Source organism: Zingiber officinale, chromosome 2B (assembly GCF_018446385.1).
Source record: "Zingiber officinale cultivar Zhangliang chromosome 2B, Zo_v1.1, whole genome shotgun sequence".
In the NCBI taxonomy this organism is placed as follows: Eukaryota; Viridiplantae; Streptophyta; class Magnoliopsida; order Zingiberales; family Zingiberaceae; genus Zingiber; species Zingiber officinale.
The window spans coordinates 148,510,612-148,652,804 of NC_055989.1; the positions used below are offsets into that span (position 1 = coordinate 148,510,612).

Consider the following 142,193-nt stretch of genomic DNA (forward strand, 5'->3'; position numbering starts at 1 on the left):
TAAACTACCCGATCATAGGCACCGACCTATCTGCCATGCAGCTTCAGAGAAACTGAATGGAGTACGCCTTCTCCTATCTGTAATATTGCGAGAAGGTTTTTAACATCTTTTTGGGCTTAGCCCAATCTCCGCGGCTATAGGATCTCCATTTGATAAGACATTGCTTCCCCTTCCGCTAGCCTTTGCTAACTGAGGTATTTCCTTCTTACTTTGCAAAGGCTGCTATGTTTCGGGCCTACTCGGTCGAGTCGACCAAGATGCCCAATGATATTTTAAAGGTTGTGGGCAAGGAAGTTGCAAAAGGCCTCGTCGTTCCCTCAACAACTCCCTCAAGCGAAATAGCGGAGGAGCCGACAGAGTCCTCCACCCAACTCCTTTTGGAAGCTACCATCCTTGAGGCTGGCTCTGTACCCCTAGAACTGATAGAGGAGGAGCAAGCTCCTTCTCCTCCTCCAGACAAGCGCTTGCGCCTGCAGCGCAAACAGAAAAGGGTCACGCCTTCGGCTCAATCCTCTCCACTTCCTCCTCTTGGGCAGACTTCCTCCAAAACCCTTAAGATCCCGGCTAAAACGGATAAAACCCCCGTCCCGGAGTCTCCTCTTATAGCGAAAGTCCCAGCGCCTACTCCCGTCCAGGTCTTAGTCCCCGAGCAGGTCAGCTCCTCTGCTGGAGACCAGCCCGGGAGTTCTATGACCCCCTCTATTCCTCCTGTCGCTACCTCCCCCTCAGCTTCTCGCCCCAGGGAACAGCCCCGGCAGAATAAATACGACTTCTCAGCTTCCTGGAGCCTGCCCTCTGTAGCTGGATTGGATTCAGCAGATGCTGGTGATACCTCTCCCATCCGCGGCCAGGTTCAATTGCATGGGACCTTAGCCACCTCCTGGCGGTCGGCCAATGAGTAATTTGTTAGTTAGAGCCCTAGAGCCAATCATTTGATGATTGTATGGACTCATTGTATCATATTCTTGTATATTAATAAAGGCATTTGTTTGGTTATTATACTTATTTGTATTAGTGCCAAATAGACTAAGTATAATAGCGTCCTTGAGTAGAAGGTTCATACCTATATCAATCGATTAGTTGAATCGATAGTGAGATGATATAGGGAACACTACTCTAAATCATTCCTAGTCGAGTATTAACATTCAGGGACAATGTTAATGCAATAAGACTAGCATGTAGGTCAGTTCGATGACTTGATCTCACAAGTCATGGATATAGAGATATCAAGCTGACACATGGGTATACATTAGAGAATGTATACTGAATGATCCGCCATGAGAAAGTATCATGGATCGTTATATGAGTGTCATATACTTTCTCATGTGGCTATTAGTATGACTATTAGTCCTTGGACCTGAAGTCACCATGGATCCCTACATAAGGAGTTATGTACTTTGGTTTCGTCAAACGTCACCCGTAACTGGGTGGACTATAAAGGCGATTACTGGGTATATAACGAATTATGTAGAGGGATGTGAGTGATGTAGATGGGATCTATCCCTCCCATATGACGGGAGCGACATCGCTATTCTTGATAGAGTGAGACCACTAAGTGCATGACCATGCCCAAATGAGTCAACATTAGATGTTGAGCTCATTTGATCGAGTGAGTCTACTTGGAGTTCAAGATTTAGATTGATTAGAGGATGACACGGTCTATGCCTCACATTGATCAATCTAGATGTCTAGGATAGAAGGACAATGTCATATATTTTGTGAGGAGTCATAATTGGTAGTCACAAGGTGATGTCGGATCTCGACATTCTTGTAACTTGGGTAGTAATGATGTGTTGCTAGATACCGCTCATTACTTATGCTCCTAAATGGGTTTAGGGCATTGCCAACGTTACAAGAACCTATAGGGTCACACACTAAGGACAATTAGATGGAGATTTGGTTCATATGATGAACCAAGAGGATTAGATTCATTTGATGAATCATATTGGATTAAGAGTAATCCAAATTGGGCTAATTGAGTTGGACTCAAGTTGATTCATGTATTCAATGAGTCTAATTTAGATTATGACTCATTAAATCAACTTAATTTAATGAATTAGATTCATTATATTAAGTTGGCTTGAATTATATGGTCGGATTAGATCAACCATGAGAAGATTTGATCAAGTTTGACTTGATTTGAGAGGAAGAGAAAAAGTCATGTTTGACTTGACTTTTTGCCACATCACTAGTGAGTTGGCAAGATGTGGACCAATAGGATTGCTCCACATCATCAATGTGTGCCACCTCATGGAGGTTACAAGCCTCCATAGCATTTAATATGGCCGACCCACATTAAATGAGGAGGTTACACTTGTTGCCATGTCATTTAGTGAGGTGGCAAGATGTGGACCAATAGTGTTGATCCACATCATCCTAGAGTGCCACCTCATGGGGGTTACAACTCTTAATGGTCTCCACATTAATTGGAATTAATGTGGGGAGTTACACCTCCAAGATGTGGCCGGCCACTCTAGTGGGGAATAAAAAATATTCATTTTTCATTCAAGTGTGATTAAGTCATCTTCTTCCTCTAGAGCTCTCTCTTCTCCCTCTCCTCCTCTCTTGGCCGAACAAGACAAGGTGCTAGCACACCTTTGTTTGGTCTTCTCCATCAAGGATTGTTCGTGTGGATACTTCTAGAGGACCGTACACTTGACGGTCTAGAGATCCGGCACCTTGGACGAGCGGGAACGCGAAGGGCTTCGCTACAAGGGTAATGATCTTAACTTTAGTGTAGATCTAAAGTTTTTACAAACTCGTACAAGAAAAAGGTTTTTCTAAAAAGTTTTGTTTACGAATATTTGCACGAGATCCATGGCTTTGGGTGACTCGGGGTTTCCGCGACGCGAAAAAGCGATTTTCGCGGCCCGAAGAACCCAACATAATTCTGGGGAGGCTCCCCGTTGGAAGGGATAGATCTAGTTTCTCAACACATACTATCAGTGAGTATTCCTTTTCTTGGTCTGACTATCTGAAATTAATTCTAACCCTCCTTTTTATGTTGGGCAGGCTTGCTCCATGGGCTTGAGGTTGACCCAAGTTGCCACAGACCTGCTGCGGGAAAATGAGTCGCTGAAGGCTCGTATACGGGAATTGGAATTGCCCCTAACTCCTCGCAATCCGCTTGACCCTCCGACTTCGGATGACCCTCTACATTCCTGTCTTCACACGGTCAGGGAGTCCGCTCAGTCTGCTAGGAATCTGGCTCAGGTATCCTCAGAAAAGATAAAGAAACTGCAAGCAGCTCTGTAGACCAGAGAATCTAAACTGAACTGAGAGGGGCGGCGTCGTCGCCAACTTTCGACCGAGATGGATGAGAGAGAATCAAAGCTGGCCACTCTCTCTACAGATCTAAAGGCGCGTCAGGAGTTTTATAAGGTCCTGCAGAAAGACCTGGGAGTTGCCCAAGCAAACCTAGTTGCAAGTACCGACCGAGAAAAGGCTCTCAAGGCTCAGTGGGACATTGACCAAGCCACCATCAAGTTCCTCCAAGCGAATCTTCTTAAGGCCCAGGAGGCTGCTTCCTAGTGCAAACAAGAGATGGCCCTGGTGTGGGCGGATGCAGATAAAGTTAAGGGGGAGCTAACTGCTTACCGAGCGGGAGAGACTGATCGCCTGAAGGCATACAAGCTTGCCTATGTCACATCCCCTCTTTTTGGAAAGAAAGTGGGTGCCCTGATTGATGCGATGATATGTTATGACGGCTTGGGTGTTGTTCGTCAATTGTTTGAACAAGGATTCCTGCGCTCTGCTCCCCCAGACAACTTCTTGACCCGGAGGCGCCTTGTGGAGGAGCTGCCTGCTGAAGCTTTCCCCTCCTTCAAAGACGATAACTTTGAATTTTCTCTCGTACCTTTACCATGAATTGTGTTTGGATGCCAAAGCCTACTTTTGAACGTACATTTATTAATGCATATTCTACGCTTGCTCCTACCTTGTCTCCCGCCCGAGGCTTTGCCGTAACCTTGCTGATATTCTAAGCAATGTCACAGACCTGGCCTTCTAACCACGCGCTCCAAGCTTTGCTGTGGCATCGTTAATATCCCAACCCATAATACAACAGACCTGGATCTCTTCCTACGTTTGTATCTGTCTTTTCCTGGTCTGTTCTTCAGTACTGCCTATTCTTCGGTTCTGCTTGTTGATGTCCCGACCTATACTACAAACCTGTCCTTCTAACTGCGTCTGCCTTTTCCCGGTCTGTTCTTTAGTCTGGCTATTAAAAGGTGAAAGCGCACATAGGCAGATTTCCGAGAGACTCGACTGTAGTTGCGTTCCTTCCCCGGGTCACCATCCCTCATGATTACCCTCGTACACTGTGCCATTTTCTTTTTCTGACACCTTCCTCTAGCTTCATTTTCAGTGATGATCCCTCGGATAACTTGAACTGCCTTTATTGCAAGTAGTTGGATGGTGGTTAACCATAATGCCCTCATGAGTATCAGCTATAAATATACCTCCCACTCTATCCCTTGGAACTTTTTTGCCTGCCTCCTCCTTCTGTTCTCGCGCTCTGCTCCATCTTGCCTTTCACTTCCTCTTGCCCTCTGCCTCATACTTAAATGCCTCCTATGGCTTTTCCTACCATCGTTTACCCCCCCCCCCCAGAGTCTCTTCTTTCGCTGGTGTGGATCTGGATGATCTTCGTTTCAACTATGAAATCTCAGAAGACATGCACATCATTATTCCTAACTTGCTTTACTGGGCCTCCTCTTCTCTAGAGGGATATGTCATTTTTCACAAGGAACAATTTGTCGCTAGGCTTCGCTTCCCCATTCACCCTCTATTCTCTTATGTAAGTCGATATTTCAAAATTCCTCTAGGTCAACTAACTCCCAATTCTATAAGGATCCTATGCGGATTCGTTATCCTATGTGAAGTCTGCGACATACTCTGGTCTGCCCACCTGTTCCACTATTTCTTTACCCCTCGCCAGCAGAGTGAGGGCTTGTTTCATTTTTAGGCCTGCACTCACACTACTTTCTTTTGTCCTATTCCCTCCTTCGACATGAATTGGAAGAATAAATATTTTTTCCTTAAATCTCCCTTTGGCGTGGAATGGCCCACTCAATGGCAACAGTCGCTTCCTGAAGCACCTTACTTAGGGGAATCAGTACTGATCCCCTCTTCACAGAGGCTTTGGCTCAACTGAGATGTTAGAGACTAGACTTAATGAGACTGTTGACTGAGGACGTGCTATCCTTTTTTAGGCTGAGCCGCATTTCCTCTGTCGAACTGCCTCGCTCACTGGGTTAGTCTTACCCGACCTTGACTTATTCCGCCCTGTTTTTTGGTATTGCTACTACAACCCTAGTTTTCCCCGTGGAGCCAACACCCTACACTGTGCATCAGATGTCCAACCCCTCCCCCTGAGCGACCAAGAAATAATGCGCAGAGGTAGGATCATATTAGAAAGAAGACCCCTTCCTCATTCTGCCCCTACCCGGTTGGGATCAACTACTGTTGTAATTCCCCGGTCGGTCCTTCAAACAACTCCCCTCTCAGCCTCCCGATCAGCTCCTGAACCTGCTTCCCGATCGGCTCCTAGACCACCTTCCAGGTTAGCGGACATACCTCCTGTCAGTCCCGCTTTCCGAGCAGCTTCTCGTGCAGCTTGTCAGGTGCGTTTTGCTGCTGATCCCACAAGTCAAAGTGCCGCCTCTCTTCTGGCTCGTCGATCCCGACCTCCACCTGAATATTCATATTCAGACGACCAACCATTGGTACATCGGTTTCAACGCAGAGCTATTGATCCTATCTCCAACGATCCGCCTGCTGCTCGACCTTCCTCCTCACCTCCAACGGCCACCTCAAGGTCGGGATTCCCGGGTGCTCCTGTGACTCCTTCAGAGGCCCCAGAAGGAACTCTTCGAGGAACGCCCCCAATTGTCCCTGAAGAAGTCTGGGACGAATCTCACCTGCCCCCCCCCCCCCAATGGATCCTGCTTCGTTATATACATCTCCCCCTGCATCTCTGCCCATTGTCACCCATCCTCCAGAGGCCCCAAACGCATCTGCAGGACCTTCAACTCACTTCCCTCCGGCTGTGGGTGAAACCGGACCATCTAGCTCACAACGCCCAATCTACTCACACTTCAGAGCCACTTTACCCTCAGAACGGCACCTACAGCGTCAAGAAGATGCCCCTACTAGCCGCATCACTCTGAGAGGACTATTGTCCAATCGTTGGCAAGAAAATTTGGAGCAGATACATGTCGTTCTGGTGCCACTCCAGTTGGACCTGATCGCGGAAGGAGCTATAGCCGTAAGCTTCCTTTATTATTTCCTACCCTTATTTCTATCATTCCCTTATGCCTGTCCCTCTATAGAGTCCCGCTGAGTCTTTGACAATGAGTCACACACTGTCCGCCTTATATCAAGAAAATAAAGATATGAAGGACAGAGTAGCTGAAGTGGAGCTTCAATTAAATGACCCGGCGGCAGCTGACCATATACTGAGGGCTGAGATAGAGACTTTGAAAAGAGCGAATGCTCTTCATAGGCAATCCCTAAGAGAGGCAAATCAAGAAATCAAAGGCCTTCGTGAGGAAAAGAGCAAGACCGAGATTCTTCACCAGCAAACTCTGGATCAGTTGACTAAGGAGCTGCATTCTAAGGAGGCTCTTCTTCGAGATCAAGGCCGGACTTTGGAATCCCAGGCTGCAGAACTACGCGCAACTAAAGCTGAATTATCTCAAGCTCTTTCTGCCACAGTTGGTATTACCACGACTTTGATAGTATATAGGGAAGGAGAAAGCGAGCGTTGTAGGTTGAACCGAGAGGTCTACTTACACTCTCGGGAGTTCGGCGTTCAGGTAGGGGACTGCTTTGTCTCAAAGGTCGCTTATGGTGCTGCCGGGGCTCTTAGACAGCTGTATGAGCAAGGGTGCCTTACCTCCGCTCCCGCTGAAGACTTCCTAGACCATCGCCGTATTTTGAGAGAAATACCTGACGAAATCTTTTTCACTTTTAAGTAATTTGTATCTGTAAACTGCACAACCTTATGCTTAACGTTCCATCCCATCTATGGTTATTCGCATTCTGGGTATGAATATTCCAGCACCTAAGTGCTTTAATCCAAGTTTGAATCCTAAATGAGTCTGATGATTTACAAAGAGCAAGGACATAAGAATCCTGATGAGGCTAATATTCCGATCGACCGGTCGAGCAAGTACTCCTGACCTGACTTATCCTACCTCAATCAGATCCACTCTTATTGGGACTAGATTTTATAAAAAAGAAAGTTATCTACGTGAGATAAGGCCGAAGATAGTTAGCGCTCCAAGGCCGGTCTAGCTTCCTACCCCGGTCGTCTTGCAAGTAGTAGGCACCTGACGCCAACTTTTTAACAACTTTATAAGGTCCATCCCATTGGGGTGCTAGCTTGGCTACGCCTCCCACAGGCTTTGTTTGCTTCCAGACCAGGTCTCCTTCTCCGAAGAAATGAGGAACCACCCTTCTATCATAATTCTACCTCATCCTTTGTCGATAGCCGCTAGCCTTGCTGTCGTTCGCTCACGGATTTCACTAATAAGATCCAGCTCTGCAAACTGTCGCTCGGCGTTTTCTTCATCGTATAACATTCTCCTAATTGAGGGTACCCCGATCTTTATAGGCACCACTGCCTCATTGCCGTAGACTAGATGAAACGGAGTAAGGCCTGTGCTCTCCCGGGGCGTCGTACGATAGGTCCAAAGAATACTTGGCAATTCTTCTACCCAATCTCCTCCAACGTGATCCAACTTAACCTTCAATCCCCGCACAATCTCTCAGTTAATAACTTCTGTCTGACCATTACTTTGCGGGTATGCTACGGATGTGAAGGTCTGAGTAATGTCGAACCCTTGACACTAGGCCTGGATCTTCCGACCTTGAAACTATCTTCCATTATCTGAGACCAGTTTATGGGGTATGCCGAATCTACACAGAATGTTTCTTCACAAAAACTGAATGACTACTCCCTCTGTAATTCTGGCCAGGTCTTCGGCTTCTACTCATTTGGAAAAGTAGTCCACTGCCACAAGCAGAAATCACTTTTGATCGGGTGCCATAGGGAATGGTTCTACATGTTGGTGCAGCGGAGACCGTCAAGAGGGGGGTGAATTGCTGAAAACAAAAAATAAAAATACCCTCCTCGGATTTCAACTCAGAAATAAGTGCAGCAATAAAAATAACTAGCAACTATATAAAATTAAAGACAGAAATAAAACGGGAGACCGAGGTTTAACCTGGTTACAACCAAGGAGGTTGTTAATCCAGGACAATCGAAGATCGCACTAGCAGAGTCTCCTTCACTGTAGGCGGAGAAGCCTTTTTACACACTTAATGAACTCACAAGTTGCTAGGAATTGAAAACTTGAATGAATTATGAATTCCTAGCTCCAGGGGTCTTTTTATAGCTCCTGGAAAGTCTATCCCGAGGGTCCAAGGCGCCTCCAACAAGGTTCAAGACGCCTCCACTCGGTCAGCGGATAAAACTTTATCCGCACGCAAATGGTCAAAAATGACCTGTTGAAGGCGCCTTCAACAGGCTTGAAGGCGCCTTCAAGGGCGCCTTCAAGCTTGTTTAAGGCACCTTAAAGCTACAGTAACTTCTGCTACAGTATTTTCCAGCCTCTTTTGACTCCTTTTCTTCTTCGCTTTGACTTCCGAAGCTCCGTTCTTTTGGGTGATTGCGGCCAACCGGAATAGGGCTCACCCGAACTCAATTCCCGGCCTTTTCCTCGAGCAGCCTTCCATCCCAGCTTAACGTCCCTCGAACGCCGCGCACGCTCTTCACGCCCACCGGAGTACTCTTCCGCAGCTCTCTAGTCCTTCGGACGCACCGAGCCCGTTGGCTCCCTTCCCGTGCCGTCCTTCTCGCTAGCTGTGTCTTCCGCTCGACTTCCTGTGCTCCTAAGCTCCTGCACACTCAGACACAGGGATCAAACACAGCAGGACCTAACCAACTTGGTTGATCACATCAAAACTACCACGGGATCCAACACTACAATATCCATACCCTACTGATCGAAGGGGCAAGAAACTATAGATGTCTTTAGCATCGAGATGGGTATATGCGTCAGATTCTGATGTTCTTGGCAAGATAAACAAGTATTCACTAATCGCTGAGCATCTTTCTGTAAAGTAGGCCAGAAATAGCCGACCAACAGCACCTTGCGGGCTAATGTTCTGCCTCCAGTATGACTGCCACAACACCCTAGATGTATCTCTCGTAAGGCATGATCCGCCTCTTCCATACCTAAACACTTGAGTAAAGGCCTGGAAAATGTCCGCTTGTATAATTGATCTCCTATCATGGTATAGGCGTGGGCCTTTTTCCTGACCAACCGTGCACTCTCAAGGTCGGTCGGCAGGATACCTTGCTGAAGATAACTAATCATCGGGGCTCTCCAATCAATAAGCTCCCCCATGTTATTCTAAAGATCTATCTGGGCTACGAGGAACGCATGTGTTATTGGCTTATCCAATACTCATATGGTCAGAGAGCTGGCCATTTTGGCTAACTCATCAGCTCGGTCATTCTCCGTTCTGGGAATCTTGATTACCGTGACCTTCTTGAACTCTTCTTTCATTCTTTCATAAGCCTTCCGGTATACATGTAGCTTATCACTATTGACCTCAAAGTTGCCCGCTACTTGTTGGGTTACTAATTGAGAATCCGAATAGATGATTACACAGGCAGCTCTCACATGCCGGGTTGCCTGCAACTCTGCCAACAAAGTATCATACTCTGCCTCGTTGTTAGTGGCTCTGAAGTTTAACCGAACGACTATTTGCAGGATGTCCTCTTGAGGGGATATCAGAAGAACTCTAACGTCACTTCCCTGCTGCGTAGCCGATCCATCCACATATACCTTCTAAATCTCTTCGGAATCAGTTTGATGAATCTCTGTCAAGAAATCGACCAAGGTCTGCGCTTTAATGGTCGTGCGAGATTGATAGGCTATATCATATTCTCTCAATTCTGTCGCTCACTTGATAAGTCAATGTAGAGGTTGCTGACCAGCTTATCAAGTGAGCATTTTTTTAATAAAAATATATGAATAATAATTCTATTTTTTTTCTACCTTATCTGATTATATGGGCCTGCCATATATGGGCTCTCGCTATCCATATATGTAATTTGTATTTTTCTTTAATTCATTATGTACTAGATTATTACATTTGGATAGACTATGAGAGATGTCTATAACTATGTAATATTTTTTACTATAATTATTTTATTTTATACTCTTTTGAAAGTATTTAATTTTTATCTTTCTTTTAGTGTTGCAGTAGTAATTGATCTAACAAACATTTTATGTAATATAAAAGTATTAGATTAATAAATATTTTTTTAAAAAAATATTCAATTATTAGTCATTCTAATCGACTTCTGATTGAATCAGATAAATCAAATAAAAGAAATTGCATAAAGAACATTTTGATAAATAGGTGCATTGTTCTGTAAAACCAAATGTGTCTTTTAAAATTTGCTAAAGTTAAGTATACAGAAATTGAGTCAGCATCTATTTTTTCTAATTTATTTTTTTTTTAAATATATTTAATATTCTAATTTAATCCTTAAATTTTAAATATAAAATTATAAATGACATATCCAAGTAAAAACAAAAGAAAAGAAAAGAAATGTGCCGGTGGCAGCGGACGTCCGCAGCAATAAATTATTGTGCCGAAATTATATAAAACTTTTGAGATAAAGTCAAAAATAAATAAATAATGTATGATGATTTCGTCGAATACGTTTCACTGGCCCCACCTGAAAGCTTTCGGAGGCATCTTATGTGTCTCTGGTACGACACCACTGGCCCCACTATGTTTATATTGTCGTCCCGATATTTGATCATCTAATCGGGCTTGAATTGAACTCAAACTATTGCAATGAATATTTAAATTTGCCTTGATTTTTTTTTTACAAGGAGCTTGGTTCAAATTTAACAAGGACTGAAGTCGACATATATCCACCCCATCCACGCAAAAGTCAGATAGCACCAGGAAACACTGACAAAACAGGATTAATTAGATAGATATTAAGGCCCTTCATTTCCACAGATATTACAGGTAACCAGTAAAAACACATCTAGGGTGAGTAAAACCGAATAAATCGATCCAACCCATCGAATTTAAAAAATCGATTCGATTTATTCAAGAATTTATTTTTTTTCTCCAAAAAAATGAATAATTCAGTTAATTCGGTTCGGGTTTGATTTTAAATTTTTTTATTCGGTTAAACCAAATTAACCAAATTTTTTAACCAAATCAATTTTTTACACCATAAATTTTAGACCGAACTAAATTTTTATTAAGCCAAATCAAATTTTTAGAAAAAATCAGTTTATTCGATTTGTTCGGTTTTATTGAAAATTCGGTTCGATTTTATCAAAAATCGGTTCAGTTCGGTTCGATTTTAACCGAATACTCATCCCTACACACATCACTCAACAAACAAATATCTTTCAACCACAACTACTACAACCACACTCAACACACAAACATCTATCAACCACAACTACTATTACCACACAAACTTTCCTAGAAGAAAGATGTACGAAGAAAAAAGGAACTATAGAGGACAAGTGAGAAAGTGCGAAAGAGTATACATGCTCAAGAGAGAGGATCTCCCTTTTTATATGACCATGCGTACCTCTGGAGCCTGATCGATGTCTGAAAATATCGAGTGTCAGGCAGGACATGTCGGGTGATGGAGGACGTGTGACACCCTTCTGTGGACTGGAAGAAAGTTCTATTCGTAGATGACAGCAGACCATTGGAATATTCCCTGACATACAACAGTTATTCTCTGATAGACGATTATGATTCTTTGACTTTATTGTCGCCCAGCGCCTTCTGTCACCCCCGATTTGACTAGGAGCAGCTCAGGATGATCTTTTGGGTATAACTCCTGGATCGAGTCTTGATAAGAAAGACGAGTTGTGACGAGAACCCCCTCTTCTCGTTTGGATTGCTAAAGAGCCGATCGGGAGTTCGCCTATTTAAACTAAAAGTACTAGACCTGTATATGCAGATCGGGTTGAGGAAATCAGACCAATCGGGGAAGGTCAGGCCTTATTCTAGGCCGCATCTCCTATCTCAAATCTGGTATCCTGATCTGTCAATACGTAATTGGGAGTTATGCGGTTGATGACGTCAGGTCATCTAACTCCTTATTCCTAACTTATGACCGTCATGTTTTTTTGACTTTTGACTGTCATGTCTTTATAACTTGTGACTACCATGTCCTCTTGACTTCTGATTGTTATGTCTCTTTAAATTCTGACTACCTGACCTTATCGACCCAACCTTTACACACTGTATCAGCCCTATACTCGGAAGGAACATTAAAACTCTTTGCATAATCTGCCCGCCTCCTGCCAGTTTCTTCGATTCGCTCTGTGCGACGGAAACCCGGCTGAGGAATACCAATTCCGGTGATCCGCAGCTTCGGTGAACTGCCTTCCCAAGTCGAGAGACATTGGATAAGGCAAGGCCATTAAAACACAAAATAGATGCCGAAGTCAATGATGTGCACCGTTGAGGTCTTCTTTGCTAGATTGAGGATTGTTCGGTTAGAGAAGAAATGTGAAATTCTCTTGAATAAATCGTTAAAGTCATTTCGCACACCATCACGTACACCCGCCACGTCTCATCTCCGATCCCTGCACGAATATAAATCAAAATAATTTAGCATTTTTTTAGTAAAAACATGTGAATAATAATTATATATTTTTTTCTGCCTTATCTGATTATATGAACCTGCTATATATGGGATCTCGCTATCCATATATGTAATTTGTATTTTTTTTACTATAATTATTTTATTTTATACTCTTTTGAAAGTATTTAATTTTTATCTTTCTTTTAGTGTTGCAGTAGTAATTGATGTAACAAACATGTTATGTAATATAAAAGTATTAGATTAATAAATATTTTCGTTTAAAAATATTCAATTATCAGTCATTCTGATCGACTTCTGATTGAATCAGATAAATCAAATAAAACAAATTGCATAAAAGAACATTTTGATAAATATGTGCATTGTTCAGTAAAACCAAATGTGTATACTGAAATTGAGTCAGAATCTAGTTTTTTTTTAATTTAATTTTTTAAAAATATTTAATATTATAATTCAATTCTTAAATTTTAAATATAAAATTATCAATGACATATCCAACTAAAAAAAAGAAAATAAATGCGCCGGTGGCAGCGGACGTCCGCAGCCATAAATTATTATGCCGAAATTATATAAAACTTTTGAGATAAAATCAAAAATATATAAATAATGTAGGATGATTTCGTCGAATACGTTTCACGATCTGCCTCACGAAAGATGGGGCCACGTGAAATTTTTTGGAGGCATCCTATCATATGTGTCTCTAGTACGACACCACTGGCCCCACTATGTGTCTATGTTCATATTGTCATCCCGATATTTGTTCATCTAATCGAACTTAGACTGATCTGTTTGCTCGATTAACTTAGACTGGTCTGTTTGCTTGATTCGGCCGATTTATCTGACAATTCGATCGATCTGTTTGTTCTATCCGGCTGATCTCTTTTGACAATTTGATTTATCTGCTTCGATCGATCTATCTGTTTGATTGACTCAATCCTTTAAAAATCACTGACAACAAATTATTTATATTCCAACCATCATCAATTTTTAGATTCAACTTCAGTCTTTTTAAAAATCGCAACCATCATCAATTTTTTATATAATTTTTAAATTCAACTAAATCTTCTAAAAATCACTGACAACGTAATTATTTATATTCCAACAATCACCACACCTACTTCCAACCAATTGGGATAGTCAGTTATTTTTTACAAGGAGCTTGGTTCAAATTTAACTTAGGGTCAGCATACGTGATCTTTTGTAAAATTAGTTCAAATTTAGGTTGAGCTTGATCCACCTTTTTAAAATGTTTAAACTTATTCATTTTAAAAAACATCGACTGAAGTCGACATATATCCACCCCATCCACGCAAAAGTCAGATAGCACCAGGAAACACTGACGAAACAGGATCACATCAAGTTAATTAAATAGACATTAAGGCCCTTCATTTCCACAGATATTACATCACTAAACACACAAATATCTATCAACCACAACTGCTAATACCACACGCAACGCACAAACATCTATCAACCACAACAACTACTACCACACAAAGGAGGAGGAGAGATGGAGAGAGCTTGCCCTTTATTTTTCTTTTGTATAATAAGAAGAACTAGTGTTCTTCTTCAGCATCATTCGAACACGCAATACCATACCTCTCTCTCCTCTCCAAACTCGAAAGCTCTGCGCGGCTTTCACTTGCAGTTGCAGGGGTCGCAGGTGCAGTTGGACCCGCACTTGCATCCGTTTTCGGATCCTGTACCCGTCTCTTCAAACTCCCTGCATCCATTTCCAAAGGATCCATTAAAAGCAGAACTCATTTTGCTCCGTCTTTTTCTTTTCTCCAAATAAAAAATTTTAAAAAGACAAAAAAAAGAATTTACCTCTTCGAATCAGCGCCAGCCGACCCCATGATCACGGTTTGAGCGGTGGTCGTCTGCTCCTCTCCCAAGCCAGGGCACACGCCTCCGCAGCAGGACATCCTTCCTCCTCTGCAAAATCTAACTATAGGCTTTGTTTTTGCAGGCGGCGGTGGGGTTCGACCTGGAGATTGGGCATCTTTTATAGAGGAACTCGGAGGGTATGCACCGTCCACTTGGCGAGATCCTGGGAGCGAGGAAACAAAGGCGGTGAGGAAACGTGCGTGATTCGTCCACACGTCTCTGTCTATCAGATCGGATCGATTTATATTGCTTGCGTTTCTTGATTTTTTCAGTCCAACCTATAGATTTTCTATTATTTTTCTGGGGGGGACGTCGACCACTAATTTTTATGGTTTTTATGATATTAAAAGGAAAAAAAATGAAGGAAACAATAGACACCAAATCTATTATGAGAAAGTTTAGCATATTTACTGAATTACAATTGCAGAGACTCAGAGAAATAGGAAGGAAAATGCAGAGTTCTCTTTTACCAAGTGAATGATAGGAGCAGAGACTGCCAAAGAGACCAGGCTGGCTTCTATCAAAATAAGAGACGCAATCTTTAGAGATTTTTCACCGTCAGTTTTGTCTCCCCACTGAATATAAGTCACACATGCGACGATTGTCAATAACTTTAGGTGATTAAAAATACAATAGCTCAGCATCATGGTCCTGAAAAAACTTCTTGGCATGAGACTGAAATATATTGCATCAAATGTTCAATCCAGTTCTATCCTTCCAACTTATCAAGTCAATTGGTTTTAAAAAAATCTCAAATGCATAATCTAAATGTGTCAGTTTGGAGGTGTTTCAGCAGTCATCTTATGCATCAGTTTGAAACTGAGGTTTACAGGTCATGGACACGAGAACTATTAGACACAAAGCTAGAATCACTACAACTAAGTGTAGTAAACAAACTGTTTAATATATCTCCATTCTCAAAAGATGGACACTGGATCTATGAATTCCATAAAATAAAATAAAGACATAAATATATAAGGATATAATCAAGAGGAGAGATCATTAGAGCTAATTTAGCATCAAAGTCACATATTATCCTTTAGCATCACTCCAGTATCAACGATGAGCACTGCATATGAGGATTGTATTTACTAAAAGCCATATTGAGAAATGCCAAGAATACCATCAGGATTTGGGAGGCCATTTGAATTTTGAACAAATTTAGCTAATTGTTTAGTCGTAATTCATTTCACCAGCACGCAAGCACATTGATAAATCACGAAAGTAAGTGTAATCCTGAATCAAAGACAATAAGAAATCTTTACCCAGATGCATCCCTTTGGAGCCGATCGGCACCTCGTGCAAGCAATTCTCGGACGCACTCCAAACTTCCCCCACGAGCTGCCAAGTGCAGCGGGGTGCTTCCAGGAAAACTGCAAATTTTGGATCTCTTGAGCACAGCACCAAGTCACAATCTACAGACTTGGGATCAAGAAGAAGAACAAACAGTGATTGCTAAGGAAAACAATTATTAAATTACTGATACCGGCCGGTTGAAGAACAGACGAGAGCTCCACTGTCTAAGAGAATATGAACACAGTTGGACCATCTTTGGCTGGAAGCGAGTGCAAGGGCGTCGCCCCTGTTCCATCTCTCAAGTTTACAAATCGTGCAAAGCCCCTGCGAATCGATTAGCACATGGAAATAAACGAGTTTAATACCTTGACAAACAAATGATTCACACAATGACAGGTGGATCCTTAGGGGACCAAGAATCAGTGACTTGTGCCGATTTTGTTGCCGACAGAATTGCTTGCAAACAATCTGAGTGACCATAATAACAATAATCAGAGTATCCGGTAAGATTATATACGCAGTTTAATTTTGTCAAACAATATTAATTAGAAGTATATATATATACATTTCGAAAGTAAGATATGAGGATCTAAAATTTTTATTCTGTCATGTCAAAATTATGAGACCAGTTAGCACTCACAGAATCCTCAGAATTACGAGCATTCCCAGCTTATGAATTCTTGATGGCTCTTCGTGATGACTTTGAAGAATTGCGTGGAACAATTTTGCATCATAGTCCTATTCCTTTCGTTGATTCAGTAGTACATGAATTGCTAGCTGAGGAGATTCATCTTAAGTCTCAGGTTGATAAGAGGATTATTACATCATCTATGTCATCTGTTTTTGCAGCACCAAAGCGGTCTATGTCACATAATCAAAGTAGGCCGACTTCGATGGTTTCTAGTGATAAGTGTGCTTATTACAAAGAAAAAAGACATTAGAAGTCTCAATATCCATTATTGTTGAACAAAAGTAAACTACCGCAGCAGCAAAAGCGATCACCACAACAGCAATATCAGCAACAACGACCTCAACAGCCACCATTGCTACATCAGAATGCTTCATGGAAATCTGGTAATCAACCACAATAGTTGTCAAATGGACTATCTCAATCTAGTAATGCAATGGTTGCCCCCTCTTTAGATCCTTATATGCTTGAGCAGTTTTAACAATTCCTTGCTTCACGTCCCTCTGCCATGTCTGCTTCTTCTCATATAGGTTTGTCATCCTCCGGTACATCAGGTATATCTTCCTCTTTGTGGATTTTAAATTCTGGATCCTCTCATCATGTCACCTAACTTATCATCTTTTATCTCCTTATCTTCTAATTCATCTTTATCAATTATGACGGCTGATGGTACTCCAATATCATTATTAGGTGTTGATTCTGTTGTTACAACTTGTTTGTCTCTTCCTGATGTCTATTATATTCCTAGTCTTACACTTAATCTTGTTTCTATTAGTCAATTGTCTGAGTCTGGATATTTAATCTTTTTTTTTCATCCAATTGTTGTGTGCAGGATTCACGATCTCAAAAGGTGATTGGGATAGGCGTAGGCAAGGGGGACTCTATGTCTTGGATAAGCTTCAAGTACCAGATGTTGCAGCTTCTAGTGTTGATTTGTCATCTTTCCGATTGAGTCGTTTCTCTTCTGATTTTTATTTGTGGTATACTCGTCTAGATCATGTTTCAGTCTCTCGTTTACAATTTTTAGCTTCGTCTGGAGTATTAGGAACTTTAAAAAGTCATGATATTTCATATTGTAGTGATTGTAAACTGACAAAATTTTATGCAATATCTTTTGATAAAAGTCTATCTTCTTCTCCTAATCCTTTTGACATTCTAATGTGTAGGGGCTTCTCCTGTTACTAAAAAAAGGGGGATCAAGATATTATATTTCTTTTATTAATGATTGCACTTGCTATACTTGGGTTTATCTTATGAAACACAGATCTGATTATCTTATCATTTTCAATAACTTCAAAGCTCTTGTCAAAACTCAACATTCAGCAGTTATCAAGTGTTTTCATTGTGATTTAGGGGGCGAATACACTTCCAATAATTTTTCTCATTTACTTGCATCAGAATGTACTATACATCAAACATCGTGTCGAGAAACACCCGAACAAAATGAGGTTGCAGAGAGAAAACATAAACATCTTGTTGAGACAACCCGTTCATTCTTATTATCTGCAGATATTCCTAGTATTTTTTGGGGAGAAGCAATTCTTACTGCTACTTATGTAATTAATAGGATTCCAACTTCTCACAATTCAGGTTTATCTCTTTTTCAAAAACTATATGGTCATACTCCTAATTATTCCTCTTTACATGTTTTTGGTTGTACATGTTTTGTTCTCCGACCACACGTTGAGCGTGATAAGTTATCCTCTAAATATGCTTTGTGTGTCTTCCTTGGTTATGGTGTTGGTCAAAAGGGATATCGTTGTTTTGATCCAAGTAGTAAAAAATTGTATGTCTCTAGTCATATTGTATTTCTTGAGCATATTCCTTTCTTCTCTATACCTCTTCTATCACATAACATGACTCATGCAGATCTTATTCGCATTAATCCTTTCAGTACCGACACTGACGAAGCATCCCCCACGGCTACTCTTCCACATGATGACTTCACTGAATCTGGTATTCTCGAGACATCTCCTCCACCTCCCCCTCCGCCTCCTACAACTGTTCTTCACCTTCAGAGATTGCAGGCAATCCTATTCGTCAATCTACACGTCCTCGTAAGTCTACTATACTACCTTATTTTGCTTATTCTTGTTATCCTACTTCTTTTGCCTCTTTTGTTGCCTCTATTCATCATCTTTTTTAGCCTTTGTCCTATAGAGAAGCTGTTGGTAATCCTCTTTGGCAGAATGCTATGGACGAGAAATTAACTATTCTGCATCATACTCATACTTAGGATTTGGTACCTGTGTCACTAGGGAAACGTGTCATTGGTTCTCGTTGGGTCTATAAGATCAAAACTAAATCTGATAATTTTGCCGAACAGTACAAAGCTTGTCCTGTTGCTAAAGGTTACTCTCAGAAGTATGTCATGTATTATGAGGAAACTTTTACCTCTGTTGTTAAAATGATACTGTTCGTATGTTAATTGTTGTTGTCTCTGTTCGTCAATAGAAGATATCTCAGATGGATGCCAAAAATATTTTCTTGAATGGTGATCTTAAAGAAGAAGTGTATATGGTGCCCCCTCCTGGAGTTGCTCACCGATCTGGTGAAGTTTGCAGGCTTCGCAAAGCTCTCTATGGACTCAAACAAGCATCACGTGCTTGGTTTGCCAAGTTCTCCACGGTGGTTACCTCGCTTGGCTTTCATTCCAGTAATCATGATTCAGCTTTTTTTGTCAAGTGCACACGTGTAGGTCGTATACTTTTATCTTTATATGTGGATGACATGATAATTACTAGTGATGATTTTGATGCAATTGAGTCTTTGAAATTTGAATTAGCTCGTTATTTGGCTATGAAAGACTTGGGTTTACTACACTATTTTCTGGGGGATGAGATTGCCTCTTCACCTACAGGTTACCTCTTGTCTTAGTCAAAGTACATAGCTAATCTATTTGAGTGTGCACGTCTCACTGACAACAGGATAGTTGATACTTCCCTTGAGACTAATGCTAAGTACTCTCAATCAGATGGTTCTCCTTTACCAGATCCTAACCTCTACCGTATAGTTGTGGGAAGCTTGATTTATCTCACTGTGACTCATCCTGATATTGCGTATGCTGTACATGTGATTAGTTAGTTCGTCACTACACCGACTACAATTCATTGGGCTGCTGTTCTTCACATTTTTCGGTATCTTCGGGGGACTCAATTTCAGAGTCTCTTATTCGCTTCTACTTCCTTATTAGAGCTCTATGCATACTCTGATGTTGATTGGGCGGGTAACCTTACGGATTGTAAGTCAACCACTGGCTTCCATATTTTTCTTAGAGATTCTCTTATCTCTTGGAAAAGTAAGAAACAATATGTTATTTCGAGATCCTCCACAGAAGCTGAGTATTGTGTCATGACTACCACTACTTGTGAGATTGTTTGACTACGTTGGTTTGCTTGCATATATGAAATCTACTGCTCTTCATTGTGATAATCACAGTGTCATTCAAATTGCGCACAATACAGTTTTTCATGGGAGAACGAAACATATTGAGATAAATTGTCATTTCACTCGTCATTATCTACAGATTGACACTATCACATTGCCTTTTGTTCCTTCCTCACTGCAGATAGCTGGTATGTTTACCAAGGCTCATTCCGCTTCGCGCTTCCGATTTTTATCTGACAAACTCTCAATGCTTCTGACTATAACATCGTGAGTTTGAGGGGATGTTAAATTATATAATTAGAATTATTTGTTTATAGCCTTGAGGGCAATTTAGTCTTTTAACTTTTCAATTTAGGGTTTAGATTTTCTGATAATTAACTATATAAGACTTTATACTCTTTATTTTCTTACAACCTTTTTTGGGATTCATGCTACTTTTCTTTGGCATCAATTTCTACAGAAGTAACTTGACTCACATTTGCCCCCGAATCAAGAAGCTTGTGTACACACTCTATCTTCCCGTGCATCGCAGCCATCATCAACGGAGTCTAGTTTTAGGAATAGATCCACGGAAAATGAGATCTTGCCAACCGATCACAGCGTACAAAAGAAAAGACACTCATTTATATGATTCTTCACCTGTTTATCTCGATTAACGACATCAGGATTCGAAGATCGATACAGAAGCATAGATAAAACCTGCAATCCCAAAGCGAATCAAAATCCGAAAACCCTCGCACGGAGAAGAAGTGCGGAGGAGGAGGAAAAGCTTGACCTGGACGCGGCCATTTGCGGCCGCGATGTGGAGTGCGGAGATGCGGTCGTAGATGGTGGTTCACAGCATCAGAGAGGGGTCGTCCGTCAGGAAGCAGTCGACCGTTGCCAAGTCACCGGCTTGGACTGCGGAGAAGAACTCGTGCTCGTAGCTCGAGCTGGCGCAGCTCACACCTTGGCCCATCGCCGCCCTGCCTCTCCGAGCCCACGGTGCGTCCAATCAATCGGTCGGAGCGCCGGCGAAAGGGAAGGTGGGGGAACAAGATTCAGTGATTCTCTCTCTTCTCTTCTCTTCTCTTCTAATGCTTGAAACGACCCAATTTCCATGGTTACTTAAAATAATGAACGCGGTGATAATTAAATTCCAAAAATAATACTAAATATATTAGAAATACTGGGTAAGGAAAATTAAACGCGAATTTTTCAAGGGTCTTTTCTGTATCACACAATTTAATTACATTAGATAGTGCTAATTTGCACTACCACGAAATCAGACCAAGGTTAATCTGGGCCAGAAAGATTCTCTATGAATGTTAACATAATATTAAAATATTTCTAGAGATGTCTCGGAAATTTGTAGAACTTAAAATTATCCAATCAGATAGGTGTAGATTCATCAATAATAGATCTAAATTAATTTTAGATATGATGAATTTTTAGAATTATAATGAGTTGATACTCTTCATTTCTTATTTCAATATCTTTAAGTACTATAATATTATAATATTAAGCCTTATCTAAATCAAACTAAACTTGTGACAGTACAAACTAACACCATCAGCGATGGTAATGTTTAAAAATTGATATCACAACAGTTATTAAACGTAACAGATAAAAAAACAAGAGTAAAGAAAAAAGAGAATAGAAAAAAGAGCTTACATACATAAGATAGAAAAAATGAAGAGGCTACGCACATCTTTTGAAATATGTGTGCCTTTTAGAAAATTTCTAAACTGAAATGCTCCCTGACCAGTTAGTCGTGGACGCGCATTGCGGCTGACACGGAGCATATCAATTTTCTACAAAAGTAGGGAAGAGAGAACATGACAGTTGTTCCGCAAGTACACCTCTAAAATTCCAATATATCTGCTAAATCAGTTCAGACCGCTACATCCTTTCATGCCATCTAATGCATACGTTTGTTATAAACTTAGGAAATTTATATTTAAAAGAGGAGTATTTTTATAATTGTAAGAAAAATATTTATTCCGAGATTTTATTGAGAACATAAAACTATTCCTATGACGGAAAAAGGATCTCTGAAAACAAAAAACGAATAACATAACAGCTAGAAAGAGGAAGAGAACATCACAGAACCAAAACTTGTAAGTGAGATAATCATAGTACTTTAAAGGCAAAAATAGTTCAGCATTCATAGTTTTACCGCTAGGCCATGAACAATCCAAAATAGTTTCGAATACAATAGCGACATGAGAGTAGATTCGGTAAGGCAATCACTGGCAGCAAAATAAGAGACGACACACGCAGAGGATGATGATGAGCTACTAAGCTTAATCGACCTCCTCAATCTTCGGACCCGCACCGCTCGCACCAGCCGAAGGTCCGTCCTCATCCATTCCACCGGGCACTTCACCACCCTGGTACATCTTAGCAATGATGGGGTTGCAAATGCTCTCGAGCTCCTTCATCTTGTCTTCGAACTCATCAGCCTCAGCCAATTGATTGCTATCGAGCCATTGGATCGCCTGCTCGATAGCGTCCTCGATTTTTTTCTTGTCTGCCGCAGGCAGCTTGGATGCGATCTTATCGTCCTTAATGGTGTTTCTCATGTTGTACGCGTAGTTCTCGAGGGAGTTCTTAGCCTCCACTTTCTTCTTGTGCTCCTCGTCCTCAGACTTGTATTTCTCCGCTTCCTGCACCATCTTCTCAATCTCCTCCTTGCTGAGCCTGCCCTTGTCATTGGTGATGGTGATCTTGTTCTTTTGCCCGGTTGTCTTGTCCTCGGCGGACACGTTCAAGATACCATTGGCATCGATGTCGAAGCAAACTGTGATCTGAGGGACACCCCGAGGAGCAGGTGGGATTCCTGAGAGTTCAAATTTTCCGAGCAGATTGTTGTCTCTAGTCCTTGTTCTCTCCCCCTCGTACACCTGAATCAAGACGCCAGGCTGGTTGTCTGAATAGGTAGAGAAAACTTGCTCTTTCTTTGTTGGAATGGTGGTGTTCCTGGGGATCAACACGGTCATGACACCTCCGGCTGTCTCCAACCCAGTGGAAAGAGGAGTAACATCCAGCAGCAGAAGGTCCTGCACCTTCTCATTGCCCTCGCCGCTAAGAATAGCAGCCTGAACAGCAGCACCATATGCAACAGCTTCGTCAGGATTGATACTCTTGCAGAGTTCCTTACCATTGAAGAAGTCCTGCAACAACTGCTGCACCTTTGGGATTCTAGTGGATCCACCGACAAGAACCACATCATGGACAGTGCTCTTGTCCATCTTAGCATCTCTCAAACACTTCTCAACCGGCTCCATACACTTCCTAAATAGATCCATGTTGAGCTCCTCGAATCTGGCCCTTGTGATAGTAGAGTAGAAATCAATGCCTTCGTACAAGGAATCAATCTCGATGGTGGTTTGTGCAGTGGAGGAAAGTGTCCTCTTTGCCCTCTCACACGCGGTCCTTAGCCTCCTCAGTGACCTAGGATTTCCGCTGATATCTTTCTTGTGCTTCCTCTTGAACTCTTGCACGAAATGGTTAACCATGCGGTTATCAAAATCCTCACCTCCAAGATGGGTGTCACCAGCAGTGGCCTTGACCTCGAAGATGCCCTCCTCAATTGTAAGAAGAGAGACATCAAAAGTACCGCCACCAAGATCAAAGATTAGAACATTCTTCTCACCCACACTGGATGCCTTCTTGTCGAGTCCATAGGCAATAGCCGCTGCGGTGGGCTCATTGATGATCCTCATCACATTCAGACCAGAGATGACACCGGCATCCTTTGTGGCCTGGCGCTGGGAGTCATTGAAATAAGCAGGGACAGTGACAACAGCATTTTTCACAACAGATCCCAAGTATGCTTCAGCAATCTCTTTCATCTTTATTAATACCATAGAAGAGATCTCTTCAGCTGAAAACTGCTTCTCCTCCCCTTTGTAGTTAACAACAATCATGGGCTTATCACCGGGGCCAGCAATGACCTTGAAAGGCCAAAGCTTGACATCGCTCTGGACAGAAGCATCGCTGAAGCGCCTTCCAATCAAACGCTTTGCATCTGAAGGGTAAGAACAGACAAATATTGAGTTAACCAACTACTACAGAATGCAGGAAAAAGGCAGAACATAAATTTAACCTAAGCACCAGACATTTAAAAAAAAATTGCAACAAGCAGTCCATCAAGAGCATGACGAAGTTTAATCGAGTTGTTTCAATAAATAATACACAGTTGTTCATTCCAAGCCCATATACAATCTACTTTAATATCTTTCAAGTACTCAATTTACTGAGTATGAGTTCAAATTCTTAAAATACGCTTCCGTGATGTTAATAAAGTCCACATCTCAAAGGAAAAAAAAAGGTATTACGGAAAGTTCCCTTGAGGATTATAAAATCGTAGAATTAAGGTTACTAACTTTAATATCATGGAACAGAATGTTAGCAAATTAGTCTTATATAGAATAATAATAAAAATAGCATCGCATATAGCATCAACCAGCAATCAAGTACAATTGCATCCCAGCAAAATCTGTAATAAAACATTTAGCATAAAGAAACTCAACCAGATTATAAATTTATAACAAAATACTGGCCTTAATGGATGGTTATTGTATATGAACAAATCTAAAAGTAGAAACAAACACACGTCATTATGAAAGAGAAAACAAACCTCTTGGACAAATTTGTACAAACTAAATCGTAAGCCACCAAACAATCGGATTTCTTTTAACGTTTTAAAATAATTATTTCAATCTCGCTTTAGTGTTGTTGCCTATGAGTTCAAATTCTTCAAACAAATTTCAATTGAAGTTTTAAAAAATTCCACACCTGGATAGAAAAATATAAACGGTGGTGATATAAACAGATGAAACCAGATCCAATGGAACAGAAAGAGAGCGACCATATCTAGTAAATCATATGATCCTAATCCAAAATTTATACACTATACCATAATAATAAAGCAGATCCACGAAACACCTGTATGTTCGAAGTACTAACAACTCATGACCTAGATTACCATCTATAGCACCAAACAAACAGATTGTTAACAGCTAAAATACTTGAACGGACACCACAAGGTACACAACTGCAGCAAAACATCCAGATCTAGTGGAGCTTACTTACCGAACACGGTGTTGATAGGGTTCATAGCAACCTGATTCTTAGCGGCGTCGCCGATCAGGCGCTCGGTGTCGGTAAAGGCAACATAAGACGGCGTCGTGCGATTACCCTGGTCGTTGGCGATGATCTCGACCCGATCGTGCTGCCACACGCCAACACACGAGTAGGTGGTACCGAGATCTATTCCGATCGCCGGGCCTTCACCCTTTCCGGCCATTATCTCTACAGATCAAAGGCAACAGACGCTGGGGAAAACGAAAAGAAATGAAAGTATGCCGATAGAATTTGTGAGGTTGAGGGTCGCAACCAGAGACTGCTTATATAGCATATTTCAGGTTCGAGAATGTTCCAATGACGTGTCATCCACTCAGAGGATCCCCTCCAAACGATCTTGTAAACAAGAAGATATCCTTAGATGGTATCCGTAGAAATGAACCGTGGCCTGGCAAAGGACGGTTGTTTTCAAACTGGATGTGTATAATTATTCGAGACTATCTCGTCATCGGAGCTGGTCGATTACGGAGTCACAATGTTTCCGTGTCTACGGTATATTATTATTATTATTATTATTATTAAACGAGTAATTCTGGTTGGTATTAGAATGAACGTGGCCCTACCAGTCTATTGGTGATAGATTGAGGCGTAACGTGTACTATAAATCTGGAACGAATGACCAACGTTTCTTCGCCGTTGCATCTGGGAGCATCTAGAATATTCTGATACTTTATTAATTTTTTTTTTTTTAAATGGCGTTTTGTTATTTAACACTCAAATCAACAACTAGTTGACTAATTAATTAAAAGAAATATTAGTTGACGGAACTAAAGGTCATTTTAAGAGCATCCATAATCATATTAATTTGTTATAATATTTATTATAACAATATATTTTTTTCATTCATATTTTTTTTAACATAAACCTCATTATTTATGAATGTCATCCTCTATTCACTCATCTCTTTTAGTATTTTTAAAAATAATATTAAAATTTTACATTAAAAAAAATAAAAAAAATTAAGAGAGTATTCAAAAGTGTTCTTACAAATAATCTTTTTTTTATGTGAGTAGACATTATAATACTCATAATAATAAAAGATGAATACATTTGTCCCTATCATCTTCAACCCATTCCAAGATCAACACAGAAGAAATAAATCACAATCGTCTTTGGAATAATGACTAATACATAAAAGAAGTATTTATCCTAACTTTATCGAAATTCAAACCCCAAACATTAATACCCACTCATAATAAAGAGAGGGTGTTCAATAAACATTATAATATTCATTTAACATCCTATTGAATATACTCTAATACATTATTTGCAAATGATTAATCAAGCTGGATAACGTCAAACCTAGAATGATCAATCCGATCCCACAAAAATTTCTCACCAATCATCAGAATAAATTGAAAAACGTTTATAACAAACAGTTCAAAAGACCAACATCTTTTAATTGCATATCTCATTTAGAAGTAACATTTTTACAAATTCATAATAATTGAGATTCAAATAACTGAGATTCAAATCATAAATACCTGAATAACAACTTAAATGCCCTTTCGTTACACTATCACCTCGAGAGCAAAATTAATATAGAATAAACTTTTTAACATAACTAAACCCACCACTTCGTGATCCTATATCTAAGAAACCCTCAAAAAAAATTTTTTTTTTAAAAATCTCAATACTACGTATCCAATAAATAAAAAAGTAATTTGCTTCTCCCACCCCTCTGACACATTCACCTCCTTGGCCCCACCAGAAATTTAATGATATTCACATTTATACCCTTTTATACTTTATTTGTTATTTATTATTTTTTTAATTGTTTTTTTATTAATAATAAAAAAGCAAACAATTTTTTTATTTTCGCACTCCCAATGCAAAATTTTTTTTTGACCGCCCCCAATATTTTTTTTATTAGTTTTGTTTTTTTTTAAAAAAAAACAAAACTAATAAAAAAATAAACAAAACTAAAATAAATTTTTTATGTTAACAATATTATTTTTTTAATTGGTTTTATTTTTTTTTTTGTTAACAATAAAAAAACAATTTTTATTTTTATTTTCACACCCCCAATATACAATTTTTTTTGCCGCCCCCAATATTTTTTTTATTAGTTTTGTTTTTTTTGTTAAAAAACTAAAATTAATAAAAAAATAAACAAAGCTAAAATAAATTTTTACCGCCCCAACATTTTTTTTATTAATTTTGTTTTTTTTAATCAATAAAAAATAAATAAAACTAAAAAAAATTGGCCGGGCCTAGCAATTTTTTTTATTAATTTTGTTTGTTTTTTTTGTTAATAAACAAACAAAAATTTAAAAAAAAATGACAAAGGGTATAAGTATAATTTTTGGAGTGGAGGCTGGGAAGGGATATGTCAGAAGGGGTGGGAAAAGCAGCTCTCATAAAAAATTGATAAGAGAATTCAAACTCAACACCTCAATCAACGTTACCACAAATTAGAAAATTTTTAATTGATAAAAACCTGTAAAGGTGGGACTAACCATCAAAAGTTCATTAATATTAAAAGAATGTTTGAAACGCAATGAGTTTTTACATTGCTATTTTAATTAAACACAAAGTGATTATGTAATTTAAAAAAAAATAAAACATGAACGAACTCCTTAAAACATCGTAAATATAATAATAAATATATATTATTATTATAAACTAAAAAACTCAGAAAGGCAGTGGTACATGAACAGAGCATATCACTCTAACCCTAATATAACGGCGTCACATCAGGCACCGGCACTTAAGAGCTCGTGAACTTGGTCACCGCCTTAGTCCCCTCGGAGACGGCGTGCTTCGCGAGCTCTCCTGGAAGCACTAACCGGACCGACGTCTGGATCTCGCGGGAGGTGATCGTGGGCTTCTTGTTGTAGCGAGCGAGGCGGGAGGCTTCCTGGGCGAGCTTCTCGAAGATGTCGTTGATGAAGGAGTTCATGATCGACATGGCCTTACTGGAGATGCCGATGTCCGGGTGCACCTGCTTGAGTACCTTGAAGATGTAGATTTTGTAGGTCTCTGTCGCTCTCTTTGCTTTCTTACTCTTCTTGCTGGCGGAAGAACCGTCCTTGGAGGGGAGGCGCTTCTCGGCCTTGGGTTTCTTTTCCGCGGGGGCCTTCTCGGCCTTCTTCTCCTTGTCCTCCGCCGGCTTCTCGGCGGCGGGCACCTTCTCCGCTGGCTTCTTGTTGGCCTTGGGCGCCATGGCGGACAGCCTCGATGAAGTGGAGAGCAGGTTTTGCGATTTGCGAAGCAGAGGGCGGCAGCAATGAGATGCCAAAACGTCGGCCACGCAAATCTATATATATAAGGAGAAGGTGGTTTTGATTGGTTGATGGGTTCGGCCACGGATCGGTGACGTGGAACTATTTTATCGCGTTGGATGGGTGATGGGGGGAGGAGTTACTTGACGGCTGATATTTCGGTTACTTGACGGATCTGGTAATGGTTTTATGATCTCATTGGACGGAGCCCGAATCCGATTCGGCGACGCACCCTGGTTTGTAAGACCTTGGGAGAACCGTTCGAGGGCAAAGGACAGGTGATCGCTCGACGCTGATGAGCGCTGCTTGTTGGTGATCGGATCTCATCGTCTTCGTCCTCTTCGATCCTTGAATCGCTCGAACATGGTGCGTTCCTCGATCTTATTTCGGTTTGTCACTCGAATCGAGTTGTGTGGTCTTGTTGTCGTGCTGATCTACAAACGCCCGTTGTCTTTCGAGTTGTGGTAGATCCTTGTCACTTTTGTGGCCGGTTTCATTATGGAATAACGTCTCTGGTTCAAGCGGAGTAATAGTGGAATCAGGGAGAAAACTAGATGCTGGGAAAGAAAAGGAATTCAAGTTTAGGCAGAATTGGAAAGAAAAAAAAAAATTTATGGATATTTTAGTAGCGGACTAAGAGTTATATATCTGTACGGATGATAGTGTTTTACATCTTTTTTGGTATTTTGATTTCAGGGATTATCCTATTTGTATTATCTGTTATTGTTGCTGTAATGCAATTGATGATCAAGTGTGCATTTTGAAGATCATTTTTTTTTAAAAAAAAAAAAGGAACTTGCTTTCGTGCAATGGAGTTTTATGTAGGAGAACTGGAAAATTGATTGAATCTAGACTGGAACAGTATTGAAACAGGAGAAGACTTGACTTTCATGGGTTGGGATTGGATTCACCTTTTCTGCTTCAGCAAATAATTATCCATCATCAGTTGATAGTTAGATTTGTGTCTATTGCAGAAAAAAAGAAAATTTATTTATAGACACATGACTTACTCCTATATCTTATAATACAAACTATACAAGGACATTGGTGTTTGTATCCTGCAATACACAAAAACAAAATGCATCGGCATCTTGATGCTGATGTAGTGATTGAATGATCAGTTTGAATGATTCCTGTGGGTTCCTCCATAGTAGATTATCTTCAGGGAGGTTTACCTCACACCTGTTTTAATAGGTGACTTTTCCCTTTTCTGCTTTTCCAATGATCAACAAGTGTGTTATAGAAAATGAATACAGATTGTGTTGGATGTGAAGGTTCATTACAAAATTGACCATAGAGATGGGATGCACTAGCATTTGTGGAGGAGCTATGTTTCGTTTCTCATCGATGCTTTAACATGTCTACCCTGATTCATGTTGTTTTATGATTGAATTGTCAAAATAGTTAACATACACACTTCATGTGCTTCCCTCTTTACCTCCATCCATCAGTGACCTGAATTAACTGTTTAACTAATCCAATATTTATCTTGATGAATTTAAATTGTTGTCGAGGTTCCTCATGGTTGGTACACAATTCAAACGGCTGCTTATCAATTTTCTGCCACTGCCTTTCTTATTTTCAGGATTCTTGTCCGTCCATTAAGAATGTTCTTCTACTTGATTCCGATGGGAAACGAGTAGCAGTTAAGTACTATACAGATGATTGGCCTACACATGCTGCTAAATTGGCATTTGAGAAATCTGTGTTTACCAAGACACTTAAAACGAATGCAAGAACGGAAGGTAAATTGTACTATCAGTTTAAGTAATTGATGCTTTAAGCTTTTAAATGCATGTAAATCACAAGATTTAATATTTTTATGTTAATACTTTGTAACTACTTTAAATGCTAACAATGTTAACTAGATGCAGGGTAGTTTCATTTCCCTAGTTTTTTTTTTGGTGAGTTATTGGACATACCTTTTGTTGTTATATCCTTTTTCCTTCCAAATATTGAGCATTATAGTTATGTCATTGCTGAATTAGTGAAATGTTCATTATAAATTTTGTAAGCTGTCTTTCTAGTTTGTTAATAATGGTTAACAAAAGACATGCTTTCTTCCATGTGCTAGTTCTGCAGTTTCTTCTTTGATAACTTGCTACTCGTGGTTAAATGTATGATTGAGATGCATTGTTAACTAGATTAATATTGCATTTCCAATAGTTGGAAAAGGAACTTGACTAGAATAATGGTGAACATGTAATCTTGCCATTATTTTCTGAGTCATTTTGTAACCATGAAATAGGTGTGATTTACATCTGACATAGGAAAGAATTAATGTTGTTAAGCATCTGCAAGGTTTTTCTTTTTTTATAATTAAACAGAAGTCTTTTAACTTTCTTGCTGATGAACATAATTGAGAGGGGACTCTTCCTCTCAAAGTTGTTAGATGTATGGAAATAAAGAAACTTATGGTACCTTAAAAGTCAAGCAATAGGAATATTTTTATTGTTGTCAACATATTTTATTTATTTCTTATATTTGATGTCAATTTAACATTGTTACCTCTTGCAGCTGAGATAGCAATGCTTGACGGTTACATTGTCGTCTACAAATTCATTCAAGACTTGCATTTTTTTGTTACTGGGGGAGATGATGAGAATGAGCTCATAATAGCAACGGTTCTTCAGGGATTCTTTGATGCAGTTGGCATTCTTCTTAGGTCTCTTGACCTTCAACTTAATATTTTTCTTTATTACTAGTAAAACATGCAAGAACGCTCTGTTTATTTTGATATACTATATGCAGCTCTAATTGCATTATATCATTACAGGAACAATGTAGATAAGAGGTCAGCACTTGAAAACTTGGATTTGATCCTTCTTTGCCTCGATGAAATTGTTGATGGAGGGTAAGATTCTTATACTCGTCTTGATTTGCATAATCTTCCAATAACAGATTGTTTCTTTGTTTGTTTTCCATGCAACTTAAAATGATATGATTTTGTCCTTTGGAGACAACATTTTAAGGAACCTGCTTTAAGAACTTAAACAAGTAAAATTATTTTTGAAAAATTTTCAGTTCAGATCTAGCACTCTGATTTCGTCCTGGTGTTTTGTAGGATCATACTCGAAACCGAAGCAAGCATTATCGCTTCTAAAGTTGCAGTGAATAGTCTTGACGGTGCCACATCCCTATCTGAGCAGGTGAATATCATACTAGTCTATAATGCGCTGGTTTTATGTTAGGTTTTTGACTGATAGGTATATCCCTCTTTTTGTAGACCATTTCTCAAGCTCTGGCAACCGCTCGTGAGCACTTGGCGAGATCTCTTCTGAAATAATTCCTTAAAAAAAAGACTGTTTTGAAAAGTTTTAGTTTATTTCTGGATGATGTTTTTGTTCTGTGGGAAACAAGATCAGCACTGGAGCTTGGAACAATGTTGAACGCTGGTTTTAATTTGCTCTAAAGAATGATAAGAACACTTTTTTGTTGGTTATTACAACTACGGTGGCAAGTCCAGCCGGAATACCCGTGGGTTTATGATAAGTAAATAAGTTTAAAATTATGTTGTTGAACACTCCGAAAGCTTTTGAACTCTTAGTGTCGCATAAGCATACCTTACTCTTCTTCTTATTGATATTATCTAATTCTATTGTGAATTTTTATATATAGATAGCTATAAGAGAATATACCATCTAAAAAATATTTTAAAATAAATATATCTATAAATCACAATTTTAGTATTTTTCCTTAAATCTTTATATAATTTCTGTGAAAATAAAACGTACAACAATTCAATATAAATTAATGGCAGGTAGAGATAAATTAGATTCCGTGTTAAAGATCTCGAATTTTAAATCTAATTATATTTTTTTCCGAAAATGTATTTCAATTAGAATACAATTAGAACAACCAAATTAAATATCACGGCGTTATATAGTTTACTCATGATGAAACTAAATTAAATATCACGGCCTCTGTTCTTGGAGAGGCGACGATGACGGATTCGGTGGCGGCAGAGCGCGGTGGTCGCCTTCTCCAGCCATCTTTCCCACGGTGGAATTCTCCGCAGCTTTTGTCTTCTGTCGTCGCCGCAGCCGTGGTAGACGGCCTCTCTGGAAAGAAGCAAACGGGAACATCAATGAAGGATTTGACGGTCAAGGAGCACGGCGGTAGATTCCTTCCGCCTTCCCCATACCAGAGGAGGAATCCTCCTCGGGCAATGCCCCAGCTTTTCTCTGGCGGCGCAGTCGATGTCGGCGGATATGATCATGTTGACTTCTTGGTCGACAGCCTCGCAGCGAACAAACCTCTGCCACAGAAAGGGCGGTTCTTGGAGGCTGTGGTGCAAGCGGGACCATTGATCAAAGATTTGATGGCGGCGGAGCAGGGCCGACGACTTCTTCCTCCGACAATGCCGCAGATTTTCTCTGGCGGCGCCGTCGGTGTCAGCTACGACTACGCCACCGCCGTGGTCGATAGCCTCGCTGAGAAGAAGCCTCTGCCGGAGAAAGGCCGGTTCTTGGAGGCGGTGTTGCAAGCAGGGCCGACGATGAAAAATTTGAGGGCTGCGGAGCGCAATGGCCGCCTTCTTCCTCCTCTGCCACCACCCCGGTGGACCAATCCTTCTCCGCCAATGCCGGGCGTTGATAGCCTCGCCGTGAGGAAGCGTCTTCCAAAGCGACGCCAACTAACGGGGGTGACTAAGCCAACGGCGGAAGAGGCAGGTGGCCGCCTTCTTCCGCTGCCAATGCAACATCTTTTTTCTGGCGTCGTCATCGATGCTGGCTATGACCACGGTGCCGCCGTGGTAGTAGCCAGCCTCGCGGCGAGGAAGCCTCTGCCGAAGCGAGGCCGGTTTTTGGAGGCGGTGATGCAAACGGGGCCGACGCTGAAAAATTTGATCGCGGCGGAGCACAGTGGCCGCCTTCTTCCGCCGCTGCCGCACTCGAGGATTACTCCTCCGGCACCGCCATTGCTTCAGGTTCAAGTTCCCGGTAGGAATTGGACCGACGGTCTGGTTCGTGGTTCGCTTCCGATGTAGAGTCTAGTTCGCGGTTCATAATTAGATCAATATTTTAAAATCGATTTAGGAAATTAATCACTTCGATGCGATTTATTTGCTATGATTTTGAGGGTAATTAGGGACAAATTGTTTCTTTGTCTCTGAAGAAAACCTTTTCACAGAAAATTAATCAAGAAATTTACTTTGGTGATTCTTGTTGGACGCTATCTGAAATTACGAGAGACTGAGAGCACAAAGATTTTTAAAAGCTAATGCTTTAACCAACATTGTGAAGATGAATAAAAAGACAGTATCAGAAGGTCGTTATTGCACTAAAACAGACCAACATTAGATTTCATGGTAGATTAAGACACCAAATGATGTCTATCATAATGCTTAACACAAATTGTACTGAGCTTTATTTGGACGCAAGAAACTAACTAACTACTAGCTTAATTGGGAGGGAAGAAGATTTCATCGGAAGTCCTTTTAGATCTGAACAGCTTCTCTAGCTCAGGGGTGGTGTCGAACGCAGCTTGCAACACCTCCGAGGACATCGCCTTCCACACAGAAGTCTTTCCGGCTAAATGAGTGAACACAGGGCTGCAAAGTTGCATAAAAACAGGCGGATGTTAGATGATATCGAATTTGTTTCTTTTAAGAAGATGGGAGTGTTGAGAGAGAAATATACTTAGGCGTGGATATGATAGAGAACCACTCCATTCCATCAGCATCGGCAATCTTTGATACAACAAAGAACCTTGGCACGATGAAGAGATAACCAGCCTTCACATGTGTCTTGAGAACACACTTGCCGTCTATCCCGACCACCTGAACACGACCGCTGCCTCTCACGATATAAGTCACCTGGTAAGCTGAATCACAAGAGAATCCAGGAGAACACATGGCATGGCCATTGATCCTCACGAGATCAGCACCAAGGCCAACCTGTCCGACCAGTGGAAGATTCTTAGTGTTCAGGACTACAACACATCCACCGTTCTTGATGTCCACGTCTAGAGGCGCTTCCTCGCAGTTGAGGACTATGCCCTCTCTATCCTTCGGTGAAGGTTCGGGCATTGCTTGGCCATCCTTAACCTTGACAATACCAGAATTGGTTTGGCTGCTGACAAGGTTCATTGCCTCATCTTCAGTTAGGTCCCAAGCACGACTAACAAATTCAGTACTGAAGCCTGTGAAGATGCCATTGGTGCCAGTGATGGGGAAATTGGTGAATTGCCCAGCCTTGTGGCCCTTCGAAGTGTCCCCGAGGAAGAGTACCACAAGTTCAGTGTCATTGGGATTGAACCACCAGGTCACAACTCCAAAAGGAAGGGCAATAGCATCGCCCTTCTTTATCGCAATCACCTTCTCTTTTGTAGCCTCTGGAAGCACAATGCCAAAAGTTCCAATACCTGTTAATCAAAAACATATTAGGCCAAAAAACTTCTAGGATCATTCAAGTACTTCCTTGCATCAAAAACATATTAGGCATGATTGACTGCGATGTGCTGGGTTAGTTCAGTTATATGATGACAGTTGCTAGCTTTCACTGCAAATTTCAATGGTACCCATTATTGTTGTTTCTTTCAAATGCTTTCTAGATGCATAGCTGCATTTGATTCTTCCTAGCAGTTAAATTGTTAGCTATGATACGGAACTGAAATTGTTCTTTTATTTTGTCATGCCATAGTGATCGGTGGCATTTTTTTTTCTGTAGTTAGGGAAAGGCAATTGTGTCGTGATGCTTTCTGAGGTTTTGTATCACCTTCACTACGCTACTATTAAACTGCTACTAATGTAACAATATATTGCATTAGTGAACTGAGGTTCACTATGTGCTATTAGTTTTTCAAAAACAAAACAACAATTGAAGTGATAGAGGGATGAAATAGAAAAGATCATCTCCTCTTCAAATATGTTTGTTTGTCTGTCTCACATGAGAAAACAAACTAGCAGCTAATTGTTTAAATCCAAAATCAAGAGGAAACTACAGCGAGTTATCAGATTAGTGTGATGATAAACAAATTGTTTACTCAACTTTAAGTCAAATTAGCACCTCTTTCACAATCCAATGAAAGTGAGATATATCATAACAACAACCAGAACAAACAACGTTTGATAAATACAATCTAAAGACTAAAATCGTCAGAGGGATGCAAATTGAACCCACAGGAATGCATAAGCACTCTGAATAAGAAGTAATAGTGGATCAAATCAATATAAAGGATCAAACACTTTTAGGCAAGCAGATTCTGAACAAGAATACAGAACCAATCAGATCTAATAATAACACTAAATCCATATGATATGCTTGCATCCATCAATAGTAGGCCATCCCTAATACAAAACTATCACGAACCCTAATTGGTCTTGAGTCTATAGTTTTGTGCTCCATAACTCAAAATTTCCATGGAAACTCACATAGTCGCTCTCCCAATAACTTGATAGTGAAAATAAAAGCGGGGAAAGGATCACAGAACTCGTATTTACAGGAACGCCAAAGAACAAATGAATCATCGACTCTTTTCATCCGACATCAAACAGATCAATCTAATCACTACTCACGAAACATGATGGAGAAACCGACCAAGAGTGGAAAAATTAGGGGAGAAAACAACGGAATTAAGAAGCTTCACCTTGGAGGACGTAGGCAACCTTAGCGGAGTCGGAGTAGCTCGGGAGCGACAATCCCCGCTCCTCCAGCGCGAGCTTCGACGCCCCAATGCTGGCGGCCCGGAGCATCGGGAGCTCCTCGCTGCACCAGGCGTAGTAGGCGCCGCCGTCCCCGCCGTACGATTTCTTCGAGAGCCTCGGCGTCAAGTCGATCTCCATCTCTCTGCGGGTATAAACGAGAACTTTGAGACCATCCAAAGAGGAAGTTTAGGCGTCGTTTTATAGACGGGGAAGTGGCAAACAAGCGAGGAAGACATGATCAAAAAAGGATAAAACTTTTAAGAAAAAATAAACTTTGCTCCAAATTTTATCACATTATCAAAACGGAACATGTCGAATAGACAATAGGGATTAGGGAGTGGCAAACTGAAAAGAAAAAGAAATTCAATAAACTCTTTGGGCCAAACTGAAATTTGCCATAAACTCAATCAGTACGATTCAAATAAAAAGCGGAATATATTCCCAAACAATAAAATATGGGTTGACGCAGCATTCCACATTAAGATTCTGCCAATTCCATTTTATGAAATAATTATTTTGCTTTTATCCAGTGAGATGAAAGCATCGACAATAGAATTTGGCAGCTCCTATTACGGGGAGATGAGATCCTCTGTCTCGAAAATATTATGTCCTTATATTTCAATGTCGATCGGACAGCTATGATATTTTCATGATGTATATTGTATCCTTAAGATGTGATTTAGTTCGTCCAATCGACGCTAAGATATGGGAACACGACATTTTCAGGACAGAAGATATCATCTGCATTGTGGGAGGGAGCCCCTATGTTTGGATAGAAAAAACTCTCAATTTTGGGAGCCGTTGTTTCTTCTTCTCTTTGTTTTTTTTAAAAAAAATATTTAGGTCTTTTATTTCAAATAACATAATTTATTTAAATTATTAATATTATTTAATGATAATTTATGAATTTAAATTTTGTTTATATATAAGATAAAATATAATGAGAAGTATGAGATGCCTAAAAGGAATTGTTTAAAAGTTTTTTTTTTTTTTTTAGTTGAGAGATATATAATTATTTTTACTTTTGATGTGATATTAAGGAAACTCTTAATAAGTTTGTATATTATGTATTTATATGATACTTTTAACTTTTGGAAGTATAAAGATTAATATTTTTTTATTTTAATGGTGGAAAAATGATATGCATAGGGAAAGAATCTCAAAAAAAACATAAATTGATGAGACCCAAAAAAAAGTGAAATGTTGGACTATGAATTTATGTATTTATCTCTAATTATTTCCTTAAGATTTTTTTCTGTACATATCATTACTTTTAATTATGTATCTTGATTTTACCATTCGACTAATCTAAATAGACAATTCAAGTCTATATGAGATACCCAACTAATTAGAAGGTGATAGATTTATTATAATAAAACAAGGGATCAATTTTTGACGGATGTATGTCCTTAAAAAAAAATCCTTCTTGCCCCTTAGTCAATTTAGCAATCAGTAAGTTAATCCTATAATTTACCTCCTTTCACGTAACCTAGGGTAAGTATAATCATTTTTGTTATAATATATAACAATCCAACTTCATATTTTGCTCACCAAATAAATTCAAGAAGCACATTGGCTCCTAACGTGGCACCCCAATTTCGTCCGTACTTTAATCATAGTAGGTGTGTCCTATGTTAATAATTCAAATCTCTAACTCTTCAAACAAATTAATCCCAAAGGTGACTGGTTTGCTCCAAACCTAGATATTGGCTATTGGGCGATGAGACATTTGCACGGGAGGAAAATACCTTACGGTGCATCATAACTAAGAATTGAACCATAGGTGTTTGGAACCACTAAAATGTCGTTGCCATGGACGGTAGCTTAGGGCTACAAATCTTGATATTATTCTTTGCTCGAGAACTTCTAGCTCCCACGGACTGGCACGGTTGTAAGCGACTGACACGGTTGGTGCTTACATGTGATGTTGTTTTAATATGTCATGGAGTCAATTTTCAACGTGTGCAAAATGCATCATAGGTTGCCTAACCCCTATGCAAAAGGCTATTGTGATGGACGAAACTCTTAGAATTTACCTCCTTTCCAAATCATATGGAGGAGAGACCTTGGGGTGAGAGTTATTATAATTTCTAATTTAAGAGATTGATTGTTGAAACTTATCAGGGCATCCACAGTGGGAGCTCCTTCGCAGATGTGGCAGTAGGAAGAAGCTCCCTCCCATAGTGGGAGGAAGCTTTTTCCCCATTTGGGAAGGAGCGGCTCCATATAGGGCTCCATACCTATATGGAGCCGCTCTTTCATTTTTTTTTTTTTTAATTTTTTAATTAAAATAAGTTTTTTTAATTTAAATATAATATTAGAAATGTTTTTTTAATTTAAATATAATATTAGAAATATTTTTTTAATGAGGAAAGATATATATATATATATATATGGTGTGGAGGTTTAAAAAATATGGGACCCATGAAAAAGTTATTAAAAGATTTTTTTATAGTGGAAAGATATGTGAGATTTTTTACTTTTGATGTGACGCGGATGTGATAACGAAAGAACTCTCCACGAGATCCAACAACTGTGGATGCTCTCAATCACATCTCCAAGTCATCCTATTCGGTGGAACCAGTTATTAATGGACGACTCGAGAACACCATAGACGATCATTGGTGCAAAAGATGAAGTTGTTATCTTAACGATCATTTAGGGTGACTCCACATTCTCTAGAAGCGGGGAGGGGGGGGGGGGGGGGGGGAAATTATGAGAATATTTATTTTAGCATAGCGGCCTTTAGAGCATCCACATCAGTTTCCCTAAATATAAAATTTGTCTTACATTTTATATTTTATGTAATTTTTTTTATTAATTACCCTATTCATTCCTTAAATTTAGATTTCATGAATAATAGGAGAGAAAAAAAATAAAGAAATGAATTGAATAATGAAAAGTAGATATTATATGGCCTAAAGAGAGAAGATAATACATAAAAATGGGAGAGAGAAGAAAATAATAAAAAAAATAAAGATAATAAAAATGTTAGAATAGATATAATGCATAGTAAAAAGATTATTTTTAATATTTAATAAAGTAAATAATTTATTTTAAAATTTAAAAAATATTATAAAAACTTAGATATATATAACAATAAATAAAAAACAAACATCTAATAAAATATTTTTTTATCGATCGCATGATCTCTACAAATAAACATGACAGACCAACGCGTGGGGCAACTCGAGAACACCATTATTGTATACGGACGGTGTCGATTAATCTCTTAGCTGTCTCATAGTTCGACTGAATCATTGGGGCGAAATTATAACTAATTATCTCACATCGGTGAATCGAACGTTCACGCAGATCCAGTGTTTTCATCGCGACAGGCACCAACTGCTTGCCGATCAGGCAGCGATTGATCGCGCGGAGAGGGACGGCTCCGCTTCTCGTCCCGGTCGACGTTAACGGCGCTCTGTATTTGTCAAAAATAAATAAATATTTCCCTTTATGATATTTATTAAATAGTTTTTTAAAAAAATTTACCCAAAAACTGGAGCAATTGTCTCTCTCTCTCTGCTGATTCCGTTGCGTTTGAAAAGTTAGAGATTACTTCACCAAATTGACCGCTTCCGTGTCCCTTGTCATTACCACTTTAGCGTTCGCTTCCTTCTCCTTCTCTCTCAGATTGGGCGACTCTCTCTTCTCTTCTCCAGATCTAGACGGATTCTACGTCGGTTCATTGGTTTCCAGGAGAAAGACGATAGGGAGCCGGCTAGAGAGATGCCCGATTGGGAGCTCCAGCGCTGCTGTGATCACAACCAGGGAGTTTTCATCATCTCCGTCGCCGTGTTCACCGTCGTCATCCTCGCCGTCAGTTCTAGTTCTCCCCCTTCTGTAATACCGATCTCTATGGTTTTCTAGTACCTACCCGACCGACCGCGAATAGAAAAAGTGCCTTTTTATCCGATTGATCTGATAAAGTGAGACTTTAGTGGCGAATGATGTGGTATTGGAGTAGTGCTCCTGCCAAAATGTTTCTTTTTTTATTTGACTACCGTTGCTTGGTTCTATTGACATTGGTAGTTTCGCGGATCTTGGACTTTTCTACTTGCTGATCTGGTGGTGTTTTGATCGCTTGTAGTTGTGGAGGACAGTGCTGCTGACGCCTTTCAAACTCATCACGGTGTTCCTTCATGAAACGAGTCATGCCCTAGCCTGTAAATTAACCTGCGGTGATGTAAGGAAGCCACTTCTCTTTCTCAGTTGCTTCTTTTCCAGTGGATTCGTGATTCATGCTTTACCTGCTGTTTTATATTGGGCTCCATCTGCCTTAACTTCTGCCTGGAGATTTCTTCTTGTTTGTGTTGTACATTGCTCACTCAGTAGTCCGTACATACATATCATTACCAAGCAGCCTGTCGAATAGCAGAAACAACTGGAGTTTTGATCTTGTTGAAATTGTCTGTGATGCGGTGATGATGAGGGGTCCCACCCCGCGGCCACGGTGAAGGTCAAAGTCAAGACGGTCAACGCGCGGATAGTATCAGCCGGTTAGGCGAAGCATGCTCTGATCGGGGGAGAAGGCCTCGATTTACCGCCGCCTTCAACACGGGGTGGAGTCAAACGACCGACGCTCAATGGATTATTGGATGTCGAACGAAGGAGGCGACGAGATGCAGAAGCCGAGCCGAGCGGCTACCCCGCTCGGCCAGACAGTAGAGCTCGACATTGAGAGAGGTCAACTTCGACCGAGTGGTTACCCGCTCGGCTTGGCAGCATGTCTCGGCAGTGGCAGAGTGAAACTTCGGTCGAGCAGACACACGCACAGGAGTAGTGAGATTTTGGCCGACCGGACGAAACACCAGAGCGGCGAGATCCCGGCCTAATAGTATACTCCCTCTGATATCCATCAACATCCTTTTGGGAGTTGGTGCCGCCGATACCGGGCATGGACAGCCAGGAGATCGTACGACGGAGGCTTCCACTGCCACTTCAGAGATATGCTCGGCCCGTTAAGGTACTGTGTCAGGGACACTTTACTGACAAGTCATTTGAGGGAAAACTTTGAGAAACGTGCTCGCCTTGGGAAGCGTACACACGTGTTACAGGAGCCCTATATAAAAGGGGGTCCAAGCATCGACAGAGGTACGCAATACGCGAGACACTGTGCTCTCTACTGTTCATTTTTGTTCCGCCTTCTACTTCATCGTTGATGACTGACTCGAGCGTCGAAGGGCCAACGCCAGAGACTCCTTCCTTGGCTCGGCACTGACGTTATCTGTGTTGCAGGCCCGAGCGGAGTGTACAGGCGGTCAACGGAAGAGTCACATCTCCGGCTTTCCATCTCTTCGACATTCGGACAGGATCATATTTGGCAGTGTCTGTGGGAACGTAACCTGCATCCGAGTCGGGTGTGGATCGAAAACCGAGTGTGGATCGGACTCAGGCCGAAGATGTAGAGGACACCCTTCAACAACAATTTGTGGATGTCATACTTCTGATCGGCCAGCATGGAAGCGGCGTTGAGATAGTCCAATCTGCTCTTGTACTGTTTCAAGGGAGGCTAAGGCACCACTTCGAGCTGCTAGTGAGTCGGGAAGTCTGGCCGATCGGGAAAGCATAAAAAAAGAAATATTCCCTCCAATACTTGTTGGAGGTCGGTATTTTATCGAAGAAAACCAAGTCCACTCGGGCTTGGAAAAGGAACGTCCCCGGCTCGGACAATTTTGGATAATAAAAATAGTGGAAGATCCGGGGGTGAGAGGAATGCCGTGCAGGAGAAATAGAACAACTACCCCGCACAGCAGCCGAAAGGAGTTTGACACTAATTGATGAAGAGAGATGCGAAAGTATTTACAAACGGCGGGGGAAAAGGGATGAAATGAATGGGAAACCGCAGACCGACAATAAATTGATCTCTAAAGAAGGTGAGACAGTCGGGCGGTGGAGAATTTGGCCGATCGGATGGAGAGGGAAGAAAGACTTGATAATCATGAGGAAACTCGAATGCGGCTATCAAACTCTCAGCGTCGTCGGCATCAAATCAGGACTCAGTAGATGTGTACCAGAGCCCAGGGATGTCGGCGGGAGGCTATGAGGAACTCACCATCGCAAAAACAAGGGAAGGTGAAGAAATACGAAGGAAAGAAAGCCTACTGGCAGAATTATCGCCGGAACACTATGAGACGCAGAAAAACTCGAAGACGAGGAAGTACAGACGCCGGAAGACGAGAAAGCAACGGGTGATGGGAAGGAAGCTTATTGGAAAAAGGTCGCTGGAGGAGCAGGGAAAGAGGAACGTCATCGGAGCACAGAAGGAGCGTCGCCGAAGAATTTGAAAAAGTGCGCAAATGCGGCTACGTGCACGAGCTTATAAGCCTCGGGGCCGGCCGACCAGAGCCGTCCGATCTAGGTCGTAGAAACCCAGGCCGAGATTTGACCGTTGAATTTGAATCGTCAAACGTCACATCACCAGCGGATATCCACCTGTCACTTCAAGCGTGCGGCGGCAGTAGGTAGGACACGTGGTGCATCGCCAAGGGTCAACATTTAATGAGGGCATGAGGGTGCACTTAGCCTTAATGCGAAGATATTTGCACGATTTCTCAGAAATATGAGTGACGTAAGTCTAGCTCGTGCTCGCCCAAGACAGCCCAAGAAAAGATTTCACAAGTATAAACATTCGTTGTGCCGACCGGATTGAGGGAGCATACCTATGGCCAAACGACAAGCTTCAATAGGCTGACCGACAGGGAGCGGTCGCATCCCGATTAGAAACCAAGTAATGCTGAAGGCCGATCGGGTAGAAAACTGCTCAAACAATTGTCCAGTCAGTCGGATTGCAGCCTCCTTCGACTAGACTTGAGAGGGAGGCATGTGATGCGGTGATGATGAGGGGCCCCACCCCGCGGCCACGGTGGAAGTTAAAGTCAAGGCGGTCAACGCGCGGATAATATCGATCGGTCGAGTGAAGCATGCCCTGACCGGGGGAGAAGGCCCCGATTCACCGCTGCCTTCGACATGAAGAGGAGTCAAATGACCGACACTCAATGGATTATTGGATGCCGAACGGAGGAGGCGACGAGGTGCAGAAGCCGGCCGAGTGGCTACCCCGCTCGGCCAGACAGCAGAGCTCAACATTAACAGAGGTCAACTTCGGTCGAATGACTACCCCGCTCGGCCTGGCAGCATGTCTCGGCAGTGGCAGAGTGGAACTTCGGTTGAGCGGACACACACACAGGAGTAGCGAGGTTCTGGCCGACCGGACGGAACACCAGAGCGGCGAGATCTCGGCCGAGCGGCCAACCCGCTCGGCCTAACAATACACTCCCTCTGATATCCATCAATATCCTTTTGGGAGTTGGTGCCACCAACACCGGACATGGATAGCCAGAAGATCGTACGGTGGAGGCTTCCACTGTCACTTCAGAGATATGCTCGGCCCGTTAAGATATTGTGTCAGGGACACTTGACTGACAAGTTATTTCAAGGAAAGCTTCGAGAAGCGTGCTCGCTTGGGAAGCGTGCACGCACACTACAGAAACCCTATATAAAGAGGGGTCCAAGCATCAGCAGAGGAGCGCAATACGCGAGACATTGTGCTCTCTACTGTTCATATTTGCTCCGCCTTCTACTTCATCACCGGTGACTGACTTGAGCGTTGTAGGGCCAACGCCGAGGACCCCTTCCCTGGCTCGGCACTGACGTCATCTGTGTTGCAGGTCCGAGCAGAGTCTAGAGGCGGTTAGCGGGAGCGCCACATCTCCGGCTTTCCATCTCTTCGACATTCGGGCAGTATCAGTCTGTAAACAGATTGAGAAAACTGGGACAAATTATGTGCCTTGACTTGGCTGCTGCCTGGAGATTTAGTGGAAATCATAACTAAGCAGCCTACCAAAGTTCGCCGACTAACTGGGGTATTGTTCATGTTCAAATAGGCTCTGAACAGATTGAACTATATTGGGACACTCATATACATTACTTCTACTAATATAGCCGTGAAACTTTTCACCTGGAAAAGACTTAATATACATTGCTTCTACTAACGTGGCCATGTTTGACTTGGAAATTTTTTGTCTTTCCTCTTCCGAAGGATTCCATTAACACTAGAACATTCATGGATAAGGACAGTATGCTTACATCTTTCACACGAATCTGATAATTTGTGTGTTAATTTTTCAGAATACAGTTGTGTATACAGCTGGTCAATGAATTGGACAATTTGATCCCTACCTTGATGTTCTTTTGGTTCAACTTTTTCATAAAAATTGGTTGATCTGATGTACCTACTAATAACAATTTCTATATGACTGATGATCATAAGAAAGAAAAATATAATCGCCAACATCTTGTTTAGGTGATAAGCATGAAATTTTCCAGCCAAGCCTATCAAATTCTGGTACTCCTCGCACATACTCCAACATACAAATGGCTGATGCTTTACATGAAAATCAGCATCACTTTTATACATCAACTTTTTGGGCCAACAAAGGAAACTCATGAACAATTTGCAAAATACATACATCTTAAGCATAACCTTTTTCCCTTGGATCGTAACTATTATTGGTCTTGTCTTATATGAATTCGGGTTTTAGTCTTAAATGCTCTATTGGCAACATTTCTCCACTGTGCCTATGGATGATTAATAATGTCTGATTACCAGTTCATACCTTTTTTTCCCCTCATTTTGGTGTGACAATAGGAAGTCTAACGAATCAAATGACTCAGTAGTTGGAACAAAGTCACTCTCTCACAAACCAATTGGGGCTTAGGGTTCCTAGACTTTTAAAATAAATTTTTATTTAGCATCATTTGATACATCTTTAATAATATTTTCTTATTTCTAGAGAATAGTAATTCAATCTTCCGCTTTCTTCTTAGTCAGTTTTTCCTATAGGATTTTGCATTTGAAGAACCCTTTTTTTTCCTAAAAGAAACATAGGTCAGTTGATCCTCCCTGGCGGTGCCTTTTTCAGGATTCTTTTAGATGGCCAAATACACACAACTTAGCTCCCAATTTAATCTCAGTATATTCTTGACAGCAAGCACCATCAATCTGCTAATTGAGTTGTGCTCTCTTTTACTTAGTTTAACAACAAAAAACAGGGAAATCTAATGAATGTCTGTTGTCAGTAATGATCTAGGTGTCCATTGATATGCAATAAACAGAAATCGAACTTTAAAGTCGAACCAATAGATTTTAAGTCTCCAACTGAGTCAGAATAAATACTCTAATGCAAGGACTCTGCATCAGGTGACAATTTTGAACTGCATTGATCTTTTTCTTCAATGGCACAGTGACCAAGCGTAGTATCTTTAGTAACAATGATCAATGCAATGGAATCCACAAATCATCATGATAAAACAAAATGCTGTTGGATTAACTCTAGCTGCTATATGGTCGCATTGGCCTACTTAATTCTCATAGTAGAGGTGTAATGTTTCTCTTGGAAGGGACCACTATGGAGCTGCAAGCTATCTCTGAGTCCCTGAAAATAAGGATCTTATATTGGTTGGATTGATTTGTCAAATTGTCAACAATCCAACCCATTGAGGAGAAGTGTTTCAAACCCAGCTACATGTATTTACTGTGGGAACTAGATGAGGACACATATCGCATTATGATTAAATGTAGAGAGGCAAAACAAGTTTTGCATGTGAACACAGAATGCATGAGATACATAGCTAGCATACTTAACATATTGGCAGGAGAAATTAGACCATCATCTAATTTTTATCCATTGTCTCCTTTTACAATATTCTTGGAGGCTTTTGGGACTTTGATTTCAGCTAATTTTTCCACTGTACTGTTCTACCTGAGATGTATTCCATGGAGCCCTTTTTGTGTATCACCTATGCATGAAAGGGCAATTGGCCTCTCTCATTTTTCACTGAAAAAAGTCTCAGGATCTGCTACTAAAATCCAGTGATATTCACGCAGTTTGATCTCTTGCAAGGATTTATTAATTATTCTTCAAGTGTTTATCCCCTGACCGTCAAGCTTTAGTTTCTTAATTAGACCAATCAATTTTTTTTGTCCAATCTTTATAGTTCTGTCATTTTGTTGATTTATTATGGTAGAAAGTGATGCTATCTTATAGAGTGTCACAGTCCGGTATGCCATTGGACTATTAACAAATCATACGATTCAAACAGGTTGAAGGTATACAGGTGCATGCCAATGAGGGTGGGGTCACACACACTCGTGGTGGCATCTATTGGCTCATTTTACCTGCTGGATGTAATAATTCTACTTTGAACTTTCAACTTAAACTGATCATTTGTACCAGCTCTTTTGATTAAATAATTGCTTAGACAGACTCTTTCCATATCATCATGGTGCTTTATTATAAATTATCATCAATGTCAATCCAGATCTTGGCTCTTCATTTTGGGGAATGGTTTTCATTCTTGCATCGACTAATCTTCTCACAACAAGAATTGCAGCTGGTTGCTTTCTTCTTGCTCTAGTTGTTGTATTATTTGTTGCACAAAATGTAAGGAATTATACTTTCTTAATGATTATACTTTTTCAAGTCTTTACCTTGTGTTGTCGTCATTTCAATCTTAACCAAAACATTGTTTTTTTCCTATTCATATCCTTATATGCTATGTTTCTGTACTAACGATATCCAGTGGTTGCTCCGAGGACTTTGCATAGGTGTGTACTGAAAACCCAGTTACTTTACTAATGAAAACTTGGATGGGGATTCTGAATTTAAATTGATTCACTCCTGTTCTCTAGGCTTTATCATATTTCTTGCCATTGTTTGGCTTCTGCAAGAAACTACAACAGTTCGCATTCTCCGGTTTGTTATTCTGTTTATAGGTACAAATCTGTTTGTCTTTCAATTTCTTCTTTTATGAACTTATCCAGACTATAATCTCCTTTGTTTCTTCTCAATGTAGGTGTCATGAACAGCTTGTTTTCTGTCTATGGTAAGATTAACTCGACACATTCTGTCATTAAATTCTCCTCTTGAAAAACCATCTGAGGCATTATATACCGTAGATATCTATGATGATCTAATATCTCGAAGAGTTCACTCTAGCGATGCCGAGAAGTTTGCTGAAATTTGTCCATGCCCCTGCAATGGTGTTGGGTGGGGGGTTATTTGGTGAGATTCATTCCTGATGGACGAATTCATCATATAACATATTTCACCTTCTATTATGCTCATTCTCCTTATTTAAGATTTTGTTTTCTTTTCAGGGGTTTAATATCATTTATATTTCTCTGTGCATCCATTTATCTTGCTCTTGTTATTCTATCTTGAGGTATACTTTCTTTTAAATGCACATAATCTCAACCAAACTTTCAAACATTGAATCTGTTTTGTCCATTTGCAATCACAGGTACCTTCTTTTTTAGATTGTGCTGATATCTTTATTATTTTGTGCAGGTCTATTGAGTTTGTGTAAAGATTCTCCTGACATTTGAAGGAATTGTAGATTTACAATATTCATCACTGGTTCAAGACGTTTGGAACGGATCTCACCTGATTGAATTTCAAGAAAAAACTTAATTTGATCTTATTTCATGTGCTGTAAGAAATTCATAGTAAAAAAGAAGTCAATTGAATTAACATCTCTTTGAATTAAATGAAATTAGTTGATTGAACTAAAAATATTTGTTAGAATTAAAAGATAACATTTATGAACTAGTATCTCTATATATAGAGAAATACTAATATACATATTGAGAGAGAAAGAAAGAGTCATCGAGATAAAGAAATCATAAATACATATTAGATTAATTGTAATTTTAGAGAATGCTCATTTCAAGTAGTAGATAAGCTGGCAATTTAAATAGGTGAAACATATTTAATTATTTGCATTATTTTTTATCTTCGACATTAAACATGTTGCAAAAGGCGGGTCCCGCCGCCCAGCGGCCCCCTCACCCCTGCCCCACGAGTATGAGAGGGAGTAAATCACGGTGAATACGAGCCCGGCGATGACATGGCGGTCGAAGGTGTTTAGCACGGACAGATATTGATGTTATCGCAATTGCTGCCGCAGACCTTCGACCTCCCGACCCATGTTGCAAGAATACCATGTCATAACCGGTTGATCCCGCCCGTGGGGGCATCTTCGACATTAAACATGAATACAAAGACGGAAGTTTTCTTTTTAGGTTATTAATAATTCATTAAAAAACACATTTAAAATTATGAAAAATTTAAAGCACGTAGATTTGTTAAAGATACATTTATTTCTCATTTTATCTCTTCCACCAACTACCATATGTTCTTAAAATTAATATTGATCCGATGGTAAAAATAGGGGGGTTCACTCAGGTAGGGGTCAATGATTCGTGGAGGTCAAAGTCAAGAGGGTCAGTCTTAGGGCCTTGCTGATCGGGAAGGCCACCTGGCCGACCGATCGGGGTAGCTTCCAGATTGGCGCGAAGAGAGCTCGACCATGGGTCGGGCTTCCGACGCTCATGAGTTGCCCGTATGGAGGAGCGGTTGCGCTGAGCGGTCTGCTCCGTTGAGCTGCAGAGCAACTAAGATGCATTCCCGTCCGAGTATGTGACCAAGTGACTTTCTTGCTCGATCCGGTATGCTTGCATTCCCGGGCGCCATGGGGCCGAACGACCATCCCGTCCGCCTTAGTAACAGACAAAAGACTCAGAAGAGGACAAAAAGGGCAGCTGGTGATATCAGCCTCGAGGCAGCTGTCGCCAACCGACAACATGGTCGACGGCCAGACCTTACAGAGAATCGTACGGTGGAAATTTCTACTGTCATGTCAGGGATATGCTCAGACGGTTGTGGTATGACGTCAGACACGCTTTTCTGGCACGTCCGTTTCGAGGTATGCTTTGGGGAACGTACACGTCTCGAGAAACGTGCACGCGCCCCAGGGATCCTATATAAGGACCCTCAACTTCGACGGAGATATGGATTCTCATCTACTGTAGTCATAGTCTCGTTACTCTGCTTCCTCACTGCCTGACTTGAGCGTCGGAGGGTCGTCGCCGGGAACCCTTTCCCGGCCCAGCTTTGTTGCAGGTTCACCGGAGGTCCACATCATCACGGAGATCATACGGAGGCAGTAGAAAGTGCCACGTCCCCGGTATCCGTCGACTCAGCTCTCGGACATGATCAAATATCATAGTGATGGTCCTCTCGGGACGATCTAGTGGTTAATCCGTGAGGTGTTACTATCATAATAGTCGTCCGTGATTTACCTCCTCCGTATTAATCTCAAAATGAATTAATGAAAATGTTAGGATAAATATATTCATTTTTTATCATCATTTAAAATTAATATCATAGTGATATTGTTTTTTTTTAATGTAGCTTAGATAGAGGAGGTAAAATAAAAAATAAATATATTTTTAAAAATTTTACTTGGACAATTACCGTGTATTATAACTTAGAAATCAATATTAACATATGAAATTGTTTTCCAAGTATCTCGATACTAATTGGAGCTTTAAGTCCCATCAATCGATCAATCAAATTGACACAAATTTTAATTTTTTGTCATCACTTTGTCCAACAATTTGTTAGCCGTGCTAGAGGATTTTAGGTTAGTGGTTAAAGGAAATTAAAAAGAATTAAATGACCGCCTACAATTGGCAATCTCAAGTTAGGCTTGCAATTAGATTTTGTCGGCTTTTTTCTTGTCTCTTTTCTCCTCCCCTCAAGATTTAAAAAAAATCATAAGCATCTCCATGTGATCCAAGAAGACTTGCAAAATGGACGTCAATCAATCTCCGCACGGATCGCGGTTTCTATCTCAATCAATGCATCAATCTTAATTCCATCCTAAGGAAAAAGTGTTATTTTTTTTACAAGCATTAGTTATCTAGTTCTCCAGTAGTGCACCGTAGTATTTTAAGTATATAAAATACTTTATCATTGTATCATAACTAGGAACCAACATTAATATAGAATTATAGATTTGAAAATTAAAAAATATTGGATTCTTAGACTCTCCATTACGAATATTTTTCGATTTATCCTGATAATCAACTCGACGTTATAGATTTGAAAAATTTGCACTTGTGCTTTTCGATATTGATTTTAATGGCGATTCAGTTTAATTATTAATGCTGTCTTGACTTTTTAAATAAGCATAAAGTGTCATTTATTGGTATTTTAAATATTCTTAACATGTTGTATTTATATTTATTTATTTTAATATGGACCAGTTATTGTGTCATCTTAAATTCCGCAGAGACTGTCACACGTAAATAAATAAATAAAAAAAGAACATTGATAATATCAAAAAATTCTAACCCGTGATCGAGGGAAAGTCTTTATTCATTTCATGAGCCTACAACCACCATCAACGCCGATTAAAGAGTTATGTGATATATTAATGTCTTCAAAAAAAAATAAAAATATATATATATATATATATATAAGGATTTGTATTTAAAGGCCTAAATTTATATTCAAGGCCTAAATTTATATTTCTAAGAGTGTAATGTAGTTGGAGTGACATTGTTTGTCGTAAAGTGATTAAATTAATATTACATGATACAGTGCAATATATAAAAATTTCTTTGGATTTTTTAAATTATATATATTATAAAAAACTAAAATTTTATAACACTAGGAGATGTAGGGGGTATAAAATGGACTAGGATGGGGTTTTTTTTGGATTGAATTCAAATTGAAGATTTTTTGTGTTGGTATAGATTCAGTCTTGGATTTAAATTTAATATTTAAAAGATTTTTTATATTAAATTAATTTTTTTTAAAAAAATTAAATTTATGTAAAATGTTATGTTAGTATAATAATGATAAAATATAATATAAAAGTGAAGAATTATGGAAGGGTAATTAAAAAAAAAGGATCGGATAGGTTATTTAGATGATTTAAATTCAGATTTAAAATTTTTAAAATGAGTTTAAGTTAGGATCGAAATTTTTTATAATATTTTTATTTTAATCCGATTCAAATTCATCTCAAATTTTTCTATTATTATAATAATTATTCAATTTTCTTATTACTATATCTAAAATTAAAGATAAATAATTCATTTTATTAAATTTAGACAATTATTTTTCACTACACATTATATTAATTATCCTAAAATTTTTATCATTATTTAATTTTTAATTTTTTCCTTTTTTTATGAAAGGAGAAATTAAAAATAAATATTATTTTATTTTTATAATAGAGATTTTATTTTAAATTATTTATTAAATCCAAATTTAAGAAATAAATATAATAAATGACCTAAAAAAATTTGTAACTACCATATTTAAAATTTAAAGTAAGTGTTTTTTTTTTTTTTTAGGGATATAGTTGTTAATGTTTGGTATGTACCCACCGTCTCTCGATCATCCTTCATTGGACGAGAGTATTGTGGGTCCTGTGTGAAGCGACACAGGGCTCATCACGAGCTGATCAGCGCACATGGCCCAAGAATATATCCGCAGTGTCCTGTCCGAGACAGCGGACAAAATTTCTCTATCGGTCAGATGTCCGGGTCCTACCGGAATCGGAGGCCTGAGTGGCATCAAAAGTCCTGTTTCCTGTTCAGCGGATCTGCCATCGTCGCAGGGACCATCGGTTGGCGCCCAAGCGTGAGACGGAACAGAAGGCTACTTCCATTTTGAACGTTCAAAAACGCTTCCTTTTCTCCTTTCTCACGTATTAAAAAATCCATTTTTGGCCCTGAGTACGAGAAGGCTGTGCTAGAAGCCCCCACTCCCCCTCTCCTCTTCTCCTTCCCTTACGATTTACGATTCCTCAGCCGTAATGCATCCTCTTCCTCTTCTTCTTCGACGTCTCTAGATCTGTAGTTGCACTGCCCCCTCGGGGCGTCACAGAAGCTGTTAGCATCTAGGGTTCGGGGTCCCTTCTTCCTTGGAGCGGAGTGGTGCGTTCTGCTTTTGAGCTGCTTATATACGTCGGTTGCTCAGTTTTGGTCGTCAGATCTTTGGGGGACTCTGGAGGTCGGAAATGTACAAAGGAGTCTTCGGGTACCACCGCGCCGAGAAGGCGCGGAGGGCGGAGTTTGGTTTGGAAAGGGCCGCGGCAGCGGCGTCTTCCCGTGGAGAAGGTCAATGTTCTGCACCTAATCTTAGTTCGAGTTTGTTTCTTTTCTTCCCTTGGGTTCTTGTGTTTTCTGGGTGCTCTCGACGTTGGGATTTCATGATCTGACGCGAGTGTACGAAAAAAATGAGTCTTTTCCGTATATATACTTTTTGTTGCTTGTTTTTTCAAATGGTCTCGGAATCCTTGGTGTCTTCTCTTCCCAACTGCTTTTCAAAGTTTTTACATAGCATCCGCTCCCTTTCTTTGTGCCTGCAGGTTTACTTCGAAAACAATCATTTAAAATTACTTCTTTGGGAGTACCAAATGTTTCTACATTAGGATCCAGATTCTCTAGGCGATTTGGTTTTCGCGTCTAGGACACTTAACTAAGAGATTCAATACCATCATCAAGATGCTTTTACTTGCAAATGTTTGTTGATTTCTTTTGTTCTACAATTGATAACTCCAATATTGCATAAGATTTGGTGTCAGCAGAACTGATCCTTTGTCGCAACAAGCACCAGAAATACTCGATACATGCCGCTTCTAAATCGTTCCATATGCACCTGCTATGAGATGCTTCTTGCCGTCTTATAGTTTCAACTTTTGATCCTACATTCACGCTATTTTGATTGTTTTTTTAACAAGTGACAAGAAAAATCTTATTTGATTTTTTCTTTTCAAACTTGGATTTTATTTCAATACGAAGTTTGTCTTCTGAAATTTGGACCCTAGATGCTTCTTTGTTTTGCTTCTTGTTGAATTACTTTAAAGTTATCCCATGGCTAAAAGCATCTTATCTTCTTCAGGGTTATGGAATCTAATTTTTAGTCAATATTTGCTTTGGTTTATAGAAGTATTTTTTAAATTTTCATATGGGTAACACCAATTGTGTCATACAGTTTATTTGAAGTATAGTTAAGCAAGCTTGCCATTAATTTCTGAAAGGCACAGTTATACTGGAGGCTACCTTCCAGGCCATGAGTGGATATACCTATTAGGCTACTAGGGGTGTTGCTAGCTTTCCCAAGTTGGCCATCTGTTCGTTTGTTCTTGTAATATAAGTAGATATACCTTCATGATTTGATAATCCTTGATCTTGTGTGCATGTCATTCGCTTCTGGAAGTTGCTAAATGGTCATATAGAGATCCACTAAATATGAGATTTGCTTATATGCCTTTGATTTCTTGGTCTATAACAAAAGGAGTAAATCATCTGCTATATTATTCAATGATTGTTCAAAAGATATGATATATGCTGGTGTTGTCATAAGAGAAAGCACTCTATGGTGTGATGGATGTAGACTAACTGGTTGGACCGTATGAGATCTCTCTTGTTTTATCTGATCTCACTTCTCTTGTTTTTATCTTTCTTCCTTGAAGCTCTCTATCTTGTTTCTATGACATTTATAGATGCTTGTGTGTCTAACAATTGGTGAAATATCACATCTCTAGCAATTAATATCCAAGTTGTATCATGATTCTGTCAATTGGCAATAAGGATTTTAACATGTTGCCGTCGAGCTCAAATGGAAGAGGTGGAGAGTTATCTTAGTTCATCAGGGCCAACTTAAAACTATGCCAACCACCTCAAACTTATTTAGTAGCATATGCAACTATGTGCAAGTAAATAAGATATTTTGGTAAAATATCTTGTTCTATATTTTGCAAGTCTTTTTCATCAAATTATGGAGATGTGATTAACGTATACCCATGTAATTTGTGAAATAGTTTAACCAAGTTTCTAAAAGTCTGTCTTGCTTTTCAGTTGTCTATTTGTACTGTTTTATCCATAATTTCTATAGTAGCTTGTAGATGAATTTCAGATTATGCATATATTATGCCTTGTGGGTCTTATCTTAGATTGGTTCTTTTATTGCAGGGCATGACCAATTTAAGCGACAAACAAATGTGGCAAGAATGGCGCAAGATTATGATTGCAATAATTTCTCTTCTCCTGAAGAGAATTCTGTAAGTGGTTTGCTCTACTAATTCTATGGATACCTAAAAATTTCTTTTCTGCTAGCTGTGACGTTTCACCAAAAAAATTCAAAATGTGTAAGTGATTTGTTTTTTTTTAAATTGCTGAACGATTCCTAGATATTGTAGGTAGCTTCTTGCCAATTCTTTTAGTAAAAAAAATGCTACTTGAGTATTATTTTTTACAAGCAACCAATATTTTCTGTTTGACTTATTGGTTTAAACTTTTTTTTTTGTTATTTTCATCTGTGAGTTTGGTACAAATCCTTTGTTAACTGACATTCTATTGGTTTTATTTTGATAGTTTACCCTCAAACTTAAGCAAAGCTCATCTAAGAGAGTGATCGCTAAGCCAATTCAAGAACTAATAGATTTGATGATGCATTGGAAATTCTCCATTCCAACAAAGACCTTTTCTTGGAAATTCTGCATGATCGACATTCCTTGTTTGCCGAGCATTTAGAAGATGTGGATCTTGGGCATCTTAGTGAAATTACAGTGCTGAAGTCTTCAAAAGATGGCAGGTGTAGAAACAGTAAAACTGCAAAGTCGGAGAGAAAATGCAATAGTTACTCTCTCAAAAACAAAGAACCTCCTTCTTTCAGGAAATCTCCACCAAGGCCTATCAAAGGATACTGTAATTCTGCATCACAATATCCTTCGACTTCACCATACTTGGGTAAGACTGAATCTCTTGTACATCCTACTCGTATTGTAGTTCTAAAACCAAGCCTTGAGAAGACTCAGAAGATGTTTGAGCCTGTTCCTTTTTCACGTGAAAACTTACGCTTTGGTTCAAGAAAGCCCACAAAATCTGTAGTTTCAGCAATTAAGGAGTTGTATGAGGAAGGAAGAGATAGTACTCAAAATATCGGACATTTGTCTAACAAGGTTAAGGGCTCCAGAGAAATTGCTCGGGAGATTGCAGGACAGATGAGGCATACTGAAGGTAGTCATTCCAAGAGAGCAATCAACTCAGAACTGAAAACATGTGCTCGGAAGGAAAGGTCATGTACTAAGTTAAATAATTTTATGCTCAACAATTCTGAATCATATTACTCGTGTCCACCCCACTCTGATGAGTGGTGTAACGACTTCAGCCCTTCATCTTCATACTCAACTGAAACATCAGTGAGCAGAGAGGCTAGGAAACGCATGTCTGAGAGATGGAAGATGACTCATCAGTGTAAAGATGGCATTGCTGCCAGGGGTGTGAACACACTTGGTGAAATGCTTGCATTATCTGATAGAGCGACATCAGATGCCAATGTGATTCCATTGGATATGAGGAAGGTTTCAACCGACTATTTTGCTGGAAATGAGGTAGTTGGGTATTGGGACTCTCCATTAGTTAATCGCAGCAAGGATGAATGGGTAGATGAGAAATCTTCAAAATTACTAAGGTCCAAGTCTCTTCCTGCTTCTTCTACTGCCTATGAAGGCCCAAAATTAAGCTACAGAAAACAAGATGGCGGCAATACCTGTTACATGCTCAAGGATGTACTAAATATGAGCCCTGATGTTTTTTCAGATGCAAATGTTGGGATGTGGCAGAAGCCTTTTGTCAGAAATTCTGGGTATTCCAGCAGTAAGCCTCACCAGTCACAGCCTATTGGAGAAGATAACAAACTACCTGAGCTTGAGATTCATGTTCAATCGGAAGAACTGAGGAGCAACATACATGTCAGAATTCTCTCAGAAGAAGATATTTTACATCCTTTACAGTCTGACACTGTAACTGAAACTATGTACCCCACAGAGACCTTGCTGTTTCCTGTTTGTGAAAATGGAAGCATTTCAGCAACAACACAAGAGAATGTGAAGCAGTTGTTTATACAGTCACTGCCCGAGCCAGATGGGTTTTCTGTTTGCAACAATGATAGTACAGATAAGGTGCTTTCCTATTGCTCTGAGATAAGTTTGAGCTTTGCTCTGATCCTATAGTTTCATGATATCATAATCTTTTCATCTAACCATTCACTATAGATAGTAATATCAAAGGAGCTATGATTCTTCTTTTAATATGATCTTGCAGCATTTTGTCTATTTCTTTTGGCACGATCATCATGATAGCAAGCAGTTTATACTGAAATAATTCGACAATTATTCTACTTGCAACTCAACATTTTTCTATCATTAACAATCTGCTATGGTTCCCTACTATTTAGAGACTTGATAATGATACCATACCAGTCTGGTCAAATCCATTCCATTTACAATGTTAGGATCTTAAAGTTATTCTTTCGATACCATACCAGTCTGGTCAAATCCATTCCATTTACAATGTTAGGATCTTAAAGTTATTCTTTCTTTTGTTCTTTATCTAGGTTCCTTTTTTTTTGTTTGTAAAATTCTGCATTTTTTTCTGTACTAAAAACATTTTCTTGGGCATTTTTTGTGGATTCAGGATGATTTGATTCAGCATCCCCAACTAGGGACATGTGCCCAAGTACTTGTTCTGAGCACCAAAGAAGGTGAACAGCCAAGCCCAATTTCTGTCCTGGAGCTTCCATCTGAAGAAGAAAGTTTATCTTCTGGATGCTTTGAGAGAATCAGTGCTGATCTTCAAGGTATGAGAAGAAATTCTTCGTGTTCTGTTTCAAGCTCTTAGCATAGAAATATGACACTAAATTTTCCTTTCTTGCAGAGCTGAGAATGCAACTCAGACTTCTTAAACTGGAGTCAGCAGAAAGGTATGATGCAGAACTTGACATCACCACAGAGAGAGACGGTGAACCCGCAGGAGATAATCAGTTGGCTCTACCAGTAGAGGAGAAACTTGAAGACTTTACAGATGATGACGATCGAGACTTTTCATACTTGCTTGATATCCTCATCGAGTCCGGTATTCATGGTGGTAACCAAGATGGATTCTCTGCTGCGTCCTACTCTCATGATCATCTTGTGAGTCCAGATGTCTATGAACAACTTGAAAAAAAATATGGTGCTATGGAATCGTGGTCAAGAGCAGAAAGGAAGTTGTTGTTTGATCTCGTTAGTTCCAGTTTAATGTGGATGATGGCCCCTTCCACCAATGTGCACTCCCACAGGCCATCAAGTAAGTCTATATCGGCTTGGAAGGACAAGAGCCTTGCTGAAGGTCTGTGGCAAATGGTAGATATTCAAAGGAAGGAACTAAACTACAACTTGGATGAGATGATTCTGGACCCAGGTTGGTTACGGGTTGAAGATGATACTGAAGTTATTGCGAAAGACTTGGAGCAAATTCTAGGCGATGAAATCCTGGACGAAGTTATTTTGGAATTTATCACTGGATAGGCATCGAGCTGTTTGCTATTGCCTGCAATAATACTTGCAAAGGAATATTTGCCGCACTGATCAATACACTGATGGCTGATCAAATGCCAACTGTGTCATCTTCAGAATGGGTCTGGCAAGATCAACCTTTACATGTCAGCCATCTTCAATATGAATATGAAAAAGCAGATCAGCTATTCATGTAAAATCTTTAAGAACCATGCAAGCCTTAATTAAAAATCAAGTTTCTCTTTGATTGAATATGTTCAGAAGTTTCGAAGTAGCGAAACTGAAAGCAGTAAAATTTACAGTTGCTGATGCAGTTTCATTTTTCTTGCAATATATTTGGTTAGTAGGAAAAATGAGTTTGAAAAACACAATGTTTCTTTTGATAGAACTATTGTTTACTTATAATCCTTTGTCTTTTTTTTTTTCTTTCTTTGAAAAATGTTTTATTCTGATAACACGGTGGCTAATCTGGGAGGTGATTGTCTCAGTTTCATAAATTTTTTTTTATAAATCATCAAAATAAATCAGGAAATGCAGATGAGTTTTAGCGGATGGTTTAGATTTAAAATTTTGTTATTTAAGAAATCTACACCACCTATAGTTCATAGAATCATAGTCAGATTAGATGATCTTAAGATTTGGAAATACCAAATCAATCTGGGATCGTTTGGAATCATTTTTGCTCTGGAATTAGAGCATAATCAGAGTGATCATATAGGATCCGATTAATCATCCCAAGATCAACACGAATGAAGTAAATCACGAACGATTACTAGTCTTTGGAATAATGACTAACACATAAGTGATGGTAAACACTTTATATATTAGTCACTAGACCGTTCCGAGAGGACTAATTTCGGTCCGAGAGGACTAATTTATTATATAAGATCATGATTCTATAAACTATTACCATACCTCTTATTATTGTTTTATGACTCGAGACACTGTTGTTATTATTCATTGGAAAAAAAAAAACAAAGATGATATCGCTGATATCAAATGATTCATTAGACAGATAAATTAGGCGCCGACGAGAATGGATTGTTGTTAGTCTTCGTGGACCATATTAAAGGATTTGTCTAACTGTTACTTTATTTATGTTCTTCAATTTTTATACAAGAAAAAATCATGCAACGCGAGTGGAGATATATTACAGGAAAGATTTCATTCTAAATATTAATTTCTCTAGAAAAACATATATACTTATTATAAAATTGGCTATTTTTAAAAATAATTTAGCTTAAAGACGTAATTAAATTAAATTAAATTGATAATTATACCTCATTAAATTATTATTTATTTTTTTATTTAAATGTAATCGGATATAAAAAATGAGGTCGTTTAATGGTGACTGGATTCAACGTGCAGGCCACCAGGTGACGGCCCGACTGCGCTTCGTTTGCGCCGACCATCCTCCTTTCTTTTCCTTATTTAACCCGCGACAGCGAGGATGGCGAAGGTCGCGATGCCGTTTTCCCTCCCCCTTTCTCGCTCGTTTCATACTGCCACAAAGAAAATACTTCCTTTCCTTCTCCTGTACGCTTCCACCTTTCTTCCACTTCCTTCTTCCTTGTTCGCTCCGCTCTCTCTCTCTCTCTCTCTGATCTGTTAGGTATCTTTCTCTTCCAGAGAGGGATACAGCGACAGGAAGAGATACATAGAGATGCTGCAGAGAGCGGCTAGCAACGCGTACTCATGGTGGTGGGCGAGTCATATCCGGACAAAGCAGTCGAAATGGCTCGACAGCAACCTCCACGGTCAGTTTTTGATTCTCGCTCCATTTTCTCTGATTGTTTGCTTTTCGTCGTGTTCTTTCCGTGGACCGACGCGCTATGCTTTATTGCTCCTTTTTTTCCCCCGGAAAGTTCAGATTTTATGATATTTATACTTGTTTTTTTTTTTTTTTACTGAATAGGACAAATTATGGGATGCGTCCGAAGATTTCTAGTAGGGTTTTCAATTTCCTTTTTTTAGTCAACGATTCAATCTTCAATGAACAATCGACAAGTTTACTTAATCTTTACTTAAAACATTACCCAAATAAAAGATCAATAAACATGTTTTTTTTTTTCAATTGATTTGGGAGATTAGCAATACATAGAACATCATTTTGCTACTGCTTCGTGAAAGTATTTTTACAAGAAGTAACAATTCAGTTCAGATAATTATTTCATTGGAACGATCAGTATGATGAACTATCAGTATGAGAGTCTTAGTGTTTAATTTATTCATGGGGATCTCCACAATTCATGTCTCTGAAACTAAATTAGTGCTCGCAAACATTTTTATTCTGAACAGTCTGTTTTCGTACCTACTTTATATGTTAATAAATATGTGACCAATCTGTCATCCTACTTCTTCATTTTTCTTACAAATAAACTAATGCAGAAATGGAGGACATGGTGAAAAAAATGCTCAAGCTCATTGAAGCAGATGCTGATTCCTTTGCTAAGAGAGCAGAATTGTACTTTAAAAGGAGACCGGAGTTGATAGGTTTTGTCCAAGATGCATACAGGGCTTACAGAGCTTTGGCCGAAAGGTATGATCACATATCTGGAGAATTGCACAAGGCCAACCACACTATAGCAACTGCTTGCCCCGATCAAGTCCAGTATGCCATGCTTGAGGAGGAGGATAATCTTCCGAAAGCAATTATACCTATTGATCCAAGTAAAATTAACAAACCTCTAGTAGAAGGACTAATGAACAAAAGAAGAGAAAGTGAATCATCCATAAAGAAGCAACAGAAAAAGACTGATGTGCTTCAGATAAGTGAAGAAAAGGCCCGAGAGGAAATAGGTAAGCTCCAGAAAGAAATATTGGTTCTACAAACTGAGAAAGAATTCATCAAGAGTTCATATGAAAGTGGGATAGCCAAATATTGGGACATTGAAAAGAAAATCATGGATGCGCAAGAAAAAGTTTCCCGGTTGCAAGATGAGTTCAGTACCAGTGCAATCATTGAGGACGATGAGGCACGTTCTTTAATGACAGCTACGGCTCTTAAATCTTGTGAGGATGCCATGGTTAATTTGCAGGAACAGAGAAGGAAATCCCTGGAGCAAGTGAAAGTAGAGTCCCAAAGAATTAAGGTTGCTAATGAAAAGCTGAAGATTCTCAAAAGTGAGAATGGCCAACTGGAGGTGGAAAATGCAGAGATGTCCGGCAAAGCCACACAGATGAACTTTTCTTCTGAGAAAATTGAGGATGATGCTTTAAACAAGGCAAGGCTTGACTTACAGTCCATCTGTGAGAAAACTAAGATGCATTTTGAGACGATTCCTGAAAGTTCTGTGATTGAAATTGCTGAAAAGATTAATGAGCTTGCTAATAAAGTTTTCACATTGGAAATGACTGTTTCATCACAGTCCGCGCAAATTAATCAATTGACTTTGGAAAACAATGATCTTGATAGATCCCTTCAGAAATTGGAAGAGGAGAAAATGACTCTCATCAATGACTCAGATGCATTGTCTAGAAGGCTGAAGGAAGCTGAAGAAGAGTTAACCAAAGTTCAAGCGATTGAGAAAATTATCCATGATGAAGAATTCAGTTTCAGAGAAAACTTTGTAGAAACCTGTCACAATCTCAGCAATATTTCAGAGAAGCTGCAGTCTTTTAAAGCTACAGAAGATGGTTGGACTCAAGATGCATTCATAGAGGATGAATCTTCAACGCTTAACACTGAACCAGAGCAACTATTTCAAGGTAATGAAATAACTGAAATTGATGTCATTAATGACGATTTGAAAGAGGAAATTCATGCAACTCAAGAACATGGAAATTGTCAGGAAGATGCTTCCCAAACTGAAGCAGGTTCTCAACTGAAGGGTGCTTTAGAAAAGACTGACGTAGCAACTGAAGCACTGGAAATTAACGGATTAGGGTCATCACAAATCAATTCTAGCGTGCATCTAATTATCAGTTCAGAAAGTTTGCTTGATGGAAAAGATCACACTCCTACCTTTTGTCATAACAGTCCTAGTGGTTTAGACAGTAATGAAGGGATTTTGCAGGTGGAGTACACACCAGTATTAACAAATAACGAAGAGATGAAGAAAAGACTCTCTGAAATGGAGGAAAAAAATGACCAACATATTCAAGATACAATGACTTCTTTGATAGCAGAACTGAAGAACGTCATTGTAGTGAAAGATGAGGAGATACAGATGCTGTGTCAAAAGTTGGCCTCTCCAAAGACAAGTTCTATTCTTACATTAAACTCGTGGCATGGCCAACAAAAGGTTGAAAACACATCTGACTCTTCGATGTGCCTACAGAACTATAAATCTCAAGATTCTGACACAGCTGATGTGCTAAACCCATCATCAAATAAAAGTGACTCAATTGCTGTGTCTACTGAAAAGGGCCTTGCTGAGAACATCGATGATGATCACATAAATGAGCAGGATAGTATTTCACCTATCGCAGAAAAGTTCAGAAGGGATATTGATACTCTGATTGAGAGAAATTTTGAATTTTGGCTAAGATTCAGTACATCATTTCATCACATGCAGGAGTTGAAATCCAAATATGAAGACCTACAAAATGATTTCAGTAAGCTGAATAAAAAGGCATCGGCTGAGGATAGCCCTTCAGCCAATCAGGATAGGAAATCTGAGTCAGCACCAGTAGCCACAAGACTGAGAGAATTGAAAATGGAACTTGGCGTATGGTTGGAAGAGAGTGCATTGTTGAGAGGTGAGCTGCAAAGTAGGATCTCAAGTCTTTCTGAATTGCAAGAGGAGATATCCACTGCTATGAATACCAAAATGGAATCTGTGGAAGTTTTGTTCGCTTCTTATGAAGCTGCAAAGTTTCATGGTGAGGTAATGAATATGAAACAGGAGAACACTAAAGCGATTGGTGAACTGCAGTTGGGGCAAGACCAAGTCAAGAAGCTTCAAGCTGAAATCGAGGATCAGTTGTCTAAATTGTGTGAAAATTTTGAACCTTTTCCTCCAGGCAGCCCTCATGATGACTTGGATAGTCCTCCAAGGGCTAGAGTACCCTTGCGCGTTTTCCTTTTTGGTGCCAAGCCTAAAAAGCCATCATTCTTTGAACGCATACAACCGGTGTTTCAGAAACAAAACATGAAGCTTAGAGTTGGACGCCGGTAAGTTGCTTAAGTTGTGTAAACTACTTTTTAGATAAAAAACTGCTCACATCTGTCTTATACTGAATCAACTTTTTGTTGAATTATCTCGACAGGTTTAAACAGCTTCAGCAATCAGAAGAGTAACTCGTTACTAGTTGCAAAGTAGTACAACTACTCCCCTTACGATGTGAAGAGGCTCGTCAAACATTTATTTTCTTGTTTGGAGAATGCCTTTGGTTTGCTTTATTCCTTTTCCTCTGCTGGCTCACTGGAAGAGCTTTTGTTAGTGAATTCCGTTGGCTAGCTTTGGAACCAAGAGCATTTTCTTGGCGAAAATTGTTTCTTGCTTTAAAATTGTTTCAGGTTTGAGTTGTGGTCATGCATGTAAAATAGGTGATGCCGATTCTTTGCAGAGAAATAAAACCTCATCTACTTTTTTTTTTTCAAACCCCAGATTCCTTTCTCCCAAATTGTGAGTGGAAAAGTAGTCAACAACTTGTATATTGTCGTCCATATTTAATCTTCTAGTAGTTTATTTCATAGTGTAATGGGAACTGATGCTGATTAGTCTTGATTATCACTTTGATTATTCCAGTAGGAAATTTCACTAACGCAGGTACGTCCTTTACAACTACTAGTACTTTTATTTTTTGATTCTTTCATCTTGGACTAAACAACAAAATGGTTTCTCCTAGTGCATCTACTGTGTGAAAAATACAAGGGTTGCTGCTTCAAATCATGTAGTTTCTTGTCGGCCTGAGAAAATGTTTAAAGTGTAATTCCAAAATATAATTTTATATATCAAAGTGCTTTTATTGTGCTTATTCCTCGCGTGAATAGGACGCCAAAGGGAAATACTTTTTGAGTTGTTTGAATAAGAAAGAATTATGCTTACGGGTAGAATTGCATGTCGAATTACAATTTTTTAGTATTATCTCAAGAATCCATGGTTGATGCTTCTCTCTTGGTACTTATAAATACATGCAGGAGTATACATTCCTTCACAAGCACTACAAAATTTTCTATCTGCTGTGTCACTACTGATCGTTAATTCCTCTTCTTATTCTTTTCTTTCTTTTTTTGTCAATCTCAAACCGAGTAAATGCTTGCTCTTCTAATGTTTCTCTTATCTGAACAGAAATTTGAGGAAAAGACGAGATGGGGAAGGAAAGCATCAGCAAAGGCTTGAATGGCTGGGGTTCTTATTCAGGCTATGGATATCCTCCGGCGACCGGAAATTGTTATAACCATAACGGTCATGGATACTACCCTCCAGCACCATCATACCCTCCTGCCGCATACCCCCCCTCGCATTATCCTCCTGCTTCCTATCCACCATCACACCAAGGTAACCGAAGAACAGAACTTCTAGATTGTAATTACCACAATCTAGAACATCTCATTGTTAGAATTTTCATGGCCGATGTCACAGATGATTTTTATTTGACAGTACTGGTTCAGTCTTAAACTAATACATATCAAATGCCAGGACATGGATCTCGTGTGGGGGCAGCGTTAGCCACCGCCGCTGCTGCTTATGGAGTTCACCGCATAGCTCATGGTTCTCACCATGGTGGCCATGGCTATGGAGCATACGCGGGGCATATGCCCGGTGCCCACTACGGCGAGTTTAAGCATGGCAAGTTCGGAAAGCACAAGCACGGCATGTTTGGAGGCAAGTTTAAGAAATGGAAGTGATACTAACTGAGACTTAAGATGAGATGATCATATATCGCAATATTCTTCTTTCTGGCTTCAGTCACAGTAGTGGCTCTATGGCATAGATATTTCAATATGTATTTGTTGCTTTGGAATACTTAATGACTGAATAATATACAATTATAATATTGTATTTAGTAATTTAGTTACTTGTTCATGCAAATTTATACGCTCAACTAATTATAGTATTTGTATTTAGTAATTATAGTATTTGTATTAAAATTGAGTATATTTGTTATTAAATTGAGTATGATTTCTTTTCTGTTTAATATAATTTTTTTTAAATTTAATATCATTTAAAGAAAATTTAGTATATTTTTCATCTAATTGAGTACCATTTAAAGAAGATCTAATATATTTTTCATTCAATTGAGGTGGAAAAAGAGTCGTATTCAATTTGATAGAAAATATATTATATTTTAATTTAATGTACTCAATTTTAGAAAAATTATATTTATTTATATCTAAAAATATCATGAATAATTAGATAAATATATTTGACTAGATAATGGAAATAAAAAATTTTATTAATACGAACTGCATATAAAATTTTATTTATGAATGAAGACGGCATGCAAATTGCTAATTATTTTTTAACTAGAATCAGCCGACGGCCAAGGTTAATCTGATAATCAATCTCTACCCTTCCCCTCCAACGCACGGCCGGGATCTATCCAGTTCATAACCGTTTCGAAGCCTACCGTTACCTTGCGATAACGAACCAATCGGGTCGGGTTGGAAGATTAACGGACCCAGTGTAGGATCCTCTTCCCACACCCACAGGCCACCACTCGCTACTGCCTCTCCTTCCTCGAGACAACACGCACAAATCCGTCGCCTCTCCCTTCCTTATTCTCACCGCCCCACCTCTCTCTCTCTCTCCCTTCGGCTCGTTCTCGCTTTCTCCCTCGCTAGGGTTTCCTCTTCCGCCTCCCTAACTCCGAATTTTCTGCATCGGCTCGTAATCCAATCCTCGCGCTTGCCTCGTCTCCTCTCTTCGCGGTACGTTCGTCCTCTCCTCCCATTCCCCGTCGCCTCCTCGAGTGCTCCTTATTTTTATTGTCCCTGTCTTTAAGGTTTCGATTTCGTTCGTTTTCGTGTTTTGTTTGATCGACTTCGGCTTGTTTTGGTTGTTCCAGGCGATTTTGCTTTTGCGGGAAGGTGAAAGGTTGTTTCTTCTAAAGGGAGATAGATAAATGGCGATTTTGAAGAATGCCTCTAGGGTTTTGAGGACGGGCGGTGGTTCCCCGCCCCAGAGTGCGTCGAGCCAGGAGGAATACGGAGAGCTTTCTGCAGGGATCGGCAAGTCGGAGTCGTACGCTTCGGAGGCTTCTTATGTGGACTCCGGCATGGAGACGGACGAGTGTGATCGGTTAGAACTCGGCGATCCCGGAGCTCAATTGTGCCAAGTGGGGAACCAGAGCTTTTTCATCCCGCTTGAGCTCTTTGATCTCCCCGACCTGGGTTCCATCTTGTCATTGGAGACGTGGAATGAGTATCTCACGGAGGAGGAGCGCTTTGCCCTGTCTGGGTACCTTCCAGACATGGACCAGGAGACCTTTGGGATTACCCTCAAGGAGCTGTTTTCTGGGGAAAATTTTCACTTTGGTAGCCCGCCCATTACTCTTTTCAGTCAGTTGAAAGGTGGGTTATGTGACCCAAATATCATTCTTTATCGCCGTGGATTGGTTTCCTTGCAATGGCGTGATCACTACCATTGCCTGCACAGCTATCAAAATTCTATGGTGAGGAGTCTTGTCAGCCTGAAGGATGCATTTCAAAGTTGTGCTGGTTATTCTATTCAAGAAAGAATTCAGTTTCTGAATACAGTGAAGAGACAGAGGCCTCTTGAGAGGAATGAGGATGCTAGTTTTGAAACAAATTCAGAGGAAGTAAATATGGATCGCCTCTACTCAAGTTACAGCTCTAAGGCCTCTCGTCAATTTCTGAAGCCTTCAACTGACATTAAGCTTCGCGATATTGGCATGGGCAGGGAGCCTGTGATATTTGGTAAAGGGAAAACAAAAGGAGTTTTGAAGGTTACTACTTCTAAGTTTCCAGCACAGGAAAGTGCATCTTCTGCACATTCTTCATCTTTGAAGTATGGAATGTCCTCAAAATATAAAGCGAAAATTCCACAGTTGCCTGTCACTGCGAAGGATAAATATACAGGGTTTCATCTGGAATCTCCTCCAAAAACTATGCATTATACTGGTGAAGATCAAGATGACATGGAGGAAGAGTATGTGATTCCACCAAAAGACTGGAAATCTGGACACAGAAGCATTGCAACTAGTAGTTTATTTAGAATAGGAAAGAATGAGAAATCAGCGAAAAGACATGATGTGAACATATATAGTGATGAAGAGCCTGCAGACTACAGTAGTTTCAGCCATTCTTGGAGGAAAAATGGAAATGCACATCATATGGTAACTATTGCTTCTTATGGTGATGAATCTCCTGAAAAGGCAAACAAGGCTAGAAATTTTGAGAGAGAATTGTTGCCTTCTACCACAGGTGAAACTCAAAACCTTATGATGAGTCGTCTCATGAGGCAAAATAAGTTCCATGAGGATTCAATTTTACCAGATCATTTCCTGAAACTGGATGGTTTGAACCACAGAGCTACTAAATGGAATATCAAGCATGAATATGGAACTGGAGACGATGGAGTTGATTATAATTTGAAATCCAAATCTTTCAGAACTTTTCCAACACAGACCAATGATGTTTATCTCCACAATGATCATAGAATCAGAAACTCACATAGGAAGATGAAAAATAATTTGAATGAAGTTGAGGATATGAGCATGAACTACTCGAGAATCACTACTATGGCTGCTCAGAGTGAGGAGACAGAATCTGAAACATCTGACCAGGTCGGGAATGGTGGGAGTACCAATCCTATGATCAGAAATTTGAGGTTTCGAGGTGCTGACACTGAACCTCGTCATTCTTCTATTGTTAAATCAACCTATGACTATGAAAAGCATGATGAACTCATTGATGAAGATAGAAAATGTCCTTCCACCTTTCCTGATGTTGATAGGCATGTTTATACACCAGATATTGATTCATATTCTGTGAAAATAAAATGTTCAAAATCGGTGAAGAAGGGCATAAGGCAAGACACAAGTGAGAAGTTGAAAGATGCTGAGAAGAAGCGCACAAGGATGGTCAACATGGATCATTCTTCACAGCAATCATTTTATGCCGTTGATTACAGAGGTGGGATGATGGATGAACATTTGGATAACTTGGATGAAATTTCAAAGTTACAAGGCAGTAATAGCAAAGCTAATAGATTAGGGAATACGGCCAAATTCTCTGATTCTCAGTCCATGAATGCTAATTCTGAAACATCAGGGCTTCCCCTAAAAGGTTGTAATTCTGCATCAAAGAAACCTAAATGGAAGGTTAATAATGGTCATTACCCAGATGAGCCAGATGATTCCCTTTATTTGAAAAAACCCAGTGCAAAGCAGCAGAAGGGTAAAAGGAAAGTAGTCGCAGAAACTGACACATTGACTGCAGTAAGTTCTGATCTGGGTACATCTAAAAAGGATGCAGAAGATGTAGAACCTAAGCCAAAATTACAGAAGAAGCCATTCACTCTTATCACACCAAGTATTCACACTGGTTTCTCATTTTCCATAGTCCATCTACTTTCAGCTGTTCGAAAGGCAATGATTACTCATCAGATGGATGATTCCACATTTAATGATGCTCATCTTCAGAACAGAAACTGCAGCACAATACAAATTACAAAAGAGCTGAATGAGATGGGCCTAATAGAAAATAACAAGCACCTTGCTCATTCTGTCGAGACTATGGTTAACCAAGCCAGTTTTCCTTCTCTTGCTTTTCAAGAGATTGTTGAGCGAGTAAGATCAAACCCTGGAGATCCATGCATCCTTGAAACACGGGAACCACTTCAAGATTTAGTCCGAGGAGCTTTAAAGATATTTTCATCTAAGACAGCACCTTTAGGAGTCAAGGGTTGGAAGCCCCTAATATTACATGACAAGTTAAATAAAAGTTGGTTATGGACAGGCCCCATTTCTTCTGGTTTGCCGGACAATGAAAATGCAGAAGAGGAAATTTCTTCAGAAGCATGGGGAATTCCTTACAAGATGCTTGTAAAGTTGGTTGATGCTTTTGCTAATTGGCTCAAGAGTAGCCAGGAGACCCTCCAGCAGATTGGGAGCCTCCCTCCTCCTCCTACTTCATTGCTTTCTAACTTGGATGAGAAGGAGAGGTTCAAAGATCTGAGAGCTCAAAAGAGTCTAAACACTATTGGTTCAAGTTCAACTGAGGTAAGAGCATACTTCCGCAGAGAGGAATTTTTAAGGTACTCAGTTCCAGATCGGGCCTTTTCCTACACAGCTGCTGATGGTAGAAAATCAATTGTTGCTCCATTGAAGAGAGGGGGTGGAAAGCCAACATCAAAGGCACGGGATCATTTCATGCTTAAACCTGATCGACCACCTCATGTTACTATTCTTTGTCTTGTTCGAGATGCAGCTGCCAGGTTGCCTGGTAGTATTGGAACTAGGGCAGATGTTTGTACCCTGCTAAGGGACTCACAATATGTTGTTGAAAATGTTTCTGATACACAAGTGACTCAAATAGTGAGTGGGGCTCTAGATCGGTTGCATTATGAGCGCGATCCTTGTGTACAATTTGATAGCGAAAGAAAATTGTGGGTTTATCTTCATAGAGAGAGGGAAGAGGAAGATTTTGAGGATGATGGAACCTCATCAACTAAGAAGTGGAAAAGGCAGAGGAAAGATCTTGAAATTGGTAATGATGTTGACACTGGTTCCTTGGCTGTTTGTGACTTTTCCACTGGCCTGGACCATGATCACAACCTAAATGTTGGAACAACATCTTTTGGATCAGGAGAAATAGCTGAGCATCTTAATGAAGATATGGGAGTAAATGTAGAGAACTTTCATTCTCTTATGGACACAAACATTGTTAGTGAGGGCAATAGTAATTGGAATTCTCTGGGATTGAATCTATTAAATGAAAACAGGTTGGTATGTCAAAAGAACTCCACTGACGAGGATTACAATGATGAGACATTTTGTCAAGAGAGGCCAGTTCAGTTGCATTATGATCACATTATGAATAAAGGATTATACTAGATACAAGCTTGTTTATGTTGCAGAGTTACTCAGGTAATTCTCATGTTCATCTTCGGTTTTTTAAGTGTCATTTTTTTAATCCAGCAGTAAGCAGTATACCTTTAGTTTCTGCTCACATAAATTATGCTACTTAGCTGCGACTTGTCATTGTTTTACCGTATTTTGATTTGTTCATGCTAAAAGATCTGCTATCCTAATTTAACTTCATTTTTTTTCTTGTTTCTTTTCCTGCTGAATATTGTTTATTTGAATGTGTTTTGAAAATCAAGTTAAAGTATATTTGGATCTATTATTGTATTATCTTTCCAAATTGTCACTTGATATGACTTTGTAACACCCTTTATTGAAGTGAAGTGAGAATCCCATTCGGTATGCCATACAAGTCAGTTAATTTGACTGAATACATATTTGTTGTCTTAAAGTTTATTGATATGGTTGAAGTTTGCTATGAGTTTAGTTCCTACTGAAAGATAAGTAGTTTATGCTTGCTCATAGTTGGAATTTCCTTTGTTTTGTGCAAGAACTTGGTAGTCTTGTTGGTACGGCAGCAGAATAAATCGATAGAGTGTATGTTATTCATTCTTGATGATAGTAGTAGTTTTCATATTCACTGGCCTATGCAAACGCAATTGAATCATTGTACTCTGTTGTATGTCTTGCTAAACTCTGAGCCATGGATTCTAGAAGTAGAAATTTTGCCAGAGGCTGGTATTTCACAAATAGGTTGGTTATCTGGCCCTCTGGTATTGCTGGAGTCTAACAATCAGTATTGTAGCTCTAAGATGTTCAAACAAAAACTCATATCAACTAGGGATAGTGTAGATTTGTAGAACCAATATAAAGACGAGCGAAATTGGTACACTTATGTGTAGGGGCAAATGGTATACATAAGCGCTAGGAGCCATGACTATTTATAGGCTTAGTTAAGAACAGGATTTATTGTTTCTAGTCTATGCCTGCAAACCTGTATCGTGTTAAGAAGATATCTAAGCTTTCATTGATAATGTGGTAACAGTTTGCAGTTTGTACAGTTTGGTCCGGATTATTGCATGTCTCTTTTACCGGTTGCCTAGGTATTTGTTTTGCAAGATAGAATGGGAGTTGTTTTACGTAGGCAAATGTGCTAAACATGAGCATCGAGATAGTTCATCACTTAAATTGCTAGAACATACTCGATAAGTTTTTTTTTTTAAAAAAAAAAAATTCAATTCAGATGTTATTCAAGCATTCTCTAAAAATCTTTGAGGTCACTAACACGCTCATAATTCATGTTTCATGTGCAGGCAGGTCCGACCGTACGAGATGTGACACATCACATACGGCCCTGTTATTGAGGCATGTTTTGCTTGCAGCATGAAAAGAGCCAATCGAATTTCACACTGAGTCTCATGTTCAAGCTCAAGGTGTGTTGGTGTACATATATTTCTTTTTTCCTTCATTTGTGACGTGTTAGCCAAAATGGCTAACGCTTTAGTTAGGAGTCATAACAACTTTTCCTGTGTTAATAAACATGGAGTGTACAGATGAGGTATTTATCCGTTACTGACCCATTCCATTCTTTTTCACTGTTTGAAATCTTACTTTCAAAACTGCGTATATCTTTGAATTGCTCGGTTGTTGAATGTTGATAAATGATATGAATTTTATTGCTTTTAAGTACATTTCGTAAGCAGATTGTATTTTTTGTCAATAAGCATCTCTGTGAAGCAAGAAATCCTGGTAAAGATAGGAATGAACAGACCAACGCAACGTGCAGACAAGTGGTAGATAAAATGATACAAAGACGGGACAACACTGGTATTTAGCGTACAATCCAACAAGGAACGAACCGAAGGAAAAAAAAACTAGAACCTGTATGGATTTTTTGTACTTTATGCTATCATGCTCTAGAATAAACTGCCCCATAGTTTGTTCAGAAATCTCTATAATACCTTGACAAATCAGGCAAAGAATGAAACGGAGAGGATATGAATGACTAAACGCCTCATCAATTATACTATGTACAGCATTGCCAACTACATCCTATATACCGTCATTGGCTTCAATTTTTTGGGCTTTAAACTCTTAACTGAGACTTGTGCATTGTCTTAAATCCTCATTTATCTCCTTGGGAGCAGATTTTTCTGCCCAAAATGATTGCAGTAGTTCTTCAAATGCGGGTGTTCTGAGCTCCTCAATGAATGCGATACCTGGCAGATTAATTGATCGCCTCCTTGGCGTGGAACATGATGGCATATCCACCTGACCAAAATCTTGAGTGAGACAGGCATGGGCAAAAAAAAAAACCAATGCACCCGACTTGGACTAGCAGAAACAAATCCTACCATGTATTCTTCTTCAAAGCATTTTCCTGTGTTTTCTGTGATCTCCACAATCTTGTGGCAATGTCCGCTCCTCAGTTCCCTTAGCTCCTCGCGGCATGATAAAAGCATGGAGTTAACGTCTTCACATGCTTCATGATCGAGTTTCAGTGAACCTGAAAACAAAATCTTCAATAAACTTTGGCTATCCGAAGTTTAAAAAAAAACAAAAAAACTAAACTAAAGGTTTTATGCATAAGTAATAGTTACATTCAATTGAGGAATGAAGATCCTTGTTTGCAGTCTCTACATCTTCAAGTGTTGCTGAGGCAGCGATGGACAATTGACTGTGTATTCGTTGGTTGGCTTCAAGCCCATTCCTGTATAAAATTACCCAAAACCAAATGAAATGATGAGCAGATATCGTGGTGGTAATTAGCTACAGAGAAACTGTTAATAAATTACCTGAGTATAGAATCTAGTGATGTCATGTTTCCTTTATCAAGGTTTAGCAAAGAACTTTGAGCCAATTTCCATTGCTTTGAACTCAATTTTGCCTTCTCCATGCTTTGATCACCAACATGAATGTCATGCCGCTAATTTGATTTAGATGATAGTAATTAATGCCAAAATAGAAATAAATTTCAATTTATTACCAGTTCCTAAAACCGTCATCTAATTCAAGCTTTCCAGTTTCAATAGCCGCAATGTCCTCCACATAATGAGCTTCAGTGTCTTCCATATGAGTTTTCCATTGTTCTTTCACCGATGAAGAAGAATTATGAGCAGTCGACATTTCCTTTTCTAGACAACTTGTTCTCTGCGCAGCACTTGCACGAAGATTATCAACTGCTGCTTGAACCTGAACAACATAGTCAGAAGTTAAATCAATGAAGATTGCCACCAGACTAAATTTTAATAGAGATCTCACTACTAATATTAGACTCTGTTGATAGTCTTATGCTAATTTACAGGAATTGAATGGTTAATTCGTTCAAGTGGTTTCATGAGCTAATTGTATTGCAATTAGGTTCAAAAGTTTCAAACAAGGACAGCACACATTTTTTTTTTTCTTTAATGAAAATGGTGTTCCATACCAGCATTGTCTTTCGGGCACTTGAGCTTGCAAGCATCTCTGCTACTTTTTCAAGCATTTGTTTTTCCTCATTAGCAGCGCATTCCTGTAAGCAAAGCTAGTAAGCAAGTACAGGAAAAAGCAATCTGTTCACTTCAATCGATCAAATAATGAAAGAACGGGATCACAGACCTCAAATTTCTTCTCAAGCTCCAAGAGTTGCTTGTCTTGCATAGTTTGTGATTCATTAAAAATCTTAGTCAGTGATGAAGCATGAATATCAAGGGTGTCAAAAAAGTTCGATGCAATTCTTGAAATATCCCTTGTTGCCTCCACAGCTCTGAGATGGGCCTTTTGTTTCACAAGAAAAAGGGATCAATCAAAGTTGAATTCCAAGAATTGCTTCACTAACTCTCTTATTGGTTAAAGCGAACTACCTCACGCTGCTGTTGTGCAAATACCACTAACTTATCCTCTTGTTCGGAGAGGCTCACTTGAAGTTCATGAAGGAGCTGATCAGCCTCCAAAGAAATGCCTTTGAAGCACTGCAAAACAACAGAATAATAAGGCGGAACACACTTGAACAATCATAACCACATAGTAAAAGCCTTACGTCCTCAAGCGTAGAAGAGTGCATTTGCACTTGAGAATTTAATATTCCAAATGTTGAGAGCGAATTTTTGTCAAGTTCACCAGACAAATCATCCAAAGCTTTGATTCCAGAACCGTACAGGGCCTTCAGCCTTTCAACATGACCTCGGACTCCCTTGGTGGCCTGTTACATGCTTTCTTAAGTCTTAACTATAAGATTAACATACCCAACAACACCAAATTATCATATATTACTTTTTTTTTTTGTGGAAAAAAAAAAACTAAAGCATCAAGATCGTAGATACCTCAGCCTTTATAGAGACAAATATTTGCATGTCTTCTCCCACTCCTTTAAGTTGGGTCTCCTGCTGCATCACGGAAACTGAGACAGTTTTATGCAAAATCTCCAGCTGCTGGGTCAATTGCGACTGAAATTTCTGGACGAGTATCCTATTTCCATCTTCTATCTTATCTTTCCTCTCTACAACCAATTTCACAGACCATGAACGCTGAATAACATTTCAGTTCCACTCCAGATGAATAATAAAAATAAAAAAGAAATAGAACGAACCTATTTTAGAAAATAATCCAGAGATATCCACAGTCGCACTTTCTAGCTCTGACCGAAGTTCATGTGCACGCTCAACGAGTAATTTTTCTGTAGGAAGATATATCTAAATTATTTACTACTGTTGGAAATGAGACCTTCTAGCTTTGCTTATATGAACATAAGCAAATTGTTGCTGTCAGACCAAGGTATTCACTCGATAACTACAGATTGTCATTGATGTCACATTACCTTGTCAAGCTGTTGACAACACATACTCAGATGAAAAACATTAATTCATATGACAAGGATTTCTGGTACTTTAGCCTAACATCATAAAGTACAACTAAACTCTTAGTAAAAGAGTCCACCTGTTTCAGTTATTGATATCCAGAAGGTATACTATCCTCACCTGATTGGAGAAGATTTGAGATAAAAAATTCCTTTTCTTTTATCTTTGAAGTTGCCTGTCTATATCTTTCTTCTATGTCGAACAGTGAATGCTCAGTTTCTTCCAGTTTTTTCTGCAGAAAACGAGAAGCTAAAAATTAACAGCTAACCAGAAATTGAAGCCATTTGTTGCAAAGATTAGAAAGTACCTTACCTGAGTTTGCTTAAGGTTCTCACTTAATTCTGCATTGAGCAATTGCTGACTATTATAAAGTTCTTGAAGCCCAACTAGTTTCTGATTAAAACATATAAGACCAAATTAAAGAATCTATTGAAGACCATGAGAAGAGGTAGTGTTATCAAAGATATAACTATTAACCTTGTCTTTTAAATCTAAATCAAGCTCCAAATGCTCTATTTTCTCGGCCATGGCCTGCAGGACAAATAATTCAGCACATAATGTTAAGAGATTTGCATCCATACAAAAATGTTAAGATGAATTAGATGTAACCATTTTGAGTTTGGGAGATCACATAAACCTCATCCAACTCCAAATTATATATTTAAGTCACATTATTAATCTAATGCGACAACTTTAAATAGGTAAATAAAAAAACTAAAATCAAAACAAATAAACCTTGCTTTTATCCATAGAAATTTCTAAAAAATATTTAATTATGTCGTCTTTTAAATTAGGCCTAAAATGGAGAATTTAGGCTTAAAAGAAGATAGATTGTATATCCATAGTCAAAATACAACCTTCTTCTCAGCTTCTTCCAGCAAGAATCGATCCTTTGGGATGTAAATGCCGTTCTTCTCTCTTGCAGCAAATACCTCTGTTGGACAATAATGATGCAACAGAAAAGGTCAACAAATTTGCATGTTGCTGCATCAACTAAATAATTTATTTAATAATCCACATACTATCAACTAGTTGACTTTACATTTTAACCCTTTTTATCCACATACAGATCCTTGTTAATCCACATACAAATCAATTTTTTTTTTGGAAAGAATTCGGTCTCACTCTACCAGCATATTTTAAGCCTAACTGATGCAAGTATTAAATTTCTGCACTTAGATAAGTAAATAAATAAGAGTTAGAAATCTGATAAAAATTGACATATATTGAAAGGCCAAATGACTTGAGAGTTAGTGACGAGTCTTGGGATGAGAAATTTGTTTCAAGTAAACTACATATTCCTTTTAGCTTACTTCATTATTTTTAATTGAATCTTACATATCATGATTCAGGGGAGTGTTATATATAAATAGCAAAACTGAAAGAGCAGTGACTCCAAGACGCTAGGATTACTAGAGAATAAATGAAACCTTGTTTAAGACGGTCAATTTCTGTGTACAAGTCCTTGATCACAGCAGATTTCAACATTTTTTGATTAACCTGTAGCAAAAAAATAACAGGCGCTAAGTTATTACATATGAAGATCGTTTGGCCTAATATTCACAAATAAACTAAAATACCTCAGGTCTGTTCTTTATATTTTTTGCCCTGTGTGCATAGTCTAAGGTACTGAGTGTCTCTTCCAAACAATGGATGGAAGGCGATATGGTGGCAATGATGCAGGTTTTTGTCTTGCCTCCCAGAGAGTCTCTTAGCAATCTTGTTAATTTGCTGTCTCTGAAACCAAGAAATACAGTAACGGTGATTCATTTGATCGTTATGGGATATGTACGGAGAAAGTAAATTTACTTGAAACTAATTTGATTTCACCTGTAAGGAATATGACCAGAGTGTTCAACAAGAGCATTAATAACACGACCAAGGGTGAGCAAACTTTTATTTATCTCTCCTGCCTCCCTTGCTCTACCCTGTAATAGTACGTTTTTTTTATGGTCAACACTAGCCAAAAATTCAGTTAATTATGTAAACAAAAGATTCAAAAAGAAAACTTCAGAAGAGGAAGTGAATTTGCTCCAATCCACCCACCATCAATATGAATGAAACAAAATTATGCTATGGAGAAATGAAGAGAGGATTTGTCAATAATTTAACATATACTGAAAGGCAGTTAGTCAATATGTCTATTACTTACGGAGAACTATAAAAAAAACCGAAGTGTATTACTCACGTCTCTGGCACCAGATCTGGAAATATTCTCTGAACCAGCAAGATCCACAAGATTAAGCTTTCCACATTTAATCATCTCTTCTCCTTCATGAGTGTATTCCTTAATGTGAATTGTGATGGAAAATATTGAGTGAGATCTACTGCTTTGCTTGTTGAGTAGAGTTTCTGCAGTACGCCTTTTTGTAGATCCTTTATCTAAAATTTTGTAGATTTCACTAGCGGTATACACCACCTCTTCTTCTAGCCCTCTAACAAAGACACCTCCCTTCCCATCTTCCATGAGAGCAATAGGCTTCTTGGATTTGTCATCAGAAAATTTAGAGTCATCTAACGTCAAAAGATCAGTTATCTCCTCATTGTATAGTTCAAGAAATGTCACTTTCATGCTGTATTCAGCACACTGAGCTTCAAGTATGTTGAATATCTGCCGAACTGCTCTAGGGATAACTCCGGCATCACTTGGGAACTCGCCATTCTACAACAGTCAACTAGTCATAAACAAATGGATCTGCTAGCGCAAGCTACATCTGGAGAGAAAAAAAAAACCCCACCTTTGCCTTGCTTCCTCCTTCCATGGTGTACGTTTTACCTGTACCAGTTTGCCCGTAAGCAAAAATTGTACAATTGTAGCCCTCAAGCACTTCATTAACTATTGGGGAAATAGCTTGGTCAAACAAATCCTTTTGCTTGGATGCCGGGCCGAAGACCTACATTTGATTATAGAATGCACTCTAATGATAAATAATATACCTAGAGAAGGAAGAATCAGAAATTGTATTGCATACATAGCTTGAAAAGAGAACCTTATCAAACACAAATGTCCTGTCTATTTGTTTGTTAGCAATATTCTGAACAGCTGCAACTTCTCTTCGGTACTCATTGCAGGATATGACTATGGGAGTGTTCATCCTCATCTCCTCCTCACTTAAAGGTCTGCAAAACGATCTGAATCAATGGAGGAGAAGAAAAAAACTAATAACACTTACATGAGTAGAAGGGCACAGAAAATTTGACCCTACCTGCATCTAAGTATGACTTGAACATTTACCCCCTTTTCCTTGTCAAACTTGCCACTGGCATTCCCATTCCCCTCAGCCGACCGGAGATCTCTCCCAATTTTCTCAGTGGATCTTGGAGTATGGGAGGGTGAGACGGGAACCATCCCCTTCTTTTGCGAGCTATCCATTACTCAATAACCAGCTATGCCACCTACAGAACAAATCATTTACACTCTAAGATTCATTCGGAAACAATACTATGCATTTTGCTCAACCACATTCTCAACATCGCTTCATAAACAAAACCCTGATTCCGAGAAACAACTGAAGTTAACAATTACTTCGAACACAAGCCTAAGATCCACAGATCAGCAAGTTCCACCAGAAGCTTAAAGACGATAGATTAAATTCTTCCCCTTAGAAAAGACAAAAAAAGAAAATCGGTTGTTTACTTCAATGAGAAAAAGCATCAAACACGATACAGCATTGATCAATGCAGATTGCGGTCACACAAGCGCGAGGAGGCGGTAAGATTGAAGGAATCTCAAGGTCAGGAGAATTGGTACCAAGAAGATCGAATAAGGTGATGAAAGAGACCAACCAGCGGCCGAGAGATGGGCAATCAAGAAGCTCCACAAAAGACTTCCATTTCGCACGCACAAAACAACACATCAAAAGCTCAACTTTTTTTTTTTTTTTTTTGATACGAATCGTCGCAGAACAACATCGAAGCAGAAGAAGGAAATGAGTGGAAAGGCGCGATCGATCAAGGAACGGCGAAGCGGGCCGCTGCACTCACCAAAGTGAAGAGATGGAGATGAGATTGTAGTTCTCGTCGTCGCTTCGTCTCCTTCGATTCCGCTCTGATTCGGCAGGATTTGCAGAATGCCAAACAAAAATCACGCAGAAACGGATCTAATTGGGCATGGCGATCGAAAGCAAGAAAAAAAAAATGGAGATCTGACGAAGGAAATGTAGCAAGAAAAGGAAAGAAGCGTGCTGTTACTTGTACTGTGCGTGCGATTGAGTGTCTTTTTAATTTGAATTAAGATGGAGGTTTTAATTTACGGCGTGATCGAACCGCTTAAGCAAACCGGTTCAAGTAAGGTTTGTTTACTTCTTCCCTTTTCAAAATTTTCCAAATTAAACCGGTTCCATGAATAAACAAACCCTAACAATAGAAAACAATGCACTTAAATCCCTTCAATAATTTAAGTAGAAAAGGCACGTGAGACATCTGCAAGTCCTACCTTCTAAATTTTACTATCCGACTCATCTTTCAATTCCAGATGAGTTTTTTACTAGTCATCTTGTTTCAATTCTACGAAGTACAAATGACAGTCCACATAATGGTCCAACGATTCTAACACAATGATCTAACGATCCTAGTGGTTCAAATACGATAGGTGAATTTCCCGCGCTCTCTAGATTTTGAATCTGGGTGCATGGAGAGCCTCAAGATATACTTACCACTGCATAATAGCGGAGTAATTAAGGTCTTCTTTCCCTCTTAGGACTCGGTTACAATATTGTTAAGAAAGGAATCCAAAGGCAACTTTGGCCATTGGAATGGCTCTAGTTCCTCATTAAACCTCTGCAAATCTGCACTGCACTGCAGATCTTTTTTGGGGGGAAATTGTGGTCGAAGCATCATGAAACCGAGCACTGACAGTCAATGAGAACAACTGCTGTAAGTAATATCTTTACAGTTGGTTGGTTGTCTTTAATGATTGCGTCCATGAGCAGATGCAACTTACTTTACTTGGTGCCCACCCTGCACTGCACCAGTACTTTGGGAGCCATTCAATACTGCTAGCAATCACTGAGTCATTCATTTTACAGTGTTGGATTGTGGCAATTACTAAGAAAAAGGGGGAGAAAAACTTCAGTCTGCACATGCGTGTTTGCTAAACTGCACAGACCTGAAGCATGAAAGATTAACCGGCTCAAGGGGAGCCAAAGCCAATTATCATATATGGCAGGCAGCAGAACATTCTACAGAGGAAATCAGGGCTGTGATCGAGCTTGTTATCTTTTGTAAAGCGAGTTCACGTGAATGGAGAAATGAAATGGGACCTCATCATCACATGCAATCTATGCGTGCTCGCTATCTATTCTCATTTCTGAGCTTGTGTCACTTGCGATCCTTGGCTCACAGTCACAGGCTCAGTGCCTTTTGATTTTCCTTATAATAATGTTTTTGTCTCTTTTGTGTTCGCATTGGATGAATTGTTTCTATCAGGCCAGCGATCGACTGCAATATTCATACGCCAAATGCCAAACTTTGGTGGCTTCTGCCTATTTACTTTGTATCAAGAAACTGTCAATACAATCAATGCCACTTTATGTTTCTTTCAGCAGTTCCCCGGACTCACATGAGATTGAGAACGCACCAAACTAAAGGAGAAGCAAGCAAGTTGGTGATTTGTTGCACTTGCAGGGAAAGATTTGGTGCTTTGGCTTGGATTGCACTCTAGTTTCAAAGAAAAGTACATAAATCTATTTATTCTTCTTGTCCTAGAAAAATATTAAGATTGTTTCCGAATGTATTTATTGTTATGATGTATTCTCGAGTGATTCTTCAAGCTTCTTTAAAGCATATTTCAGACTCTTTTCAGCTCTCATCCAGCAACGGGTTTCCTCAGCCAGCTTGCTTTCCAACTCTTTCTTCTACTCAGTTAAAACCAAACATTGATTTGATTTCCAAAAAAAAAAAGAGAGAGAGAACGCAATAGAAATGAATCTAAATTAGAAAATGATCGATGTTGAAAGGAAAAGAAGCAGACAATTTCGGCCAGTTTATTAGCTTCCTCCTTTGCGGTCCTTGTGGCCCTTCTTTCTGCTTGCAGCCTCCCTCTCAAGAGTTCTATCGTTCTCAAACCATCGTCCTCTGCTTTCTCTGTAAAAACAAGAAACTATGATCGATCACCACCAAGGCATTATGCTGTGTAGGGAGAATATGTCGTGCCATTTATATTACCTGGAGCAGTCATATTGCTCTGGTATTCGATTCAGATGAAATGATTCGTAAGATAAGTTAGATAACAGAGCGAGCCTTGGTAGAAGAGAACACAGAGATGGAGATACAACCAAGAAGAAGAAGAAGAAGAAGAAGAAACGGACGTAGAGTAATTAAGACGAAGGTTTCCAGCTTGTTTTGCTTTAGGCCTGTGAGTTCTTGCTGGCTTTTAGTTTAATGCATGCGGTTGTTCTTCCACCTTGCTGCAGTTACCAAACGAAAATCCGAGAGCTTCTTGGTTAAATAGCTGACCGCCGCTGCCGCCACCACTAATCTTCCCGGAGTGCAGATCTTCTTATAAAAAAAAAAAACCACGGATAATTCATTTTTAATTACTATCGGATCAGAATTACAATCTATGATTCCTTCATATGTTTATTGTCTCCAACATGTTATAGCTTGAGTTGGAACTGACGACCAAAGGTCCTTTGCTCAGCATCCGACAACTTGAACACTTGCTTACTTCCGGTGACTTCCGATTGTTTGTTCTAACATAAATTATAACTTGATAAGGACCATGTACCCATAAAAAAATCATAATTAATTATAATCGAACATAATTATGATCTAATAGCAATTTGAAATGGACCATTCCCTAATCTATGTTTTTTTACCAGGAGATCTCTCTCATCTCCCTAACACCGTCAGAGGAGATAAATGATGTCCAAATTCGATTAAATAAGCAACTTTATATAAACTTTATTTAAATAAAAAAATTCTATGTAATATATAATATTTTTTTTATATACACTAGATATATAAATATTTCGACTCCCTATTTTACTAACAGTTTACTCTATGTAGATGTATCTTTTCACTAATAATTCAATCGTTATATCTTATATATAAATTAAATTTAAAAGTTAGTAATCGTCCATAATTTATTTTATTTTTATTTGCCATAAGATTAATTGATGAAGGTATTAGAACGAATGTATTCATTTTTTACTATCATGATCTGATTAGAATGATTTAGATTAGAATCTGATTTTAAATCATATGATGTATACCCCAGATTACATTATTAATTGTCTAAAAATGTTAAAATTTTATAATATATATATATATACCCCATATTATATTATTATTTGTCTAATTTAAATTAACTAGTAATTTAAGTACATAATAATACTTAATAACATTTATATTTATATTTTTATATCATACTATGAATAATATAAAATTACTATTAACATAATGATGGGATGATAAGAAGTGGCCCATCTTGGGAAAAGTCTTCATCACAATAGAGGTCAAAGTCAAAGCGATCAACACCCCTATCACAGGTCACCCCGGCGAGTGGTTTGCCCGACCAAGATATGAAAGGCTCGATCTGGCATCATCACTAACTCGGCCACTAGCTGAGCTAAGACGCTCAAGACAAGAATGAACACTAAGTATCTACAGAAGCAGGTCGAGCAGCTACCTCGCGCGACCTTACACCAATGATCAGATCAGCGGAGTAGAGTCATAGCCGAGCAGACTACATGCGGACAACACTACTATAGCCGAGCGGCTACCCAGCCCAGTCAAGATACACATACATCAACCTGACAGTGGAAGTATCGGAAGAGCGGCTACCCCGCTCGACCAAGAAGTAGATTTATCAACCAGACAACAGAGACTCCAGCCGAGCAGCTATCCCGCTCGGCCCAAGAATGGGCGACACTTGGACAGGACACTCCCAGTCGGCCGGCACCCAAGGGGAAGCGCCGCTCACGCCAATCCCCTTCCATCGGGCTCTGTTCCAAATCCCCTCGGAGATAGCCCAAGCGCATCAGGTGCGGGGATCATCTTCTAAAGAGGCGCTCTTTCGAGATGCACGGAAAGGAAAAGCGGCCCAGAGCGCTGCATCCCCTTAATGGATCAATGGACAGTTCTCAGAGGAGATCTTACAAGACCCCCTGCCTCGGCACTACACCCGGTTGGCGATCGGGATGTACAATGGGGCAACCGACCCAGATGATCATCTGGATCGGTTCAACAACGAGGCTACGCTGCACCAGTACACAGACGGAGTAAAATGCAGAGTCTTTCTCGCGACTCTCTCTGGATCGGCGCAGCGATGATTCAGGAGGTTGCCAGACGACTTGATATGAAGTTACAAGACTTCCGAGCCGCTTTTCAGCACCACTTCGCCAGCAGCTGACACTACCAAAAGACAAGCGTTAGTCTCTTCGCCCTGAAGCATGGGCCTAAGGAAGCGCTTCGAGCATACATTCGACGCTTCAACCAGGTGGCCATGGATATCCCCTCGGTCTCATCCGAGACTATGATGAATGCATTCACTCAGGGGCTCGCCGAAGGAGACTTCTTTCGCTCACTCATCCGGAAGCCGCCCCGAAACTTCAACCACATGTTGAAAAAGGTCAACGAGTACATCAACGTGCAAAAAGCCCAAGCAGCCAAAAGGAAAGAGGCGTCGACTGAGCATTCGACATCGACCAACCTACAACCATATGCCGCCCAAAGGACCGAAGGCTGAAGGAGCACAACTGCATCAAGAGACCAAAGCACATGCCGTGCAACATGTAGCGTTTGGTCGGCCCAAGGCATCCAAGGGCAAGGTATGGACACCTATGTTTTGCTCGTTCCACCAGTCGGCAATGCACAACACGCGAGACTGCCGAGGACAGACGTCGATCATTAGCCGACTGACCCCCAGGGGATATCGCCGTCGCTCTCCATCTCCTAATCGAAGGGACTGCTGCCGCTCGACCGAGCGACAAGAAGAGAGAAGGTAGCCCGAGCGCCATCACCATCAGCGAAGGGAGGAAACCGATCTCTCTAGGATACAGGCTGAACGGAATAAACTGTCCGCTCGGGAAGAGAAAAATATAAATAATGCTTCCCGGGGAGAGATAGACATGATTGCTGAAGGGCCGACCGGTGGAGATTCCAACTGGGCTCGGAAATCATACGCTCGGTGGTTGGAGATACACACCGTCAGGTGCAGCAAGAAGAAGGCCGAAGGGCCTTAGATCAGCTTCGACCCCAGCGATCTAGAAGGGGTCGAAATCCCTCACGACGATGTTTTGATCATCCGAGCGGTGATCGCCAATTACACCATTCACCGAACCTTCGTAGACACGGGGAGTTCGGTGAACATCATTTTTAATAATGCGTTTAACCAGCTGCAGATCGATCGCAACGAACTGCTGCCCATAGCGACCCCGCTTTACGAGTTCACGGGCAATGATGTCTTGCCGATCGGCCAAACAAGACTGGCCATCTTGCTGGGAGAAAAGCCGTTGAGAAGGATCCAGATCACAAACTTCATAGTGGTGGACGCGCCATCGGCCTACAACATCATTTTGGGCCGACTAGTCCTCCACGAGTTCCGTGTTGTAGTATCCACTTACTGCCAGAAGATAAAATTCCCAGTAGATGACCAAGTGGACAAGGTCAAGGGCGATCAACTGCCGCTTGGCGATGTTACGTAGAGATGGTCAGGGCCGAAGACAAGGCAGCATGGAAGGCTCCACGACTAGAAGTAAACCCTATTACTGAGAAGCCTCCTACCTTGATATATGAAGAAAAGGAGGAGGTACAGATCAACCCAAGCCAGTCGGAAGCCACGACTTTCGTGGCTGCCGACCTAGAAGAGAAGAAGAAGGCGGAATTGATCCTTTGCCTCAAGAAAAATTATGATGTGTTTGCATGGTTGACACATGAGCTGCCCGACATCTCCCCGAGCGTGGCCCAGCACGAGTTGCACGTCCGACCGGACGCACGGCCGGTCAAGAAAAGGAAAAGGGATTTCAGCGCCGAGCAGAACGTGGTCATCCGGGCGAAGATAGAAAAAATATTGGAGGTTGGCCACATCAGGGAAGTCAAATTCCCAAGCTGGCTTGCCAATGTGGTGCTAGTCTCCAAGCCGAGCTGTCACGCCCCGGAGGAGTCCCTGTCCGAAGAAATTTCGACAACATCTCCCTTGTACGACGGACAATCTGAAATTTTCTACATCGCCCTCTGGGCCACATATACCTCGGCCAACACGGCCGGAATAATAACAATAATATAAACAATCACCCACGCAGTTAATAATTTAACAAACTGTAACAGTGATAATATGACTCAAAAACAACTCTACTCAACTACACTCATAAAGCTCAAAACATATTCCTACTCCACAACACTCATAAAACTCAAATCCGACGATAAGATCAACTTGCCTCTTTTGCCGTCCAGGCAGGCATGTAGCAAAACAAATCCAAATAAAAACTCATCGACAATGTCCATATAAAATCCAAGTGTATCAAAATAAAACAAGTCTCAACATAGTCTAGTAAAAGACACCAAAAGACAAATAAACATCCTCGTGGACTGCAGGGGACTAGCGACTGAAACTCCTTCGGACAACATCAACCTGAAAATAGCAACGGAGGAGGGTGTGAGTCCAACACTCAGCGGGTAACAACTGATATACATAGTAAGGAAATAACATCTAGCATTAATCATGCGTACAGTCTCCTGACGTAATAAAGGTAAATGCAAACTGAAACAAACAGGATAATACTGTACTAACTAGGACCTGGTACAAGGATAAACAGTCCGAGAGGTATAGAAATCCTGAATGCATGGCAAGCATGGGCATCCAACCAATATGTAGTAAATAAATGCAGCAAACACAATCACAAGAAATAAATGCATCAATGCGTATGATGCCTATGACATGTCTTGGTCACCCCTACTCTCCAGTTAGCCGTCTCACATATGATGGTGAGACCGAGTGGGTAGGGCTGTGACAACCATGCACTCTGTCATCACTACTCCTGATAAGTGACCGAGTGGACAGGATGCTGTCGGAGTACACCTATCCTCCTACCCCAAATCATAAATGGGGGAGCTCAATGCTCTCATCTCCCGGTACACGATGATGGGGAGGGATCCCTATCCTGCTACAACGTTGCGTCACACTAACCCATGAGTGGACCAACGGAGCCCTTGACAGAGCACTTGCTGCAACACACCCTGCCTGAATATACCACTAACCCATGAGTGGTCATGTGTGCAGATACATGTAACTGGCGATGTGCTCAATAATAATGGAGCCGATAATCGCACAGCATGCAATCATGCGAATGGTGCATGACACTAAGCATGGCAAAATTACTTAGCAACATAGCAATAATCCAGATACATATAAAATGTGTACTATCGGAAAGTGAATCAATCAAAGTACACATACCAGATAAAGTATCAAAAACCCTAGGTCCTGAACATGATAAATAGCATGGTTGTGTCACTACCTCTATAAATAGGCATAATCAGGTAAACACTAGCATGATGTGCAAAACAAATAAACAAGCAAGCATATAACAGGTCAGGTAGTGATCAACCGAAACAGATAACAAAACACAATCATTGCCATGTGTTATAAATATTACTATGCATATCAAATGACATAAAGTCAAAGTACCCGCCTCCAAATCGAAAAGTCCAAACTGGTAGTCGAGATACGCGTCTCGCGTCAAAGTCCTATATCAAACATATAGATATATTTTATTTATCTACAATTCTTATAAATAGCTAAATAAAACCTCTAACCCTAAATTAGGGTAAAACGCTAATCATACCAGTAGACAAATTCCAAACCTAATCCATATATATATATAACCTACATGAACATTTCTTGCTAACATAACTTAATACGAAACTTACCAATTCGAAGACTTCTCTGTTGACTCACAACATAGGATGGTCGCTGCTGGAAATTGGTGGTAGGAGCAAGATAAACTGCTACTGCCCTCTATGCGATTTGCCCCAATCAACACTAATCCCTAAATGTAGTTCCTACATTCCAAATCAAACCAAAATTAACAGTCAGCTAAGTATAGATCAATCACCTAAAATTCTGATCAACTTAAAGTTGTACCTGATCTAACAATACCTAGCTCTTCCTGCGATGGCTCATTGCAAATCGAAGAGTTCGCTGAATTGTTGATTTAGGCAATGCTTGATCTGACTGCCAGCAAAAACCACAGCCACCCTGGGTAAATATCAAGTCGTGGTGAAGGTCAGTGCTAGGGCTCAGAAAAGTGGAGCCTACTGTGGCTCTGTGCTGGCGATGAAGAGTCTCGGCGCCGGCGTGATCAAGGCCAAGAGGAGGCAATGGGCCGAGACGCCGTGAACCGGTGGAAGAAGCAAGATGGCGTTCGGCAATGGCGCGCAAAGGAAGAACTAGGCTCGGCGCGGTGGACACACGGTGCCGGTCGGCTGTGGGTGACAACGGCGGCGCAAGATCATAGGGGAGGCCGGCGGTGCTAGGGCACGACCCAATTGATGCTTGCGTTGCTGGACGGTGTCGGCCGATCGACTCCCTTATGGCGTCGGCGTCGGGAAGAAGAGAAGAAAGGTGGAGGCTCGTGGCTCGCTAGGGTACAAAAGAAGGGAAAGAGAAGAAGGAAAGGGGCTCGGCGAGGGAGAAGTGAAGAAGAGGAGAAACTGTCGCGTGCGCGTGCGGTTAGGGCTTCGGCGTCGGGTTCGGCAGTGAGGGAGAGAAAACGGCGAGGAAAGCAAATAAGAAAAAAAAAAGAAAAAGAAAGGAAAAAGGAATAAAGAAAATCAACATTTCCTCGTTAAAACGGGATAGCCTAAACATGCTTTCCCGGACCCCATTTTTATCCCCGTAAACTCGTCCATACGAGCTCCGAAAAATTCTCGAAAAATTTCCAAAAATTTCATAAAATTCCCTTATTAATATTCGCCTATTTTCGGTATTTTACATTCTCCCCTACTAATAAAAATTTGGTCCCTAAATTTCGTTATCTACCATCAGCAAGTACTAACAATAGATATAAAATATAAATGTTGAACGGTAAATTAAATCACATACCTCAAGTGAAAAGATGGGGGTATCGAGCTCGGATCGTATCCTCGAGCTCCCAAGTAGCCTCCTCATCCGAATGATACTGCCATCCGACTTTAACCAGTCGGATAGTCTTGTTCCGTAACTGACGCTCCTTCCGGTCCAAAATCCGTACCGGAACCTCCTCATAAGTGACGTCAGGCTGAACTGGAACTGAGACATCTGTCAGCACATGCGTCGGGTCAGGTACGTATCTTCTCAGCATAGATACGTGGAATACATCGTGGACGCCTGCTAGGGACGGTGGTAGTGCCAGCCGATAAGCTACTGCTCCAATCCTCTCCAGGATCTGGAAAGGGTCAATGTACCGCGGAGCTAGCTTACCTCTGAGGCCAAATATCTTCACCCCTTTCGTGGGTGAAACTCGAAGAAATATATGGTCGACTGTAGAGAACTCCAAAGGTCTGCGTCTCCGATCAACATAACTCTTCTGGCGGTCTTGCGCCTTTGACATCCTCCGTCTGATAGTGCGGACCAACTCTGCATTTTGCTGTGCTCTATGAGGTCCCAACATCTGGGCCTCCCCAACCTCATCCCAGAGGGTGGGTGTCCGACAAGGCCTACCATATAATGCCTCAAACAGGGTCATCTGGATAGCCGAATGAAAGTTGTTGTTGTAAGCGAACTCTACCAATGGCAAGTGATCCTCCCAACTGCCTCCGAAATCTATAACACACGACCTCAGTAGGTCCTCTAAAGTCTGTATGGTCCGCTCTGACTGTCCATCTGTCCGCGGATGGAAAGCTGTACTAAATCGGAGCTGCGTGCCCAAGGCCTGCTGCAGACTCTGCCAGAAACGAGACGTGAACCGGGGGTCTCTATCCGAAATGATAATCAAAGGAACACCATGTAATCTGATAATCTCCCGGCAATACAGATTTGCTAATCGATCCAGAGAATCAGTCCTCCGGATCGCTAAGAAGTGCGTGGATTTGGTTAATCGATTAACGATTACCCAAATCGCGTCATGGCCTCATTGTGTCCTCGGCAATCCCACCACAAAGTCCATAGTAATATGTTCTCATTTCCACTCAGGAATAGGAATCCGCTGAAGTAATCCAGCAAATCTCTGGTACTCAGCCTTCACCTGTTGACAGACAAGACATCTAGCTACAAATTCCGCGATGTCTTTCTTCATACCGTTCCACCAGTAGGAACACCTCAAATCTCGATACATGCGGATCCCGCCTGGGTGGATCGGAAATCAAGAGCGATGAGCTTCCTGAAGTAGCTCCTGCAAGACCGGATGAGACTGAGGTACGCATAATCTGCCTCGGAAGTATATAATACCCTCCTCGTCTCGTGTGAACTCGGTCTACTGCCCGGAAGCTATCTGGCTGCAAATAAACTGCAAATGTTGATCACTGGCCTGGGCCTCTCGGATCCTCGTCATGATCGACAACTAAGCAACCATGGTAACAAGAATACCCTGCTTTGTTTGTCCCTGCTCCTCAAGGTCAAACTCAGAGAAATCCTGAACCAAGTTTCTAACTGAAACTCAGTGGCAAGCCAAAGTCCCTCTGGATTTCCTGCTGAGTGCATCGGCAACCACATTAGCTTTCCCCGGGTGGTAGCTAATGGTACAATCGTAATCCTTCAGGAACTCCATCCATCTCCTCTGTCGGAGATTAAGCTCCTTCTGAGTGAAAATATATTTGAGACTCTTATGATCAGTGAGAATCTCAAATGTAATACCGTATAAATGATGCTGCCAAAGCTTCAGAGCAAAAATGATGGCAGCTAACTCCAGATCATGAACTGGGTAGTTCTTCTCATGCTCCTTCAACTGTCGAGAAGCATAGGAGACTACCCTGCCGTGCTGCATCAGAACAGCGCCCAAACCCTGAAGAGACGCGTGGGTGTAGAGTACAAATCCATCCTCTCCAAAAGGTAAAACCAAAACTGGTGTCGACACTAATCTCCGCTTCAGCTCCTGAAAGATGGTCTCACAATCCACGGACCATGTGAACTTCACACCTTTCCTGGTAAGATGTGTCATTGGCATAGCAATACGCGAGAAATCCTCGACAAAACGTTGATAATATCCGGCCAGCCCCAGAAAACTGCGGATCTCCTGTACTGACTTCGGCTGCTCCCAGCTGGTGACAGCCTCGATCTTCTGAGGGTCTATTGAAATACCTCTGCTCGAGACCACATGTCCCAGAAAATCGACTGAAGATAGCCAGAATGTACACTTGCTGAACTTCGCGTACAGCTGATGTCGTCGAAGAGTCTCCAAGACTATGCGAAGATGCTGTGCATGCTCCTCCTCGGAATGCGAGTAGACCAATATGTCATCAATGAAAACGATAACAAACTGATCCAGATACTCAAGAAAGACGCGGTTCATCAAATCCATAAACACCTCTGGAGCATTGGTAAGCCCAAATGGCATTACCAAAAACTCATAATGACCATATCTCGTACGAAAAGCTGTCTTCTGAATATCTGAGTCTCTGACTCTCAACTGATGATATTTGGATTGCAGATCAATCTTAGAATACACTGATGTACCTCTGAGCTAATCAAACAAATCCTCGATCCGTGGTAAAGGATTTTTATTTCTGACGGTCACTGCATTCAGCTGTCTGTAGTCAATACATAACCTCAGAGTACCATCCTTCTTCTTGACAAATAACACCGGAGAACCCCATGGAGAAACACTAGGGCGAATAAACCCCCTATCTAAAAGCTCCTGGAGTTGAACCTTCAGCTCGTTCAACTCTTTTGGTGCCATACGATAAGGAGCTTTCGATGCCGGTGCGGTCCTCGGAATCAGCTCAATAGCGAACTCCACTTGCCTTCTGGGAGGCAGACCTGATAGCTCCTCTGGGAATACATCTGGGTACTCTCGGACCACCGGAACGTCGGAGAGCTGTGAACTACTGTTGTCCTCAGTACTAATCAAAGATAACAGAAAACCCCTGACAGCCATGTGACAGTAGCTTCTGAGCCTGAATCGCCGAAATGATCGATATGCCGTCGTCTCTGATGCCAGTGAAATCCCACGAGGGTTAGTTCGGAGGCCGGAATGTAACCACCCTCGTCTGGCAATCAACTGTGGAATGATATGCTGACAAACAGTCCATGCCAAGTATAATATCAAAATCGACCATTTCCAATACTAAAAGATCCACCGTAAGTATTAGGTTGCCAAAATCTAATGGGCAACCTCTGACCTCTTGGGTGACACCGTATCACCGGACGGTAGAGAGACCGTCAATTGCTGGGGTCTGCAAGTGGGTAATCTACCAATCTCCCGCATAAAAGTACGAGATATAAAAGAATACGAGCTACCAGTATCTATCAGTATATCTGCAGATAAGGCATAAATAGAAATCATATCGCAGAAAACGGATCCGTCGGCTCGCTGCGCATCCTCTCTGGTCATCGCATGAATACGCCCAATCTCTGGCGGAGCAAGAGGTGGTAACTCGGCCTGCGATGGCTGCGTCTGGGCAGGAGCTTGCCACTAAAGTGGTACTGGATACTGCGCCAGAGAAGTCTGAGAGGGCGGCGACTGATACTGTACCAATGGCTGGGACTGCGTTTGGTACTAAGCCTGTGGCTGGGGCTGCAGCTAATACTGCCCCTGCGTCAGATAGTGAGATCCCGGAACTGAGCTCTGGGGTACTATGGGAGTACTGGAGTACTCCTGTCCGAACATGCCAAATGCAGCTGCTGTAGGAGGAGCTGTCCTCTACTGACGATGCGAAGGTTGGGTTCTGTGCCCTCCTCGCTGAGCCCTTGTCTGACTGAGCTGAACTCCATGACCAGAAACTCCAGAAGCAATATGCTCAGCCTTTAGCGAACAATCTCGGCTCACGTGCCCCAGCAGTTTACAATAATAGCAAACCGGCTGTCTCAGGGTGCAGGCTGATGTGGTGTACTCTCTGGATCCACACCGGGCACAGTGAATGTCACCGACGGTTTGTTTCCGGGTCTGCTGAGGAGGCCGGAAACGTCTAGATGGAAACCGCCTGGACCTCTGAGACTGACCAGATGCCCCAGAAGTACCCTGACCAGGCCGACTGCGACTACTCTACTGCTGTCCAGTCTTCTGTACCTGCTGGATCTGTCCTGATGTCTGACCCATCTGCTTCCTTTTTCTGTCCGGATACGCTCTCTGCAGAGCTGACTCAACCATGAGGGCTCTGTCCAACGTCTCTAAATAAGATGCACTACCCAAACCGGCAAGATTTACTTGCAAATGTGCATCCAGCCCCTGAACAAACTGCTGCATACGTGTACTGTCCTCAGCAACTAGCTCTCGACAAAATCTGGTCAATCGGTTAAACTCTGCATTATACTCTGTCACCGATCGGTTGTTCTGACGTAGACTCATGAAATCCTGCCGGCGGGTCATCTGATATGCTCGTGAAAAGAAGTGGCTCTCAAAAGCCTCCCTGAACCTGCCCAAGTGATGTTCCGCTCGCCGATGATGGAACACTGTGTAACCCACTAGGTGTTAGCCTCCTCTCATAAATGGAAAGCAGCCATCTCTGCTTTCTCCCACTCGGAGCAAGCCATATAGAAGAAGGTCTGCTCCATAGTCTCTATCCATGATAGGGTCATACTCGGATCATGGTCTCCTCAAAAGAGTGTGAATCGACTCTTCATCGACTCTGCTAATACTGTAATCCTAGCTCGTGCCGCGACAAGGTTAGTGAGGTGTGTTGGAACGACTGCAGGAACTGTCGGAACCACTGGAGATGGTACTACAGGTGGTACCGCTGAATAGACTGGAGGAGGTATTCCCGGTGCTGCTGTATAAACTGGAGCATAAGTCGTCGGTGGCACTGTATGGTGAATATAGGTGGCCGCGGCTGGATGTACGGTAGGTGGTGGTGCCGGATGTGGAGCAGCCGACATCGCTGGTGCAGGTGCTGCTCGGTATGCTGTAGGTACTGGGGGCACAGGTGCCACTGGTGTCGGATACACGGTAGGTCCAGGTGGCGGTGGTGCCGAGTACGCCGTAGACTGGGCCGGAGCAAGTGCGGGGTATGCCGGTAGTACCCTTGGTGGTACTGGAAATACCGTAGGAATAGGTACACTCGGCACAACCGAGGTAGGTACCTCTATAGGAGCCATCGGGGTCTGAGAGTCCGACGCGCCCGCAATATGCTGAGTCTGTCCCTGGCTGACAGACTCAGCTCCAGTAGGCATCTCTGGCATGTCCAGAGATCCCAAGGTCCTCGTACGTGGCCGTCCAGCACCACGTCTCGCAGCAATACGTGTAGATCTCCGAATATCTGTTAAGTTATATCACAGATATTACTACAAGTATAAACAATTACAAAATAACATCATACCTAATTACTGTCTGGAGATGTTTCGTCGCTGTCCTGTCCCCATTTTACCTCGAAATTCCGTACAAGAAAATCGTCGGAAATCCATACAAATCCGAAACGGAAGTCCGAAACATAACCATAACATAAATCCGTACAAATCGAAGTAGATATTCGAATATCCAGAACACCATAAGCAGGCATCATAACTCACTCTGATACCAATAAATTGGTATCAGTTAAATCTTAAAAATCCGTAACACGAAAAACAACAAATATCGCCAAACTTGGCGCTCTGATACCAAATAAATTGGTATCAGATTATCCCAAATATCAAAAATACGAAAACAAAGATCGTATAACCTGGCTCTGATACCAAATAAATTGTCACGCCCCGGAGGAGTCCCCGTTCGAAGAAATTTCGACAGCATCTCCCCTGTACGGCGGACAATATGAAACTTTCTACATCGCCCTCTGGGCCACATATACCTCGGCCAACACGGCCGGAATAATAACAATAATATAAACAATCACCTACGCAGTTAATAATTTAACAAACTGTAACAGTGATAATATGACTCAAAAACAACCCTACTCAACTACACTCATAAAGCTAAAAACATATTCCTACTCCACAACACTCATAAAACTCAAATCCGACGATAAGATCAACTTACCTCTTCTGCCGTCCAGGCAGGCATGTAGCAAAACAAATCCAAATAAAAACTCATAGACAATGTCCATATAAAATCCAAGTGTATCAAAATAAAACAAGTCTCAACATAGTCTAGTAAAAGACACCAAAAGACAAATAAACATCCTCGTGGACTGCAGGGGACTAGCGATTGAAACTCCTCCGGATAACATCAACCTGAAAATAGCAACGGAGGAGGGTGTGAGCCCAACACTCAGCGGGTAACAACTGATATACATAGTAAGGAAATAACATCTAGTACTAATCATGCGTACAGTCTCCTGACGTAATAAAGGTAAATGCAAACTGAAATAAACAGGAGAATACTGTACTAACCAGGACCTAGTACAAGGATAAATAGTCCGAGAGGTATAGAAATCCTGTATGCATGGCAAGCATGGGCATCCAACCAATATGCAGCAAATAAATGCAGCAAACACAATCACAAGAAATAAATGCATCAATGCGTATGATGCCTATGTCCTGGTCACCCCTACTCTCCAGTCAGCCGTCTCACATATGATGGTGAGACCGAGTGGGTAGGGCTGTGACAACCATGCAATATGTCATCACTACTCCTGATAAGTGACCGAGTGGACAGGATGCTGTCGGAGTACACCTATCCTCCTACCCTAAATCATAAATGGGGGAGCTCAATGCTCTCATCTCCCGGTACACGATGATGGGGAGGGATCCCTATCCTGCTACAACGTTGCGTCACACTAACCCATGAGTGGACCAACGGAGCCCTTGACAGAGCACCTGCTGCAACACACCCTGCCTGAATATACCACTAACCCATGAGTGGTCGTGTGTGCAGATACATGTAACTGGCGATGTGCTCAACAATAATGGAGCCGACAATCGCACAGCATGCAATCATGCGAATGGTGCATGACACTAAGCATGGAGAAATTACTTAGCAACATAGCAATAATCCAGATACATGTAAAATGTGTACCATCGGAAAGTGAATCAATCAAAGTACACATACCAGATAAAGTATCAAAAACCCTAGGTCCTGAACATGATAAATAGCATGGTTGTGTCACTACCTCTATAAATAGGCATAATCAGGTAAACACTAGCATGATGTGCAAAACAAATAAACAAGCAAGCATATAACAGGTCAGGTAGTGATCAACCGAAACAGATAACAAAACACAATCATTGCCATATGTTATAAACATTACTATGCATATCAAATGACATAAAGTCAAAGTACCCGCCTCCAAATCGAAAAGTCCAAACTGGTAGTCGAGATACGCGTCTCACGTCAAAGTCCTGTATCGAACATATAGATATATTTTATTTAGCTACAATTCTTATAAATAGCTAAATAAAACCTCTAACCCTAAATTAGGGTAAAACGCTAATCATACCAGTAGACAAATTCCAAACCTAATCCATATATATATATAACCTACATGAACATTTCTTGCTAACATAACTTAACACGAAACTTACCAATTCGAAGACTTCTATGTTGACTCACAACATAGGATGGTCGCTACTGGAAATTGGTGGTAGGAGCAAGATAAACTGCTACTTCCCTCTATGCGATTTATCCCAATCAGCACTAATCCCTAAATGTAGTTCCTACATTCCAAATCAAACCAAAATTAACAGCCAACTAAGTATAGATCAATCACCTAAAATTCTGATCAACTTAAAGTTGTACCTAATCTAACAATACCTAGCTCTTCCTGCGATGGCTCATTGCAAATCGAAGAGTCCGCTGAATTATTGATTTAGGCAATGCTTGATCTGACTGTCAGCAAAAACCACAGCCACCCTGGGTAAATATCAAGTCGTGGTGAAGGTCAGTGTTAGGGCTCGGAAAAGTGGAGCCTACTGTGGCTTTGCGCCGACGATGAAGAGTCTCGGCGCCGGCGTGATCAAGGCCAAGAGGAGGCAATGGGCCGAGATGCCGTGAACAGGTGGAAGAAGCAAGATGGCGTTTGGCAATGGCGCGCAAAGGAAGAACTAGGCTCGGTGCGGTGGACACACGGTGCCGGTCAGCTATGGGTGACAACGGTGGCGCAAGATCATAGGGGAGGCCGGCGGTGCTAGGGCACGACCCAATCGACGCTGGCGTTGCTGGACGGTGTCGGCCGATCGACTCCCTTGTGGCGTCGGCGTCGGGAAGAAGAGAAGAAAGGTGGAGGCTCGCGGCTCGCTTGGGCAAAAAAGAAGGGAAAGAGAAGAAGGAAAGGGGCTCGGCGAGGGAGAAGTAGAGAAGAGGAGAAACCGCCGCGTGCGCGTGCGGTTAGGGCTTCGGCGTCGGGTTCGGCAGTGTGGGAGAGAAAACGGCAAGGAAAGAAAATAAGAAAAAAAAAAAAAGGAAAAAGGAATAAAGAAAATCAACATTTCCTCGTTAAAACGGGGTAGCCTAAACAGGCTTTCACGGGCCCCGTTTTTATCCTCGTAAACTCGTCCATACGAGTTCCGAAAAATTTCTAAAAATTTCAGAAAATTCCCTTATTAATATTCGCCTATTTTCGGTATTTACACGAGCAACAAATGATGGGTCTGCATCGAGTTCTGTGTCTTAAACAAGACATGCACGAAGAATTTCTATACGTTGCCTAGAATAGATCAACTGGTGGACTCGACGACGGGCTACGAGCTGATCTGCATGCTCGACGCATATCAAGGATACCATCAAGTGTTGCTCGCCCGAGATGACCAAGAAAATGTTAGCTTCATCACGACCGACGGGACATACTACTACAACATTATATCATTCAGACTGAAGAACGCTGGAGCCACCTACAAAAGGCTAATGAATAAAGTGTCCCGACGGCAGATCGATCGTAATGTAGAGGTATATGTCGATGACATACTCATCAAATCTGTCCGAGCGGCTGATCTATGCGTAGATATCGACGAAACCTACTGGATGTGTTAAGAGCATACGAGATCAAGTTGAACCCGAGCAAGTGTCTATTCGGCGCAAAGAGTGGTCGCTTCCTAGGCTACATTGTCCCGAGCGGGGCATCGAAGCCAACCCCAGTAAGGCCCACGCTTTACAGAACATGCCTCCGCCTCAGAACTTAAAGAAAGCTCAGAGGCTGACCAGTCAGACCACGACATTGTCCTGGTTCATATCCAAGTCATCCGATCGGAGCTTGCCATTTTTCAAGATACTGCGTCAAGCCACAAAATTCCAATGGGACGCTGAATGCGACCGAGCGCTAGAGGAGCTGAAGGTATATCTTAGCTCACTACCTGTTTTAGCCAAGCCAGTCACGGGTGAGCCGCTCTAGATATATTTGTCATCCAACGAGCATGTCGTTGGATCAGCTTTAGTCTAGCAGAGCGGCCAGGATCAACAACCTGTATATTTTCTAAGTTATATATTGAAGGACGTTGAATCTCGCTACACCGGTCTAAAAATATTGGCCTATGCATTGATACTCGTTGCGCGGAGGCTTCACTCGTACTTCCTAGCACATTCAATAATAGTGTTGACTAACAATACACTAGGGAGAGTTCTCCTCAATCTAGAAGCGCTCGGATGGATAATCAAGTGGATAACCGAGCTTAGAGAATTCGACATTTAATATCAGCCTCGAGCAGCAATCAAAGCTCAAGCCCTGGCAGATTTTGTTATACAAGTCCAGAGTAACGAACCACCAGCAACATGGAAGATATATGTGGATGGCTCGTCCACTTGATAGGGTAGCAGGATTGGCTTAATCCTCGTATCACCTCGGGGAAGACCAGATGCAGCTGTCCGTTCGACTGGACTACCGGGCTACTAACAATGAAGCAGAATATGAGGCACTGATAGCTGGCCTACAAGCAGCTCGGGACGTGGGAGCGAATAAGGTCCTCATCCACTCAGACTCCCAGCTCGCTGCTCTGCAACTAGCTGGGACCTTTGAAAAAAGTAGCTCGCTGTTAAGGCTCTATGTAGAGGCTTTTGAAAACCTGAAGGTCAACTTTCAAGAGGTGATTGATTATCCAGAAGATCCCCCGATCGGAGAACCAAGCAGCGGATGAGCTAGCAAAGTTGGCCAGCTCGTTAACGGCGATCGTCATAGGTAAGCCAATCGAGCAAGTATCGCCGGTGGCCTACATCAACCGTATGGAGAGTGTAACGACCCGACCCCTTGGGCGGCCCAACTGGCGGCCCATTTGGCAACCCCTTGGTGGTCCCTTGGGTGGCCCCACTGGCGGCCAAACTGGCGACCCCTTATGTCGTCGACCGACTGTTGGTTGCTACTCGGAAAACCTAATGGTTCCACTGTACAAAAATTTTATACAAAGGTCTGAACCTTTTCCTAGCTACCATGTGTTCTTTTAAATTAAACTTGGATCGCCTGCAGAACTTAACACGTTTGATCCAAAGTTTAATCTATTTGTTCTTTTAGGTTTAGACTCGGATCTCCTGCGGAACTTAACACGTTCGATCCAAATCACCTAGGTTATTAATTTCATTAAATATTAATTTCTAAAATTGGCTTCCAGTACTGACGTAGCGAGGCACATGACCTTCTTGGATATAGGAACAACCACCACCGACTAGACAAAGACTTTTAAGGAAAGTTAATATTTAATTTCCTTAAATAACTTTAGGTCAACCGAAAAGAACAATCAAATCACAAGGAAAAGGAAAAAAAAAAATAACACAACATCGAAAATAAATTTGAAATACTAGAATCGCATGCCTCTTATATTTGGTATTATTTCCAAAAATAACTAGTATGATGCGGAAAGGAAAAATACTAGTTATACCTTTTAGAAAGACCTCTTGATCTTCTACCGTATTCCTCTTCTAACCTCGGACGTTGTGTGACAACGATCTTCCGAGATGAGAAACCACCAAAGCACCTTCTTCTCCTTTCTTCAAGTTTTGGCCAAGCACAATGCTTCCAAAAGATGAAGATCTTTTTCCACCAACCAAGCTCCAAAGGATGCATGAAACAAGACTCCTTTCTCTCCTTTTCTCCAAGCTAGATCCGGCCACTTCTATGCCTCCAAGAGATGATGAAGTCTCGGCAACAAGAAGGAGAAGAGAGAAGGAGAAGGGGAACCTCTAGGGGCCAGCCACACCAAGGAAGAAAAGAGAGGAAGAAAAAGAATAGAGTCGTTTACCATGAAGCCTCCTCTACCCCCTCTTTTATAATCCTTGGTCTTGGCAAATAAGGAAATTTAAATAAAAACTTCCTTAATTCTTTTGCCATTGATCCTGTCCGAAAGCTGGATCAACGGAAGCTGGGCACGTGGCGCTCTCCGAGTCGCTGACGTAGATCTCCGACTGATCGTATGAAGCTCCGGCGAACCAGCATAGAAGTCGGGCCGGGAAGGAGTTCCCGGCGGCGACCCTCTGACGCTCAAGTCAGGCAAATCTCGACAACAAGAAGGTGGCCCCAAGAATTGTAGAATGCGTACCTCTGTCTAAGGATGAGAGCCTTTATATAGGGCTGTGGAGAAGCGGGTACACGCATAACGAGGTGTACACGTGTCCTTAGCCCATACCCAAGTAAAGGCCTGTCAGTGAGCTTACCTGACCCCATACTGCTACAGTCCAAGCACGTCTTCGATGGGACAGCGGATCCTTCTGCTGTAGGATTTTAAGTATGGCCTGAACGTAGAATATGTCTGCTGTCAGAACAAGATGTCCCTTGTCCTTTTCCCCTTACCCCTTGCCTAACATCCGGCCGGACAGCCTTCGACCTACGTCCGACCGGCCGGATATGTATAGTGGTTGGGAGATCCTCAGTCATGTGCTTGGTGGATACTGCTAGCAGCATGCTACCTCCTGTCTTCGGCCGAGCGTGCCCTCCGCTTGGCCCTGCGATCTTTGTCCAATGAGCGCCGAAATCTTGCTTTTCGCCAGGGTCCATTTGACCGTCAACTAGACACCGGCCGACCGGTCGCCCCCCTCTCCGGCCAGCCACCTGCCCTTTGACTTCCACGTGGCGTTGACTCCACAGAACGGGGGTCCCCTGTTCTTACCGCCGGATCACTTGCCTCCCCTTCAAGTCTAGTCGAAGGAGGCGATTAGTCCGACTGACTGGACTGCGAGTTTAGCCTGGCGGCTCCTTCGTGCCAGTACCCTCCGCTCGGCCTCCTGCAGTGATGGCCTTGAGGTTATTCCACGGCAACATCCCTTTAGCCTCCTCGTAATCTGCGCCAATCTTCGACATTAAGGCTGAGCATGCGCTCATTAAATGCTTCGAATGGCGGAATGCCACATGGCACCCTGTCGTCATCGTACGGCAGCGGCAGCGTGGTGCGTTGAAGGGATCGAGGCGGTTCGAAATGGATGGCGCGATGCGCGCTTTGATTCCCGTGACCTGGATCCAACGGTGGAGGCCGTCCGGCCTCCACCCCATAAAGTCTTCATTTTCTCCTCCGTCGTCTCACTCCTTCTTTCGCGTGCTCCCGCTTATTCCTCGCGTTTTAGAGCTTCGGCGATCGTGTTCTCATGTTTCCGGCGATCCCCAGTGTTCTTCCTTCGATCCTTCTTTTTCTAGTAAGGTTCTCTTCCTTTCTTTCTTACTTCCGGTGCTTTCTTTACGTTTCTCTTCCCAGTTTTCGCCCCTGGGGTACTGTTCCGGTGCCCTCTTCTTGTTTTTGCCTTGTCATCTTTTTTGGTTTCACCCGCTCGGACCATGGCTAGCTCTTCTCATCCCGAAGACCATTCTCTCGGCCCATGGTACACTACCATGCAGTCACGATTCGACCAGCGTGACTTCGATATTCTGACCGATAATTTCGAAATCCCCGATGATTTTGAACTTCTTTTAGCCGGTCCCTCCGCTCGGCCGCACAGGCCACCGCGCGGAGCTTTCTGTGTCTTCCGTGACCAGTTTACTGCCGGTCTGCGTTTCTCTGTACATCCCTTCATCATAGATGTTTGTAACTTTTTCGGTGTTCCGCTCGGCAGTCTAGTACCCAACACCTTTCGCCTCCTCTGTGGTGTTGTCATTTTGTTCAAAATCCACAACATCCCCCCTCCGACTGGAGGTCTTTTATTATTTCTATTACCCCACGCAGTCCGAGTCGGGCACCTTCATGTTCCAAGCTCGGCCCGGCCTAGTCTTCTTCAATAAACTGCCTTCTTCCAATAAACATTGGAAGGAGCATTTTTTCTACATTCGTATGCCCGATCAGGCCAGCTTCCCGACCAAGTGGCAGGTCAACCTACCCCCCACTCCCGAGCTGAAGAAATTCAAGACCCGACCGGACTACCTCCATGCGACAAATATGCTAGCCGGTCTGCGGCTTGACATCAATAAGCTTCTTCACGAAGGGGTGATGTAAATCTTCGGCCTGAGTCCAATGCGGACTCCCCTTCCGAGCGGCTTCGGTAAGCATTTTACTTGGACCTTTGTTTTGATTGCTAACTGATTTCTCTTCTTTCCTTTGCAGCGGACATCGTCATGGATTCGGTAATGGCCGGCGTTTTGAAGAGAAAGGCGACGGCGCTCGAAGCCGCGGCTGCCAAAGAAATGGAAATGCTGGGTATCCAGCCGGTCGGATCCCATGAAGGAGAAAGCGGGACTCAGGTTGAGTCGGCCGCTCCAGCTTCTCAATAAAACGTGGCCAGCGGAGCCACCCCCACTGGGGAACCAACTGTCCCCGAGGAAGGTTCCGCTCGGGAGGAGGAGCAACCTCTACAAAAGAGACGCCGAGTGGAGACTCCCCTGCGGTCGGCTACCTCCGCGGTCCAACCATCCGAGCGGGTCACTGCGACTGCTCGGGGCAAGGCGCCAGAGGTCAAAGCCATTTCGTCCGACCGGACGCCTTCTGAATGGGGCTAGCCGGCTGTTCCATTTGAGGCTACTCGTAACTCAGTCCAGCGCTCAACCATTCATTCTCAGTTTTCTGCGCCGGCTTCTGATCCCCTTCTGACCGCCGGTCGGGCGACCCACGGTCATGGCCGCACCGTACGAGTCACTCTTCATCTCCCGACTGAAGAGCTGCTGCCAGAAGTCGACCGACCCACAGCGCCCGAGCACACCATTACCTTGAAAGGGCCCCTAGCCGAGATGTAGGCCGACGCTCGGGCGTGCATCGCGATGATCCCCCTTCGCAACTTGGCCAATAGCCACATGCAGGAGGCCACGGGGGTAAGTTCATTTTTTCTGAAGTTTTGCATGCATTTTTTCGATCGGCCCTTAACAACTTCTCCTTTGCATCAGAGATGGGTGGAGGAGATAGCAGTCTCCAACCGCCTGGCGATGGTGGACGAGGAACTAAGGCAACTGAAAGCGGTAGCCGGTCCGTCCGGCTTACAAGGCCCGTCGTACTCCAAGCTGCAGAAGGAGCTCAAGAAGGCTCAGGGTTTACTGGCGGCCGAACAAAAGAAGACAGCCGACCAGGCTCACCATCTGGCCGAGCTCGAGCGGCAAGTCAAGTCGCTTGACACAAAAATAACCTTGGCCACCACTCGAAAAAACACTGCCATCTCCGATCTGGAGAAAAAGAATGTTGAGGCTCAGGGATTGGAGCAGAAAGTCAAGGAGTTGATGGAGCAGCTTGACCAAGAGAAAACGAGTCGCTCGGCCGAAGCAACCAAGCATAAGGACGAGCTGACCACCTTGCAGGAATCCCTCGCTGCGTCTCAATTGGCCTTCAAAGAGTACCAAGAGGCCGAGCCGAGCCAAGTTGCTACTCTGAGACAGAGTTACATCCGCTCGCCCGAATTCTCGGAGAAAATCTGCGAGCGGATGTACACAGCCTTCGACTTGGCTATGACCACCACCACGACGTATCTGAAGTCCAAGGGCCTTCTTCCGGAGTCCACTACTATTCCGGCCGGCGATCAAGTGGTGCTTCTGGATAACATTCCCAGGGACCTTTATGATTTCATTGAGTAGACGTTTGTAGGTGTAGTTGGGCCGCTAGGCCAAAAAATGACCTTTTTTGTACTTAGGCCGCTCGGCCTTAAGTTCTAATCTTAATGCAATGTTTTTCTTTCACGCACTCTGTCTTTTTGCTAGTGAATATGTGTGTTGCCCGCTCGCCTATTATCACCCCCTGGTATTCGAAAGGGATTTTTACTAAGTATTTGACATCGCCCTTCCGCTCGGCTAAATATGTAATATTTTGACTACTTAATATCCCGCTTTGATAGCAGAAATCGCTCGCTAGATACCGATGAAGTACCCTTGGGTACTGGGCCGAGCGGAACGTAGAGACGATATAACAATATTGGAGGCGAATTTCTGGGGCAGCTGCATTCTTTTTACTGGCATATTCCGCACGGAGGGTTTATAGACGTCGGCTCGTCTCTCGATATTTAACGTCGAAGCTCGATGTTCTTCCTCTCGGCGGGTTTATAGACGCCGGCTCGTCTCTCGATATTTAACGTCGGAGCTCGACGGTCTTCCGCTCGGCGGGTTTATAAACGCCGGCTCGTCTCTCGATATTTAACGTCGGAGCTCGACGGTCTTCCGCTCGGCGAGTTTATAGACGCCGGCTCGTCTCTCGATATTTAACGTCGGGGCTCGACAGTCTTCCGCTCAGCGGGTTTATAGACGCCGGCTCGTCTCTCGATATTTAACGTCGGAGCTCGACGGTCTTCCGCTCGGCGGGTTTATAGACGCCGGCTCGTCTCTCGATATTTAACGTCGGAGCTCGACGGTCTTCCGCTCGGCGAGTTTATAGACGTCGGCTCGTCTCTTGATATTTAACGTAGGAGCTCGACGGTCTTCCGCTCGGCGGGTTTATAGACGTCGGCTCGTCTCTTGATATTTAACGTCGGAGCTCGACGGTCTTCCGCTCGGCGGGTTTATAGACGCCGGCTCGTCTCTCGATATTTAACATCGGAGCTCGACGGTCTTCCGCTCGGCGGGTTTATAGACGTCGGCTCGTCTCTCGATATTTAACGTCGGAGCTCGACGGTCTTCCGCTCGGCGGGTTTATAGACGCCGGCTCGTCTCTCGATATTTAACGTCGGAGCTCGACGGTCTTCCGCTCGGAGGGTTTATAGACGCCGGCTCGTCTCTCGATATTTAACGTCGGAGCTCGACGGTCTTCCGCTCGGCGGGTTTATAGACGCCGGCTCGTCTCTCGATATTTAACGTCGGAGCTCGACGGTCTTCCGCTCGGACGTTTATAGACGCCGGCTCGTCTCTCGATATTTAACGTCGAAGCTCGACGGTCTTCCGCTCGGCGGGTTTATAGACGCCGGCTCGTCTCTCGATATTTAACGTCGGAGCTCGACGGTCTTCCGCTCGGCGAGTTTATAGACGCCGGCTCGTCTCTCGATATTTAACGTCGGAGCTCGACGGTCTTCCGCTAGGCGGGTTTATAGACGCCGGCTCGTCTCTCGATATTTAAGGTCGGAGCTCGACGGTCTTCCTCTCGGCGGGTTTATAAACGCCGGCTCGTCTCTCGATATTTAACGTCAGAGCTCGACGGTCTTCCGCTTAGCGAACATATTAACCATCCTTTGAATCATTTTTGCTTCCTGCATTATAAGGACATGGGCGACCAAAATATACACAAAAATGAGTTACATCCGTGCACCTTTCACCAAGCTCGATAAGGCTGGAGATGATTCGCGCTCCATGGCCTATCCAGTTGCCGCCCGTCTTCATCCTCCAAATAATAAGCGCCCGAGCGGAGCTTTTCGATGATTTTGAAGGAGCCCGCCCAAGGAGCTTCTAGCTTGCCGACGTCGCCGACCGGCTTCACTTTCTTCCAGACAAGGTCGCCGACCTGGAATGATCTGGGGATGACCCGCCGGTTGTAGTTTTGCTTCATCCGTTGCCGGTACGCCATCAGCCGAACGGACGCCTTGGCTCGCTCCTCGTCAACCAAATCTAGCTCCATGTTCCTTCGCTCGGCGTTGCCATCATCATAATTCTGGATCCGGGCGGACTCGACGCCGACTTCCACAGGAATCACCGCTTCGCCGCCGTACACAAGATGGAAAGGCGTGACGCCCGTTCCTTCCTTTGGGGTCGTCCGGATGACCCACAGAACGCCTGGCACTTCATCCACCCAACTTCCTCCCAGATGGTCGAGCCGAGCGCGCAAAATGCGAAGAATTTCCCGATTGGCTACTTCGGCTTGACCGTTGCTTTGGGGGTACGCCATGGAGGTGAAGTGTTGTTCAATGCCGAAGCTTTTGCACCAATCTTCGAGCAATTTTCCTGTGAACTGCCGCCCGTTGTCGGAAATAAGTCGACGAGGGATGCCGAACCGACAGATGATGTTCTGCCAAATAAACTTCTTGACCATCTGCTCGGTGATCTTGGCTAGCAGCTCGGCCTCCACCCATTTGGAAAAATAATCGACCGCCACTAGTAAAAATTTCCGCTGCCCGGTCACCATAGGGAATGGACCCACAATATCCATTTCCCATTGGTCGAAGGGACAGGACACAGTGGCTGCTTTCATTTATTCTACCGGTCGGTGTGAGAAATTATGATACTTCTGACAAGAGAGCACGTCGAGACGGTATGAGCGGCGTCTGTTTATAGGGTGGGCCAGAAGTATTCGGCCAGCGATCGCCCGCCCGGATGTCCTCCGCATGATCCTTGGTGCACTTCCTGGAGGATGTACGCCGCGTCTTCCGAGCTCACGCATTTCAGCAACGGGCGGGAGAAAGCCTTCTTGTAGAGTTGATCTCCAATAAGGGTGAACCGACCAGCCCTTCTCCTGATAAGTTGGGCTTCATGGTGTTCGGATGGCGTATCTCCCGAGCGGAGAAACTCCATGATGGGTGTCCTCCAATCACTTGGGAATGTGAGAGCTTCCTTCCGGTTGACGTGCGCCACCAAAGATACTTGTTTGATTGGTGACTGGGTGCCGAGCGGCGTTATTACACTTGCAAGCTTGGCTAATTCATCGGCCGCTTGATTTTCCGCTCGGGGTATCTTTTGGATGATGCCCTCTCTGAAATTGGCTTTGAGCTTCTCAAAGGCTTCAGCATAGAGTTTGAGTCGAGCGTTGTTAATCTCAAAAGTACCAGAGAGTTGCTGAGCGGCCAACTGAGAATCTGAATGTATTGTCACCCGTCCGGCTCCCACATGCCGAGCTGCCTGCAAGCCAGCTATGAGGGCTTCATACTCAGCTTCATTGTTTGTAGCTCTATAATCCAGCCGAACGGATAAGTGCATCTTCTCTTCTTGTGGAGACAGCAATAACACACCAATACCACTCCCGAGCCGGGTGGATGATCCGTCAACAAATATCTTCCACATGGCTTCGGGCTCTGGCCTTTATACTTCGGTGACAAAATCCGCCAAGGACTGCGCTTTTATCGCCGACCGGGGCTGATATTGAATGTCGAACTCGCTCAACTCCTTTGTCCATTTGATGAGCCGTCCGGACGCTTCTGGATTCAGTAATATTCGTCCGAGCGGACTATTAGTTTTGACAATGATGGTATGCGCCAGGAAATATGGGCGAAGGCGCCGAGCGGCGAGGACCAGAGCGAAGGCCAACTTCTCGAGCCCCGTGTAGCGAGATTCAGCGTCTTTTAAAATATGGCTCAGAAAATATACAGGCTCTTCTCCGCTCGCCCTCACTAATGCCGAGCCGATTGCTTGCTCATTTGAAGATAAATAGATACACAGAGGCTCACCTACGGCTGGCTTGGCTAGTACCGGGAGAGAGTTCAAATATGTCTTCAAATCTTCGAACGCCCGATCGCATTCTTCGTCCCAGTGAAACTTGGTGGCTTTGCGCAAGATTTTGAAAAATGGGAGACTCTGATCGGCGATCTTCGAGATAAATCTGGACAATGCTGTTATCCGACCGATCAAGCGCTGCACTTCCCTCAGATTTCTTGGAGGCGGCATATCTTGTAAGGCTTTCACCTTGCTGGGATTTGCTTTGATTCCCCGCTCGGTCACTATGTAACCCAGAAAACGCCCTCCTTTTGCTCCGAACAGACACTTCTGTGGATTTAGTTTAACGCCGTACCTCCTCAGCATTCGGAAAGTCTCCTCCATGTCTTCGAATAGATCGGCCGCTCGGACGGACTTGATGAGAATGTCGTCCACGTATACTTCCAGATTTCGCCCGATCTGCTCCTCGAACACTTTGTTCATCAGACGCTGATATGTGGCTCCCGCGTTCTTCAGTCCGAACGACATCACATTATAGTAATATGTGCCGTCGGCAGTGACGAAGCTAACCTTTTCTTGGTCTTCACGGGCGAGCGACACTTGATGATAGCCTTGGTAAGCGTCGAGCATACATATCAGCTCGCAGCCAGCTGTGGAGTCCACCAATTGATCGATTCGAGGCAGAGGATAAAAGTCTTTCGGGCAAGCTTTGTTGAGATCCCGAAAATCTATGCACACTCTCCACTTGTTGCCCGGCTTGGATACTAATACTACGTTCGCCAGCCAGCTCGGGAACTGTACCTCGCGTATATGGCCGGCCTCCAGCAGCTTCTCCACCTCCGCCCGGATGATGGCATTCTGCTCGGCGCTGAAATCCCTTTTTCTCTGCTTCACCGGCCGAGCGTCCGGTCGGACATGCAGCTCGTGCTGCACTATGCTCGGCGAAATTCCAGGCAGCTCGTGCGTCGACCAGACGAAGACATCACAGTTTCTCTTGAGGCATTTGATCACTTCCTGTTTACGACTTTCCTCCAGGTCGGCCGCAATGAACGTTGTGGCCTCCGATCGGGTCGGGTGAATTTGCACTTCCTCTTTTTCTTCATAAACTAAAGAGGGTGGTTTTTCTGTTATAGTGTTCATCTCGATCCGTGGTGCCTTCCGAGCGGAATTGGCTTCTGCTCGAATCATCTCGATGTAGCATCGCCGAGCTGCCAGTTGATCCCCTCGTACTTCTCCCACTTTGTCCTCGACGGGGAACTTGATCTTCTGGTGGAAGGTGGAAACGGCCGCTCGGAATTCGCTGAGAGCTGGTCGCCCCAATATAACGTTGTATGCCGACGGAGAGTCCACCACGACGAAGTTTGCAGTACACGTCCTTCTGAGCTGCTCCTCTCCCAGCGATATGGCCAGACGGATCTGTCCAACCGGCTGAACTTCATTGCCCGTAAACCCGTAAAGGGGGGTTGTCATGGGCAGCAGCTCGGCTCGATCAATTTGCAGTTGATCGAATGCTTTCTTGAATATGATATTGACCGAGCTCCCTGTGTCAATAAAAAAGTGGTGAATAGTGTAGTTGGCTATTACCGCTTTGATGAGAAGGGCGTCGCCATGGGGGACTTCAACTCCTTCCAAGTCTCTGAGTCCGAAACTAATTTCGGGTCCGCTTGCCCGTTCCTGGCTGCAGCCGACCGCATGGATCTGGAGCTGTCGGACGCTCGCCTTCCTTGCTCGGTTAGAGTCACCTCCGGTCGGCCCGCCAGCAATAATGTTGATCTCGCCTCGGGAAGTATTACTTCTATTTTCTTCTTCCCGAGCGGACGGTCGGGACCGTTCTCTAGACATTCGATGATTCTCCCGCCTCGGAGAGCGATGCCGGTCGGGAGTTTGTTGTTTTCGCCTGTCAGCTTGCATCTGATCGGCTTCATGAGTTCTCTGTCGCCTATCGGATGAGGGAGACCGTCGACCACCATTCCGGGGAACGGGATGAGCAATCAAGGGAAGACTTCGACAATCCCTTGTGTTGTGCGTATCCGTCCGGTGGAAGGAGCAGAACATCGGGGTCCATTTCTTCTTTGGCTTGGGCTTGCGGCAGCTACCTCTTGCACGTGGGACCTAGCATGGGGGGAGCGGATTGCTTCGGCCCTCGGTCCTCTGGGTGGGTGAGCAGCGTGCGGCTTCCGCTCGGCAAGAGGAGCCCGCTCGGTTGGAGTTTCTTTTTTCCGAGCTGCTTAGGCTTCCTCCATGTTGATGTATTCGTTGGCCCGGTGTAGCATGTGGTCGTAGTCTCGGGGCGGCTTTCGAATGAGCGATCGGAAGAAATCCCCATCCACTAGGCCTTGTGTGAAGGCATTCATCATGGTCTCCGAGGTGGCCGTTGGAATATCCATAGCCACTCGGTTGAACCGCTGGATATAGGCTCTGAGCGGCTCTCTTGGCTCTTGCTCGATGGTGAACAAGCTGACACTCGTCTTCTGATAACGCCGACTGCTTGCAAAATGATGGAGGAAGGCCATTCGGAAGTCCTTGAAGTTTGTGATGGACCCATCCGGCAGCCTCCGAAACCATCGTTGAGCCGATCCAGAGAGGGTGGTTAGAAAAACTCGACACTTCACCCCATCCGTATATTGGTGAAGGGTAGCAGTGTTGTCGAATTTACCCAGATGATCATCCAGATCGGTGGTCCCATTGTATTCGCCGATCGTCGGGGGCACGTAGTGCTTTGGCAGAGGATCCTTCAAGATGACTTCTGAGAATTAGCGATTAATCCGCTCGGGCGATGTATCCACTCGGGGGGCTTTCCCTTTTTTGTCGTCTCGTCTTGGCCTTTCATCCAAAGAAGATCCCCAATCTCGATTAGTTGCTGCGGCTTCAGGAGTGCGGAATAGGGCCAGATGGAATGCAACGGTGGCCTGAGGTGCTTCCGCTCGGCCTCCTGATGCTGATGTTGCTTGCTGCTCTGCCCGCTCGGCTGGTGCCTTCTGTTTCTGTTCGACGAGCTTAGCGGCCCTCAACTCGATCAGAGCGTCGAGTTCCTCCGTGGAAAGCGTCACCGTGTGTTGTCGTCCAGCCTTGTCCATTGTTTCCGTTCGGATGCAGGAGCGATTCCCACAGACGGCGCCAAATTGATCCTGTCCGAAAGCTGGATCAACAGAAGCTGGGCACGTGGCGCTCTCCGAGTTGCTGACGTAGATCTCCGACTGATCGTATGAAGCTCCGGCGAACCTGCACAGAAGTCGGGCCGGGAAGGAGTTCCCGGCGGCGACCCTCCGACGCTCAAGTCAGGCAAAGCTCGACAACAAGAAGGTGGCTCCAAGAATTGTAAAATGCGTACCTCTGTCTAAGGATGAGAGCCTTTATATAGGGCTGTGGAGAAGCGGGTACACGCATACCGAGGTGTACACGTGTCCTTAGCCCATACCGAAGTAAAAGCCTGTCAGTGACCTTACCTGACCCCATACTGCTACAGTCCAAGCACGTCTTCGATGGGACAGCGGATCCTTCTGCTGTAGGATTTTGAGTATGGCCTGAACGTAGAATATGCCTGCTGTCAGAACAAGATGTCCCTTGTCCTTTTCCCCTTACCCCTTGCCTAACATCCGACCGGACAGCCTTCGACCTACGTCCGGCCGGCCGGATATGTATAGTGGTTGGGAGATCCTCAGTCATGTGCTTGGTGGATACTGCTAGCAGCATGCTACCTCTTGTCTTCGGCCGAGCGTGCCCTCCGCTCGGCCCTGCGATCTTTGTCCAATGAGAGTCGGAATCTTGCTTTTCGCCAGGGTGCCTTTGACCGTCAACTAGACACCGGTCGGCCGGCCGGTCGCCCCCCTCTCCGGCCAGCCACCTGCCCTTTGACTTCCACGTGGCGTTGACTCCACAGAACGGGGGTCCCCTGTTCTTACCGCCAGATCAGTCATGAAAAGGAAAATTTATTTAATTAAAAATAATTTTCTCTTCTCCAATTTATTTGGCCGGCCACCTCTTTCCCCAAAACAAGGAGAGTTTTAATTAAAACAAAAATTAAAACTTCCTAATTTGTTTCTAGAAATTTATAAAAATATTCTCCAATAATTTTAATCCCTTTATGATTAGTTAATAAAAAGAAATTTTATAAATTAAAATCTTTCTTTTAAACATATGGATAATTTCCAAAAAGGAAAGTTATCTCTAAAAATTAAAATCTCCTTTCAATCTACAAATAAGGAAAGATATTAAATCTTTTCTTAATCTTTTGTAGAAACTAATAAAAGAGAATTTTTAATTTTTAAACTTTCTTTTAAATCATGAACATAATTAAAAGGAAAGTTTTTACCAAAATTAAAATCAACCTTTTAATCTACAAATAAGGAAAGAGATTTAGCTCTTCTCTTAATCTTTTGTAGAATCTTATAAAAGGAAAGATTTAAATTTTTAAACTCTCTTTTAAATCATGTTATCCACATAAGAAAAATTTTAAAAAATAAAAATCCTTTTATTTTAATTTGGGCCGGCCACACCAAGCTTGAACCCAAGCTAGGGCCGGCCACCTTGAAGCACCCATGAACCAAACTTTGGCCGGCCCTAGCTTGGTCTCCAAGCTAGCTTGGCCGGCCCCTATGGGATGGGTAAGAAGGTGGGTATAGTACTCTATAATTAGGAGGCTACGATAGGGATCGAGAGGAGGAATTGGTTTTGGTCTCCCGATAAAATTAAGCATCCCGTGTTCGCCCCGAACACACAACTTAATTTTATCAATAATAATTCATTCCACTAGAGAACTATTATTGAACTACCGCACCAATCCCAAATTACATTTTGGGCTCCTTCTTATTATGAGTGTGTTAGTCTCCCTGTGTTTAAGATAACAAATGTCCACTAATTAAGTTACTGACAACTCACTTAATTAATATCTAGCTCCAAAAGTAGTACCACTCAACTTCATCGTCATGTCGGACTAAGTCTACCTGCAGGGTTTAACATGACAATCCTTATGAGCTCCTCTTGGGGACATTCTCAACCTAGATCACTAGGACACAGTTTCCTTCTATAATCAACAACACACACTATAAGTGATATCATTTCCCAACTTATCGGGCTTATTGATTTATCGAACTAAATCTCACCCAGTGATAAATTAAAGAAATAAATATCAAATATATATGTGCTTGTTATTATATTGGGATTAAGAGCACACACTTCCATAATAACCGAGGTCTTTGTTCCTTTATAAAGTCAGTATAAAAGAAACGACCTCTAATGGTCCTACTCAATACACTCTAAGTGTACTAGTGTAATTATATAGTTAAGATAAACTAATACCTAATTACACTACGACCTTCCAATGGTTTGTTCATTTCCATCTTGGTCGTGAGCTACTGTTTATAATTTATAAGGTACTGATAACATGATCTTCTGTGTGACACCACACACCATGTTATTTACAATATAAATTAATTGAACAACTACATTTATCATAAATGTAGACATTTGACCAATGTGATTCTTATTTCTAGATAAATGTTTATACCAAAAGCTAGGCTTTTAGTATACATTCTAACACCGACAACCCTCGACCGTGTCGTTACTCACTAGGTCTTCCCACCCATGGCCAGTGGACTTGACTACCAGGATTCATAAACTCTAGTACTTAGCTTGGAGGTCTATAGTTCGAATCCTGGGGAAGGCAAAAATCCACTGGTCAGGGGTGGGAAGACCTAGTGAGTAACGGCATGGCCGAGGGTCGTCGGTCGACGACATAAGGGGTCGTCAAATGGGCCGCTAGTTGGGCCGCCCAAGGGACCGCCAAGGGGCCGCCAGATGAGCCACCCAAGGGGCCGAGGGGTTGGGTCGTTACAATAAAAAGACGCATTTTATTGTAACGACCCGACCCCTCGGCCCCTTGGGTAGCCCAACTGGCGGCCCCTTATGTCATCGACCGACAACCCTCAGCCGTGCCATTACTCACTAGGTCTTCCCACCCCTGGCCAGTGGATTTTTGCCTTCCTCAAGATTCGAACTCTAGACCTCCAGGCTAAGTACTAGAGTTTATGAATCCTGGTAGTCAAGTCCACTGGCCATGGGTGGGAAGACCTAGTGAGTAACGGCACGGCCGAGGGTCGTCGGTGTTAGAATGTATACTAAAAGCCTAGCTTGGATACTTCTAGCTGGATACTTCTGGCCGACCCTCCAGGAGGACACCACTCAGATGGTGGCCACTTGCCTATCTTGCCAGAAGTATCACAACATGGCGCACCAACCGACTGAGGAAATAAAAGGGTCCACGGTATCGTGCCCGTTCGACCAATGGGACATAGATATCGTGGGGACTTTCCTATGACAATTAGTGAGCGAAAGTTTCTGCTGGTGTTGTTGGACTACTTCTCAAAATGGGTAGAGGCTGAGCCACTTGCAAGAATCACCGAGCGGATGGTCACCAAATTTATTTGGCAGAACATCGTCTGTCGGTTTGGGATCCCATGCCGACTCATGTCTGACGATGGGAGGCAGTTCGCCGGTCTGGAGCTCAAAGAATGGTGTAAAGGCTATGCCATCCAGCTGTCCTTCACCTTAGTAGCCTACCCCTAGGGCAACAGGCAAGCGGAAGTCACCAATCGGGAAATCCTCAGAGTCTTGCGTTCTCAGCTCGACCACATGGGAGACAGCTGGGTTGATGAGCTCCCCAGCGTGTTGTGGGTGCTTCGTACGACTCCTAAAAAGGTGACTGACGTAACTCCATTTCAATTAGTGTACAGCGGCGAAGCAGTCGTCCCGGTGGAGGTCGGGGTAGAATTCGATCGAGTGCAGACGACGATGGAAGCGCCGAACGAAAGATGATGGAGCTTGACTTGGTGGACGAAACAAGGGCAAAAGTCGTTGTTCAGCTAACAGCCTTCCGGCAATGCATGAAGCAGAATTATAATCGGCGGGTGATCCCTAGATCCTTCCAGGTCGAGGACCTCATCTGGAAGAAATTGAAGCCGATCGGCGATGTCGCCAAGCTCGAGACACCATGGGCAGCACCATTCAAGGTCGTGCAGAATCTCCGTTCGGGCGCCTATTATTTGGAGGACGAAGAGGGGAGGCAGCTCAAGAGGCCCTGGAGCGCGAACCATCTATAACCCTATAGGGTTAGATGAGAGGTGCGCAAGTGAATAATGTATTTTGTGGCTATTGTGTATTTGCCGAGTGCAAGGAAAAAATTTGAATAAAAAGAGCAAATACCTCTTTTAAGTGCGTCTCCATCAACGGTCGAACGACGATCTTAAACCCGAGTGCAAATATAAACAAATCATCGAGTGACGACGTTAAACGCTTGTCTCCCACAACGGTCGAGCGACGACCTTAAACCCTCGTCTCCCACAACGGTCGAGCGGCGACCTTAAACCCTCGTCTCCACCAACGGTCGAGCGGCAACTTTAAACCCTCATCTCCCACAACGGTCGAACGACAACCTTAAACCCTCGTCTCCACCAACGGTCGAGAGGCAACCTTAAACCCTCGTCTCTACCAACGGTCGAACGACGACCTTAAACCCTCGTCTCTACCAATGGCCGAGAGGCAACCTTAAACCCTCGTCTCTACCAACGGTCGAGCGGTGACCTTAAACCCTCGTCTCCACCAACGGTTGAGCGGCGAACCTAAACCCTTGTCTCCACCAATTGCTGAGCGGCGACGTTAAACATAGGTCTATTTCAAATCGTCGAGCGACGATGTTAAACGCAGGTTTTCACCAAATCATCGAGCGACAATGTTAAACGCGAGTCTTCTTCGAACCGCTGAGCGACGACATCGTATCTGAAGCTTCATCAACTAGACAAGCGGCAACGACAGACCCAAGACTACGCAGGCGGTCGAATGGATGACTGCAGATAAGGGTTGCCCAAAAGCTCCCAAAAGGGAAAATAAAGGGCCCGTTTAAGGGAATGCCCCAGAATACTTCAGGCCTAGCGACTTGAAAAGAAAGGCGAATCGAGTGGATGCGCATAAAAATCATGGCCGAACGAAAGAATTATGAGGCTACAATACAGTTAGAGGAAGAACGGAATGAGAAAACAATAAGAAAAAGTCACATCGAATAGTGGAGCATGCATTAAGACTTGGGAAAGCTTACAAAAGAAGGATTACAAAGATCAAGCTCTCAGCCTCACTCTAAGTAGTCTAACATGTCATCAGGCAGAGCAACTGTAAGCTTATCCCGACTTATGACTTTACCCGTCACAACGGCCCCCCCCCCCCCCCCCCCCTCATGAAGCTGGCCGATCGTCCCTTCGATAGCCAAATCAAAGAGGCGAAGGGCTCAATCAATGAACTTGTCACAGAACGCGTTTGAATGGAGGTAGGCTTGCTTCATGGTTTCAAATTTGCTTCCTTCGACGTCTTGGTAGATGCGTAGGGCCGCCCGAGAGCCCTCCAACTTGTCCTTAGCGGCGGTTATTTGGTCCCGGAGGGATTTTTCTTCAGGCAAGCGGTTGCTCCGCTCGGTCACCATGAAATCTTCGCCCTCCTTGAGCTTCTGGGCAAGCTTCCTGACCTCCTGGTTCTTTAGCTCGAGGTCATTGATGGCCCGTTGCTTCCGAGCGGTGGCCGACTCTATCTTCTTATCGAATGTGGTGACTTGTTTTTTGTATTGAGCCAGTATCACCTCCTGGTCGGCAGACTTTTTTCCACTCGGCTTCCAAGAGCTTGTTACTTTTCTCCAGATCGGCCTTCAGCTTCTCGACCTCGGAGAGGGATGACCCTTGGGAGGAAGAGGCGCCGCTCAAGATCTTGAGTTTCCTGAACTCATCCTCCAAATAGGTCAGCCTATGACATATGGCCAAACTCTCCACCTACTACTACAGGTAAACAAAAGAAGGTTAGGGTCGAATGGAGGTAAGCCATGAATTTACAGTAAGGAACTTACCTTGGTGGGCATTTGGGTATGGTTGTTGGCCAAGGCGCCTGGAGGAAGCATCAGCGCACGGGCCTGGGTGTCCTTCTAGACTTCGGCGAGCTGCCCCCGAATGAAGATCTGGTGCTCAGGGGTCTGGGATTGGGTGTTCGGCTCGCTGTAGTCCTCCGTTGGCAAGTGGAGAATTGCTGTAACAAAGCGTCGGCCGCTTGAAGCCGAGTAGGATGAGGCCACTATGCCAGAAGCCGGTAGGATCTCAGACTGATGGACTGCTACGAGCTTTGGTGGTGGTGGTATGAAGGCCACAGGTGATGCGGCCATGGCACCTGGCGGAAGCTCAGCCAAGGAAGGTGTCCGGTCGGACGAGGAAGCCTCCACAGTTCAGGGAGTATGGCCAGAGTCGAGGTTTCGACCCTCTCGATCAGTTGCGCCCCCGAGGTAGCAGAGAGCGGAGATGGCTCCGCTCAGCGCCTCTTGCGCCGGGTCAGCGACACGTCGGAGGAGGCCAATCCAGAGGGCTCCTCGCTAGGAATGATTTGGCGCTGCTCCGACTGAGGCTGGGACCTCGGGCTGGCCCCTCCACTTAGCGCATGGCTGGCCGCACCTTCGCCTACTTCTGCGGGCGTCTCCTCGCTCAGCCCGAGTGGGTCTTCATGAGAGCCGACTGGTTGCCGACCTCGGCTTGCCAGCTCTTCGGTGACCACTGCCTCGATCGCGGCGTCTGAAAGCTTCGCTTTGTCGGACACCCGTGCTCGCATCATGACTCCGATTGCAGAAGAAAAAGAAAAATCAGTTAGCATCAAAGGGGAAGGATAAAGAGGTGGCATACCTAGGCTGGTCGGCAGCCAGGTGCGGATCGGGCTGAGTTTGAAGATATAGAGAACACCCTCAAGTAGCAGCTTGTGGATGTGGTAGTTCTGATCAATTAGCATAGAAGCTGCTTGGAGATAATTTGATCGGCTCTTATATCGCTTCAGGTCGTGCTGAGGCGCCACTTTAAGTTGCCAATAGGTCGCTAATTCTGGCCGCTCGGGGAGATGCATGAAAAAGAAGTATTCTTTCTAGTGCTTGTTAGAAGTCGACATTTTGTCAAAGAAAACCAGGTCGACTCGAGACTGGAAAAGGAAGGTCCCCGACTCAGATTGCTTGGCATAATAGAAGTAATGGAATACCCGAGGAGTGAGAGGGATGCTGTGCAGCCGGAACAAGATCGTGACGCCGCACAACAGACGGAAAGAGTTCGGTACAAGTTACGAGAGGGAGATGCGGAAGTATTTACAAATGGCGATAATGAAAGGATGGATGGGGAATCACAGACCGGTGACAAAATGGTCTCTGAACAGACAGATGGTGTCGGTCGAGGGATTATTGGGCCGATCGGACAGAGAGGGTAGAACGATCTCATACTCGGGAGGGAGTTCAAAAGTATTTCTTAAAGTCTCGGCGTCACCCGCATCAAACAGAGACTCCATAGTGATGTACTAGAGTCGAGGAACGGCGACCGACGATTGCGAAGAGCTCGCCATTGCGATAGAAAGCAAAAATAGCTGAAGAAATGCGACCGAAAGAGCAAAAAGACCACTGGAAGGTCACCAGGAATAAGGAGGGAAGGAACTTACGGGATGAGGATCGTCAGAGCGGGAAAGGAAAAATGGTCGAAGAAGACGCGCAGAAGGCTGCTGGAGGAAGAGAACGAAGGATTACCGGAGGACAACATGCACAAGATCGCCGGAGAGCACAAGGCACAAGAGCACGAAGGTTGGGAATGCGACAACAAAAGTATGGAGAAGGCGGTGAGGCAGTGAGCTCATATACCCCGGGCTCGGTCGAGCGGAGCCGTCTGATCTAGGTTGTGAAAACCTAGGCGAAGATCCGATCGTTGAATTTAAACCACCAAACGTCGGCATCAATACCTATCACGTCAGGCGTGCACGCGGCTGCGTGCGTGACACGTGGCATGCTACCACGGGCCGACAATTAAGGTCGGTATGAGAACCTACTTCGCTTAATGAAAAGGGATATGCACACTTCCCGAGGAATTGGGGTGACGTCAGGCTAGCCTCCGTTCGCCCAAGACAGACGAAGGAAAAAGTCTACAAGTGTAGGCCTTTGCTTGTCCGATCACATCAAAGGAGCATGCTTATGACTGAGCGACCACCTTCAAAAGGCCGATCAGCATGCATCAGGCCTAGCCTGATCAGGCCATACGAAAAGGAAGACCGATCGGGATGGAATCTGCTCACACAATAGTCCAGTCAGTCGGACCACGACATCCTTTGACTAGACTTGAAGGGGAGACATGTGATGCGGTGATAAGGAGTGACCCACATTAGGAAAGGTCTTCGCCACAATAGAGGTCAAAGTCAAGGCGATCAACACCCCCTATCACAGGGCGGGCGAGCAAGTGGTTCGCCCGACCAAGATATGAAAGGCCCGATCTGACATCATCACTAGCTCTGCCACCAGCTGAGCTGAGACGCTCAAGATAGGAATATAATAAACACCAATTATCTACAGAAGCAAGCCGAGCGGCTACCCCGCTCGGCCTTACACCAATAATCAGATCAGCAGAGTAAAGTCATAGAGCAGACTACACGTGGACAACACTACTATAGCCGAGCGGCTATCCCGCTTAGTCAAGATACACATGCAACAACCAGATAGTGGAAGTATCGGCCGAGCAGCTACCTCGTTCGGCCAAGAAGTAGATTCATTAGCCAGACAACGGAGACTCCAGCCGAGCGGCTATCCCACTCAGCCCAGGAATGGGCGACACTTGGACAGGAAACTCCTAGTCGAGCGGTTATTCCGTTCGGATGAGGAACAGACAACGGGATATCCTTCAACATCTTTTTGGGAGTGAGTGTCGCCGACGGACGGCGTGGTCAAACAGAGGATCGTACGACGGAAGCTTCCACTGTCACTTTAGAGATATGCTCGACCCATTAAGGTACTGTGTTAGAGACACTTTACTGACATGTCTCTTCAGAGAAAGTTTGGGATTACGTGGCCGCTTTAAGAAGCGTGCACACATGCTACAGGAGCTCTATATAAATGGGACCAGACATTGGCGAAGGTATGCTTTTCTCGTGATCTCTATAGTCGCGCTACAGTTTTCGTTGCTTCTTGATTCGCCGGAGGTTGACTTGAACGTCGGAGAGCCATCGCCGGAATCCCTTCCCTGGATCAGCACTGATGCTGCTTGTGTTGTACGTAGACGCGGAGTCCCTCGGACGTCAACAGGAGCGCCACGATCCTAACATCCACCTCCCCGACTTTCGGACAGGATCACATAATAATAAAAATAATAACCTATTAAATCTTTTATTCGAATATGGATATTAAAAATAATTAAAAAAAAAAAACTAACTAAACAAATTAAACAGATATTTAAATAATATCAACGCCATACCCTTAACTCGGGCAAATTTATATAAATTTTATTTAAATAAACAATAAATTTCTAACTTCATTCTATTTGATTAATCGAACTATCTAATGTATCTTTTTTATTTTATATATACTAGATATATAAATATTTCAACTCCATCAATTAAATTCAATAAATAGGGTGATGCGACGTACCAGTTACTAATATTTTAATCACCTTAGGTGTATTATAATATTTCACTAATACTTTTTTATTAGTGTAACTATGTATGAATTGAACCCTAATTATGAGAAATACATCCGACCTATTACCCCCCACCAAGTTAGGGCAATTACTTATACGACGAGAAATTACTATTTTTATTCTATAAATTTTTATAGGTTAAAAATATAATGTTTTCAAATATAGAGGATGAAATAAAAAAAATAAATTACAAAGTAAAATAAATTTCCACTTTATTTATGGGCGAGGCGTTATACTTACAAAAAGGGAGGTAAGCTCACAGGAGGTATCTTTATGCACTCCAAATTCAAATCGCCCGCTTCGATTTCTTGACTCGTGGTAACGTTAAAGCGGTGCGCAGATGCCCAAATAAACATTTACATTTTAACAATTATTTCAAATTTGATCTGATCCGATTTCCCCTCTCTCTCCCTCTCTCTCTCTCTCTCTCTCTTTGCAGCCTTTCCTCTTCCTCTTCGTTCGATCTCGCCGATTATCGAGCATGGAGAAGCTCTCGCTGATCGACGTCACGCAGGAGGACGATTTCCTGGCTCCCTCACCTTGCGGCGCCTTGATCGATCCAATCTCGCCAGGTTTTGGTCGCACCCAATAGTTTATACATCGATGTGCTGGATTGTGATAGCGCTTTAAGATCTTCTTCGCTTTCAAAGCAGCTATTAGTCGACAGTAATTTAATTTTCTTATTCATGCCTCCATTCGCTCTCTTAAATGGCGAGCCAAAGTATCTGTCGGGGCTGGGGAGTTTTGCTATGTTTTTGATGTTGAGAGTTGAGATCTTGATTAGTACGGGCTAGTTTTTATTGATCCTGCATCTATTTATGATTTTACTTATTGAAGATGCGATTTTTTTTTTTCCTTTTAAGCTGGCCATGATGTGAATTTTGATCGGATTGTTGTATGTTTCCCAGTCATTCCATGCGTCTTGCCGATCTTGTGTTTGTTGTTATGACTCATCGTTTCCTGGGTGGTTCTTGGGACGGATTGGGTGCGGATTGGGTGGGGATCTTTTCTTACTCTCTCTATGAATTAAATATTTTGCCTAGGTAATTCTCTGGATGGAAGATCATTCTTAGTTACTATCAACAAGCCATAGATCTCTTTAAATATCAAAAACAGCGTAAAATTTTCATTAGCTTATAGATTATCATAGAGCTGGTCCGTGAAAAGGATAGAATCTTGATTTCCTTATATCAAAACCAAAAGTCATTTAACAGTTCAGAGTAGCTCATTGCTCCATATTTGTGTCTGTCTTTGCACAAATAACAACTGTGAAAATACGTACTTAAGTTTTTTTTTTCAAAAAAATATAATTAACCTAAATGTGCTTTTATAAAGTACAACCTGTACTTCGGAGTTCAATGTTTTATATTACCTTAAATCTCTAACTTACTCGCCTTTGAGATTAACATTAACTCCCATAACCATTTTATAATTTTTACAACATTTTCCTCTATGGCTATGTTAAACTTGTTCTTTATAATTACACTGCATCCACATCTATTTTGATTGTTTCTTCAGTTCTCATGTAACTCGTTGTGCTAGTTTAATAGTTTGAACAATCTATAGCTGATCACTATAGCTAACTTGTGATTTAATGATGTATTTATCAATCATGTTGTAGTACCTGTTATAATTTTCCAGGCTTTTCTCAAAACAATTCAGGGAACAATTATCTTGAATCAGTAATTAAAAATTCTGATAAAGATGTTTGCCAAGAAAAATTCATCAAACAAGTAGACGAAGTGCTCAAACTTTCAGAGTCTCCTGAGCAAAATCAAACAAAACCTGGCAAATATAATTTGCGCAAAAGTTTAGCTTGGGATAGTGCTTTTTTTACCAGTGAAGGTACAGTCATCTTGCTTCAAACCTTCTTGATCTTTGAATAAATTCTGTAAGCTAATTTTATTTTATTTGTTGTTCACAGGAGTTCTGAATCACGAAGAGCTGGCCATTGTGAATAGCACATTCAAGAAAACTGAATCTCGTTCACTACCTATGATTTTGGAAGATGTAAGAAAGTCATCAGAGTCAACTTCAACTTTAGATAATGATTGCTGGACTTTAGAAAACCTTGAGGTAGATTTATTCGACAATGTAAGAGCCTCCATCCAAAAATCTTTTGGTAGCGACGACAAAGCTTCCAGATCGATAAAACCGAGCAAGAAAATAAATCCAGGTAATTGTTACTCAGATGCTTGGTTTATTTTTTCTGTAATTGTCGGTAATTGCTATAGAAACGTCAGCTTTGTATGCACAAGGTCAATCATAGTACAGTGTCAATGTTTGTGTTGCCACTGTTCCTAAGTAATGCACAACCATATTCTTTTGCAGCATTGGCGAAAGTTGAATCCATATCTAATAGCAAGGTACGTTTCTGCCTTTAAATAGGTATCTCCCTTGAATCATCGATGTAGATAAATTTACCCATAACTTGAGTCATCTCAGAAGAAGTCTCCAGGCCTCACTGAACATGATTACGAGAATAAATCTAAAGAGGCAACTGTTGTTTTGGTACGTACGTGCATTCTAGTTCATTTCACAAATGTTTTTTAACAGTCCAGTCACTTTGATATTTGACTATAGTTCAAGCATATTCTGAGTAAATCTTGCATTTCTTGCTTTACCAAAGGCATCCAGTGGTAAATCTAATTCAAAGATGTTATTGAAGCCTCCAAGAGTTCTGCCTAAAGCAACTCCACCAACTAAGACAACTTGTGTTCCAGGAAATAGTCAGAAAAGAAACGGTACCACAAGAGATATTGCAGGTATCCTTTCTGGATCTTCAGGCATTCTCAACCAATCGAGTCAAATGGCATTCAGTGTGTAAACTCGTAAATTCTGATTGCAAGCTCATTTCATCTGTGTTTTGACTTTTGCAGGCAACACAATTAATCAGGAATCATTGACGTCATTGAAAAAAATAAATGCAGGACCTTCCAATGTTAACTTAAGATCTTCCCAATCTCTAAAACCTTCATTGAATTTGGTCAATAATTCAGGAGATAAAGCAAAGAAATCTTCCCAAGATTTAACAAGGATGAAAAGTTCTAGAACCATCAATCGTTCTGCTGGACCTATCTCTAGTAAAACATCTATAAGGCCAAGTGGAGCTAAAATTGTTTGCAGGGAAAAAAAGAGTGCTGCAATTTCTTCGAAGTCCAAAGTCAATCTATCTTTAACTGCTTCTCCAAGTACCTCATTTGACAGTGTTGCTTCTGGATCTTCTACTTCAACTATTTTTGGCTTTAAATCAGTTGCCAATTCTATTGAAGGCAGTTCACCCCCTTCTTTAGAAGGTGCTGAAAATGATGAAGTTTATTTGTCTGGTCTCGAGTCAGGTGCCATTTCTGAAGATCTTGGACGTTCTCAAGAAAGATGCAAACAGTCTGAGCTATCAAAAGTGAATCATCAAGAGAGCTGCACTAACACAAACATTGGTGCAAAATGCTTCAAGCCATCAGGTCTGAAAGTGCCAACTCCAAAAATTGGTTATTTTGATGCGGTAAGCCTATAAAACCCCCAACTGCATATGGTTCTTTCAACTACTTCTATAGGACCTTATTTTACTTTGTTTTGAATTCTCAGAATAAATCCATAACCTTCAATGCTAAAACATCTCAGACTCGCCAACAACCCAATACTTTCAAATCCACTACTGGAGTACGTAAGGTTGAAGTAGCGAACAAATTAAAACCAGGCAAGATTCAGCTAATAAATAAGGCTATCCCTCAGGATTGTTCCAAATTTCAAACCTCTGCTCCATTTCAAAATCCATCAAGAGAAACTTCATCTCCCGAACAGCTACCTATGCATCTTGGATCCAACGACTCAATTGCCACATCAAAATCACACTTGGAAATGAGCTCCATTGACAAGGATTTTTGTTCCCCAAAAGGTTATACGTCATGCAAGGGCAGCCTTGAAGTAGTCCAAGACAAAAATCTGGATTCTGCACTGCCAAAACCAACAAGAAAAGACCTAGATTCTGATCAGCATCCAGACCACCTCAAAGAACTCTCAGTTTCTATTGATCGAAGTTCCAGTCTTGGTACAAAGAACTCAGATGTGGCATCTTTTCTAGATGCACAGGAAGCAGATACTCAGAAGAGTCATTACAGTGATTTACCTACTATCACAGGAAAAGAAAATGTTTTCCCTGCACAATGAACCAATCAGTCTGAGCTAAAACTAGAATTACAGATCATGCTAATTGGAGCACAAGTATTCTTTATCTCATTTTAGGAGAAATTGTGCTGGCATTGCGAACTTCAATTAGCCTCCGAGTCATCTCTAACATTGTCCATTGAGTGTCTATCCAAACTCTAGTTTCATCATGCACTGGAATGATAAGGTGTGTTTGCAGTTCATCTATCTGCATTTCTGCAAATATTCTTGATGAAAATTTAGTGGAATATGCTCTTTAGATGAATAAATTGATATTTTGTACCTTGATTTCACATACAAAAGCCATTTTTTTTAAATGTAGAGATTCATTAGTAATGATTTTGCTTAATTGCTTTACCAGAAAGCATCCATGATTGTTTTATTTTCTGCCCTTTTATCCAAAACTCACTCGTGGGCTCTAGATGGTTGTAGGTTGCATTAAAATTGAACTGTTATGTGTACCTTATAGAATAAGAAAATTAATGCCCTCTAGCTATGATGCTATGGTTGTCATCATGAAGTCTGGGGTTCGAATTTCGGTAAAGTCGAGATAAATGTCTTTTTTATGTGTTAGTCACTATTCCAAAGGCTACTAGTTGTCTATGATTTACCTCCTTTGTGTTGACCCTGAGACGGGTTGGCGGGGGCGTTGGAGGTGAGCGTATTTGTCTTTTGCAATTATGCTAAGAGATGGAATGGATTTTTTAGGTAATAAGGATTCAAATCTCATCTTGATCATATTATATTGAAGGAGTTTAAAAAACTTAGTATGTTGGGTTGTTCTTTAGGATTCATTTGCCCTTCTTAATTTTTTTTAAGTGTTCGGTAGAAAATTTTCATAGGATCAGGTTGCTATCTCTAAGATTTGTTGTATGAAAGAGTTGGATATTTGGATTATTAAAATAATAAAAAGGAAATAAATATGCCAAAAGCCATCAATAATACTTGAACTTTAGTTGCCAATTAGGCCCTTGGGCCACCGAGTCTTTTTTGTTGTGCTCCACCTTTGCCGTCCATTCGGTTCCTCAGCCTTTGTGGTTGATCCTATTTCTAGAGCCCTAACTGTTGTTGTGTCTTGACCTTCTAGTTGTCCTGTCTTTGAGTTGTTGTTGTGTTTTAGTCTGCAAGCTGTTGTAATTTTTTTGGAGCACTAGTTGTTGTTGTGTTTCAGCCTTTGAGTCATCGTTGTGTTCTGGCTTGTGAGCTGTTGTTATGTTTCGATCCTCTTGCTTTATGCAGCCTCTGGTTTCATGACAGCACCTTTGGTCTGTTTTTGGGGGCTTGGTATGCTTTTACACTTAATTTTTTATATAATATTGTTTATCTGCTATATGTACTTTGCCGATGATCTGACTTGAGCTTCGGAGTAGAAGGTTGGGGCAATCCCAATTCCCTATAATTGTCCGTCTATCTTTTCTTGTCTTTTAGCATTCTTGCAGGCGCCATTGACAGGAGACTTTCTGGTACCTTCGACTCCTAGCTCTTGGCTTTCTTTTGGAAGTATGGTGATTTAGTCAACCTAGAAGATAGCTCATCGTCCTCTTCCCCTTCTGGTTATGGCGACTCATCGCTTTTAGATGGGATTACTATAATAATAACATAAAATTGTAATTGTGATTGAGTCAAATTATCTGTAAGTTTATAACAACATCATCTAAAGTAGCAAAGGAGAATATACTGATCTTGTTTGAAAGCGGAGAAAATAGTTGGCTAGGAAGGTGACTCTGATGTTGATTGCTTGAAGATTTTGATTCAGCAAAAAGTGACTTCGAACAATCTTGTGTGTCAAAAAGAGCGTTAGTGATCGGGCTAGGAAAGGGGTTTCGGTGTAGGTCCTTCGACATTCAAGTCAGTGATCGAGTCGAGTAGAAAAATAATAAGATGAACAATAGTTATGAATGTGTAAAACTATGTTGCATTCTATACCTTCGTTTGTAGATAGACATCTTTTTTATAGTGTTATTATTTGTCTGTGCACTAATCTCAAAGTGTTTCTAAAAAAAGAGCTTATAAAGATGCTCTAATAACTTTCTTAAAATGGATTCATAATTTTTGCATTGACAGAGAGGTAGTTTCTAATATATAGCTTGCATGCAGAATATTCTATGTCCTCTATGACATAAGACAACAAAAAGAAATATGAGACCGTTGGGTTGAAGGGTCCAACATATGCTTATATGTCAAGCTGACTGAATTCCTCATGACCTGATTGACAATCACTTGTAAGGGCAAGCTGATTGGATTTATAGTGTTGTCGGGGACTCACCCCTCACCCGACTTATCTATTTAGCCACTGAGGTTGATCAGACCAAGTGTTCTATTTGTCTGATCGAACTATAGGTCCATTCGACTGGATGGTTTGATCGGAATAATTGATAATGGTAGCCTGAATGATGTAGAGGACTTTACTCTAGAGAGTACCAAATTGGTTCAGAACTTTAACCATGGTCTGATCGGCCAAAGGGTTTGAGATAATCGTATGCACTAGCCTAGAATGCTGATACCTTTTGACTTTCACTGCCATGTCAGTCAACCTTTTTGGCTTTGACCCGACACGAGGGGTCCTACCTCAATCTCCGTATTACAAGCTTCCCATTCAAATTTAGTCGAAAGAGGCTATAAGTTTGATTGATTGGACAATTATATTGTTTGTGTTCTTTGTGTTCTTTGTCCTTGGATCAAGCGTTCATTCTCTTTAATGTCACTCGACTCAATACTAATGTTATACTTAACTATTAATGTTTCTGGGATTTCCTGTTTCCTGATAGGATGCTCATTCATTATATTTCCACTTAGCTTGTGCTGATGTCACTCTAATACCTTGAAAACAGGGCACGCCACTTATCATTGATGTTGAACATGATGAGCATATATTTTCATCATAAATCTGTTTATTGCCTCTCATCCCTCATAAATGCTGTCAGTATTTGGCTGGCACATATCAAACATCGATGGAGAGAATATTTGATATGATAGACGTTTGTTGAGATTTGGTGTGACTGTTGTTGGTTCAAATTTTTATAGTCCAGATTAAATCTCCTTTCTATGCCCTTGATCGAATGACTCTCAGGGATCTTTAGTAGGGTTTTTAAGGTTTATATATGCTTCAATGCCACTTCATCGTTTTCGCATTCCACTCTTCATCTTCTCTGTTTTCTGCTTGCCATTGTCGATTATTATTCAAACTCCTTGTTCTCTTTGTAAGTTCCATTTCTCCCACACTTTCGATCTTCTTTGTCCTCTTTTCATGGTGTCCTCCCTTTCTGTCGCTGCCCATGGGCTTTGATACACCTCCACCGTCTCTGATTTTAATAGCGAGGAGATGAACGAGATGCGTCTCTCCTACCACATTCCTCCTACCTATCGAATCATCATCCCTTTTAGTTACGACGGTCCTCATCTTTTTCCGGTTGACTTTTTGGTCTTTTTCAAATATCAGTTCCTAACTGACCTTCATTTTCCCTTACACTATTTTTCTTTGAAATTTGCTCTTATTTTCTTATTTTTTTACAACAATTAGTGCCTAAGTTCATTAGGTTGCTATGCAGATTCACCGTACTTCTCTGCCTATATTGAGTCCCATTGCACCACCGAATCTTCTACTACTTATACTATCTGAAGAAATTCAAGCTGGACATCTTCACCTTTCAAGCTTGAGTGGGTGTAGTATTCTTTGATAAAATGCCCTCATCTAATAAAGGATGAAAGTCTCAATACTTCCTTTCACCAGCCCATTCAGTAACCTTCTCGATCGGGCGACAATTGAAATTGCTCAACCCTCCCAAGTTAAGCAAGTACAATGGGAGCCGGTCCACCTCATGACCCTCGCTCAGCTAGCCGGTCTAAAGTACCATATTTGGATCAAGTTCCTTCCATACCAGACTGCCCGACAACTTTGGTGAGAAATTATCCTCCTATTGTTGTTGGATCTAACTGATTTCTTTTTCTGTTGTGCAACTAAAATCATGTAGAAGGCCTTGCTGATTGACTCCACAAAGTTAGCGAACGAACAGATGGACACTCGGGGGAGGCTGAGTTAGAAAGCCATGGGTTGTCGTTGATCGGCCCATTCGAGGATCCGACTAATGAAGATTAAATGAGTCGAGCCGCCGGGAGCGATGCGACCACTAACACCGAGGAGTTGCCACCTCCACGACCTTCCTTGTTGTCGGTAGTTGTTCCCTCCGAGTCCACAACCTCCGTCGAATCCCTGCTCCGTTGTCAACATCGTAAAAGATGCTGATCGACCACGCTTGTGTTGGTACAATTTCCTTAGGTCAATGTTATCCAGGTTGACTAAGTTCGAGAGTTCCTAAGCTTGGGTTTCGATATTTGACAATATGTGAGGAAGTAGTCAAATAGGTCACGACTGATGGGATATTTGACAATGTGTTTCGGAGATTGTTGGTGTAATTGTCAATTTGGGGAGATTGTTGGTGTAATTTCCCTCTGGTCAAGAGTTGACCAGTTTGATATGTAGAAGAGTCAAGTAGGTCAAGGTTGATTGGATACTTGACTACGAAGTTTTAATTGAAGGTTAGACAACGCAAGATCAACGGGAGGGTTGACAGAAGAAGAAAATCTAAGTGGATCAGTGTTGACCGGACACTAGGTGTTGGAAAGTTCTGGTGAGTGAAACTAAGTAGTGAAAAGTTCTGGTGAGTGAAGCCAGGTGGAAAGTCCTAGTGAGTGAAGTTATGCAGATGGAAATTCTAATTAGTGAAGTTGAATGGGAAAGCCTTGGTGAGTGAAGTCAAGCAGTTGGGAAGTCCTTGTGAGTGAAGCTATATAGATGAAAATCCTGATGAGTGAAGTTAGGTTGAAAAGTCTTAGTGAGTGAAGCTAAGGTGAGGAAAGTCCTAGTGAGTGAAGTCAGACAATAGAAATCTAGGTGATTCAAAGGATTGATCGAACATTTAGTGAGTGGAAGTCTAAGTGGGTCATGGAAGACTAGCCACTTGGCATGAGACGGTAAGTCCAAATGGGTAAAGGTTGACAAGACATTTGACATGAGGAGAAAAGTGTAGGGGATCGGTGGCCGGTTTGAAGGGGGTTGGATAGACGACACCGCCAAATACTCGCTTCCTACAATGTTAGCTTGCGCAGCGGAATACAAACAAAACAAACAAGCTAAAGACTAAAACTAAGAAAGAAAATGCGAACCGCTAACACGTTCGTTTAACGTGGTTCGGAGATTAGGGCTCCTACTCCACCGCTGTCTGTAAAGTGGACGATCCCTATCCGTCGGTGGATTAACCTCCGACGAACTCCGACTACTCAAGAAATTTCTTGTGGGTGGAGAAACCTCACCACAACACTCACAAGCACTTGAGAACTAGTAGACTACTAATTAGACTTTAACCAAGTCCAATTTCGTCAAGGATAACCAAGCTTCCAAGCCTTGATTATATATGCCGCGGGTTGAAAACCCTTCCTACCAATCGACTGCTAAAACTAGTAGTCGATTGTCATCTGTGGAAATTCGACCGTTACATACCAACGATTCGATACCAGTCGACTGCTAAAACTAGCAGTTGACTGCTTCACACTGGTCGAGAGAACAGAAGCATTCTGTTCGTTCCCAGTCGACTGCCTAGTCGGCTACATTAGTCGACTGTTGTTTTCACCAGTCGACTGCTACAGTAACAGCTACAGTGCTGCTATAGTAATTGCTACAGTATTGCTATAGTAACTGCTGCAGTAAAACTCTAAACCTAGGATTTTACCCCGAGTACAATCTCTCAACACTCGGACCCTCACTCTTATGATTCACTTGACGTTTCTTTGTAGCCTTGACTTCTTGCCTTCAAGCCTACTTCCTCTTGGCTCTCGTCCCTTGGATGCACTCAAGCTCGCGGCTCGTCCCAATGCTATCATTTGCGTATGCCTCGAAGTCGCTTCCCTCGGCCCTTGTCCTCGTTGCCTTATCCACGGTCCCTCGGATGCTCCATCCTTCACCGGACCCGAAGCCATCAACCTGAGTCAAATGTGTATCCTGCAAACCTGCACAACTCTAATACATATATCAAATACAAGAGTGAACCTAACTTAAACCCTTTGCCTAAACACCAAAACACATGGTCGCACAGACCATTGGGATTGCTCTAACAAAAAGTTCAAGTGGGTCAAAAAATTGATCGAACACGTGGTGGAGAAGTCCTAGCAGGTCACGTTAGACCGGACACTAGGTAATGAGGAGTCCAAATAGGTCACAGTTGATTGGATATTGGACAAGGTAACCCTTGATTTGATTTAGGGGTTAGACTAATCGATTAGTGGATCGATTGTGTGTCATCACGAAAAGGCACGGTGAATCGATCAATTGATCAATTCAGTTGAAACTTAATTGATCAGTTGATCGATTGAATTGTACTAATTGATTAAGTGCCTTCGCGATGATGTGTTACTAATCGATCAGCTGATTGATTAGGCGTGATTTCTTCGTTATGCATAGTGCTTCATAATCAATCAGTTGATTGATTATGGGTGGTTCTGCGTTAAAGCACAGAGAGCTGAATCGAACAGGCTAATCGATTTAGGATGGCTTAAGAGATTGGGATAATCACTTACGATCATTTAGTGATCAAACAGAAAGGAGCGTAATTGATTAGGCCCTACTTAAGCTATTAGGGTAATCGCTTAAAGTTCGAAAATATAGCCGTTCTGAACAGGTTGATTACGTGGTAATCGCTTAAGAGAATTTTAAGCGATTAAGGCACTCGAGAGCCCTAGAATAAGGGTTGACGCCCATAGTAATGACGATCTCTCCTCTTCGCTTTGATCGCCAGTTCTTGGAAGGTTTGGGAGACAAAGTGTTGATTCAATTTTCACCTTCAAAAGGCATTCAAAGCTAGAAAAGCTCAAGGGATTCAAGGTTCAAAGTGTTAAGTCATTTTTGATTTTGTATTTATATTTATTTCCTTGTTTTGAGTTGTATTTCTTGTTCTTGAGTTGTACGAGGTTTTCCACCTTTGAATTGTTTTGAGAAGAAGTGTTTACATAGTGGAGAGTGTGCTTGGGTGCGGATTCTTGAATTAGTTACATTTTCTTGAGGTGAATACCAAGTAAATCCTTGTGTTAGCATTGGTGGAGCTTCGCTTCGTGTTTTCCACTGTAAATCATCATGACGAGCTATTCACCCCTTTTGTAGCTCCCGAAGTGTGTTAACAACTTGTCCAATTGGCCACCTCTTTACCACCAGCCTCTGTCGAAGCCTCGGTCACAGGTGCACCTTCTAAGCGAGGGGAGCACAAGAGCACCTTTTGAGCGAGGGGAGAGCTCAACCTCGGTTGTTCCTGAAGTTGTAGTCGGTCGACATACTCCAGCTCGTCCGAGCAGATACCCTCACTTTCTGAACTCCCAATCGGAGCTATACCAGCATAACCCGTCTATTTTCTGCCGTCGTCTCCGACCGAACCAGCCCCACTTCTTTCGATAATAGACTCATTTGCCCTGTCCAAGTTAAAGACCAGATCCTAATTCAGCTCAGAACCAGACAAACAGGGTAAACCTCCACTGGTCAAGGCTACCCTTAGGTTACCCTCTCATGAATGGCTTTGCATCCATTCGATTGAGTCGCTTGCTTCAGAGCACATAATAAAGAACCAAGGCCTCCTGACTTAAACTTGGGTAGATTTTTGAGCTCGAGTGACGTCAAGCTCACCCGAGGAGTTAATCGATCTGTTTAGCCAAGATATCACTGGGGTAAACTTTACACTTGTACATTCTCCTTTCTCGTATATTTCAATTAACTCTTTTGTTTACTCTGATAGTTTTGGGTGGATGACTCAACTGTATGCCAAAAATTAGCCAAGTTGAGCTATGAACACTAAACTCTGCATAGCTCAGCAAGGGGAGTGAGCGCATCCCAAGGTTCAACCGAATGCCTATCAATAGAAGTGGCACAATTAAAGAAAGATTTGGAAAGTCAATCCGAGATACTGTTGGGGGCCAAGCGGACCCTCACCGTGGACAAAAAAAAATCATGGCTAGACTATCCAACTTGAGAGACTCCAAAAACAAGCGTAAACCTTTGAGTCATACCTCTTGTCCGGTAATTCTCAGAAGTTTAGGGCCATAGATGGTTTAGACATCAAGAACAAAGAGGCTCGGGCCCTTGCCAAGAAGCTAGAAGATGTAGAGGCCACACTCCTTTCCGAATAGGCCAGTCGAGCGGCTAAACAAGTTGTCAAGGACCTTCAACTCGAGGAGAAACAACATGGTCTTGAAACAAAAGATGTCGAGCTGGGGGCGCTTAAGGCCGAGCTGGCTAGCTATAAGGAGGGGGAGCCTGATCGGCTAGAGGCCTTTAGAGTGGAGTATCTACGCTCAAAGGACTTCAATCAAATGCTCATCGATCAGACCATCAAAATGTTTGGCTACGGAGCAGAGGAGGCTTAACAACTACGAGAGGGGGGCTACTTGACAGCCAATATTCTTAAGAATTTCATTTGGTGTCAAAAGATCATGGAAAGTATTCCAGAGGACGCCTTTCCAGACTTTGTATAATTTATTCTGTAAAAATTTTCTGTGACTTTGTAAGAACTTAATAACTATGTGGTTGTAAATACTTTCCTTTTCTTTTAGGTTTTCAACGCTTTTATGCCTTAGTATTTTGTCATGTCTCTTGCTTTCCTTAGACTTACATCTTCTAGTTTATTAGAGCGATATTTAAGTGAACATCCACTCGGGTAACTCCACGATTAAAAGGCTTAAAGAGCCCCTAAATAACTATTGCTACTTTAGACTTGTAAGTGTGCAACATTTAGGCACGTGGACGAGTGTCTTTGCAACGTGGTCGAATGCCATGAGATTATGACATTTGGTTGTGAGAACAATCTTACTTATAACTTGGTCGAACGGTACGAGAGTCTGGTATTTAGTCGTGAGAGTAAGCTCACTTATAACTTGATCATATGGCTCGAGAGTCTAGAATCGGTTGTGAGAGCAAGCTCACTTATAACTCGGTCGATCGACACGAGATTCTAGGATTTGGTTGTGAGAGCAATTAAGCTCACTTATAACTCAGCCGAATGACACGAGAGTCTGGGATTTGGTAGTAAAGCAGACTCACTTATAACTCGGTTGATCGACACAAGAATTTGGGATTTGGTCTTGAGAGCAAACTCACTTATAGCTTGATCGAACGATGCGAGAGTCTGGGATTTAATCGTTAAGAAATCTCACTTATAACTTGGTCGAACGACTCGAGAGTCTGAGACTTGGTTATGAGAGCAATCTCACTTATAATTTGACCGAACGACGCGAGTGCTTGGTACTTAATCGTGAGAGCAAGTTTATTTATAACTCGGCCAATCGATTTGAGAGTCTGAGACTTGGTCGTGAGAGCAAGTTCATTTATAATTTGGTTGATCAGTACAAGAGTCTGAGACTTAGTTGTGAGAGCAAGCTCACTTATAATTCAATGGCGTGATGCGAGAGTCTGGAATTCCTCGTGAGAGCAAGCTCACTTATGACTCATCCGAACGGTACGAGAGTCTGAGATTTAGTTGTGAGAGCAAGTTTACTTATAACTTGAGCGAACGATGCAAAAGTTTGGGACTTAGTCTTTTTGACTTGAACTTGCCTGCATTCATTGAGTATAAATTTATGCAATCTACATTAATTTAATACATGCGTACTATCAAGTCCGAAAGGGCTGTAGATAATTTGCACTTTAAGGTCGATCCAAGTTTTTGCTTTCGAGTTTTGTAGATAATAAGAACCTGAGTTGAGCTTTCATACTACCTTGTATGACCTTTCCCATTGTGGCTCCAATTTGTTGAAAATCGTCGACTGGCTTTATTTGCTTCCAGAGTAAATTGCCGACCTAAAAATATTTAGAGATGATCCTCGATTATAACTTTGCTTCATTCACTGTCGATATGTCATTAACCGTCAATATGTCATTAACCTAGCGGCTACTTTGTCTTTGATTTCATCCACAAGATCAAGATCTATAAGGCGTTGATTAGAATTATCCTCGTCGTATAGTTGCCTCCGATCGAACGCTATTCCACCCACTAGGCAACTTATCAATCCAACTTCCCCCAATATGATCGAGTTTGATTTTGAGCCTCCTGATGATTTCCTTGTTAGTGACCTCTGCTTGGCTGTTGCTTTGGGAGTAAGCCACGCAAGCAAAAGATTGCAAGCTGTTATAACTTGAGCACTATTCTTGGATTTTCCGCACTTGGAATTGCCTTCCATTGTTTTAGACCAACTTATAAGGAATGCCGAATTAACACATGATGTTTTGCCGTAAGAATTTGATGACTTATCCACTCGGTTGTCTTAGCTAGTGTCTCGACTTCCACCCATATGAAAAAAATAATCCACCGATACTAGGAGTAACTTTTGTTGATCGGACGCCATTGGAAAAAACCCTATAATATCTATACCCACTAGTCGAACGGGTAGGAGACAATAAAGGTCTTCAATAGTTCTGTGGGCAAGTGCAGAATCTTTTAGTGTTTCTGACATGATAAATAAGTTGTCACAAGTCAAGCCGAGCTTGGCTGTACAGTAGGCCAAAAAATACTCGGCTAGTAAAATCTTTCGAGCAAATGATCGACCGCCCGAATGACTTTCAGATAAATCTTAATGTACTTCTTGTAGAATATATTGTACATCGTCTGACCCGACGCACTTTAGTCGCAAACGATAGAAGGCTCTCTTATATAAATGATCTCCCACCAATGTGAATCGACTGAATCTTTTCCTTATCATCTGTGCTTGCTTCCGATTGGCCAATAAAATTCCTTGTTACGGGAGCGAAATCAAAGGCACCCGCTAATTACTTTGTATTTCTTTTTCAGCTTGTCGCTCAATATGAGCTATCGATAATGTTTGCTCGATCGACTTATCTAGATTCCAGGGGCTCAGAGAACTAGCTAACTTGGCTAACTTGTCCATGTTGGTCTCTTGCGGACGGTAAGAGGGGGTAAATTGCTATGTAAAAAAAAAAATACCATTCTCAATTTGATCGGACTTTAAAATAATTATACTTAAAGAAATATTACAATAAAAGAGAAGTACGAGACAATCAATTTACTTGGTTGGCAATTAGAGGATTGCTATTTCAAAACAAATGAGCTCACTATGAAGATCTCCTTCTCGAACTAAACGTTGGAGGCGGAGAAGTCTCGTACACGGAAATTAGGCTGGTAAATGAAAAATAGAAAGAGAATTGAAGTACAAAGTGTGTTGTTCGAAAAGGAGAATATCAGGATTCTATTTATAGCCCATTGGTTGAAAATGATTGTTTGCTGATGTGGCACGATCCGGGCGCTCGGACCCTCTCTAGGTGCCCCCAGCGTGGCAACTCTTATTGTCTCGCAAATGGCTACGCGATGGAGTTGGGATAAAACTTTATCCTAGCCCGGGCACTTGGATTCGCTCCGGGCACCCTGACCCTTGCTAATGTTGATCCACAATGTTGCGGAGTCGAGGCGCCCTGGCCGGACCAAAATTGTCCGGGCGCTCGGAATAGCTCCGTGCACCCGGACTAGAGTTAATTTTATGTTGACTTTCTGTCCAGGTCTTCCGCTCTAGCTCTGTTTGCTTGGGTGATTTCTGTTAGGATCCTTCGTACTCGGCTAGAGAGGGGGGGGTGTGAATAGCCGCCCCAAATCGCTCTCGTTTCTTTCTACAAAACGTGTTAGCGCAGCGGAAAATACAAAGAAACGAAAGAGAAGAAATCAAACCTTAACACGAGGATGTAACGAGGTTCGGAGATTAGGGCTCCTACTCCTCGGCGTGTCCGTAAGGTGGACGAGTCCAGTCAATCCGTCGGTGGATGAGTCCCCGGAGAACCGGCTAATACAATATACTCCTTGTGGGTGGAGAAACCTCGCCACAAACGTTTGCACCAGCAAACAAAGAGTACAAGAACAGCAAGAAAAGCAATACAATATGAATACAATAGCACTCGCTTGCCTTCTTGTCGGCTGGATGAAGCAGCAACTTCAAGTGACGCCTACAACAGCAGGAATCCAGCCGGAAGCTCACGCGAAGCTTGCGAAGAAGAGCTCAACAAAACTCAAGCACCAGAACAGCAGCTCTGTAGCAGAAGAGAAGAGGAAGAAGTAGCAGAAGAACAGCAGTTCAGAAGTAGACAATGAAGAAACTAGCCGCTTGCGTCGCGGCTAGAACCCCGATCGGTCTGCAGACCGATCGGCCTAAGCGATGAGGGTTCCTCCCGATCGGTCCCCGGACCGATCAGGTGTCGCGATCGAAGCCCGATCGGTCTGTGGCCGATCGGAATCTGATCGGTCCATGACCGATCAGATCCCTCCTCACGCGATCATGCATCGATCGGTCCGCCGACCGATCAAGTGGTGGATCGGTCGGCCAGACCGATCCACGATTTCGCAAGGTTGCGTTGCCTCGATCGGTCTCCGGACATCGATCAGATTGCAATCGATGAGCCATCGATCTGATTACGATCGGTCACCGCACCGATCGGGCAAACGAGATCACCGGATCGGTCACCGGACCGATCCAACTCGGTTTAGAGTGCCCTCTCTAACCTAGTTCGGAGAACGAGCTACCGAGCCCTTTCCGACTCCATATGCCAAGCTTCACTCACTTGGACTTCTCAACACCGGATGTCCGATCACCCTTGATCCATCTGGATTTTCCCTTGCCGCTTCACTCACCAGACTTTCACACCGCCTATCCCAGTTAGGACTTTCTCACTGGCTTCACTCACGGGACTTTCCAACCGCCTAACATCCAGTTAGGACTTTCCCATTGCCTAACATCCCGATTAGGACTTTCTTGACCGGCTTCACTCACGGGACTTTCCACACCGCTAACATCGCTTAGGACTTTCCTCTTGCTGCTTCACTCACGGGACTTTCCAATGGCTAACATCCAGTTAGGACTTTCCTGCCAAGTCTCCATACTTGGACTTTTCGATGCAAGTCTCCATACTTGGACTTTTCCGTGCTAAGTCTCCATACTTGGACTTTTCGCCAAGCTCAGCTGGACTTTCCATGCAAGTCTCCATACTTGGACTTTTCGAGCCAAGCTCCTGCTTGGACTTTTCCGTTAAGTCTCCATACTTGGACTTTTCGCTGCCAAGCTCCTGCTTGGACTTTTCGCAAGTCTCCATACTTGGACTTTTTCCCGAATCAGGTCAACCAGGTCAACCTTGACCTACGGTTGCACCAATAATCTCCCAAACATCTATTCTTGTCCCATATCAAGAATACAACTCTTCCACGAGTGTCAAACATCAAAATACAACTCAACTAGGTCAACCTTGACCTAAGGTTGCACCAACAATCTTCCTAAGTCAAACATCAAAATACAACTCGAGTCACGTCAACTCGAGTCGGGTCAACCAGGTCAACCTTGACCTATGGTTGCACCAACAATTTCGACTATCCGGAATAGGGCTCATCTGAATCTATTTTTCGACTTTCTTGAGTAACCTTTTGTTTTGGTTTCTTGTCCCTCAAAAATATCGCTCGCTTCCTTTTCGTCTGTCAGGGTACCCTTTCGCAGCAACTCTTCCCTCGGACGCACTGAGTTCGTTGACTCTCTATCATGTAGTCTTTCTCGTTAGTTGCGTTTTTCGCTTATTTTCCTGAGCTTTTAAGTTATTGCATATTTAGATATAAGATATTAAATGACAACAGAACCTAGCTTGACTTGGTTGATTACATCAAAACTATCATAAGGTACTTGCAATTTTCCTATTTTTGATGTAATCAATTCAAGTTAAGTTACTGTAAACCAAAAATAAATAATAGTGAAATAACTATACTTAATATGCAATTAATAACATTTAAAAATAAAAACAATTGCCCTTGTCTTGACTTAATTTCTAACTCTTCCCTTTTAATTACATTAAAAATAGGGGAAATGTTGGAAAATAATTTAAAAATAAATTTGAATTAATCTCCAAGGGTAAAAAAATGACGAATATTAAAAATGAACTTTAAAATTTAAAAATCTGAACTTTTACGATTTATAAAGTATTTTTAGAAAAAATAATTTTAAATTTATTGTTAGTTCTTCAAAAATTTTGAAAATTCTTATAATAGTTAAGTTGACATATCTAAAGTTAGGATAAAATTTTCAGAAAAAATGAAATTGATTTATTTTCTACATAAGGTTATATTTTCTAAAAAATAGTTTCTAAGTTTAAAAAATCGTAAAAAACTTTCTGAGAATGTAATAAAGCAAGTTTTTTTATAGAAAAAATAAATTATAAAAAATTTAATCTTCAAAATTTTTAATATTAAAAATTAACATTTGGATAAAAATTCATAGAAAATTTAATGATGGTTAAAAAAACTTGAAATATTTTTTAGACAGAAAACATGATAAATTTTAATAGAAAAATAAAGTTTATAAAAATAATATTGTAAAATACTTTTAAATTAAAAAAATATAATTTTTGTTAAAAAATTCTTAAAAAATAATTCAACAGTTAAAAAGTTTTAAAATTTTTTATACTCATAAGTAATGAAATTCTCTTTCTCGAAAAAATTAATATCAAATTAATTTCGAAGAGAAATCATACGAAAAAATGTTAGGCAATTTCAAATAACAATTTTGAATTCAAATAACAATAAAGCATGTAAAATAGTTTTTAATTTAAGCATGATTTTAAAATTCAATATTTATTCTTACCTATTGGATTAATTAGATTTTTTTTTGAAATATATTTTAGTGACAATTTTATAATTAGAAATGTCAAGTAAGTCCTTGATATTTTTAATTTGTTGAACATGCATAATTCTTCAAATTTTTAATTTTTATTTTTAATTTTTAATTTTTATTTTTTATCTTATCAAAATCTTCTAATGTTCAAGATATATGTTGTTAAGGTTATTTTTAATTCCTTATTTTCCTTTTAAAATTTTTCATTTTCTATTTCTAATTTACAAGAATTTTTAAAAATTTAAATAACTTATCAGGAGATAGAGATTGTACTTGACTTATCTTGTCGATCTCATTATCTGATGTTCCCCATGTAGTGCTGTTTTCTTCTAACATTGCTCTCTCTTCATCGATGCTCTTGATTTTCATTTTGGTTGAGCTTGCTTCATCTTCTTCGTGAGTTGCTATCAGCGCAAGTCCGACGTAGGCTTTAATTTCTAATTCTGACGTTTTGTCCCATATCACTTTTAGGTTCTTGTGCTTCTTCAGGGCCAGTCTTTTGTCCTTGTCCTTATCTTTGTTCTTCAGTTTTGGGTAGTTGTCTTTATGTGCAGTCTTCATTACAATAATGACATCCCATTCTCCTTTTTCTTCTTTTGGTCTGTACTTGATTGAATTTATTAGCTTTAAAGAAAATGTTGTTTCGTTATTGTTGAGAAAAGTTTCAAACTCTAGTTCATCCATTTTTGCCTTTAAGGCTATATTATGTTTGGATTCCTTTTGATATGCACATTTAGTTTCATGTATTTCAAATGTAGAAAGTTATTTCTCTAAATTATTTATTTACATGCCCCTAGAGATATAATATGCATCTATTGGGGTTGACCATTCAGGTGTTCTAGGAAAAACATTAAGCGCATATCTTAGCGAATCTCAGTTAGTTATCTTTTCTCTGAGATTCGTATGTTTGGTGACTAGCTCCTTTAGCTTGTTGTGCAGTTGAGGAATTGTTTCACCTTCCTTTAGTTGTAGATTTGTCAGTTGGTTCCGAAGTAGATCTCTCCTTGCGAGCTTGGCTTCGGATGATCCTTTGTGAAGCTTTAGGAATTTTTTCCAGAGGTCTTTGCACACTCATAGACTCCAATTAGGTTTACCTCTTGTGGTAGCAGCTCGCTTAGTAGATGAAATTCTGCTTTTCCATTTGTCACAAATTCGGGTTGTTGCTTCTTCATCCAGTGTTCTTTTTTGAACTCGTCATTGTTATCGGTAGGTACTACAAAACTATTTTTTAAAATTAAAAATATATCAAAATCAATTTTAAATTATATTTCCATTTTTTCTTCCAGTGTGCGAAGTCTCCTTCCAACTTCGGCGAATAGATGCTTGTTCCGACCATCTTCTTTGCTTCAGTTGTCGATTAGTTCTTCTGAGGTGAACTTGTTTTGATACCACTTGTTAGTCCTTTACGGTCACCAAGAGGGGGTGAATTGCTTTGCACAAAAAAAAACCTTTCTTAACTTGATCAGGCTTTAAAACAATTACACACTTAAAGAAATATTATAGAATAAAAGAGAAGTACGAGACAATCAATTTACTTGGTTAGCAGTCAGATGATTACAACTCCTAGGCAAATGAGCTCACTATGAAGATCTCATTCTCGAACAAAACGTCAAAGGCGGAGAAACCTCGTACATTGAAATTAAGCTTGTAAACGAAAAATAGAAAGAGAATTGAAGTACAGAATGTGTTGTTCGAAAGGAAGAACACCAAGGCTCTATTTATAGTCCACTAGTCGAAAACGACTATTTGCTGACATGGCAGGTTCGAACACCCCCAGTATGGCAACTCTTATCATCTTGCAAACGACTAGGTAACGAAGTTGGGATAAAACTTTATCTCAGTTCGGGCGCCTGGACCTTGGCTGATGTTGATCCACAACGCCGTGGAGTCGAGGCGCCTTGGCTGGACCAAACTGGTCCGGGCACCCGGAATAACTCTGGGTGCCCGGACCAAAGTCAACTCCATGTTGACTTTTTGTCCGAGTCTACTGTTTTGGCTCCAATCGCTTGGGTGATTTCGGTCATTTAGAATATGGCTCACTCGAACTTATTTTTCTGCATTCTCGAGCAACCTTCCGCTCTGATTTCTCGTCCCTCGGAATCGACACGTGCTTCCTTCTCGTCCACCAACGTACTCTTCCGCAGTGACTCATCCCTCGGAAGCACTAAACTCGTTGACTCTCTCTCGTGTCATCCTTCTTACTAGTTGTGTCTTTCGCTTGTCTTCTTGTGCTCCTATGTTCCTGCACACTTAGATACAATACATCAAATACAACAGAAGTTAATTTGACTTGGTTCATTATATCAAAACTATCACGGAATACTTACAGTCCATATATTGATTTTCCGATCAGGGAAATTTCTGTAACTCTACCCCTTGGAATCCAACTTTTAACTTTTTAAATACCTCTAGATGTAGTCTCAACCAATCATTATTTATTTCGAAATTACCTGATAGTTGTTGAGCTGTTAACTAAGAATCCGAGCAGGTCAGGACTCGGGAAGCTCCTGTTGGGGATCTTGTATATGGCTAGCTAGAAGGGAGGTTGGATAGACGGCGCCCCCAAATCGATTGCTTCCTACGTATTCATTAGTGCGCAAGTGGAAATACAATCCTAAATATGAATACAAAAGCTAAAGACAAAGAAAGACAAAGCAAACCAATACACGTCGATGTAACATGGTTCGGAGATTATGACACATACTCGATGGCTGTCCGTAAGGTGGACAATCCTTCAATCCGTCGGTAGATTAGTCCTCGGCAAACTCCGGCTAGCTCAAGCCTCCTTGTGAGAGGAGAAACCTCACCACAACACTCACCAAGACCTCTTGGATTACAACTAACTCTTGAGCACTTGTTGACTACTAATTAGGGTTAACTACCACTAATTTTGTCAACCTTAACAAAGCTTCCAAGCTTTGGTTATATAGGCTACGGGTTCGAAAATCTCGCCTACCTGTCGACTGGTGAAAGTACCAATTGACTGCTCCACACTGGTCAAGCGAACAAAAGCATTCTGTTTGCTCCTAGTCGACTGCCCAATCGACTGTACCAGTCGACTTCCATTTCCATCAGTCGACTGGTACCTCAAGTACTGTCTCTTAGCACTCGGACCCTCACCCTTATGACTCACTTGACTCTTCGTTGCAGTCTTGACCTCTTGCCTTCAAGCCTACTTCCTTTGTCTCTCGTCACTCGGATGCACCCAAGCCCGCAGCTCGCCCCAATGTCATCCTTCACGTATTCGTCGAAGTCGCTTCCCTCGGCCCTTGTCCTTACTGCATTGTTCACGGTCCCTTGGATGCTCCATCATTTACGGGACCCGAAGCCATTAACCTGAGTCATATGTGTATCCTGCAAACCTGCACAACTCAAATACATATATCAAATATAAGGGTGAATCTAACTTAAAGCTTTTGCCCAAACACCAAAACACATGGTCGCATGGACCATTGGAATTGCTCCAATAGCTCCCACATGTTTTGCTGCATGCAGACTAGCTATCAGCGTTTCATATTCCGCTTCATTGTTGGCGGTCAAATACTCCAGCTAAATAGACAATTGTATTTTGTTCTCACAAGGTGATTTCATGAGTATCCCGACTTCACTGTCATGCCGAATGGATGATCCATCCATATAAATCCTCAAAGTCTCTTCCTGCTCGGGGCTTTGTATCTTCATCACAAAATTGGTTAAGGCTTGAGCTTTGATTACCAATTAGGGTTGGTATTGTATGTCGTATTCACTTAGTTCGTTGTTCACTTGATCAACCTCCTTGATGCCTTTGAGTTGATAAGCATTTGATCCAAGGTACTGTTAGTCAACACAATTACATAGTGAGACAGAAAGTAAGGGCGTAACCTTCGAGCTACCAAGACCAGTCCGTATGCCAACTTCTTGAGAGAGTGTAGCGGCATTTGACGTCTTTTAATAAATGACTTAAGAAATATACATGTTGTTGTTCCTTGTCGACCTCTCGTACCAACACCAATCCGATAACCCTTTCATTAGCGAACAAGTATACCTAGAGCGGTTCACCAGCTGTGTGCTTTGCAAGTAGATGAAGAGAAGATAAATAATTTTTAAACTCTCCCAATGCCTTGTCACACTCGGCATTCCATTGGAATTGTGACTCGACGAAGTATCTTGAAAATGGCAAACTCCAATTGGATGATTTTGAGATGAATCAGGATAAAGCGGTGATTCATCCGGTCAGGCATTGTGCTTCCTTCAAATTGCGTAATGGGAGCATGCCCTGAAGAGCCTTAACTTTGCTCGGGTTGGGTTCAATTCCCCGCTCGATTACGATATAGCCGAGAAAGCGTCCGCTCTTAGCCCCAAATAAGCATTTTTACGGTTCAACTTAAGTCCATACATTCTCTGGGTTCAATACGTCTCTTCTACGTCTACACATAAATCAGTCGCTCGGAGAGATTTGATTAGTATATCATCTACATATACCTTCATGTTTCTGCCGATTTGCCTTCAGAACACCATGTCTCCTGCATTCTTTAGTCCAAATGGCATGATATTATAACAGTATACCCCTTCAGAAATGATGAAGCTGACTTTTTCTTGGTCCTCTTTAGCCAAAGGGACTTGATGTAGCCTGATATGCATCCAGTATGTATATCACCTCGCAGCTAGGTGTTGAGTTGACCACCTGATCTATGTGTGATAGAGGGTAGTAATCCTTCGGATATGCCTTGTTTATATCACTAAAATCAACGCATACTCGCTACTTGTTCCTGGGCTAAGACACCGACATCATATTTGCTAACCAGTTCGGGAATTGTACTTCATAGATATGCCTAGCTTCAAGTAGCTTGTGTACCTTTGCTAGGATAATTTGGTTCCGTTAGGCTTCAAAATCTCTCTTTCTCTATTTAATCGCTCAAGCGTTCAAGCAGACATGAAGCGCATGCTCTATTACTGTCGGTGAGATACATGTGAGATCATGGGGCGCCCAAGCTTAGATGTCATTATTGTGCGCCAAACAGGCAATCAACTCTGTTTTGTTCTCAGGGCTCAAATCGGTTGTAATTTATGTGATGGCCTTCGGTCGGCCGGGGTGAATATGCACTTCCAATTTTTTTTTCATAAACTAGGGTCGGGGGAGCTTCTTGAATGGCGTTAACCTCTACTCGTTGAGTTTTTCAGACAGCACGATCTTCAGTCTTTACCACTTCCACATAACATTTGTGTGCCACCGGTTGATCTCCTTTTACCTTGCCGATTAGTTGTCGACTGGGAATTTTATCTTTTGCAAGAAGGTGGAGACGACGGGTCAGAATTCGTTTAGCGCCGGTCATCCCAAAATTACGTTATAAGCCGAAGGT

General features: G+C 41.9%; 11 protein-coding genes and 1 pseudogene across 14 annotated transcripts; 7 read left to right on the forward strand and 5 right to left on the reverse strand.

Annotated features, from left to right (window-relative positions):
* Nucleotides 1-14,520: 14,520 nt before the first annotated feature.
* On the reverse strand, nt 14,521-20,892 carry LOC122047754 (annotated as a pseudogene).
* Nucleotides 20,893-22,038: 1,146 nt separating this feature from the next.
* On the reverse strand, nt 22,039-25,300 carry LOC122047755 (heat shock cognate 70 kDa protein 2). Its single transcript, XM_042609222.1, has 2 exons — nt 25,014-25,300; nt 22,039-23,946 (listed from the first exon to the last, which is right to left on the reverse strand). The coding sequence occupies exons 1-2, from the start codon at nt 25,225-25,227 to the stop codon at nt 22,220-22,222; spliced, it is 1,941 nt and encodes a 646-aa protein (XP_042465156.1). The 5' UTR covers nt 25,228-25,300; the 3' UTR covers nt 22,039-22,219.
* Nucleotides 25,301-27,660: 2,360 nt separating this feature from the next.
* LOC122047757 (histone H2B.11-like) lies at nt 27,661-28,298 on the reverse strand. The gene has a single exon (XM_042609224.1). It carries the CDS (start codon nt 28,228-28,230, stop codon nt 27,775-27,777), a length of 456 nt encoding a protein of 151 aa, XP_042465158.1. The 5' UTR covers nt 28,231-28,298; the 3' UTR covers nt 27,661-27,774.
* Nucleotides 28,299-28,393: 95 nt separating this feature from the next.
* Nucleotides 28,394-31,733, forward strand: LOC122047756 (coatomer subunit zeta-2-like). Its single transcript, XM_042609223.1, has 6 exons — nt 28,394-28,654; nt 29,874-30,033; nt 30,806-30,953; nt 31,065-31,142; nt 31,353-31,437; nt 31,515-31,733. The coding sequence occupies exons 1-6, from the start codon at nt 28,652-28,654 to the stop codon at nt 31,572-31,574; spliced, it is 534 nt and encodes a 177-aa protein (XP_042465157.1). The 5' UTR covers nt 28,394-28,651; the 3' UTR covers nt 31,575-31,733.
* Nucleotides 31,734-33,535: 1,802 nt separating this feature from the next.
* LOC122047758 (glutelin type-D 1-like) lies at nt 33,536-36,131 on the reverse strand. The gene is made up of 3 exons (XM_042609225.1): nt 35,879-36,131; nt 33,931-34,654; nt 33,536-33,842 (listed from the first exon to the last, which is right to left on the reverse strand). The coding sequence occupies exons 1-3, from the start codon at nt 36,072-36,074 to the stop codon at nt 33,692-33,694; spliced, it is 1,071 nt and encodes a 356-aa protein (XP_042465159.1). The 5' UTR covers nt 36,075-36,131; the 3' UTR covers nt 33,536-33,691.
* A 3,395-nt stretch (nt 36,132-39,526) lies between these two features.
* LOC122047759 lies at nt 39,527-47,515 on the forward strand. 2 transcript variants are annotated; one of them, XR_006130653.1, is made up of 10 exons: nt 39,527-39,758; nt 40,030-40,125; nt 46,044-46,128; nt 46,263-46,384; nt 46,524-46,548; nt 46,633-46,716; nt 46,797-46,826; nt 46,928-47,005; nt 47,101-47,165; nt 47,291-47,515. XR_006130653.1 is itself a non-coding variant. In XM_042609226.1 (10 exons), exons 1-9 carry the CDS (start codon nt 39,669-39,671, stop codon nt 47,162-47,164), a joined length of 702 nt encoding a protein of 233 aa, XP_042465160.1. In that variant the 5' UTR covers nt 39,527-39,668; the 3' UTR covers nt 47,165; nt 47,291-47,515. The 2 variants fall into 2 exon arrangements, 1 of the variants encoding a protein (XP_042465160.1); XM_042609226.1 differs by having other exon boundaries at nt 46,900-47,005.
* Nucleotides 47,516-48,473: 958 nt separating this feature from the next.
* Nucleotides 48,474-57,394, forward strand: LOC122048841. Its single transcript, XM_042610358.1, has 5 exons — nt 48,474-48,707; nt 53,776-53,864; nt 54,245-55,766; nt 56,281-56,443; nt 56,521-57,394. The coding sequence occupies exons 1-5, from the start codon at nt 48,474-48,476 to the stop codon at nt 57,150-57,152; spliced, it is 2,640 nt and encodes an 879-aa protein (XP_042466292.1). The 3' UTR covers nt 57,153-57,394.
* A 1,091-nt stretch (nt 57,395-58,485) lies between these two features.
* On the forward strand, nt 58,486-64,094 carry LOC122047760 (protein NETWORKED 2D-like). Its single transcript, XM_042609227.1, has 5 exons — nt 58,486-58,897; nt 59,529-62,256; nt 62,352-62,433; nt 63,377-63,586; nt 63,728-64,094. The coding sequence occupies exons 1-3, from the start codon at nt 58,804-58,806 to the stop codon at nt 62,380-62,382; spliced, it is 2,853 nt and encodes a 950-aa protein (XP_042465161.1). The 5' UTR covers nt 58,486-58,803; the 3' UTR covers nt 62,383-62,433; nt 63,377-63,586; nt 63,728-64,094.
* Nucleotides 63,397-63,936, forward strand: LOC122048842 (glycine-rich protein A3-like). The gene is made up of 2 exons (XM_042610359.1): nt 63,397-63,586; nt 63,728-63,936. The coding sequence occupies exons 1-2, from the start codon at nt 63,397-63,399 to the stop codon at nt 63,934-63,936; spliced, it is 399 nt and encodes a 132-aa protein (XP_042466293.1).
* A 682-nt stretch (nt 64,095-64,776) lies between the features above and the next one.
* On the forward strand, nt 64,777-70,819 carry LOC122047761. Of its 2 annotated transcripts, XR_006130654.1 has the most exons (4): nt 64,777-64,959; nt 65,097-69,140; nt 70,391-70,510; nt 70,802-70,819. XR_006130654.1 is itself a non-coding variant. In XM_042609228.1 (3 exons), the coding sequence occupies exon 2, from the start codon at nt 65,154-65,156 to the stop codon at nt 69,105-69,107; it is 3,954 nt and encodes a 1,317-aa protein (XP_042465162.1). In that variant the 5' UTR covers nt 64,777-64,959; nt 65,097-65,153; the 3' UTR covers nt 69,108-69,140; nt 70,391-70,672. The 2 variants fall into 2 exon arrangements, 1 of the variants encoding a protein (XP_042465162.1); XM_042609228.1 differs by lacking the exon at nt 70,802-70,819 and having other exon boundaries at nt 70,391-70,672.
* Nucleotides 70,820-70,857: 38 nt separating this feature from the next.
* LOC122047763 (kinesin-like protein KIN-5A) lies at nt 70,858-78,128 on the reverse strand. The gene is made up of 23 exons (XM_042609229.1): nt 77,897-78,128; nt 77,119-77,308; nt 76,903-77,032; nt 76,651-76,806; nt 76,101-76,574; nt 75,743-75,840; nt 75,493-75,649; nt 75,343-75,412; nt 74,770-74,846; nt 74,390-74,443; nt 74,225-74,305; nt 74,033-74,144; nt 73,645-73,731; nt 73,379-73,554; nt 73,096-73,257; nt 72,920-73,027; nt 72,675-72,833; nt 72,505-72,588; nt 72,064-72,269; nt 71,873-71,974; nt 71,678-71,787; nt 71,432-71,583; nt 70,858-71,348 (listed from the first exon to the last, which is right to left on the reverse strand). The coding sequence occupies exons 2-23, from the start codon at nt 77,283-77,285 to the stop codon at nt 71,172-71,174; spliced, it is 3,099 nt and encodes a 1,032-aa protein (XP_042465163.1). The 5' UTR covers nt 77,286-77,308; nt 77,897-78,128; the 3' UTR covers nt 70,858-71,171.
* A 40,223-nt stretch (nt 78,129-118,351) lies between these two features.
* Nucleotides 118,352-122,196, forward strand: LOC122047764. Of its 2 annotated transcripts, none has more exons than XM_042609230.1 (8): nt 118,352-118,586; nt 119,656-119,859; nt 119,939-120,190; nt 120,346-120,380; nt 120,460-120,525; nt 120,644-120,779; nt 120,894-121,516; nt 121,600-122,196. In XM_042609230.1, exons 1-8 carry the CDS (start codon nt 118,496-118,498, stop codon nt 122,179-122,181), a joined length of 1,989 nt encoding a protein of 662 aa, XP_042465164.1. In that variant the 5' UTR covers nt 118,352-118,495; the 3' UTR covers nt 122,182-122,196. The 2 variants fall into 2 exon arrangements, with proteins under 2 accessions (XP_042465164.1, XP_042465165.1); XM_042609231.1 differs by having other exon boundaries at nt 119,677-119,859.
* The last annotated feature ends 19,997 nt before the right edge of the window (nt 122,197-142,193 follow it).

Bases quoted from the DNA above. Each gene is read 5' to 3' on its own strand.
- LOC122047755 (XM_042609222.1), bottom strand. From the start codon at position 25,227: ATGGCCGGAAAGGGTGAAGGCCCGGCGATCGGAATAGATCTCGGTACC. The intron at 23,947-25,013 runs GTAAGTAAGCTC...CTTACCCTTCAG, and splicing joins CCCTATCAACACCGTGTTCG to ATGCAAAGCGTTTGATTGGA.
- LOC122047757 (XM_042609224.1), bottom strand. From the start codon at position 28,230: ATGGCGCCCAAGGCCAACAAGAAGCCAGCGGAGAAGGTGCCCGCCGCC.
- LOC122047756 (XM_042609223.1), top strand. The intron at 30,954-31,064 runs GTCTCTTGACCT...ATATCATTACAG, and splicing joins GCAGTTGGCATTCTTCTTAG to GAACAATGTAGATAAGAGGT. The intron at 31,438-31,514 runs GTGAATATCATA...CTCTTTTTGTAG, and splicing joins CCACATCCCTATCTGAGCAG to ACCATTTCTCAAGCTCTGGC.
- LOC122047758 (XM_042609225.1), bottom strand. From the start codon at position 36,074: ATGGAGATCGACTTGACGCCGAGGCTCTCGAAGAAATCGTACGGCGGG. The intron at 34,655-35,878 runs GTGAAGCTTCTT...TTTGATTAACAG, and splicing joins GGTTGCCTACGTCCTCCAAG to GTATTGGAACTTTTGGCATT. The intron at 33,843-33,930 runs GTATATTTCTCT...GCAACTTTGCAG, and splicing joins TCTATCATATCCACGCCTAA to CCCTGTGTTCACTCATTTAG.
- LOC122047759 (XM_042609226.1), top strand. From the start codon at position 39,669: ATGCCCGATTGGGAGCTCCAGCGCTGCTGTGATCACAACCAGGGAGTT. The intron at 46,385-46,523 runs GTAAGGAATTAT...AACGATATCCAG, and splicing joins TATTATTTGTTGCACAAAAT to TGGTTGCTCCGAGGACTTTG. The intron at 46,827-46,899 runs GTAAGATTAACT...TATATACCGTAG, and splicing joins CAGCTTGTTTTCTGTCTATG to ATATCTATGATGATCTAATA.
- LOC122048841 (XM_042610358.1), top strand. From the start codon at position 48,474: ATGGGGCCGAACGACCATCCCGTCCGCCTTAGTAACAGACAAAAGACT. The intron at 53,865-54,244 runs GTAAGTGGTTTG...AAGAACTAATAG, and splicing joins CTTCTCCTGAAGAGAATTCT to ATTTGATGATGCATTGGAAA. The intron at 56,444-56,520 runs GTATGAGAAGAA...CCTTTCTTGCAG, and splicing joins AATCAGTGCTGATCTTCAAG to AGCTGAGAATGCAACTCAGA.
- LOC122047760 (XM_042609227.1), top strand. From the start codon at position 58,804: ATGCTGCAGAGAGCGGCTAGCAACGCGTACTCATGGTGGTGGGCGAGT. The intron at 58,898-59,528 runs GTCAGTTTTTGA...AAACTAATGCAG, and splicing joins GCTCGACAGCAACCTCCACG to AAATGGAGGACATGGTGAAA. The intron at 62,257-62,351 runs GTAAGTTGCTTA...TTATCTCGACAG, and splicing joins AAGCTTAGAGTTGGACGCCG to GTTTAAACAGCTTCAGCAAT.
- LOC122048842 (XM_042610359.1), top strand. From the start codon at position 63,397: ATGGGGAAGGAAAGCATCAGCAAAGGCTTGAATGGCTGGGGTTCTTAT. The intron at 63,587-63,727 runs GTAACCGAAGAA...ATCAAATGCCAG, and splicing joins CTATCCACCATCACACCAAG to GACATGGATCTCGTGTGGGG.
- LOC122047761 (XM_042609228.1), top strand. From the start codon at position 65,154: ATGGCGATTTTGAAGAATGCCTCTAGGGTTTTGAGGACGGGCGGTGGT.
- LOC122047763 (XM_042609229.1), bottom strand. From the start codon at position 77,285: ATGGATAGCTCGCAAAAGAAGGGGATGGTTCCCGTCTCACCCTCCCAT. The intron at 76,807-76,902 runs GTTCTCTTTTCA...AATCAAATGTAG, and splicing joins GGACATTTGTGTTTGATAAG to GTCTTCGGCCCGGCATCCAA. The intron at 72,270-72,504 runs GTATGGAACACC...TATGTTGTTCAG, and splicing joins GTGCCCGAAAGACAATGCTG to GTTCAAGCAGCAGTTGATAA.
- LOC122047764 (XM_042609230.1), top strand. From the start codon at position 118,496: ATGGAGAAGCTCTCGCTGATCGACGTCACGCAGGAGGACGATTTCCTG. The intron at 118,587-119,655 runs GTTTTGGTCGCA...ATAATTTTCCAG, and splicing joins GATCGATCCAATCTCGCCAG to GCTTTTCTCAAAACAATTCA. The intron at 121,517-121,599 runs GTAAGCCTATAA...TTGAATTCTCAG, and splicing joins AAATTGGTTATTTTGATGCG to AATAAATCCATAACCTTCAA.